This window comes from Cupressus sempervirens, chromosome 6, assembly GCF_028749045.1.
Source record: "Cupressus sempervirens isolate cs-2001-9-10 chromosome 6, ASM2874904v1, whole genome shotgun sequence".
Lineage (NCBI taxonomy): Eukaryota > Viridiplantae > Streptophyta > Pinopsida > Cupressales > Cupressaceae > Cupressus > Cupressus sempervirens.
Window position 1 is genome coordinate 530,593,113 of NC_143123.1, and position 144,179 is coordinate 530,737,291.

Sequence of the window (144,179 nt, forward strand, 5' to 3'; positions counted from 1 at the left end):
ACAAGTGGTTAAACTGATTCTTTACAAGGGGTTTATAGTTCAAATGGTGGACCTTACTCATAACAAAGGGATTGAAAAAATTGGGTTTATCATCTGATTTTAAAATTTTGGTTTTATACTGGTCTTATGGATCTAAACTATTGTGACAAAAGGGAGGCTATTAGAAATTAAGTAAACTTTCTTGGTGTGTCTCAATAGAATTTTTAGTGGGGTAGTGGTGCCTCTAAGACAAAGTAAGAGGTAGTAGTTAAAGTGGAAGAAACCATCAACAAGAAGACCCTACGAGGCAGTGGAAGTCGCAAGCTTTGAAATCAAAAGCAAAATTAATATAGGAGCACATGATGATGTTCCCCAAAAAAAAAAACCTTTCTCCTAATTTTTGCACATAGTAAGTTTGATCCACTGAATTTGAAAGAAGAAAGATAAGAGACATCTCACCCCAAAAGAAAACAAACTCGCAAAATAGGGGCCATGCGTAAAAGCTCCACTTTCACTGCGAATAAGATGGGAATTTACAGATCCACCAAGGAAGTGAACATTGCCTAAAGATGTTTCCCCTAGAGGTAGAAGCATTTAATATGAAAGAAGATGCCCACCACTACAGTAGAGCATCAAGGAAGAGAGCCATAGTTAGAAACCAACAATTCACGCCGAAAGGAAAGGCCCAAGTTGGAGATTATAAAAGGAAACACCAAAGAGAAAGCGTAAAGGAGAACCCACGTGAGTTTGAAGAATAGGTATTACAAGCACCAAATAGAGGAAAGTTAGAAGCTATAGGAATCCATAGTTATGTTAGGAGAAATGTAGACCTAGTAGAAAGGAGTCATGGTGTGCAAAGAAACAAAGGTAGCATGCATGGGCAATCTAAGTAAAATGCAGCAGCAAGGAGGTATTAAAAAGGAGAAAATGCAAGGGTGCTATACCCTGAAGATGCATTGAGGATAGTCTATCAAGCATGGGGTTTATCAAATATGCAATAGGAGCCAAGGATTGGGAGATTAGGAGGGAGCAGCTTAAACTTTGTATCTTTCCGTCATCATGTTGGTGTGCATGCAGTAAACATCTACTTTGGAAAAGATTATCTCGTGTATCTTTTTTTGTACGATAACTACATGTGGATGTAATTTTTTGGAGACCCTTTATTTCAGAGACACATTGTAGAGATAACATCTCCTCTTTATCACTCCATTTCATAATTGATGAAAGTGACATGCAAAAGAAAATAGAGGAATAGGTGCAGAAAAATGGGAAATTTTTGAAAATGAATAATCCCACATTAGGTAGGCGATAGGATTTTTGAAGTTTAAATACCATTTTACACACTTTTGGAAGCTATGAGCTATGAGGTGGGCCCTCATGTTTTTGATGTGAATGCCAAGTGGAGGTGACCTATCTAAAATTTTGAGCAAACATTGGAGCATGATGATGTGGTAGGAAGCACTCAGATCATGCCACGTGGCTACATTAAAGGGCTAGCACATGCTTGCAATAATAAGTTGCGCAAGGTTTACATAATGTGAGTATGTGAGTGTGTTCCATGTGGTAGTAGGTTTAGGCTAGCATTGACATGGCAATCGATGGTAGGTTCAAATGCGAAGCATAGGATCTCGACACATGTCCTCATCCAACGGTCAATGCATCCCCGCAAAAGAAAGATGCTCACTAGATAAGTAGTAGAGGTAAGTACGTGATCAACACGTGGCATTGGGCCTGCCTAGTGATGACAAGGTAGGTGACTGGACAAAGGTTGGCCAATCTAAATGTGACAAGTGGCATTATTCAATTGGGTGAGGGGATATAAGGAGATTTTTTTTAAATAAAATAACACTCACCCAACATTCATTCTAAAATTGAAAATTTTGATTTCAAATTATAAATGTATATACTTTAAACTATAGAATATTTTCAATTTTTCAATTTTATTCTTTATTTACTTTGGCCATGGAGTGGAAGCCCGAATTTCAAACGGGCATAACAGGGGCAATTTCTATCCAAAATAGGTGCTCTTATATATTGTTGGAACCAAACTAAGTTGAATTTTCCATTTCTGAGGTCATTTTTTGCATAGGTGCTCACCGATTCATGCTATAAGAAAATTTGTAAATTTTGGGGCATTCTTAGCAGAATTGGTGTTTTTCATCATGGAGTATCAAAATTGGTTAGAAGGCATATTTGAGAGCTTGTTGAATCTTGGGTATGGAGGAAAATGATTTTGAAAAGTTTATTTAGCCTATTGAGGTCATATAAATGATGTTTGTTTTGGCCTTTAGTTTCAAATCTGGCATCAAAATTAGTTATCTTTTTTCCCAAATATTTGAGATTCTTTATGCCTTTAAGAGAAAAAATGATGAGGATTTGATTTTGCAGTTGAGGTGAGATATTAGAGAGATGGTTTAACACTGCTAGGAGGTTTTCGAAGTGGATAGATGTCAATTACACACCAAATCTGGGAATTCACTTCCTCCTATATCTTTCTTTCTTTCATCCATTGTAAGGGTTGGAAAATATTGGAAAGTTTCTTTGGAATGAAGACATTTAGTAGAATTGGCTCTAGAATTGATGAAGTCTAAATGAAAACTCTAGGATGTGCTAGTTCTAGACCATGAAGCTTTTGCTTTCGCTATGACACTCCCTTCCCATTCCATCAATTTCTCATTCCTACCATTTTCTCTCTTGTATGACAGCATTTTTTCATTGTATAGTTTGGTTTATTAGGTTCTTTATGAGTTAATTTCATGCATTTTTATGTATTATTTCAAGGGAATCAATACAAATAACAAAAAATGTTGAGTTTCAATTTAAATCTTGTCTCATTTCTTAGTGAGCTGTGATGTTTTATGATCTTTGAACAAAGAGCCTAGATCATAGTTGTTGTCCCTTAAGGTTGTATGTTGCTTCATTTTTACTTGTAATTCAAGAAATTATGTAAATGTTTCAAGGAAATCAACAAGGTTGTAGGTTTATCGAGGAGGATATCAGGTAAGAATGAGATTTAGATCAAACATTGATATCCAATTTACAAGGTAAATGGATAGATCTAGAGTCTTGGCATAAGATATGTGTTTTAGATATCTAAAATGCATGAGGGAGATTTGTGAATTTCCCAATGGATGAGGCACTAATCTGTTATAGGATCATAAGTTTATTATTCATACCTAGTTTTCATCCACTTTCCCCACCCACATAAAATCAAATCAAATTCAAATCATCTTTACATTTTACATTGAAGAACTAGAACAGTCTAACCCTCACTCAGCTTGTGCATTTCATAGAGTTGTAATTTTCTATTGCACTTCTTTATTACTACATAGGTCATTAGGAGAAATAAGGGTTTTTATCTACTTTGTGAGATTCAAGAATATGTTTTGCACTGCTACAATATGAATTGAATCTAAGGTCCACTCACCTAGGTTTTGCAGACCCTAAAGTAGAAGAAGGGTCTAGCCTTATAGTTGGCCCAATGTCTAAAATAGTATGTTGAAGATGGGAGTTAGCTACCCCTAGATGTACCATATTCTCATCGGGGTAATTTAAAACCTATAACATTTTAAACCACACATAGGATGTTCAGAAATTTGTAAATAGTTGTGGAGTTTGTCAAGTTGCAAAAGGAGTGAGTCAAAATATTGGTTTTTATGCACTTATTAGTGTTCCTGAGAAACCTTGGAGTGACATTAGTATGAATTTTGTTCTTGGATTACCTAAGATAGTGAAGGGGTATGATTCCATAGTTGTTGTAGTCAATAGATTTTCTAAGATGGCTTATTTTATACCATGTAAGAAGACATCATATGCTAAGCATGTTGTTGAACTTTTCTTTAAAGAGATTGTGAGATTGCATGGATTACCAAGAAGCATTATTTATGACAGAGATAGTGAGTTTGTTTTTTATTTTTGGAAGAATTTGTGGAAGAAGATGGGTACTAAATTGAAGTTTAGTTCTACATTCCATCTACAGATAGATGGAAAAATATAGGTTTTGAATAGAAGCTTGGGTAATTTGCTAAGATGTTTAGTTGGGAATAAGCCAAGTAATTGGGAGATGGTATTGGCACAAGCTGAATTTGCATATAATAATTCTATGAATAGGAGTATAGGGAAGACACCTTTTGAGATTGTTACTGCAATGCATCCTAGAGGTATATTAGATTTGAGAGATATTGTTGGTGAAGAAAAGAGAAGAATTGTAGGGGAAGAATTTGAGCATTTTATGGATTCTTTGCATAACGAAGTGAAGTTGAGGTTGGAAAAAAGTAATCAGAAGTATAAGGAGAATGCTGATCAGTCTAGAAGAAACCATGATTTTCAAATTGGTGATGATGTGATGGTTCATTTAAAAAAAGGAAGATTCCCAGTTGGAACATATAGTAAGCTAAAGATGAAGAACATTGGACCTTGTAAGATGTTGAAAAAGTTTGATAGTGGTAATTCTTATGAAGTTGAGTTACCTAATGACATGGATATATCACCTATATTCAATAGTACTGGTTTGTATAAGTATCATGAGTCAGAGGATGAAGTTGTTGTATCAAATTATTATCCTAAGAAGTAGATTGAAGAACTTGAATACATATTGGAATAGAGAGTTGGCAAGAGCACAAGAGGAAAAGATTTCTATGAATATTTGGGTAAGTCGAAGAATAGACCTATTGAAGATGCTTCATGGATTTCTCAATTTGAGTTGGATTTAGCTCAAGTTGTAACATCTCAATGATTCAAGAGATCATTTCTTTCAACCTTGGTCATTTAATGTAGGAGCATCTTAGGTTGCCTTGTTATCCTACTCATTTGTGTTCATTCTGCAAGTTGGTGCCTAGAAATTCCTTCATGTTCCAAGTTACTATAATAATTCCTTCATGTGCTTAGCAATTCTTTCATGTGTCGAGCTAGTGTAGAAATTCCTTCATGTGCGTAGAAATTTCTTCATGTGTCAAGTTACTATAGCAATTTCTTCCTGTGTCAAGTTACCTAGTGTATGTCGAGTGACTCTTCATGTGTTGATTTACCCAATGTATGTCGAGTGTCAGCATTTGGACGTGACTTCTGCAAGCCAACTTGGCAGATTTATTTTGATCATTACAATTATCTTAAGATCTTTTCTTGGGATATTTACAAACTATTGTTGGGTTGGCCTTCCTCTTATGTAATATTCTAGAATGATCTATAAGCCATTTTGGCAAGTATGTATAGAGTGTTTAGGCTTAGAGTTAGGAAAGTTTTTGGGAGTAGATTGGAGAGTAGAACTGAAAGTGCAAAGTTGCAGTTGGATTTTGAATGTGAATGTATTTTTAATTGGCCATAACCCAAAAGGCCTTACAACTGGCATGTATGAAGATGTTTTGATGAATCAATAAAAGTATTTCACTCTTCTTTCTCCTTTAGTTATCATTTCTTGTGTTAACTCTTGTAAGGTGGTTTGGATAGCTGGGGAGCCTTTGGCCCTAGTTATTCTGTCCCTTTGCCTACATCATGATGTCAACCAAATGTAAGCCATCATGACCTTTTATTTAGAATGGGATCAATATCCCTTAGAAGAGTACAACACCCCTCACCCTTATTTTGACAACCTAGGGATGGTTATGCATTTGATAGGGAAGTAGTTTGTACATGAAGATGCACTAGAGGATCACTAGATAAAAGTAATAGATGACTATAATATCTAAATAAGGGATAATTGTAGAATTACTATACCTGGTAAAGAAGGCCTTGAAAATGAAGATCCTACTCAACACTATCAAGAAAGACACTAAAGATGTCTTGGATCCATTGTACAATCAGGGAAAAATCTACAACAAGATGAACATTAATGTAGATATTGGTAGGGATGAGAATGCAGACATCAACAATAGAGATCGCCACATAGTCTAACTAATGAGAGAATGGATCAAGAAGCCTTTCAAACTTGATCTAGTTCCATAGGACATTCCTCTACGAGCCATAACATAGCCTACCAAAGGAAAAGGTGTAAAATTTACAGTACCAACTTTCCTGGCACAATCCCTAGTGAGGTCAGAAATGGTTCATCAACATGAGCAAGAAGTTGAGTATTTTGAATCGGATAAAGGAGTGAAAAGGAAGAGAGGGGAAAAGACTAAGAAAAAAATAGCATAGGCCCAACTACCTTAACAATCATAGAAAAATTCTTAACAAGCATAGCCTCAAGATGAGCTAGAAGCTCAAATCCAAGAGACTAAGCAAGTGCCTCCACCAAGATAGGAAAAGGAACAAGAACAAGAAAAGGAAGAATAGAGGGTGCCACTAGTAGGTCAAGAGGAAGAAGCCTCCCTCTGAACTCCTAAAGGTCATGGTTGAGCCCGTTGTGGGAGGGATACATAGGAGAAGATTGAAGAAAAATAATACTCCTCACCCACAGGTGGCCAAAACCATTCTTGAAGCTGAAGTAGAAGAAGAAGAAGGGGAAATTTTTGAATGTGTCCCCTTGAGTCAAAGGACTTGCTCAACTAGGGCCATGGAAGAGGAAAGAAGAAGAATCCCCACTACAATGCCACCATCTATTCCAAAAGAATCTATTTAGGCTACTACCTCAAAGGATGAGGAGCAGTAGCAGATCATAGACATGGAGGGTCAAGAGACATGTTGGGATTCTTTACAATAACTGAGAGGGGGGGGTGAATCAATTACCTAAGGTCTAGATGTACAAATAAAACTTTTCAATTTTTAGTAGACCCATATCCAAAAAACCTTATTATGCATGCATCCATTAGATCTCACAATACTTAAACTTTGTAGATTACTATCCTAGGTCAAAACAACTTTGCAAAGATGTTAACATGAAATTTAATAGAATCAATAACATGTTTTACACAAGGATTTTACATGGAAACCCTATTTGGAAAAAACCACTAGTAGCATGCTACTAATTCTCACTCTTCTAAAGTGATACCTTGTGAAAGGCCAACCATGTTAAAGGTTACAATACACATTGTTAAATGTGACCTGGCTAGAGGATTTCAATCACCCTATTAGGAGGGAGCCTTGTTAGAGGACTTTAGATCATTCACTTGGAATGTCACCTAGTTAAAGGATATACAAATGACTATTGTAGGGCCCATTTACCATTGCACCAAAAGCCATGACTGTTAGTGAACATGGAACACCACATAATTAACCACCTGTGGGTAGGGGAGCACATCGCATCACCCAAAAATATCTCCCTCGATGCACATACCAGGTGCTTACGCGGGTCGGGAAGGCACCGGGGAGATTTGAACCCATGACCAGGCCAAAACTAGGCTCTAATACCAATTGTAGGGCCCATTTACCATTGTACCAAAAGCCATGATTGTTAGTGAACATGGAACACCACATAATTAACCACCTGTGGGTAGGGGAGTGCGTCGCATCACCCAACAACTATTAGGTCAACCTTAATATAAAGTATTTACCCTAGATTGATACAATAATTAGAAAGTACAAGTAAGGCTTGATTTGGTAACAAATTACAACTCACTTGTAGATTATAGATATCTATCTTATCCTCCATTCTACTTGGCTTTCACACACTTCTACTCTAATAGCTTGTTCACCCTTCAAGCATTTATACTCTTAAGCCTTCTTTCTTTGCATTTCAATTGCAATCTCTTCTGTTTGGCCACTGAATGAAGCAATACCCTAGACTCCTTGTCTTCCTTAGGTTCTTGCAAATGACAACCTTTGCTTCTAACCAACTCTCTCTATAAATATAGATTTAAGATCTTTTGTTGCTTCACCACAATCATCTATTTTATGGTTATGTATGATTAGGTAAGATATAATGGATCTACCCACTTTTCCATTTGGTTCCTCTAGAAACTTCTTCTTCAATCTTCCTTTAATTCACCACAAAATGTTTTACCTTGAATTCTATGCCACCATCTCATCATATTTATCTTCTATATGCTTCACACAATTCAATAAAATAAAATATTCAACTCAAATTTGTCAAATCTATGATTGAACATGAATACTAGCAATTAGAATCAATATGCTATCACTGAGCTTCCATATTGTTCTTCCACTCATCTTCCACTAGTTTACTTAACAAATACTATAGTTTACTAATGTTTGACATCAATTAAACTTTACTCAACTTACACAATGTTCACTTGGCATACATTGAATCTTCACTTTTCTCAACTTCAATTGAGTTTATGACCTACTATGCACTTGGTCAAGCTTGGAAGACACAATTCTTCTTACTTGTTCTTCTAGAACTATTCAGTGTATCCAACCTTTGCAACCTTATGTAGATAAATAATACACTATATCATCACTATCTTAACTAATCTTTGTACTCCTATTTCATACCATAACTCAATCTTTCCTCTAGGTGCTCTTGTTATCTCATTTGATCAAATCTTCTTCATCAATCAAAAAAATGATAGTACTCAAATCAACTAAGCAGTTGTCTTACTAGCAAGTAGCACATTTGACATTAGTGACAAAACAATGATTGTTCCATTACAAATTCTTCACTTCAAAACAATTTCATATCAACTATCTTCGTCCTTGGCATTGATGAAAAACCAATACCAACAACAATACCAAAGAGAAAATAATTCCTTGTATTGAAATTTCTTCCTCTATTAGCATCTTTCACCTTCTATATAGGCTACAAAATTCTATTCTGGTCAACAAACAATCAACTCTTCCTTATGGCTCTCTTCATTTGAGATCTTGTAGGGCTTCTCCTTCTAACTTTCTCTTATCACTCCCTCTTTTTGATATTTAGGAATCTATCTCTGTGTCTATACTTATATCTCCCTTAGTACTTTCTCCCTCTTACTAGGTAGATGTATTTATTTTAGTCATTTATCCCTCAATAGGGGATATATCTCCCTCTTTAGTAAACATCAAGTACATTATCTCCCTCTTTGATAATAATGTATAAGACTTGTCATCTCTATATGTAGATATTGATAATTTCAATTTCTCCCTTTGCCACCTTACTTGTGACCGATCTTATGTTCCAACTCTTTGATTACTTTAGGTAGCTCCCAAAGTAATATCCACTACATCAAGATGTAAGATACAACATTTAGCTTGGTTGATGCAGGGCACTACTCATGTCTCTTAAGTAGCTTTGGATAGGGGTATCACCTATATTTTACCTCTTAAATACTCATTAGCATCCTTAGGTAAAGATTTTGTGAAGATATTAGCTATTTGCTCTTTTGTATTCACATATTCCATCTTCACTTCTTTGTCTTGAACTAACTCTTTGATACTTGATTGCAATGTGCTTAGTCTCTGTGTGCATCACAAGGTTCTTTGATATATTAATAGTACTTGTATTATCACAAGTTTAGTAATTTCTTCTTGCACACATTTGAGTAGTTATTTGATCCATACAATGTTTGTACAATTTATTGCAATAGCCACATATTTAGCTTCAACAGTAAATTGATATATGCAATTTTGTTTCTTGCTGATCTAGGTAACCAACCTCTGTCCTTATAAAAATGATCCTCCACTAGTGCTCTTTTTGTCATCAATATTTCTATCCCATTCAGCATCAGTTTAGGCTCTCAACTCTAACTTTTCATTTTTCTTGTAGTCTATACCATAGTCTTTTGTTCCTTTTAGATATCTCAATTCTCTTAACAGCCATCAAATGATTCTCCTTGGGATTAGCAGAGAATCTTGTAACAACCCCAATAGATAATGCAATGTCAAGTATATATTATGTACTACATATTGCAATTTTCCAATCATAGACTTGTACAATGTTTTCTTCATGTCAATTAAATCATCATTCTTTGACAACTTGTGTCCTATCACCATAGGTGTGCCAACTAGTTTGGAATCTTCCAATCCAAAGGTTTTCAATATTTCCTTTACATACTTAGATTGGGTGATGTATATACCATATTTCATCTGATATACTTGCAAATCAACAAAGAACTTGATCTCTCCAAACATAAACATTTCAAATTCTTTCTTCATTTCATTTGCAAATGCCTTACATAATCAATCTTGACCTCCAAATATCATATCATCAATAAAAAATTATGCTAGTAAAATATCTTTACCTCCTTCTATCTTCAAGTACAAATTGTTGTTATCATTAGTCTTCTCAAATCCAATCTTCACAAGATAGTTATGAAGGCTTTCATACCATGTTCTTAGGGCTTGCTTCAAACCATATAAAGCTTTGTGTAGTCTACATACCATGTTTTTTTTTGTTGACATCAAAAAATCCTTCTAGTTGTTCTATATAGACCTCTTCTTCCAATATGTCATTAAGAAATGTTGACTTCACATGCATTTGATGAACTTTAAAACCTTTCTATGTAGAGTAATCAAGAAAATTTCTTACTCCTTCCAATCTTTCAACAGGCGAAAAAATTTCTCCATAGTTTATCCCTTCTTCTTATGCATACCCCTTACAAACCAATCTTACCTTATTCCTTGTGATTTCACCATTTTTATCTAATCACATCCTTATCCTCTAGTCTAGGAACTAGAGTCCATGTCTTATTCTTCTCAATTTGTTCAATCTCTTCTTTCATGGCTTTACTCCAGCCCTCATTTTCTAAGGCATCTTTCACTAATATAGGTTCATGCATGCTTAGAAAACATGTATCACTTCTCAATTTTTTTCTTTTCATTGGTCTAGCATCTTTATCTCCAATAATTTATTTAGTAGGCTGATGTCTTTTGACATACTTTGACAATCTTGGTTTTGCTCTATTTTCCTCATTAGATCTATCAACTTCTAAGTCACTATGTACTTATCTATTAGGTAATTCAACATCTATTTCATGTATACTAATCTTAGAATCATAGTGTGCCTCAACTTCAATCTAGAACTTAGCTCTTGACTATAGCTTAGTTCCTAAATACAACTTGGCATTCATTGCATGTGAGTCAACAATTACTAAAACTTGCTATTGATTTGCAACTTAGTTTACAACATCTTCATCTAGAAGCATACCTTCATAAAAGTATGCAAAAGATTTGTATTCCTCTGGTTCCTTCATAGGTTTAGCCTCATGTACCTCTATATATTCATCAAACTTCACATTTACACTTTCCACAACTTTTTTAGTGTTAGAATTTAAACACTTATAAGTTTTACTTCTTGTGGAATAGCCAAGGAATATACATTCTTCAATGTTAGCATCTAATTTACCATTCTTAAAATCTTTAAGAATGTAGCACTTGCTTCCAAATACCCTAAAATATCTTACATTGGTTGACTATCCATACCAAAATTCAAAAGGTATTGAATGAGTACCTTTCTTGACTTGTACACATTTCAAGGTATAGAAAGTTGTAATTATAGCCTCTATCCATTATTTTAAATCAACATTCTTCTTTATTATGAGTATCCTAGCATAGTCCATTATAGATCTATTCCTCCTTTCAAAAAATTTATTTTGTCGAGGGATCCTAGGTGCAGATGTCTATCTTTTGATTTGTTTATCATTGCAAAACATCTCAAACTCATTTGATGTAAATTCTCCATCTCTATTAGATCTCAAACATTTTAGGATTTTTCATGTCTCCTTCTCAACTCTTTCTAAGTACCACTTAAACATTTGAAAAGCATCAAATTTTTATTTTAGAAACATAACTTTCATCATCCTAGAATAATCATCAACAAATAGGATAATGTATTTTTCACCCTTGTAGCTTTTCACATTAATTGGTCCACACAAGTTAGTATGAACAATCTCCAAAATTTCTTTTGAGGTGTGAGTCTTACTTTTAAAACTAATTTTTTTCATCTTGCCTAACTGACATTGTTTGCAATTTATGTTGTTAGGTTTCTTGAATTTAAACAAACCTCTCACTTTTTTTATGTTACTAATACTCACTAAGTTATCAAAGTTAACATGACATAACCTCTTGTGCCATAACCACACATCATCAAATTCTACAACAAGATAAGTAGCATCGTTAATACCAAGATAAAATAGATTACCTCTAGTTTGATCACCTTTCCCAGTTACTTTCCAATTAGTTTCATATATCTTTGCTATCTTGTTCTCAAACTCAACCTTACAACCTAAACTATTCAATTGTGACAGATTCAACAAATTAAAGTTAATCCATCAACATAATAAGCATTGTCATACAAAAAAATTTCTATGAGTTTGATAGATCATTTTCCTTTTATTAGACAAGGTGCATCATTACCAAACCTAACACTATTTCCATCATAATAATTCAAGCTAATGAACTTACTTTTATCTCTAGTCATGTGATGTAAACAACCACTATCAATGATCGATTTGTCACTCTTGTTCACATAACACACTAGTGTAGTTGCCTCATCCTCATCAAATCCATCATTCACTACAACATATGCCACTTCATCATCATGGTCATCATATCCATCTTTGAATTCCTCTTCTATAATGTAGCAAGACTTCTTACCTTTTTATTTGTAATCTTTTTTGTTCTCATCTCTTTTACTTTTATATTTATCTCCACTTCTATTGTTCTTCTTCTCTAGAAATCTCATGGTAATATGACCAACTTCATTGCAATTAAAACACCTGATAGGTAACTTACCTTTAAATTTTCCTTTGCCTCTATGAAATCTCCTTGCTAGCAGTGCTTCAATTTGTTCTACATATTCTTCATCTATGTCATTATCACAAGAAACATATTTGACCATTTAATTCTTCTCTTTATGTTCCTTTAATGTTAGTTTAGCTTTGAAAGAAGATTCAACATTTTCAAGTTTGAGGTTATCAAAATTAGAGAGCTCAAAGGTAGTGAGCCTACCTACAAAACTATCTAGAGTCATATTAGAATCGAATATACAACTTAATTCTTGTATGGTAGAAACTCTAATAGCATAGATGGGTAGCAATGTTTGTAGTACTTTGCGTAATAGAGTATCATCATCTATCTTAGTAGTAGCTCCTCTTATAGCATTAACAACATCTTTTATTCTAGAGCAATATTGAGCAACAATATCACCTTCTTACATCCTCATATCACCAAACTTACCTCTAAGACTTTTAGATTTAGCTCTTAGAACATGTGTATCTCCTTCATAAATGGTGTGAAGAGCATGCCACATCTTCTTTGTAGAATTGCAACCCTTGATGTCGTCAAACTCATAATAACTTAGGGTAGAGGCTATCTCAAACATTGCCTGATTGTGTTCTTTCTTCATTTTTAGGACGTTGGCAGTTAGGGCTCCAACAAGATTGACATGCTTAGTGATGATAGTACATTGTGCATGATCTCCAAGACCTCCTAGGTGTAGCTTCATCACCCTTTTTTATGCAAAGAAGTTGTCCTTGTTAAGCTTGGGTACCTCTCTTGTTAACATCTTGATATTTTGCTTCTAATACCTTGAAAATAGTCCTCTTAAGAAAATGAATCTGATGCCAATTATTGGAATTCTTTAGAATAACTAAGAGGGAGGTGAATTAGTTACCCCAGGTCCAGATGTACAAATAAAACTTTTCATTTCTTATCCATAAAACTATATTATGCATGCATCTATTAGATCATACAATACTTAAATGATGTAGGTTATTGTCCTAGGTCAAAACAACTTTGTAGAAATGTAAACATGAAACATAAGGATTTTATGTGGAAACCTAATTTGGGAAAAAACACTAATAACATGCTACTAATTCTCACTCTTCTAAAGTGATTCCCTATGAAAGGCTAACCCTGTTAAAGGTTACAATACACACTGTTAAATGTGACCTAGCTAGATGATTTTAATCATCCTATCAGGAATGAGCCTTATTAGAGGATTTTAGATCATTCACTTGGAATGTCACCTAGATAACGGATTTATGAATGATTGTTAGGTCAACCTTAATCCAAAGGATTTATCCTAGACTGATACAATGATTAGAAAGTAGCAGTAAGGCTTGATCTAATGACAAATTAAAACTCACTTGCAGATTACAGATCTCTATTTCAGTCCTCCATTCTTCTTGGCTTTCACACCCTTCAGCTCTGATATCTTGTTCACCCTTCAATCATTCATAATTTTAATCTTTCTTTCTTTGCATGCCAATTATAGTCCCTTCTATTCGACCACTTAATGAAGAAATATCCTAGACTTCTTGTCTTCCTTTAGGTTCTTGTACATGACAACCTTTTCTTTTGACTAGCTTTCTCTATAAATAGACATTTAAGATATTTTTCCACTTCACCACAATCATTCATTTTAGGGTTTGGTAGGATTAGGTAGGATACAATGAATCTACCCACTTTCTATTTGGTTCCTCTAGAAACTTCTTCTTCAATCTTCCTTGAATTTTCCTCAAAATGGTTTACCTTGAATTTTGTGCCACCAACTCATCATATTTATCTTCCACACAATTCAAGGGAAAAAATAGTTAGCTCAAATTCATCAAATCTATAATTTAACATGACTATTGTCACTTGGAATCAATATGTTTTCACTTGGGTTCCATACTATTCTGTTGCTAATCTTCTACTAGTTTACTTGGTGAACACTAAAGTTTATTGATGCTCAATACCAACTAAACTTTACTCAGCTTACACTATGTTCACTCAGTATACACTAAATCTTCATGTTTCTCAACTCCAACTATGTTTATGCTCAACTTGTACTAACTTTTCTTAGCATCTACTGTGAACTCGGTCAAACTTGGTAGACACAATTATTCTTGTTCTTCTAGACTTAATCAATGTATCCAACCTTTACAGCCTTAAGTAGATAAACAATACACTATATCATCACTATCTTACTTGATATTTATATTCCTATTTCGTACCATAACTGAACCTTTCCTCTAGGTGCTCTTGGTATCTCCTTTGATCAAATCCTCTTCATCAATCAAATAAATGATAGTACTCAAATCAACTAAGTAGTTGTCTTACTAGCAAGTAGTAGGTTTGACATCAATGACAAAACAATGATTGCTCCATTATAGTTTCTTCACTTCAAAACAATCTATATTAATAAGACAGATGTCTTTGACCTCTCTGATTTTGATTTCATGTTGGTGGCCACTGAGATAATGGGGGAGAAGATACAAGATACTCCTATAATTAAATCCCTAGGAGAGGACTAGAACCAATTATCACCTTGACCTCAAGGACTTCTAGGCCTACCACCACTACTATCTCAAAAAAAATATTCCTAGACAAAATCTTAGCAATGCCACTTACTCCTTTTATAGACTCAAAAGAATAGGCAGTAGAGGAAGAAGAGCCCCAATAATTACAAGTTGATGAAGTATCAAAGGAGGGGGAAATGCATGAGGAACCTCAACAAATTCCTCATGATACTAAGGTTGGGAGCTTAGCACAAGCAGGTACAAAGACTCAAACTGATGATCTCTCTCAATAAGAAAAAACTCCAAATAGCATTGATAAGGAAAAGAGACTTGTAGTACAAACCCCCTTTTTAGTCAAATATATGGCTCCAATGGGTACTACACCTTCTTGGTTGAAGATGGAGGTCATGGTTTGACAAAAGTGGTAGTTGAATGTAACTATTGAGTAGTGAATGGATGAGCTAGTAAAAGCCATCAAGAAGCTTGAGCCACCTACAAGTGATACATGACCACTAGCCTTCACTATGAAGAACCAAGATTAGGACTTTCTTGCACACAAAGCCATCCCTCCTCCACATGTTAACACTAAATATTTGACTCCTAATAATTATCAAATGAAGGAGGTCCTATTAGGAAGGCCCATGGTAGGTATTGCAAAAGTATTGATCACAAGGGCCATAAAAGAGGTGTTCAAACACTTCGACCAATATGATTTTGAGTCTATACTACTCAAAAATAAAATGACCTTTTGAGAGGCTACTTGCATGGATTTGTGGGCCCAATAGACCTAGATAATCTAGAGATCACTCTTGTTGTAGTAGTAGAGAGAAAAGAGAAGGGGACTGTACAGGTGGATTCATTTTTGGGAGCATGTTAGCAATGGCATTACAATTTTTAGGAAAAAGGTGCACAAATATATAGGGAAATTTAAACCTATTACACTATATTTAGTCAAGCACGAATAAACTAGTGTTCATAGTGAACTAAGATTTTGGGTTAATGGATGAGGTACATACATAGGCAAAAGACCTATAGATTTTGACATCAATAAAATTTCAACAGTATCCTACACTCATGGATGTATATATAATGGAAGAGCTTGATAAGATTGATGATTGGACAGAGAAGATAGCTATCAGTAATAAAGTCATGGGGGGACTACATGAGGATATTCAGAGATTAAGAGACCAGACTCAAAAGTAGATTTTGGAAGCAGAGAGGTATTACAATGTTGCCTACCTTGACATTTTTGAAGATGAGTCAAAAACCAAGCTCAATTCAATGCAATCAGTAGTCCAACAATTATGAGTAACTTTCAAAGATGCTTTGTCAAATGAAGATATCAGGAAAGCATTTAATATATAAGAGGTATTGTTGGAGCTTAACACTAAACTTGAGGATTTTACGAAAACTTGTATGGAAGTTAGTAGTTACCAACAAATAGTTAAAGATAAATATGGAGCTTTGGATTTTTTAGAAGCTACCCAAGTAACAGAAATTGTTGAGAAATTCAAGAGCAAACATCCATACATCATTTTGGTATAGAGGGGAAGAAAACCAAGATGTTGGAAATTCAATTTTGACACTAGGAAAATCTTAGATTTTTTGAACTTGTGCATAGGTGTGCAAGGTGCATAGGTGCTCTATTTATAGAGGTGCACCAAAAATTTGAAGAAGTAACAATGCATCAATAGTTAACTGCAAGTTCCTAATTTTGAGCAATCCATGCACAGGAGACACATTTTGATGGCAGTTCAACTCCTAGAAACACCTAGAGAAGGTCAAGCTACCATTTTTAGAGCTTCCAGTGACTCTTATATCCTCTTGCATCTTCCTTCTTCTTATCTCCTTCTTACTTTATTTTTTTAAGTAATGTAAAGGCTCATGCACCCATTAATTGATATAAGCAAGGGTGGAGACCTAATTAGCACCATTTAGAGAGTCAATTTGTTTATAATTAGATTTTTTTATTAGTTTTTACCATGTATTTTCATTTTAAGAGATCTCACTCTCAACACAAAAGGAGGAGATTTTTTCTTATAAATACATGGATGTAATATGTACTCTAGGCCATTATTTTGATGCAATAGTGTATGCTATTGGTGCTCTCATTCTTAGTGTAGTTATTCTTGCCAGAGTGTGTTATTTTTGTGAATACATGTTCATGAATTATAATGAAGCCAATGGTTTTATTGTGTTTTTATGATTGTGTGACCTTGTAGTTCTAGTGTTTGCCTCATGTTAATGAATTTTTCTGATGTACCAAGTTGGAGAAAAGATCACCTATTGTTCTTGCATAGTTCTTTCCTCATATGAGCTCACTTTTTGTGGCCTTGCAATTTGATGAGAAGTGAGACATCTTTCAATTATTATTATGTTCCCATTGATGATTGCATCAATGGAATTGAGCAAGTGTTGCTCCTATTTTCATTGGATTCATTCCTAATCTTTTCAATGATTTAACCCACAGACATGTTGTTACAATGGTTTATGTCCATTAGGAATTTCCCCTTCAAGTTATTTACTTTAATCTCTCATTACCTTATCTTTGTTATTTATTTTTTCTAACACTTGGTTAAAATAGGAATTCATGTAGTTGTATTGATGAATTGCATTCCTTGTAAAATAGAAAATTCCAAAAATATATTTCTTTTGTAGTTACTTTTCAAAATAGCATATCAAACATCTTATCCAAAATCAGTCAAACCAGCAAAGGACTCCTCGTGAACATACACATTTATCTTCAATTGAGTGGATTCTAGTAGGTTGCAAGATCACCTGGAAACTTGGAGTTGATCCTATATTAGCTTTTTAAAAGATGATTTTGAAAAGATTCATATCATTAAGCATCATGCAACATGATAGCTCAATAGAAGTGGTGCTAGAAGGAGGGCCTCATACCATTTGAAAGAGAAAAACAACTCTCTCTTTTTAATTTTAATTTTTTTAGAATTTCAAAAAAAAACTATTTGAAACTGTGAGAAGGTGTGCACGTGCACATGGTGCACAAGGTATGCATGGTGCACATGGTGCATAGGTGTAGGGGTGCACTATTTTGAGAGAGTGTGCTTTTGTAGAGGTATTTTTATTCCAAAATTTACATAAACTAGAAAATCTTGATCAATCATCTCTATTTCAGTGAGCTTTAAGATCTCTAGATAGTGAGCCAGAGTTCTTACAACTGAATCATTTTCATAGGCCTCGCAATGACAAGAGATTTCCTAGAATACTACCACTTCCATTCCAAATTTCATCATCTTTAGTTCCACCCTTGAACCAACCTCCACCCATTGTTCCACCAAATCCTCCATTGATGGCCTTCTTTGTCAATGCAGTAGATTTACCAATTAACTTGCAAGGTACACTTAATGATCATCCCAAGAATCCTAATAAATAATGCCCAAGGTTCATCTATAGAGAAACATGAATAGCTGAGGATAATATAAATTCTTTAAATAAATATGCAATTGAAAATAAGTTCAACAAGAGATTGTAGTCCTATGTTTATTCCTATACTCATTGGGAGAAGTAGCATTTAACTAGTACATGAATTTGCCACCAAGTTGTATCTAGAATTGGGTTACCTTCAAAAAATTGTTCCTCAAATAATTTGAAACATTTATCAACCTAACTATGATACATCATCAATTCATATCAATCAAAAGGGATCCAAAGAAGACCATTTCACATTTCAATCATTACTTTCTAATGGATTTCTGCAAGTTGGAAACACCCTATACTATACTAGTTGAAGCTACAATTCATATTTATATTAATGCTATGGACTATCTCATGGATATCTTTCTACAAAGGCTACCTATTGTAAATATTGACACATTAGAAAAGGTCTTCAATGAAGCAATTACCTTTACTATGCAAGCCAATCCTAATGGAGGAGGCTTGATGGTTCCAACTCAGCTGACTATAATGATACCAACATATCCTACTGGAACACTACTGATGCCTAGTCAATTCATTCCAATGAATCTAGTTGTGATACAATCGACACTATTTGTACTAGTTCCATCCATAACCTATCCAGGATATGAACCTCCAAAAGTTTCTTTCTTTGAGAAAAGGGAAGCAACTTCCACTGAACCAAAAAATAGTGTCACATCTTAGATTGGTCAAATGAAGAAAATAATGTTTTAGAATACCAATGAATTAACCCATTTGAGGTTGTTGCAAGGGTAGAACAAAAAATTTTAAAGAATGAATGTAGCCCCTTAGAACAATAACTATGGTCATAATTACAACAATAATTTAAATGGAAGTAAAAATGTAAGAAATAACAATGTAGGGAATAATTACAACAATGGCTTGAAAAGGTAGAATTGACAATGGAATACTTATCCGAACAATAGAAGAATCCCTAGTGATAATAACATTAATGCTCATTTTATGGACATCAACTAAAAATAACCAAAATGTACCTAACAATAGATTACAACAATGGCTTGAAAAGGTAGAATTGACAATGGAATACTCATCCAAACAATAGAAGAATCCCTAGTGATAATAACATTAATGCTCAGTTTATGGACATCAACCAATATGAAAATAACCAAAATGAACCTAATAATGGTGGCTCATATTTCAATGGAAATCAAAAAATGAACCAGAACTCACAAGGAAATAATGGTGAGTCTTCTATGCACTATAATGCTATGATGTTAGAATCTTACAATTCTCCATAGAATCCTAGAATGGAACAACCAGCTAGTGAAGAATTCACTTTTCCATTCAGTTAAGAATTAGATCCTCAACCAAAAGAGATGCTAGCTTTTCAAAATGAAAATTGAAATACTTATAATTTGTGTAACTATAGGGAACCTATGACCAATGGGATTCCTCCTACCTTGCATCCAAAACCTCTTGATCCAAGAGATATTAACAATCCAATACCTACCAAAGCATTCTATGTTGGGAAACAGAATCAAAATAAAGGGAAGTTGCCAATAATCCTAAAAAATCTTATATGGGAAACTAAAAAGTATAATGCAGTGGAAGATCTAAAGAGAACCAAGGCTAATATGTCCATGTTTGATATGCTACAAAATTGTCCTAATCAAATAGAAGCAGTGTTGAGGATTCTTGATCATGTAAAGGCAATACCAAATGAGAACATAGTGTTGGATACAATTGTCTAATTGTGTGTTGTCTTTGATGTTACACAAATGTCATATCAGTTGTTTGTTAGTGATTATTGAGCTCACTTGGTTAGCAAGATAGTTTTTCTTGTCTACCGAGCATTCTTGGAGATTAGTTTTTAGAATTAGTGCTCACTGAGTTCACTCAATTGCCAAAGGATTTCACAAGTATGTAATGTTAACCAAGCATCTGTTGGTTAACATAGAAAATCATGTTAGAACCAATGTTTACCGAGAAGGTTCAGCCAATAAAGGATTGTGTTGATGAAGTTTACTTATTTCAAGTATTGATTCCAACCAACTATGGTGATGTTTATTGGCCATTGTAAGTTATAATTGAGCTGACTTGATAATCTAAACAATATAAATGAAAGTTCAAGTGGAGATTCTACTGTCTGCAAGTATGCAAGTGTATTGATTGATTAAGGAGGAAAGTGTGTGAGCGAACTTGAAGGATTGTCAGATATCCTTATGGAGCAGCAAAGTAATATTTGATCAAGAAGGATCTAGTATAAAGTAGAATGGAGATCTGTAATCAGCAATTTAGTTGCATCTCAATCAGGTCATTTCATTGTTACTTTCTTACCATTGTAGTAGTGATTCTAAAATATCTTAACAAAATTGGTTTAACAGCCAGTTGTAAATCCTCTAATAGGGTAACAGTTCCATTGAATTGTTTTGAGACCTCTTGCAAGGCCACTCCTAATAGGGTGATTAAATTTTGTAACAAGGTCACACCTAACAGTGTGTTTTGTAACCTTTAACGAGGTTGGATACTAATAGTGCTCACTTCAAAAGAGTGAAAATTTGTGACTAGTTACATTGGTGGTTTTTCCCATTTTGGGTTTCCACATTAAATTAGGTGTTTTATGAGTTCATGTTATTTCTCTTATGCTTGCAAGATTAATTATTGGTAACATGTTAAGATCTAATAAAACTAATTCACACTCTGCATTATCGAGTTACAACATTTTCAATGTGTTTATCGAGTAATAGCAGCAATCAATTTTCTAAGTCTAAATTTTATTGTCGATGTCTAAGGGATCTAGGAATTATTTTGTGGTAACTGATTCACCCCCTCCCCCCCCCCCCCCCCCCCTTAGTTACTCCATTTATATTTCCAACAATTGTTATCAGAGCTTTTGGTGCTTGCAGGGAAGGTTTCAAGCACCTAAGCTAAAGATCAAGATGTCTTACAAGAGAGAAACTCCAAAGCTTAACAAAGACAACTTTTTAGCATTGCAGGGACTCATGAGACTTCATCTGGCTTCCATTGGTGATTTAGGATGGAAATACCTTGATGAAGAATATATAGCCCCTATGAGTACATTATCTATTGGAGATATTGCTAAGAAAAAGAACCATAACACCATGATGATAGGTATTGCATCTGCTCTTAGCTATGAGGAATTTGATGACATCAAGGACTGCAAAACCACTCTTGAAATGTGGAACAAGCTAAAGGACATCTATGGTGGTGATGAAAATGTGAGGAGAGCCAAAGAAGAAATCCTTAGAGGACAATTTTATTAGATGAGAATGAGAGAAGATGAAAATGTTGCCAAATATGTGGAAAGAATCAAAGCCAATGTAAGTGCAATTAAAGCATCTAGAGGAGATATCAAGGAAGAAATTTTTGTGAGTAAAGTTCTCATAACATTGCTTCCTATCTATGCAATTAGAGTATCTATATTCAAGAAAGGAGATGTGAGACAAATTATAAGATAACTTTGGATACATTAGTATGAAGATTGATAGCCTTTAAGTTAGACAACTTTGATAATTATGTTCTAGATTTCAAGAATATTGAATCTGCATTTGAGGCCAAACTTTCACTTAAGGAGAAAGGCAAGAAAATAAAGGACATTTAATCAAAAAGTGAAGAAGAATCAAAGGAAAGTTTTGATAGTGACCTTGAAGTTGTTGAAACTCTACTTGCAAGAAAATATTCTAGAGGTAGAGAAAAATTCAAAGGTAAAATTCCCCTAATCTATTTTTCATGTGAAGAAATTGGTCATATTGATGCTAGCTACCCAAACAAAGAAAGCAAGGATGAGAAGAAAGGTCACAAGTGCAATGGCAAGAAGGATTCCAAAAATCACAAATCATTCAAGGAAAAAGGTACGAATACTTTTTTTATGGCTAAAGATTCTGATAATAGTGAAGATGAAATGGTGTACATTGTTGTGAAAGATGAATCTGATGATGAAGAAGATAAGATGGCACTAATCTCTCATGTGAGAAAAATGATACATGGATCATAGATAGTGGATGTTCACATCATATGACCAATGACAAAACAAAGTTTGAACACTTTGAAGACTATGATGGTGGTAGTGTAAGACTTGGAAACAATGAACCTTGTTGCATTAAAGGGAGAGGCTAAATCTCATTAACCAAAGAACTTGTATGTGACAATGCCTATTGAGTTGAATGACTAAAACATAATCTATTGAGTGTGGCACAACTAGTCAACATTAGATTCAAGGTGGAATTCATGTATGGCAAGGCAAGATTGCTAGATGACAAAGGCAATCTAATTGGATCAAGCAAACAAACAAAAGGTAACCTATTTTATCTTAATCTTGGTGATTGCTCATGTTTTATTGCTCAAGTTGAAAAATTTTGGTTATGGAATAGAAGGTTATGTCATGTAAACTTTGATAACATGGTGAAAATAAGAAAATTTAGGAAAGTAAGAGGCATTCCTAGTTTGAAGAAACTAGATGTTGCTTTATGCAAGAATTGTCAGATTGGCAAAATGGGAAAGACTAGTTTTAAAAGCAAAAACTATCAATCTGAAGGTATCTTGGAATTGTGCATACTAATTTATGTGGACCTATTGGAATAGAAAGCTATAGTGGAGAAATATTATTTATTATTTTTGTTGATGACTACTCTAAATGATGATTGTTACGTATTTAAGAGACAAGTCAGAAGCATTTGAGAAATTCAAATGGTATTTGGCAATAACAGAGAAAAAAAAGGGAAAATATTGAAATTTTTAAGCTCAGACAGAGGTGGTGAATTCATCTCAAATGAATTCAACAACTTTTGCATTGAAAGAGGAATCAAAAGACATGTATCAAGCAGAATGAAATAGCTAAAAGAAGAAACAAATCCATCATGGACTGTGCAAGGACTCTAATGATTGAAAACAACATTGCTATCAAATACTAGAAGGAAGCTATCAACACTACAGTTCATACCTTAAACTGAATACAGTTGAAGGACTCATATAAAACTCCCTATGAGTTATGGTATGGCTATAAAGCAAATGTAAGTTACCTGAAAGTATTTAGAAGTAAACGTTATATCTTGAAAAAATCTAGAAAAAGAAAGTTTGATGTGAAACATGATGAAGGTATATTCTTAGGATATTCTTGCAGAAGTAAGACATATAGATGTTTGAATTTTTCTACTCATAAAATCATAGAAAGTACACATGTGAGAATTGATAAATTTGCAGAAAGAATTGAAGAAGAAAGCAAAAAGGAACCAAAAGACTACATGATATTTTTTTACATCGAACCTGATACATTGCCAAACACATCTATCAATAAGGATACTTCTACTCCTGTGTCTTCCTCAATCACCAAGTTGGAAGAAGTTCAAACTAAGTCACAAGGATCCAAGTCATAGTCTAAAGCTACCAAGCCAATGCCTACTGAATCTAAAGGACCCAAGCTATAAACAAAACAACCAGAGCCAAAAGTTGAAATTCAAAATGAAGATAGAGGAATTCATTCAAAAGGTAAAGAACCTATATTGACTAAATATGTCAAAAAGCATCTTGCACTTGATCAGTTATTGGAGATAAATCAAACGGCGCTATGACAAGATGTAAGCTAAAAGATACATGTTTACTTGTTGATTTTGAACCTGGAAGTATTAAAGATGCATTGGAAAATGAAAGTTGATTTGAGGCTATGAATGAAGAAATTGAAAAAATAGAGAAGAGCAAAACCTGGACTCGTATTCCTAGGCCTAAAGATAAAAATGTGATTGGAACAAAATGGGTATTCAAGAATAAGTTGAATGAAGATGGTAAGGCATCAAGAAACAAAGCTAGATTGGTATGTAAAGGCTACTCTCAACAAGAAGGAATTGATTATGGAGAAAATTTTGCTCTTTGTGCAAGATTGGAAGGTGTTAGGACCTTACTTGCATATGCAGCACATAGAGGATTTAAGGTATATCAGATGAATGTTAAATCTACATTTCTCAATGGCATTCTTGATGAAGAAGTCTACATTGAACAACCAGATGGTTTTGTTGATCCAGATAAAAGGGACATGGTTTGTAAGCTACACAAATCTTTATATGATCTAAAACAAGCTCCTAGAGCATGGTATGAAAGATTACACAACTACCTTATATAGATTGGTTTCTAGAGAACAAATGATAATAGTAGCTTGTATATTAAGGAAGGACCAGATAACAAGATTGTATTGGTAGAAATATTTGTGGATGACACTTTATTTATGGGGAATGATGATCTATGCAAAGAATTTTTAGAGAAAATGAACAAAGAGTTTGAAATGTCCATGTTTGATGAGATTAAGTTCTCTGTTAGATTATACATATAGAAGAGTAGGAATGGTATCTACATTACTCAATCTAAGTATATCAAGGAGATACTCAAGAAGTTTGGTATGAAAAATTCAAAACCAGTTGGAACACACCCCCCCCCCCCCCATGTGTACTAGATTAAATTTTACCAAAGATGATGATTCAAAAGAGGTAGATTAGACCTTATATAGATGAATGCTTGGAAAATTACAATATCTAGTTCATACAAGGCCTGATATTGCTCTTACAATTGGTATAGTGGCAAAATTCTTAGCAAAACCTACAGAAAATCACATGATGGAAATCAAAAGAATCTTGAGATATTTGAAAGGCACTAAGGACTATGGTTTATGGTATAAACTTGGAGCAAATCTAGACCTAAAAGTGTTTACTAATGCAGATTGGGCTAGAAATCTTGATGACAAAAAGAGCACAAGTGGTGGAGCATTCTTTCTTGGCAAAAGGTTGGTATCTTGGACAAGCAAAAAGAAAAATTGCACATCCCAATCCATAGTAGAAGCAGAATATCTTGCATCAGTAGTGAATTGTTCTAATATTGTTTAGTTTAAACAATTGTTGGAAGGCATGAAGGTTGAGATCAAAGAACCATTTGTCATATTTTGTGATAATACAAGTGTAATAAACATATCAAATAATCTAGTAATGCATTCCAAAACCAAGCATATTTCTCTAAAATATCATTTTGTTAGAGAATTGGTGCAGGACAAAGAAATAAAATTGGAATATGTCCATACAAAAGAACAAATTGTAGACATATTTACCAAGTTGTTACCTAAGGATGCATTCTTGTATCTAAGAGGTAAGATAGGGGTCATTCCCCTATCTAAAGCTCACTAAATAAAGCTTTAGTGATGCATCAATAAGAACCTAGTTGAAGATCAATCAGTTGATGCAGCATAGTCAAGAGAACATTGCATATGAATCAATACTCAAGGTGCATTAACACTCATTTGGTATGTGTTTGATTTGGCATATGTTGTCAAAGAGGGAGATTTTACTGTCATATCTTTTTAAAATTTTTTTTGAGAAGAAGTTATGTAATTCCTTCATAGAGGGAGATTACTACACAAAAGAGAAGCTTGTGATATAAAATCTAAGAGGGAGAAATTTTCTATTAGAGAAAGTCTTGTTTTCAAATTTCATTGTGATATAACATGTTGTGTTTCCATCAATTCCAAAGAGGGAGATTGCTGGATACAATTGTCTAATTGTGTATTGTCTTTGATGTTACACAAATGTCATATCAGTTGTTAGTTAGTGATTAATGAGCTCACTTGGTTAGCAAGATAGTTTTTCTTGTCTACCGAGCATTCCTAGAGATTACTCTATGGAGACAATGCCTACCAAGCTCACTTGTGTGTCAAAGGAGATTATGGCACGAAGTAGCGTTAACCAAGTTCTCATGGTTAACGAAGGAAAGATGGTCAAAGTTAGTGTTCATCAAGTTCACTTGGTTTCCAAAGGATTTCACAAGTTTATAGTGTTAACCAAGCATATGTTGGTTAACACAGGAAATCATGTTAGGACTAGTGTTTACTGAGTAGGGTCGGCCAATGAAGGATTTTGTTGATGAAATTTAATTATTTCAAGTATTGATTCTAGCTAAATATGGTGATTTTTGTTGGTCATTGTAAGTCATAATTGAGCCGACTTGACAATCTAAATGATCTAAATGAAATTTCAAGTGGAGATTCTAGTGTGTGTGTGTGAGTATGCAAGTGTATTGATTGATTAAGGAGGAAAGTGTGTGAGCGAACTTGAAGGATGGTCAGATATCCTTGTGGAGCAGAAAACTAATATTCGATCAAGAAGGATCTAGTATAAAGCAGAACAAAGATCTACAATCAGCAATTCAATTGCATCTCAATTAGGTCATTTCATTATTACTTTCTTACCATTGTAGCAGTGATTCTGAAACCTCTTAATAGAGTTGGTTTAATAGCCAGTTGTAAATCATCTAATAGGGTAATAGTTCCATTGAATCATTTTAAGACCTCTTTCAAGGCCACTTCTAAAAAGTTGATTAAATCCTCTAACAAGGTCACACCTAACAGTGTGTTTTGTAACCTTTAACCAGGTTGGCTCCTAACAGGGCTCACTTCAAAAAAGTGAAAATTTGTAACTAGTTACATCGGTGGTTTTTCCCATATTGGATTTCCATGTTGAATCTAGTGTCTCATGTGTTCATGTTATTTCTCTTACACTTGCAAGATTAATTATTGGTAATGTGTTAAGATCTAATAAAAGTAATTCACACTCTGCATTTATCGAGTTATAGCATTTTCAATGTGTTTACTAAGTAACAGTAGAAATCATTTTTCTAAGTCTAAATTTTATTATGGACATCTAAGAGATCTAGGAATTATTTTTTGCTAACTAATTCATCCCCTGCCCTTCTTAGTTACTCCATCTATATTTCCAACACACAGTCCCTCAAAAGATAGCATGACAGCAAGTAAATACTTCTAACGCAATGCCTACCATGTATAAAGAAAAGGTTGAAGTGCCTCCTTTTTTGCTTAGTCTCAAAATATTTAGAAAGAAACTACACATTGTCTTATAGATTCAAGAGATTCTTGCAATGTCATGCCACTTTCGATAACTCAAAGGTTGGGAGTCACCCCTCAACCTTTAAATCAAATAGTGATACAACTCAACAAGACAAATGTAAAATTTTTTGGGGTATTGAAAGATGTTAGGTACAGTTAATTGTAGACCCCCAAAATCAAGACATTATAGACATACATGTGGTTGAAATCCCTAAAAATTTTGGATTATTGCTAAGTAGAGAATGGACAAAGTACTTGAGAGGATGGTTTTCAACTAATTTTAATTATTATGTTACCTTGGAAGGGAATGAATAATCAGATCAAGATTGATACTAAGCCAAAGTTGAAGACAATGATCATATAATATATTACACCAAAAAAAGTAGCATTTTTCCAAGTCGAGCTATGCTCCTATAAAGTGATGTCTCTTGTAGCCAAGAAATTAGACCATCTAAATAAAGAATCTATGATCCCTACTCCAAAAAAAAGGCTCATGGCTAAGTTTGTAGACAATATGGTAGCAAACTTACAATGCTTTAGGCAAGGAAGTAGACTCAAATTTTTTGCTTCTTCCAAGATTTTGTAAGTTACACAAAGTTAGTCATTTGGAATTTGAATGCTCACATTGTTAGGAAGTAATCACTACTATACTCAATCAGATAATGCAATCAAAAAATGACTAAATACCAAATGAGGTACAAAATGAAAGTTGAAGTTCCACATGCATATCTAAATTTGTGAGGGTTGAAGGAGAAGAAAAAGAAGATTCCAATGCATCATATAGTGACACTTCTTTAGATAGTGGGGGTGTTGGCTCTTGATTTAATAGTTTTGAAATTAACCAAGAAACCAGACCAATGCATCTAAGGCTAGCAAATTCCTATGATGGATACACTCGACTGTAGTCTTGGGCCAACTACAAGGCATAACTCCTTCCCTTTAGCCTCTGCAAGACCTAGGTGGGTTAACCTTGATGTTCTGATAAATGGTACCAGTGCAATTAAAACATAAATCTGAACCTATTAACAGTAGATGCAACTATTTTTATCTTCTGATACTTATGCAATGACATAGAAATGAGATAGCTATAAATCATATCCTATGAATCCATAAGCTAAGTGAGTGTTAATTCTTTTCAGCCCACTACAAAACATGAAAAACTAAAATTATTTTGATTTAAGAGATTTGTGCAAATAACTTTCATCCTAGCTTGCATCTAATTTAGTGATCAGTGCCTTATCCATTGAGACATAGAGTCATTACTAGTAGGATGACCTAACTTGATTGCATATCAATTAAGTTTATCAACTAAAATCCCCAAATTCTATTCTTATGAAATATCCCCTTCATACACCCAAAAACTCTATCAGAACATTGAAATATTTACTTAATTCCTTGAGTCAAAAGCAACAACAAATCTGACATACAACTCATCCAAGCTTCCTTAAATCAAACGAACCTTATCCATTTAATCTCAAAGCTAATAGAACATGAGGAATTAAGAGATAGAATAAGAAAACTCAAATAATTCATGTAAATCCCCCTTTGTATTTATCCTTGGAAAAACTAGATACATTAAACTGGTAATACTGAATGCAACTCAAAATATTTTACTGAATCTGTCATTAATTTCCATTATCTCATAAACAACACATGAAATGAAATAAAATCTACACAAGAGAGGATGTGTGGCCTTCACTACTAGAGCTCGGCTCAATAGATAGGAAGCAAAACCAACAACAACCATGGTTTCATAGTAGAACACTAGAACCTTGCTAGTTTTCCCAGAGAAAACTGCCAACCCTTACAATGAAAGAGAGAAAGAATGATATAGGAGAGAAAGAATTCTTAGATTTGTTCTGTGTCTAACATTTGTCCACTTGGAAAACCTTGTCAAGAAGTTAAAAGCATCTATCTAATCTCTTTCTACAACTAGTGAATCAAATCCTTGATCATGTTGCCTTCCAAAAGCATAAAGTATCTCAAATATTTGATGGAAATCACAACTGATTGCAAAAGACAAAGAATTCTAAGAAATTCCATCAAAATCAAGCAACTAGTTGAAGCAAAACACATCATTATGCACCAAACTTCAAATAAACTGAGCCAACAAAGCATATCAAATGCATCCCAACTAAATTATGTAACTGCAACAATGAAATTATTTCCTATAATGGAGCATCTTATTGAAAACACAAAACCTCCTATAGTACACACCCATTACCACCTATGCAAATCTAACCACATATTTGGAAAGCTCATTTCCTCCTAGTTTCAATGGTATGTTGGAATCCTTATTTCAATGAAAAAATTCCCCTATTGTGCCCCTTTGAAATTCAGGCTCCCAACTATGACTTTCATAGCACTTAAAATTGCAAAAATTTAACTTTTTATAAAGTTTGAACTATATTGTAAATCAAACATTTATTTAAAATATTTGACTTGCATGTACTTTTGAGGAAAAACATTAAAATTTAATTTTATGACTTTTGGTTTTTTCCTCTACTTTTTCATCTAGATCAAACTTGGTTTGACCACCCTCACCACATGTCAACACTAGATTGGCTCATTTCATGCACAATCATCTGACCCCTTCAACTAGGCACCACTTGTCACCATTTGATTCATCCTTTATTCTACCAGGTTAGCATGCCATGTCATCGGTCGCTATATCACTATCCTAATTAGCATTCACCATGTCATTAGTGACATAGTGACAGAGCAACATGTGTCACCTAACACCACCTCAGCACCTTAGGAATTGCACCACATCTAGAGCCTTTTCCATGTGTCACCATCAAACTCATCCACCTCACTAGCACATTAGTGCCATGTGTCAACATTTGATTGGGTTTCCATGTCCCTACATTAATCGGTGTGCATCTTTGCTATGGCGATATGGCAACAACCGTAAGATGTGTCATTTGTCACCATCCTGTGCATTAGGGATATATTATTACCATGTCATAACCTTCCTCAAAATTTGTACCACATGGAACCTTGTGGTTGGTTTTTTCATCACCACATCATCACTAAGTCACTGCATGACTACCACTTGTCCTTCTATGATTCATTATCAAACTGCCACATCACATAGACGGGACCCACAACCTTCTTTTTTAGATTTCATGGTTTTCTGATAGAAAACCTTGCCATTTTCTAGTAGTGCCTTGCCAGATTTTCAAATTTTTCGGTGACATGCTAACATCATCATCACTATTGCATCTTTGGGCATTCAAAATTTATTTCTTGGTTACCTCCAGCTAGCTAACCACGGGCCCCACTATGCAAGGAGCTACCTTTAAAAGGTGTACTCTTGTCAACACCTGTCTATTGTGTGGAGTGGCACTTAAAGTTTAAGAATGTCTATTTCCCAAATGATGTGGGATAATTGCTTTGAAACAATTTTTGAAACCTCCTCACTATCTGCTTGAGGCTTTGCCCCTACGCATCCTTCAATGGTGGCAATGCTTCAGTTGCAACCCTTTTGAGAAAAGACAACACATCATCAGCTAGCACAAACATTAGGTGATGATATATCCTCTAGGTTCATACTTCTACTTTTTCCCTTATTATTTGCACTTTGATACTGGAGAGCTTTGTAGCCACTATAGAGGGCATCCATTTCCAATGTTAATGTAACTTCTTTCTCATTGAAAAAGTGCTTCACAACTTATTTAAAGATGACATCTATTTTCTCTCTTAACATGCAACACTTCTCATCTTCATCAACTGCAAACCAAAAAGTGTGAAAACTTGTCCATTTCCCTATGTTCTCCCTCAATTTAGCAAGCTTTTCTCACTTTTCCTCCACAAATCTTCTACAAATTGCTTCAACATTAGTAATATATACATGAACTAGCCCTCTTCTATATTTGTTATCAAGGCAATGAAAAGGACGGTGTGGATTTTTCCTAATAACCTGAACTTGTGCCTTGATTACAAGTGTATTAGCTATTGTAAAATCATCTAAAAATTTTGACACCTCCATGAATTTTTTCCATCCCTAATCATGTTCCTTCTTACAAAAGTGATGTAATGTATTTGAGTATTTTGATTTGTTCGAATCTTTGTTTACAATAGCAATTGTGAATTGTGCAAAATGACTCCATCTTGGCAAGAGTTTGTCATAATCAGCAACACAAAGAAAAAGTGAAAGATGATTATAGACATCACAACCCTAGGGATACACTAAGATGTACCATTTATAACCACCAACTTCAATCATTTTTTAAGATCACAGTTCTCTTTCTTAGCAGTCTCTAGTAATGACTCTAGTTCTGTCACCTTCTTTAGTGTGAGTTGCTTTGGCATGAGCTCTCTATAATGCATAGGTTTTCCTTGTATTATTGCAGCTTAATCTCTCAACATTAACATGGTATTGTCATTGCTTTTGATGTTTGGTGTAATTGGTAGTGTTTCAAGTGGTTAAATAAAGTAGCTTATGGGTTCATAGGATATTATTTGTAGCTATATCATTTCTATGTCATTACATAAGTATGAAAAGATAAAAAGGGTTGCATCTGCTATTAATAGGTTCAAATTTATGTTTCAATTGCACTGGTACCATATATCAGAACCTCAAGGTTAACCCGCCTAGGTCTTGCAAAGCTTGAAGTGAAGGAGTTATGCCTTGTAATTGGCCCAAGACTACAGTCAAGTGTATCTGTCATAGGAATTTTCTAGCCTTAGATGCATTGGTCTAGTTTCTTGGTTAATTTCAAAACTATTAAATCAGGAGCCAACAAGGGGTTTATTTAATCCTCCACCTAGGATGATCAAAGTCTAGAGGAGAAGACATTTTGTAAAAGGACAAGGTTGGACCTCAATGGTCAATCATCTAAAACCCCAAATTGATAAGATTGCCAAATTAATTAGGGATATTCAAAATCAACAAGAAAAAAAAATGGCCCCTTTGTCAAAGATAAACTATGGCAACTCACATAGTCGACCACGTGAAAGATTGCAATGGGTCCCAAAGAAACAATCTTTTAAAACTCAAGTAAATGAAAGCTATGTATAAACAAGCACAAGACCAAAAATCCCAAAGAACAACCAATCTAGACACTCAAGTTTGATGGCTCTAAATGCAAATTAGGAGCTAGCATAGGTATTGAACTAATTAATCTAAAAGGTGGGCCTTTTTATGCAACTTATCCCTTATAATTTAGATGTAATAACAATGTTGTAGAGTATGACACCTTGATTCACATACTTCTCTTCACGTTGGAAAAGGATTTCAAAGCTCTCATAATTGAAAGAGACTCTTAGTTAGTCATTAGACAGGTAAAATCAATCTACTCTTGCAATAATAGGAGACTACTTCCATGCTAGAAAAGAGTTTGGGACTTGTTGGAAGATTTTGAAGCCTTGAACATAAGGTCCATCCCAAGGAAGAAGAACATGGTATTTGATGCCCTTGTCATTTCAGCAAGTGTGTTACAACCCATTGAAAGGAAAAAGCTAAAAATATTTTTAGTTGAATTGATTTTTGCCATGTTTATTCAAGATAATATTACAAACTTCCAAGTCTTCCAAGACAACCAACATATTCTTGAGTTTATCATGTGCAATGGCCTTTTCAAGGGACAAGGTATTGATGATACTCTCGATGACAAGGTTGAAGAAGATGAGCTAAAGGATGAAGATGGAATTATCAAATTTGAAGACCAATACTATTCCTAAAAGGATGGTAGAGTTAGAATGAATCTTTGATTAAGATGAATCAATGCATAGTAAAAGGAATGTTGAAGAAAAAGGGGTTGAAGAATGTGATTCATATGATCTAGGCACAGAAGAAGATCCAAAGATGGTGAGAATTGAAAAGGATTATAACCATCAAAAATGAGAAAATATGTTTCAATTTCTTACACAATACAAAGAAAACATAGCATCGAGTTATGAGGAACTTGACATACAATCCTGAGATCATCACTCACAACATTCTATTGAATCCTGATGCCAAACCCTTTTGTCAAAGACAAAGACTAGTGAATCCCATAATTGAGCCTTTTATAATGAAATAAGTACAAAAGTTACTTGATGCTAAAATTATCTTCCTAGTTTGATATTCTACATGGGTTTCTAACTTCATCCCAGTAAGGAAATAGACTAAAGAAATTCACCTTTGTGTGGATTTTCAAAATTTTAACTTGGCTTCCTAGAAGGATAATTACCCATTGCCCTTGCTTGATGAAGTGTTACAAATTGTCAATGGGTCTAAAATGATGTCTTTTCTAGATGGATATTCTAGATATAACCAAGTGATGGTAGATGAAGAAGGCAAGTTGAAGACTGCATTTATAAAAAAAATGGGGAACCTTTTCATGTCAAAGGATGTCTTTTGGACTGATCAATGTGGGAGCCACATTCCAAAGAATGATGGACGAAGCTTTCAAAGTGTTGATAAACAAGTGCATAGTTATCTACATGGATGACTTTTCTACCTTTTCTAAAGATAGGAGTACTCATATTGTAGACTTTAAATAAGTGTTCAACCAATGTCGAAAGTATGGTATATCACTAAATCCTAAAAGGTGTTTATTCAAGGTCACCAAAGGAAATTTTCTTAGTCATATTATTTATGAAGTTAGGATATATATTGATCCTAAAAGGATAGAAGCCATTCTTAATTTCTCACCTCCTCATAGTCATCAAGATCTGAAATCTTTCTCTCATAAAATCAATTTTGTACATAATTTTACTAGTGGATTTCCTAAGATAGTACATCCTCTTAATGATCTATTCAAGAAAGGAGAAAAGAGTAAGTGGATTCCTAAAATAAAGAAATATTTTGAAGACATCAAAGTAGAAATATCTATTGCCCTAGCTCTTGTAAGTCTAAACTATGAGTTACCATTCAAAATCTATTGATTTTCTTCAGAATATTCATGCATTGGGATTCATACACAAAATAAAGATAAAGAGGATGAGAGACCTCTCACATTCATGGGTTTCCCACTAAAGAATTTTGAGTTCAATTATTCTAATCTTGACAAATAGTCTTTCAAATTGATAAAATTAGTTTAAAAAATTCCATCATTATATACTCAGGAGCAAGATATATGCAATTGTACCTGATCATGTGGTTAAGACATTGCTGATATAGAATGAATTGTGCAAGAGAAGAGAAAAATGGATGGCTGTATTGCAAGAGTTTGATTTGGAGATTCAACAATTGAATTTGGTAAGAGGAAAAGGATTAGACAAGATGATAGTTGATAATGAGATTGGTAATGATAATGAAATTAGATTTGATGACAAAATCAGCACTGATAATCAAAAAATGATCATGGTGTCTCAAGTGGATATTGGTCAAGGAATAATCACTAATGTTTCACATCAAGATATTGTTTACTATCTTTTGAAAAATCAATACCCCAACTAGATGAATAGTTCCCAACATAGAGGACTCAAGACAAAATGTGAATCCTATTAGAAACAACAGTCCACCAAGATAATTAAGAGGGGGGTGTGAATTAGTTATCCAAAAATTAAAACATTTATCTTCTTTAAACAAACTTAACCATTCAACCAAAGTAAACAACAATCAGAATAAGATGCACATAGATAATTACACCAAATATATTAATTAGGGAAACCCTTGATCAGAGAGAAAACCTTGGTGGGAATGATGCCCACAAGATGATGTACTAATATAAATATTCCTTATTAGAGGATAGACCATATTTGGAGTCCATTACAACATTTAGTACATAGTGTCCCTATTAGGAGATTCCAACCCTATTAGGAGTTGTGCTAACCACATTAGGACTTGTATTAACCATGTTAGGAGTTGTAGTATAATGTATGCAAGAAGAGCCCATTGCCCAAACATTCAATTTCAACTACAAGAGGAGCTCATTTCTCAAACATGTAATTTACTATTATATTCTTCTTTCATTTGTTTAGTCAACTAAACCAATCACTATCAGACCTTATAGACTAGGGCACAAACCTTGGATCCAAATATCAGACTGCATATCACTCAACAAAACCTCAGAAATGAAGTTTCCTTCACTTCCACTCTGCTCTGCTCAACTTCAAATTTCACTCTTAATGTTTCTTATAATCACTTCTTCATATCTTGTCTATCACACATAATAAAGGAAAATGTCATTCCTTTATACTGCGTCCATAAAATAATTTCTTGAGTCATTTGTTAGACCTTCTCAACTAATCATTATAGGACCACATTAAGAACATGTTACACTTAGTGATAACATTAATCTTTCAACTTGCAACTTGAATATCTTTCCTATACTTAATATCATGATGAGAAAACTTAGCCATGTCATCATAAACATGTCTTCTTCACATCATCAACCTTGGTTCTCAAATTAATAAGTCTTCTAAGAGATATAACAAGTTTACCAAAACATGCCTCTATAAACTCTATCTAAGAACAGGAATCACCAAAACTTACATAACTTCTTCCAGACTTATCATTTCTTCTTTTGAAATTAATTTCAAATACTAGATACTCAAAAGTATCTCCCATAACCTCAGATAGTTAGAATACTCAACTAGTCATTTGTGCCAACTTGATCTTTCCATTATTCTTCTGTTAGATACCATAGAAGATTGCTATGTTGACATCAATGAAAAACTCAGTCATGAATTTAACATATCATCATATTAACATTTCTACAATACTCCCCCATAGTAATATCATCAACATTAATGCTTCTAACAATCTCTCAATAATCGCCCCCTTTGGCATTGATGGTAACATAGATTGAAAACATCTAGTTCCAAGAATACCAAAAAAATATTGTTCATTTTTACTTTTCAAATCCTCTTCATCAATAATTCCCCCCCATTGATATACCTCAATGTGATTTTTGTAGAAGTTGAAAAAAACCAACTTCACAGTTCACCAAGAACACTTGCATCCAAATAACCTATTGCTGAAAGGAAACCAAAGAGGGAAAAAGTGCAGCTTGGAAATCTCAATTAAGTAAAAGAAAAATGTATTCCAAGGTAATGAAAAGGAAAATACAAGAGTTTGACCTTAAAGTTGAATGAAACCCTAAAAAGGGAAAAGAAACTAGGTTGTGAATTATAATAAATATTAAATATTAATTATATGCACCTAAGAGATAGCTTAAGTAAACTAGAGTAATAGATGACTTAATTAATTAAATCAAGATGATCTAATTAATAAGTGTAAATAAATAATTAATCTAACACTCCCCTTAAGCAAATCTCGGGAGGTAAGCTAACCTAGCAAAGCTATGAAAGTAGGAAAATGGGTCCTAAAAACAAAGCTTGATTAGGTACCCAAAACTAAGGAAATCTCTATAAATTGGAGAAATAGAGAAAACCCAATGGGAAAAACCCTACTCCAAGAAGAGATAGAATAAACATGCTAAAAAAAATGAAGGAAGGAAGGCCTCAATAAGACCCCCAAATGACAACTTTTGTAACCCCAAACATAGATCGCAACTGAAGATATCATGGTGATGCAAATGGTTTGGTGAAGACGTTAGTAACCTACATGTTAGTGGGAATATACTCCAAAGAGAGAACACCATCTTGAATATTTTGATGGATGAAACACATATGAAGCGCAATGTATTTAGTGCATTGATGCTCCATAGGGTTGTAGGAAATATGAAAAGCACTCTAATTATCACACCACAAAATAGTGGGATGATCAAGAGGAAAACCAAACTCAATCATCAAATACCAAAGCCATAAAATCTCCTTACTAGAAAAAATTTCTACTCTATACTCAACCTCTATAGATGAAAGTGCACGAGCATGCTACTTCTTGCATGACCAGGTGATAGGTCTAGAGCCAAGACAAAAGAAAAAGCCAAAAGTAGACTTTTGATCATCAACATCACCAACCCAATCTGAGTTAGTGAAGCCAACAATGTGAGGAGTCTTGAATGTGTAATGAATGCCATACATAAGTGTGTCACAAATGTATCTCAAAATACTCTTGGAAACTTGCCAATGACTCTCATGAGGCTCATATGAAAACTGAGAGATGAGACCAACTGCAAAGGAGAGATCAGGATGAGTATGTGTTAGGTACAACAAGCTACCAACCAACTATCACTACAATGTTGGATCCACTAAAGGTGAAGTGCAAGAGGTAGACAAGGTGACACCTAACTGAAAAGGTATGGGAGTAGGCTTTCAATCAAGGATGTCAAAGCATGTCAAGAGCATACTTGTACTGGTAAACAAAGATCTTAGTAGAGGACTGAATAATCTATAGACCAAGAAAGTAGTGTAACAGACCAAGATTAATCATGTCAAATTATTCCATCAATGCACATTGAACATCCTAAAGCATAGAGGATGAGCTACCTATGAGGATAAGATCATCAACATATAGCACAAGGGTCAAAACCTCAGCCTCAAGATGTTGAATGTATATTGTAGGATCAGAATGGCACCATGTGAAGCCTATAGAAAGTAGAAAGGAGTCCATCTTCTCATACCAAGCCCGAGGGGCCTATTTGAGACCATACAATGAGCATCAAATTTTTCAAACCAAGGATGAATCTAACACAAATCCCTAAGGTTGCTCCATTTAAATATCCTTAGTAATATCACCATGTAAGAATGCACTCTTCAAATTCATCCGAAAAATGGGTCATCCATGAGAAGCTGCGAGGGATAAGACAAGGTGAATAGAGTTCATCTTGGCAACAAGGGAAAATGTCTCAGTGCAATCAATACCCTCAACCTATTAAAATCCTTCACAACAAGACGTGCCTTATACTTATCAATAGAACCATTAGTAGAAAACTTAGTACAATATAACCATTTGCATTAGACTAACTTTCTTCCCTTAGGAAGAGGACAAAGATCCCAAGTATGATTCTTTATCTTAGAATACTCCTCCTCCATGGAACTGTCCCACTCATAATGTCCTATCATAGCTGCAAACGTCTGAGAATCATCACAAATAGCATGACTTAGAAGACTAGAACCTATAATATGAGACTAGTTGCAATAGGAAGTGGAAGGGTCACCAGCTAGAGATCTTAGAGCCTCAACTATAACATGAGCCCATTAAAAAATCTGTGGAGGATCCTATGGCAAAGGTAAATGGGGATCACCAAGATCATCATCCTCTTCATTTGGAAAAGAGACCAGAAAGGATGAGGGAGTAGTGGTAAGTGAAGTAGACACTGGAGGTAGGGTATCTATTGCAGGAAGGAACTCATCAAACTAAATATCCTATTAAAATAGGACCTCTCTAGAACCAAGATCAAACAACCTATATGCCTTAACATCCTTATAGTAGCTAACAAAAATGAGGTGTTAGCTCTTTCACTCCATTACTCTCCTTTGAGCATTGGGTACAAATGCACATGCTTTACTAACAAAAACTCAAAATGAAGATACATCAGGCTTGGAATGTGACCAAGCCTCCTTAGGAGACATATGGTCAACTACCTTATGAATTATTTGATTCTAAATATAGTTGGTACAATTGACTACCTCTACCCAAAAAGACCAATCCATGGACCTAGACCATAACATACAATTAGCCATCTCCTGAAGTGTTATGTTCTTTCTCTCTACCACACCATTCTGTTGAGGGGTGTAGGGAATTTAAAATTGATGTTGAAGACCATGTTTAGAGAAAAAAATCCCTGAAAGCTTGGTTCACATATTCCCCCAATTATCTTTGCATGTCTACCAAATAGAAAGAATAGATTGCTTCTCCATAAATGTCTTAAAGGCTCAAAATGAATCAAAGACATCATACTTCTACTTCAAAAAGTACACCCATGTGCATCTAGAGAAGTCATCAATGAAATTAAGCACATATCTGGCAGTAGAAAATGAAGGGGTGGGAAATGACATAAGGTCACTATGAATAACTCGAATGGTGCCAAATCATGAGTAGCTCATCCATGTGGAAAAGGATCCCTATGTTGTTTGCCAAGAGCACAACCCTAGCAAACACCATCTATGTAAGAAATATAAAGAAGCCTAAGAACAAGTGCATGTGTGCTCATTTGGTAAAGATATATGTAATTGACATGGCCCAAATGCTCATGCCAAAGTCTTCTTACTAAATTTACATGTGCTACAAGACAGGAACCTATTGTTGGTCTTAGAATGGTTTTGACATTTGATTGTCAACACACTTAACTACTTTTTACATATAAGTCAAGTATACTATGTATGCCAAGCTATAGTATGTGTTGAGCCAAAATTCCAACAAGTGCCAAGTAACTTCAGGTGCCAAAAATCATATAGGTGTCAAGTGATATATCGGTGTTGAGTCACAGTTGATGTCAAGTAAGTTATAATGCTTCATAAGTCAAGTGAGCTAGAGTCATACATGTGTCCAGGAAGATAGAGTGCAATAGGTGCCAAGAAAAGTAGGATAGTATATGTTGCAAGCACCAGTAGTCCAGTATGTGTCGAGTAACACAGAATTAGCATATGAGTTTGTGCCTTCACAAACTCAAATGTAAATCATTTTCTGAGATGACATAGAAGGATTTTGAAGGATAATAAGGATAAGAACAAATCTTTTATATTTCCTATGCAATCAACATGCAATCAATAAGAAAAATGGAGAAGGCATGCAACCAATGAGAAAAATGCAAGGAATGAGCGAGAATTCAAGATTCAATATGGATCTTAGATCCATACCTAACCCTAAGTCTACAAAGTCTTTATAAGAAGGCTTAGACCCCATGATTTTAAGTTGTTGAATAGAAGTTAAGGAAGTTGCTAAGTAGATAGCAAAATTGTTGAATAGGGCAAGCAACAGGGGCATCAAAGACTTAGTGAATTGAGTAGCAATTACACATCTAGCTGATCAAAATAGTACAAGGGATATGAATATATATTAGATTGAGAAAGGATCACATTAGAATGATCAAATCAAGTGTTTGAAATCAGCAATTAAGGATTGTAAGCAATCAAGTCAAAGGTTTCTAATACTCTCTAGCAATTGTATTAGATACTAAAAATCCTATGATGATAGGTTAGCCTAATAGCTATTTTGTAGATCCTTTGAAGAGGTGACTAAATCCTTTAATAGGGTGACACTTCATGTAAATTCTTTGTAAATCCTTTAACCAAGTTAGTATTGACATAGTGTAAAGCCTTTAATAGGGTAGGCCTTTCACAAGGCAGACCATCAGAAGTGGTCAAACAATTATTGCTACAATGATTTTGTGGGTATCATCCCCACCCCAGTTTTACCTTCTTATATCTAGAGGGTTTTTGGGTTACCAAATTCTAGTGTTATTTGTTTACTTGCATGTGCTTAATTTATGTTCATTTAATATGTTTACATGCATGCAGTTTACTTTCAGTTTTTTTTTTTTTTAAGATTTGAAAAAGTTAAAGTGTTGTACTTCTGATTCACCCCCCCCCCCCCCCCCCCCCCTTCTTAGAAGTACTCTTTCCACTTGAATATTCCAACACCTATGTCATTAAAAGACTCAAATTCATCAAATTTGTATAGGTGATATGTAGATTCAACACTCGTAATAGCCACATTCAACTCAGAGTCATGTAAGTCTAAAATAACCACATCATGTGGTGAGAACTCAACTATCTTACCAGAGCCAAAGTGGAAAATCTAATAAATAGACAATAGGTTCATTGAGATGTCAAGGACAAAAAGAACATCCTAAAGAGAACCCCCAGCTAATGCAAAAAAACTAGAACCCAAGACTGAAAGATGTGATGAGTTCCCAATTGCAATCTATGAAGTAGCACAAGGATCAAGTGAGGTGATCGACTACTGAGTGTGATTCATATGGTGAGAGGCACCGAAATCAAGAATCTAGGTAGGCCCAGAAGTCATAGATCATAACTTTCCTTGTAGGGGGGATGAATACTTAAGAGCAAAAATGTGATGATCCTACATTGCTTCCTCTAAAGCCTCTAAATATTTCCAACTCATGAAAATGGGATGTCCATCCTTTCCACAAAAACTGTAGGTCTCAACTAATTTGTCCTTAGTCTTGGAGGAAGACTCAGTAGACTTTGAAGAAGGTTTACCCTTGGAGGGGTTAGCTGGAGGCTTGGAATCAATTTTTGTTGTATCTTTCTTTAGTTTGGCTTTTAATTTTGGTTTCCCCTGAGAAGACTAAGCAACCAATGCTTGGCTAGAAGATCCAGAAGCATGCACCTATTGGATCTTTACATGTTCCCATGTCAATTGATAATAGAATGTCTCAAAAGAAGGCATTTGATGTGTGTTACCCAAGGCATCCATAGTGGAGTACAATGTCAAAGAAAAGATCTGATACTATCCTCACAACTTTGAGAGTATCAAAAAAACACACTCATCATCTGTTTTGTTTTTTCCACATCCCAAAAAAACTAAACGTAGAGATTTGAACTTCATAAAGAAGTCCTTAATGGTGGGAAAGCTCATAGGTGTCAAAGAAGTCAATTCTACATTAAAGTGTAGTGCCTGGAACTCATTCACTATGCCAAAAAATTTGTGAAACTTGGTCCAAATAGCCCGAGGAGTGGCCAAACCATCTAGGTGAAATAGAAGACGATCTGAGATGTTCAATGCAATCAAGCCCATGGCTTCATCCATTTTGTTTTTGTGTTGAAGAGCCTCAAAGGGGCACTATAGGATAGGTTGATTTTCATCCAAACATGAGCATAAGCCACATGACATAAGAATTTGAGTCATGTGTGCTTTCCAATTATGGTAGTTATCTGGTGTCAGTTGGGCCATAGAGTGGTTCAACATTGAGAGAAGAAGATGGAAGTAGAAGGGTTGATTCTAAATTAAATTATAGAAAGGAAAATGCACCCCCCACAAAGTATAAATTTATCACTCATAAACAAAATAAACAAGTAAGGAAAGCACAAAAACTTAGACAAAACTTGGATGCTAGATGCAAAGAGGGAGGAAACTGAAGCCTCTACTTCAACACCAAAAATAGGAGCACAAATAGCCATGTCATAAAATAAAAATAGCATCATCATCTCCATCTCAGAACTAGATTTTTTATGCTTCTTTTGGATCGAAAAAAGACCTCCATATGCTCAAGTTACGGCCAAAAAACAACTACTCCTCTAATGAATGAGCTCTCTGAAAAATTACAAACACTGAAAAGTTTTGATGGCCATATGGCCATCAAATGGCTTTCCACTGGAAAAAAAATATGTTCGTCAAAAGATGACATCATCACTAAGATGGCATCACTGTTGACAAGATGATGTCAACACCTAGAAAAATTTCCCTACCAGGAAAAATTTTTGGTAATGGAATGATGACATCAACTAGCAGAAGAACGATGTCAGTAGTCTAGAAAATGACATCAGCAAGCTAGAAAATGATGTCACATCAGTGGAGGAGCAATGTCGATGGTGGTAGGATGGTAGTGCACTAGCAACAATGGGGTATAGGCCAGGCCACAATAGCACATTGACTGAGGTAAGGCACACGAGTGGCATGTTGGTGGTTGCCGAGCAGTGCACCCAAAAATGTTTTTAAAACATTTTTTTAATTTTTTTTGCTTTTAATATTTTTGGAATTTTTATGGCCTTAGGAAGCCAAAAAAAAATTTAGAGGCTACTGTGACCAAAATTGATGAATTTTATTTGAATTTTCACTATACCAAGCCTTCTGATTGCAATGGCGGCATCTATTTTTGCACAAAGTGCACCAGAAAAAGGTGCCTCCTCTAGATTGAAGAGAAACAACCACAAAAATTTGGGTGTTCTATCTTTGAATCATGGCTTCAAGATCTCTAGACCAAGTAGTAGTAGGGAAGATCTGATACCATGTAGAAGTTGAGAAAAACTAGCTTCACAATTTGCCAAGAACGCCTATGTATGAACAACCTATTGCTGAAAGGAAACCAAAGAGGGAAAAAATGCAGCTTGGAAATCTCAACAGAGAGAGAAAAATGTATTCCAAGATAATGAAAAAGAAAATACAAGAGTTTGACCTTAAAGATGAACAAAACCCTAAAAAGGGAAAAGAAACTAGGTTGTGATTTATAATTAATATAAAATATTAATCATATGCACCTAAGAGATAGCTTAAATAAACTAGAGTAATAGATAACTTAATTAATTAAATCAAGAAAATCTAATTAATAAGCATAAATAAATAATTACTCTGACACTTTTTGTCAAATTGTCATTCTATGTTATACTTCTTCTGAACATGTTGTAGTTTCTCTTCATGATGTTCTTCTCCTAATGCTTTTCATGTTGAACTTATCCCCCATTGACATCAATGTCAAAGGTTTCAACATCCAACTTTACTGCATCAAACTCTGCAACAATTGATTCTTACTTAGCTCAAGTGTCCAAAGACACTATTCAAAAACAACATCCAACAAGAGTCCCAAATGACTCTATCCATCATAGATACTCCCTCATAGAAGAAGCATTAGCATTCAATCTAGACAAACAATGGTGCTTTGTTACACTAGATTGATGCACTCTTGCATCATCTATTTTGATGAAGGTAGGGGCATAACCCCTAGCATACCTTGCAAATACTCAAAGGTCTCTTTGGGAAGAGGCTTAGTGAATATATTTGCAATCTTCTCTTTAGTGCTCACTTACTCCAATCTAATTTCCTTTTTTGTAACTTTCTCTCTCAACATGTGATACTTAATAGAAATTTGCTTGGTCTTCTAATGAAACTCTAGATTCTTAGACATATTTACCATGCTTGTGTTGTCATAATGTATGACAATAGGTTCACTCATTTCTATCTTTATATCCTTTAGCATCTACTTGATCCAAACAACTTGATTGCAATTGTTTGCTACTACAACATATTCTACTTTTGTTGTACTTTGTGATGTACAATCCTACTTCTTGCTTAGCCAAGAAACCAATCTTCCTTCAAGAAAGAAGGCTCCACCACTAGTTCTCTTTTTATCATCCATATTGTCTGCCCAATCAGCATCAATATAAACACTTAGAGTAAAATCATTAGGTCTATCATATCTCAATCTGAATTCTAATGTTCCTTTCAGATATCTAAATATCCTTTTGACTATTGCATAATGTGCTTCTCTAGGATCATCTTGAAATATTGCAGCAATTCCAACTACATTTGCTATATCTAACCTTGTGTGAGTCAGATATTGCAAACCTCTAATCATAGATCTGTACTTCTTTTGCTTAACAGTAGGTTTCTCATCCTTTGAAGATAACTTATGCCCATTTACCATAGGTGTTCCACTAGGTTTGCATGTTTCCAAACCAAACCTTTTTAGTAAATCCTTCAAGTACTTAGTCTGAGAAATAAAGATTCCTTCTTTATTTTGTACAATCTATAATCTTAGAAAATATTTCATTTCACCTACCATACTCATTTCAAATTCTTCCTTTATCTCTTCTGCAAGCTTCTCACTTTCCTCATCATTTCCACCAAATATGATATCATCAACAAATATTACTAAAATCATCAAACCATCATCAATTTCTTTCTAATAGAGATTACTATTTATCGTACCTTTACTATATCCAAGCTTTGTCAAATTTTTATCCAACCTTGCATACTAGGTTTTGGGTGCTTGCTTCAAGCCATATAATGCTTTCTTTGGTTTGCGTACTATGTCCTTATCATCTATCAAGGTAAAACCTTTAGGATGCTCAATGTACACTCATTCTTCAAGTTCTTCATTCGAAAATGTTGACTTGACATCCATCTGATACACTTTGAATTTCTTTTGTGTTATACAGGCTAAGAATAATCTTATTGCTTCTATTCTAGCTACTGAAGCATAAGTCTCATCATAGTCTATTCCATCTTATTGTGAGTAACCTTTACATACCAATCTTTCCTTGTTCCTTACAACTTCACCTTGTTCATTCATTTTGTTCTTGAATACCCATTTAGTTCCTATGAAATTCTTGTCTACTAGTTTAGGGACCAATTCCTATGTCTCATTCTTTACTATCTAATCCAATTCCTCTTTCATATTTTGTTTCTAAAAGTCATCTTTACATTATTTATCTACATTCTTAGGTTCAAAATGAGATATCAAACACAGTTCTTCATTGACTCTGCTTCTTGTCATCACACATTTATCTTTACATTTGATGATCTGGTCAAATGGGTGATTCTTTATCATATTCTTTCCTGAAGTAGGAGTTGTTATCTCAACTCTCGATTCCACTGAAGGTTCTAAGCTTTTCCTTGGCTCTCCTTTATTCTAAAAATCATTGTTAGTCTCAAGAAATACTTCATCATTCCTTGTCTTAGTAACAACATCATCATTTGAATTGTAATCAACTATTCTCTCTTGTATCCTTAATTTCTCATCAATTTTCACATTTAAAATTCCCATCATATTCGTAGTTCTCAGATTATAATATCTATAATCCTTACTTTTTAATGAGTAACCAAGAAATGTACCTTCATCACTTCTAGCATCAAACTTACCAATATCATCATCTCTTTTGATATAACACTTACTCCCAAAAATTCTGAAATACTTAACTATAGGTGAGTGACCAAACCATAGTTCATAAGGATTCTTATTTGTGTCTTTCCTAACTTGCACTCTATTCATAGTGTAGATTATTGTATTCACATATTCTCTCTAAAAACTCTTGGATACATCATTCTCTACTTATATAGTCACTGACCTATTCCTTCTCTCTGTAATGCCATTCTATTCAAGAGTCATCAACTCAACTCTTTCTTCTGCTCTGGGATTGAATCTCTACTCTTCAATTTGACTCCCATTCTGCAAATCATTGCTAATAATAACTTCCATACTTTCATGGTTAGCCTTTGGATTGTCACATCCCCATTTTAACATAGAATTTTAATAAAAATTAGATAGTAAAATGTTATTAAATAAATAATGATAATAAAGTTATATTAAAACTAATATCAAAATATAAAACTAGAAAATAATAATTCTTTAATCTATATTATTAATGAAATAATATTTATATGATATTTTAAATAATTAAAAATAATAAAATTTCAATGAGTAAATAGAGAAATAAAATTAGATACAAAAGACAATATTGTATAAAGTATGTTAATTTTCTAAATAGTATTTAATAATAAATAATAATAAACACAAATGAGTAAATAAATAATATGACATAGAATAATATAAGTTAAATAAATCTAATGAAAAGTCAAGAGATGTTAAACAAGTAGACATGACTCCTTAAAATTAAGATATTAAAGGGAGGAGAGTTTATTTTAGAGAGGACAAAAAAAAGAGGAGAAGAGAGGAGTTAAAAAAGGAAAAATGGAAGAGGAAAGTAATATGAAGAAAATAAGAAAGTGACTTTTTGAAAAGGTGTCAATGATATTGAAAGGATGTGAACCTTCAAAAGGGTCATAAATATGAATAGTTGCGACTCTTCAAAAATAATGTGATTATAAAGTAGTGGGAATTTTCCAAAGGATTTTAGTAATGAAGTATGTGACTTTTTGAAACTATTATAACTATGAATTGTCGTGACTTTTCAAAGGATTTGTATTATGAAAGGGTGTGAATCTTGGAAAAGAAGAAGGTAAGAAAGGTATGTTTATGAATTATATTTTTTTAATTATATTTATAGATTTATTTATATTAATGAATCATGTTTGTGGATAATATTGTGTTAGCTCATGGGGTTAACACCATGGATATTAATGAGACTCGAAGCATGGAGCATGTGAGATGTTATGATCTCCATTGTTCACCATGGCCAAAAATCAATGTGAACTTGAAGCATGGAGCATGTGAGATATTAATATCTACATTATCCACAATGATCAAGAATTGATATCCAAGCATGGAGCATGGAGTTATTAAGATCTTCATTTTCCACAATGGCCAATAATCAATGTGCCAGAGTGTTCTAATATTGTCAAACACATGCATATGTTGTTGGCCTTGGATAGAGGATGCCCATCCAAGAAGAATCTTAAGGGGTGTGCTCCTAGGATGACGGCGAGGTAGCTATGGGCTAAGAATCTCAATTCAGAGATGTCCTTAAGATTGGGGTTGACCTAGAGGGTAGAATAATATAGTTAGTTTTATTATTATTGTGATTCTAAAATTTATTTTTGTAGGTATTATTTGTCCCTAAATAACCCTATTAGTGGGGACATTTCATGGATCAACAATAGTTACCAAAGCTATCTCTTCTTATACTTCCTCTTTAACTAATTCAGGTTCATTATCACAATCATTCAAGAATCTTTCTATACTTGCTTTAAATTCTTCATCTTCATCAAAAAGTGAACTCATTCTAGTTTTTCTTACTCTCTTAGGGTATGTAGATGAAAAATGACCAAACTCATTACATGTCCAACAAGCAAAAATTTCCACACCTTCTTGTTCTCCTTTCATAAGAAGATCAATACCTTCCTCAATCTTCATGTCTTCTTCAGATCTAGATCTATCTTTACTTGTGCCTCTATCTAGAAGCTTAATGCTTAATTCTATACACAATTTTGATCTCTTGCCAAGAAGCTCCATCTTCTAGGTGTTGAAATTTCCTCCATCAAACTCAAGACTATCTTTTCTAAAATAACTCACCACTAATCTCCCAAAACTATTAAGCTTTATCTTCAAAGACTTGATGCTCTAATACCGATTGTTAGAAACAATAGTCCAATAATTAAAACATTTATCTTCTTTAAACAAACTTAACCATTCAACCAAATTAAACAAAAATCTTAATAAGATGCATATAGACAATTATACTAGATATGTTAACTAGGGAAACCCTTGATCAGAGGGAAAAACCCGATGGGAATGATGCCCACAAGATTATGTACTAATATAAATATTCCTTGTTAGAGGATGAACCCTGTTAAGAGTCTATTACAACATTTAGTACATAGTATCCCTATTAGGAGAATTTGAATCCCTATTAAGAGATTCCAACCCTATTAGGAGTTGTGCCAACCCTATTAGGAGTTTTAGTATAATGTATGTAAGAAGAGCCCATTGCCTAAACATGAAATTTCAACTATAAGAAGACCTCACTGCTCAAACATGTAATTACTATTATGTTCTTCTTTCCTTTATTTGGTCAGGTAAACCAATCACTATTAGGCCTTGTAGACTAGGTCATGGACCTTGGATCCAAATATCAAACCTTAGATCACTTAGCAAAACCTCGGCAATGAAGTTTCCTTCACTCCAGCTCTATTGTACTCAACTTTGCATTCCACTCTTACTACTACCTATAATCACTTGTTCATATATTTTCTATCCCACATGATAAAGGAAAATGTCCTTCCTTTATACTGAGTCCATAAAACAATTTCCTAATTCAGCTATTAGACCTTCTCAATTAATCATTATAGAACTACATTAAGAACACATTACACTTAGTGATAACATTAATATTTTCCCTTGCAAATTGAATATCTTTTTGGAAACATAATATCATGACAAGTGAACTTAGTCACATCATCACCAAAATGTATTCTTCACATCATCAATCTTGATTCTCATAATAACAAATCTACTAAGAGATATAACAAGTTTACTAGAACATGCTTCTGTAAACTCTATCTCAGAATAGACATCACCAAAACTTACATAACTTCTTCTAGACTTATCATTTCTTCTTTTGAAATTAATTACAAATACTGGATACTCATAACCTCAGATAGTTAGATAGAATACTCAACTATCCATCCATACCAACTTGATCTTTCCACTATTATTCTGTCAAATACCACAGAAGACTGCTATGTTGACATCAATGAAAAACTCATTCATGAATGTAACATATCATCATAGTAACATTTCTACTATATTCCTCCATAGGAATATCATCAACATTCATGCTTCCAACAATCTCTCAACATATATTTTAGTATCAAGATATAGTTTACTATATTTTTCAAAATCAATACTCCAACTGGATGAATATTTCCCAGTGTAGAGGACTCAAGATGGAATGTGAATCCTATATACTGCAAGATAAAAAACTTTACAAAAGGAACTATGAGGGAATTTATTTGAAATTCTTGGGATTTGAATAAGTGAAAGAATTTTTTGAATACTTTCATGATAGATATGGCACAGGACACAAATCTGCAGAAGGTATAGCTCATATGATTTTGAGATCAAGTTATTTTTGGCCTACCATCTTTAATGATACATTTAAACATGTACATTCTTGCCACATTTGTTAGAAAAATTTCAATAGAGAGAGGCATCTAGCTATGCCACTACAACAAGTGTCCAAGGTACACCCTTTTGCTAAGTGGGGGTTGGATTTTATTGGTCTAGTAAACCCACCATCATCTATAGGATATATGTTCATCCTCATAGCTACAGACTATTGAATGCACTGGAAAGAAGCTAAAACTTTTCAAAATTACTCTGCAAAGGTGATTACAAATTTCTTGGAAGAACACATTGTCACAAGGTTTGGTATGTCATTCTTCCTAGTATGCGATAATGGATCATCATTTGTATTGATCTTCCTTACTTAATGGGTGTTAGAAAATCAGGTCACAACCAAGTTCTCTTCTAATTAGTATCCCCAAGGGAATGGTGTGGTTGATTCCACCAATAAGAACATGATTACAATGATAAATAAATTGCTATAAGAAAATCTAAAAGATTGGCACACTCAGCTGAAGTATGCATTATGAATGGACAGAGTTAGGATAAAAAATTATTTGGGTACATCTCCCTATCTACTCATCTATAGAGAAGAACCAATGTTCTCACTTAATCTCAGGATTCTAATATTGAAATTTATGAAAGGCTATGTTGATGACACAAATAGAGTTAACATCATATTAATGAATCTCTTGGAATTGGATGAGGAAAGAATAAAACTTTGGAGCATATGAAAAGCATCAGGCTATCATCAAATGGTGGTTCAACAAGTAGACCACAATAAAATCTTTCAGAATATTGGACCTTATTCTCCTATGGGATAAGACGAAAGAAAAATTGGGCAGTCACTCTAAGTTTTGACGATTGTGAACTGGCCCTTATCAAATTCTAGAGATTTTTGGAGGAAAAAAAATTTATGTTGCATTCCCTACAAGGGGAATTGGTCCCATTTCCTTTAATGGCTAGTTCCTAAACCATTACTTCAAGGCCTATAAGTGGAAAGCATTTTAAAAAAAAAAATTGAAAGTGTGTTTATTTTCTACAAGTGTGTTTGCTTTCAATTGTGTATTTAATTTTAGTTGTTGGCTTTCAAAGTTGTGTTGATCAAGGGATTAGGTGCAATCAAGATTCTTTCTTGAAATATTTCTTTGACCATTTTTTATGGTTTCAACTTTTGGGAAAAGGTATTTCTTTTTCAAAGTATTCAGATGAACTTTTTTCTTGTACCAACTGGGGAATAGGCATTACCTGCAATTATAGAGGAATTGTAGTCTCGAATTGAGAGTTGCAGATCAATAATTCCCAACACTTTGCAAATTTAAAGATTGACTATCTTGGTGTTTTCAAACTAAGGTTGACGGCAGCAAGGGATAGTCCAAAACTTGTCAATTCAAAAAAAAGGTCTTTTCAAAGAATTGCTAAGGTCATTGTTTGGTGTGAGTTTCCAAAAGTTCTTAAAAGAGGAATGTAGAGGTTATCAAACTAAAGAAAGAATTTAAGAAACAACATCAATTCCTTGGCCACATAGTCTAAGCATGGTTAGGGTACAAAAAGAGAATAAAAATGGAAAGGTGGTGTTAAGAATGAAAGATTCCAAAAGGTCTAAGAAAGGTAATTTTACAATAGGGAAATGCTCTCTAAAATGGCTATCCAATATCTATACAAAATGCTTGATCGAAGAATCGAATGGAAATAGGAAAGATCCATGAAGCAAAATCCAAAAGACTACTCAAGACCTAAAATACAAAAATAATCATTTTCTAAGAGCCCTCAAAATGGATTCTCTTATATGGTTAGATAGTGATCGATACAAATGATCTACAAGGATTCCTGATGAATGAACTAGTGGAGTGGAATATTGTTTCCAAGTTTCTAGAATCTCATGATAGATTGCACCTTGAAACATGAAAGGAAATTAATATACTATGCACACATTGAGCTTGAAGATTCAAGATCCTAAATTTTGACCATCGAGGAACTTGAATGTTGTTTGAATTGTTCAGGATTTAATTTTTATTTGACACATGTTAGAAGAATGTTTGTTGATGAAGAAATACCTTTGTCATTACTTCCCTTTTTTTGGGGCTATTTTTTGTGGATTCACAATGTATGCCCCATTTCTCCTAAAAATTGAGACCCCCTAGTAAATATTTTTATCTCCCAGACCCCTAATCTAGGGCCTGAGTCACTTTTGAACTCTTCATGAGTCTAGGTCAAGCCTTAATCTCTGATTGAGGAAGTATTGGGTGTTAAAGCTGGGCAGAATATGAAGGTTTTTGAGTGTTTTTAGTGCACAAATATTTATTAGCACACTATCACACATGTGTACCTTTTCTAGGTGCACAAGTGCACTCAGTGCACATGTACACATTCATCTCCTCCGTAGATGCACATATGCACATGTCTACACCTTTGGAGGGCACGCACCCTAGGCCTAGGAACTATATAAACCCTAGGGGGCCCTCTTCTCCTCATTGTGTTTTGTGCCTCCCTATACAACTACACATCTACACCATTAAAGGTGTGTTGGTCCCTATAAAATACAAAACACAAACAAATATTTGACACCAAAGGTGCACTATTTTGACACAATTTTGAAAGGCTTTTGTCTATTAGGGTTTTCGTTTAGGTTCAATATTAGTTTCTCAACTAGTGTCTTCTTTATTATGTAGATAAAATGGTGTCATCATCATTTTCAATGCTTGAAAACATTGCTCCCAAATCTATATCTTTCAAATACCAAGGTACACCAAGGAAATACCACTTTCAAGATGGACATTCTGAAATCAAAGATACCAAGCTTGGATATATTGACTAGAATGCCTTCTTTACCATTTGCAATAACTCAAGAGAATGATCAGCAGTAATATTAGCACTAATCAGATCTAGGATTATCAATGTAGTTTCACATCCTACTTCTATGTAGTCTTTAGAACTCATCATGGCTCTTGCAAACTACTATATCATTGAAGAAAAGGTTGTTAAGAGTGTCACATGAGACATAGTCCTGGACCTTCGACCTTGAAACATCAAGAAAGTGTTCCACTTACCCAGAGCTAATCAGTATTTACAAATTTCTTATGAATGGGCTGAAAGATGGTATTGAGAAAATGAGAAAGAATCCAAAGAGATAATTCAATCATCTTTCTTGACATGACATCATATTTGGGGTACTTATTGGTAGCCAGAACAACTAACTACCCTGGACTTTACAAAAAAGGTAGAGTGCAAGATGTTAATGCATGGCCCTATGTGGAATATCCTCAATTGGTGAAGAGGAAACTCTCATATTAGAGAAGAATATAGTATAGTGAATGATAGTTTTATATGCACAATCATCTAATTCATAGAGGGTGATTATACCAAAAGGATGTTAGTAAAGGCAGCAGCTAGAATCACAGAGTTTGGCATCTACTACATCTAGTTTAAAACATTCACCTATCTAAGGGTACATGGTACCATGGTTAATTCAAAGAAGATCCTAATATATCCATCAAATAGGCTCATTTTTTTGGAGATTTCCAGGCAACTCACATCTGCATATTAAAAAGTGAGGAAACAACATAAGAAGACATGGGTATGGCCAATCACCATAGGTGCTTTTGAGGTCAAGAAAAACCAAGACATCATGACTTTTGATTCATATTGGGATTAGTATCCCTTAGAAGAGTACAACTCCCTTTTTCCTTATTTTGAAAACATAGAGATGGTCATGCATCTAGTAGGGAAGCAGTTTGTACATGAATATTTACTAAAGGATCACATGATGAATGCAATAGATGACTATATTATCAGAATAAGGGATTATTGTAGAATGACTCTATATCTAGTAGAAAAGGCCTTGAAAATGAAGGATCCCACTCAAGGATTTCAAGAAAGACACTGAAGATGTCTTCGATCCATTGTACAATCAGGACAAAATCTACAATAGGTTGATCATGAGTGCAGAGATTGATATGGAGAGAATGCAGACATCAACAATAGAGCTCACCACATAGTCCAATTGATAAGGGAATGGATAAAGAAGCCTTTAAAACATGATCTAGTTCCACAAGTTGTTCCTCTACAAGCCACAGCATAGCCTACCAAATGAAAAGGTGTAAAAGTTATAATACCAACTTTCTCAACTCAATCCCTAGCGAGGTCAGAAATGGTTCAACAACATGAGTGGGAAGTTGATTATTTTCAAGTAGATAGATGAGTGAAAAGGAAGAGAGGGGAAATGGGTAAGGAAAAAATAGCTCAGTCCCAACCACCTCAACAACCATAGAAAAATCCTAAACAAGCAGAGCCTCAAGATGAGCTGGCAGCTCAAGTCCAAAAGACTAAGCAAGCACCTCCACTAGGACAAGAACAAGAATGAGGAAAAAAAGAGGAAGAATAGAGGGTACCACCAGTAGGTCAAGAGGAAGAAGCCTCACCCTCAACTCATAAAATGGCCAGGGTTGAGCCCACTATGGGAGGGACACGTAGGAGAAGATTGGAAAAAAAGAACACTCCTCCCCCATATGTGCATGAAACCATTCACAAAGATAAAGTAGAAGAAGAAGAAGGGGATCAAATTAAATATGTCCCCTTGAGTTAGAGGCCTCACTCATCTAGGACCACAAAAGAGGAAAGAAGAAGAATATCCATTGTAATGCCACAATTTATTCCAAAAGAACCTATTCAATTTACTATCTCAAAGGATAAGCAGCAACAATAGATCACAAACACAGAGGGTCAAGAGATAGATGTCTTTGACCTCTCTGATTTTTATTTCATGTTTATGGGCACTAAGATGGTGGGGGAGAAGATATGGGATACTCATATGAGATAATCCCCAGGAGAGGACTGGAACCAATTAGCACCTTTTCCTTAAGGAGCTTTGGGCCTACCACCACTACCATTTTAGGATTTGTCATTCCTAGACAAAATCTCAGCAACACCACTTCCTCCCATTAGAAACTCAGAAGAATAGCTAGTGAAGGAAGAAGAGCCCCAATAATTGCAAGCTAATGAATTATCAGAGGAGGGGAAAATACATGAGGAATCTCAACAAACTCCTCATGATTTTGAGGTTGTGATCTTATCCCAAGTAGGTTTAGAGACTCAAATTGGTGATCTCTATCATTGAGAAAAGACTCTTGAGAGGACTAATAAGGGAAAGGGTCATGTAGTACAAATGCCTTCTTTAGTCAAATATATGTCTCCAATGGGTACTACACTTGCTTGGATAAAGAGGGAGGTCATGGTTCAATAGAAAAGGCAGCTAAATGTAACTACTAAGTAGGGAATGGATGAGCTGGTAAAATCCATCAAGAAGCTTGAGCCACCTATAGGTAATGGATGACCACTTGCCTTCATTATGATAAACCTAGATTATGACTTTCTTGCACACATAGCCATCCCTCCTCCACATGCTGACATTGAGCATTTGACAACTAATAATTATTAAATCAAGGAGGTCCTATTATGAAGGACCACAGTAGATACTACCAAAGTATCGATCATTACAAGCATAAAATATGTGTTTAGACACATGGACCAAGATGAGTCTGAGTTGATACTACTCCAAAAAAAAAATGATCTTTTGAAAGGCTACTTGCATGGATTTGTAGGTCCATTAGACCTAAATAATGCAAATATCACTCTTGTTGTGGCACTAGAGAGAAAAGAGAAGGGGACTATACAGGTGGATTCATTTTTGTGAGCATGTCAAAAATGGTATGTTAGTTTTGATGAAAAGGGTGTATAATTAATACAAGGCAACTTGAACCTGTTACAATATATTCAATCAAGCAAAGATAAAATGGTGTCCATAGTGAACCAGGATTTTAGGTCAATGGATGAGGTACATACTTGGGCAAAAGACCTACAAATTTTGACATCAATAAAAGGTCAAAGGTAGCATACACTCATTGATGAAGATATAGCAGAAGATCTTGATAAGCTTGATGGTTGGATAGAGAAGTTAGTTGTCAATAATAAATTCATGGAGGGACTACATGAGGATATTCAGAGATAAAGAGACTAGAATCAAGAAGATTTTGGAAGCAGAGAGGTTTTATAATGTCACTTGCCTTGATTTTTTTTAAGATATGTCAAAAACCAAGCTCAATTTAGTGTAATTACTAGCCCAAAAATTCTAAAGAACTTTCAATGATGCTTCATTAGATGAAGATATCCAGAAAGCATTTAAGACTGAAGAGGTATTGTTGGAATTGGACACTAAACCTAAGGATTTTGCAAAAACTCATATGTAGGTTAGCAATTACTAACAAATAGTTAAAGATAAATATGGACATGTGGATTTTCCATAAGCTACCCAAGTAACAAAGATCATTGAGCAATTCAAGAGCAAACATCTAGACATCATTTCGGTATAAAGGGGAAGAAAACCCAAATGTTAGAAATTTAATTTTAACACTTGGAAAAAATTTGGATTTTTGGAACTGATCATCAAGGTGCATAGGTGCGTAGGTGCACAAGGTGCAAGGTTTGCAAGGTACAAGGTGCATAGGTGAACTATTCATAGAGGTGCTCTGACAATTTTGAAAAAGTAATAGTGTGCTAATAGTTAACTACCAGCTCCTAATTTAGAGCATTTCATGCACCAGAGATGCATTTTTATGGTAGTTCAACTCCTAGAAACATCTAGACAAGGTCAAGATTCCATTTTTAGAGCTTCCAATGACTCTCATATCCTCTTGTAGCTTCCTTCTTCTTATCTCCTTCTTCTTTTATTGTTTTAAGTAATGTAAAGGCTCATGCACCCATTAATTGATATAAGCAAGGGTGGAGACCTAATTAACACCGTTTACATAGTTAAATTGTATATAATTTGATTTGTTTTAGTATTTTTTACCATATTTTTTTCATTTCAAGAGCTCTCGCCCTCAACACAAAAAGAGGAGATGTTTTCTTATAAATACATGGATGTAATATTTACTTCAAGCCATTATTTTGATGCAATAATATGTGTTATTGGTGCTCTCATTCTGAGTGTAGTTATTCTTGCCAAAGTGTGTTATTTTTGTAAATACATGTTCATGAATTATAATGGAGCCAATGATTTTATTTTATTATTATGATTGTGTGACCTTTTAGTTTTGGTGTTTTTCTTATGTTAATGAATTGTGTTGATGTACCAAGTTGGAGAAAATATTGTTTATTGTTCCTACATAGTTTCTTGTCTCACAAGAGCTCACTTTTTGTGGCCTTGTGATTTGATGAGAATTGAAACATCTTTCAGTTATTATTGAGTTCCCATCAATGATTGCATCAGTGGAATTGAGGAAGTGTTGCTCTTATTTTCATTGGTTTTCTACCCGATCTTTTTGATGATTTAACTCACAGATGTGTTGTTACTGTGGTTTATGTCCATTAAGAATTTCCCTTTCAAGTTATTTTCTTTGATCTCTTGTTATCTTATCTTTTTTATTTACTTTTAAAATACTTGGTTAAAATAGGATTTCATATAGTTGCATCAATAAATTACATTCATCATAAAATATAAAATACCTATCATACCCTAAAATTTAACCTGACAAAATGCAACCAAATTTATTTATTTATTTTTATTTTTTATTTTTTTATTTTTTATAAATATTGAACCCCCATATATATATATAATCAATTGGTTAGAACTCAATAAATTTCATCGGCATTTTAAGCTAATTCTACATTTGCTCTTAACATAAATATTAATGACCTACATATCTCTTAATGTGTCTCCCTGCAACTAATATTACTTCATATATTAATTTCATGTATGTACCAAAGGCATTTAAGTAATTGTTATCAAGTCATTGTGATACAATCCTTTTATTTATCATCATTGTTACCTCATTATTATTATTATTATTTTATTTTATTATATATTTTTTAAAAATTTATTTATTGTTACTACGTACCACTCTGTACTTAGTTTATTAGAATTATTCATATTTTGCTTAAATAAATATCTAATTTTTTAATATTATTATTCCAAAACCATTTTAAACTACTAAGTATAGACTATTGAAATGGTCCTAATTCTACATCCAAATTTTCTCCATCCTTAACTCTTAATCTAACTTGTTGTCCCTTATGTCTTAAATGGTAACTACTCCCTAAAATTTTAGCTCAATGCTAACAACTATATTATTTCTAGAATATTACTCCACCTTACACACCACTTGCCACTTAACCCTTACATCCCACCTTGGTGTGATTAATAAACTAATTTACAATACAACAAACTAAATACTAACTTTACTTGTCCCCATCTTACTACCTCTAACACATCTTAATCTACATTCTTTTTACTACCCACTAATGCTTTTTGAACTCCTAGCTAACAACCCTTTAAATCCTACTAATCACATGGCTACTACTTCCCACCACCACCCTATGTCATTTCCTACTCCCCTAGATGTCATTACCTCCTAGGTTGGCATACGCACTTCCTTGGTAAGGCACCCAAGGTGAGGTGATTTAGACATGGGATTAGATGTTTGACACTTCCCATTTTTAATGCATTTTCAACGGAAGAGCTCCCCAAAAAGGTCATCAACTTGCTGCCATGGTGTCAGGAAAGGAAATTTATGCAATCTGTTAACTTTACAAGCCCTTCCTAGCTAGGTTGAGTAGGAAACATGTGGGGCCTGCGGTATCCAAAGAAAGATGCAGATTTGAACATGTGTGTTGCTTGGTACCTTTCCCTCCAAGGTGCTCAGTGTAGTTTTTTTTTTGTATTGCTTTTGAGGTTTTAAATTTTTTTTATTACTTTTATTGTTGTATGTTAATTCATTTTATTTATTTATTTATTTATTTCTTATTAGTTTAGTTGGGTGTCATAGGAAAGTACCTAGGAAGAGGATGCCTAGGTCCTGACTTCCTAGTCTGACTCATGACTTCTATAAAGTCCTTTATTATTATTATTTATTCCACATAATGTCACAGGTTCATTTTGTTTTTAGAGTCTCATCTAGGTGATGATTTGTGATGAGATGTGTTATTTTGTTTTAGCCCATTTATGATACAAGATATTCATCAACTAATATTTTAGGTTCAAGGATTCTAGGAATATTATTTTTTTAATAAAATATTAGATTGTAATGAGGATGAATTTTTTGTCATTTCTCATACATTTTCTAGAGGAGTAAAATAGGCATCTACAGCAAATTTTTCTTTAACAAATTCTCTCTGGACTTCACCTTAGTATTTTAGTGAGCATGAAGAATGATAAGAGTGGTGAAATCTACTAGGATTTTATTTGAGCTTGGATTCCAAGGAATTAGTAGTTGTGCATTAACCCAAGAATCATTCAACATGACAGATTTCTTCTATCTTATTAAGTATGTATAAATTGTAAAACAATACTATGGCATGGATACACCAACAATACCCATTTTCTTTCACAATACATTTATCTTCCAACTATATTATACTGAGCAGAAAGATTTCATACATGGTCTTCTCCTAAAACATCAACTTTCACAACTAATATTTTCTTGCAAGTGAAACTATATACTATTCACAATAAGTTCCTTCTACATGCCATTTATGAAATACATATCTACCATTACATCAAGGAGAAGAATTCACAACAATCTTACTTCATAATATATGAAATTTAACAATAATATTTTTCAATACAAATAAATATATGTGTACAATCTTCCATTCTGTCCTTCACAACTTACAAATGATGATGATAATACCAATTGCATTCTACAACTCATTCTAATGCTTTCCTGATGCATGAAACCTCAAATGATCTTTCCTATACAAGGAGGCATATATATACATCATTCTCAAATACATCTTTCCACCTACTCACACAGTAACGAAAGCACAACTCCTTTTTACATCACATTGAGGCTACACAAGAGACCTTCAAAATCATGAACATTGAGGTAACATAAACATTGGGCTTTCTTTCACATTTGGATTTTCTCCATTTGACAAGGGTGGAACCTTAATACTTCATGGCATGTATCTTCAAAAACCTGCACATAACACACTCAAATAGGAACCATGGAGGCTTACCTCCTAACCTAGGCTTCTTTGAAGAAACCCACTGAGCAGGGGAAACAAGATCCAAATAGGTTGCACACATACTTCACAAACCCTTGCCTAAAAACACAACATAAACACAATCAACACCCTCCCATGTGCATAATGATTCTCCATTGGAATCATAAAACATTGGGTGAAGGTGGGCTCTTCAAAGAGAAGAAATTTATAACAACATAAATAGCATATTGCCAATGCATTTTTTCTCTCAAGGCCACCATAACATAAACAACATATTGCCATTGCATTTGCCTCTCAAGGCCTTCAAAAAAAATAATCTCCTCCTCATTCACCAAAAGCTCCTTTTACCTCCCAAATCAACAAGATTCATGGCCTTAATGGAGCCCATACTCCATGAAAATAACAAACCCTCATCATGAGGTAATCTTTCTCAATTGCAATGTCAAGCCCAACTTATGCCCTTCGCCCAAGGCTTCTCTTCCCTCCCAAGGGTGAGTGAAGCCTTCACACCCATAATCACAATCAACACTTACATTCAAACAAGAAATAATAACCAAAAAAAAAAACAATTGAAGAATAAGCAAGGCAAAACCAAGGAAAAATATCCAAGAGCACAAGACACATTCACCTTTCCACAACACAATGACAAAGCTCATAACACAAGATTCACAATGCAAAACATACTCCATTGATAACTCTTCACACTTGCAGATTCTCATATCCATGCTAAGAAAAAAAAGAACATGTTGTTTTCACCAACCTTGGTCCAAGCTAGGGTAAGGATGGTTGTAGTAGAGCTCCCTTAATCTCCCTCCAAAACTTAGTTGTCTCTAAAGTTAGAGAGTGGGTGAACAACCCACTAACTTGTCACTCCCCCTCTAAAAGACTCTCCACTAACCCTTTTTTAGTAAGAACATCTAGCCTCCCTATCTTACATTGTTGCTCCTCCAAAATAAAAAGGTTGAGCAAGTGGGGTTGTGAGGGTTCTATCATGGAAAAACTCAAATTTTGAATTGGTTCAAGTTGGCTTTTTTTGAGTTTCCAAAGCTAGGAAAACATTAAAATAATTGAATTTAGGCCCCTAACATGCTATACTACCATTTGGGTGGCTTTTTAACAATAAAATAACACTTGAGGATCCCATTTAGACCCCCTAAACTCCCTATCAAGTTTGAATTCGAATTTCAACATGATGGTGACCCATCCTAACACTCTCTCCCAAATGGGTGTACTTAAGCATTAATTGAAAGGAAGGAAGAGGACCAAGATTAAGTGACCTTGTGACCAACACTCTAGGTGACATGTCATCAACGTGCAGACTATACAAGTGTGAAGTGATACATAAAAATTACATTACATTTTCCTTGACATGTCCTTCGTGCATCTAGGTTATGATTAAACATATTCACAAGCAAGCAACCATACAATTACGAAGAAAAAAATACTTCCACTATGAGGCTTTTGAATCTTCCAAAGATTCACCTTGGTTAAACTATGTTCACAAGATTTGGAACTTTTTTCCCCCAAGAATTTCCATGGTTCCACTTCCTACACAATAAACTTGAGCATCAGTAGTCTAAGGGTTCATATAACATATATAAGGTAAATGCATATAGTGATAACCATAATTCTGGTAAATTTCCCATTTAAATCATCCAAGATGTTAGAATATCAAATCTACATATCATAAGCCATCAGATTAACATCTATCTGCACTTTGAGTAAATATCAAAATGACATTATCATTTATCTATGTATCATAGATCATCATAACCACTTCTCTGCATATCATAATCACTCATCTCATAAAGCATCATAATCAATTTAACATCTATCCATAATTAAATTAACATTTAGCATCACATCAAAAATCTAATAGTATCAAGTCATAAAACTACATCCATGTGTTTTTCAAACATTTCTTACACAATAATAGGTTCTAAGTGTATATAATGTAAAATACTACTAAGGCATCAAAATGCATAAATAAAATAATCCTCTATCCATCAAGTCCCAAATAACTATCAACATATCATGATCCCAAATATCAAAATCTAAATAAAATATCCATGCTATGATGGGTCGGGGTGAGGCCTCACAATACCAAATATATATCTCTTTTGTGGTTACTTTTCAAATAGTAGATCAAACATCTTATCCAAAATAGGTTGAACCAGAAAAGGCCTCCTCATGAACATACACATTTATCTTCAATTAAGTGGATTCCAATAGGTTACAAGATCACTCAAAACCTTGGAGTTGATCCTAGATTATCTTTTCAAGAGAGGAGTTTGAAAGGATTCCTATTTTTAAGCATCGTGCAAAATGGCATCTCAATAGTACAGAGCACTTTCTAGACTGAATGTTAATGCTTCCTATATGGGGGAGTATCTATTATGAGTTTATCATTGAGGACTCTTGGTATTTAGTCTTAAATAGTGATTTTGGATACTTGAGCTAGTTGAAGACTTGTGTCGTACGTGTGAGAAGTTGTATAGCCTATGAGTTGACGGTTCTATTATAATTGTAAATGAATTAATTATATTATTATAATTAATTTGGAAAGCCTTAAGGCTGAATCAAGGAATTATTTTGAAGATATGGTATAAAGGAAAGATGTTTTCCTTGTTTGTAATGTACAAGAAAGATTGAAGTGTATGTGGAGTGCAAAAAGGATAGAGTGTTAACTGAATGCGAGTAAGTGATCCAAGGGATTATTAGATGTAAGATTTGTTCTTAGGTTACAAGATGAGAAGGAGAAAAATCTTTATTGAGAGGACGAGAAGAGTAAGGAGTAGTACTACTAATTTCTATTATTCTGTAAGGAATAATACAAAGATCATTTGGACAATGGATCCATTGATCTTTCCCTTGAAGTTGTTTGGGTAGTGGGCCCAGCTATCTTTCACAACTCCTAATAGGGTTGGAAGCTCTTTACAAGGATTCAAAATCTCCTAATAGGGACTAATATGTACTAAATGTTGTTACTGACTCCTAACGGGGTCTATCCTCTAACAAGGAATATTTATTTTAGTACATCATCTTGTGGGTACCATCCCTACCAGGGTTTTCCCTCGTTAACATATTTGGTGTTATTATGCATGAGTATTTTGTTGTTGTTTTTATTATAATTCTTATATGGTCAAAGTTTAATAAGGTTGGTAATTGTGATATTAGTTGGATAACTAATTCACCCACCCCCCCCCCCCCCCCCCAAGTTATATTGGTGGACTATATATTCTAACAAAAATATCCACCCACTTGTGTTACCCTTGTTGTAGCCTCCACTAATAGCCTCTACATGTAATCCCCTTATACAAACTAGATAATGATGAAGATAAAGGCACCATTTACTACCCTATACTATGAGCTCTTATCTGGGAGCTTCTTTTGTACCAACTCTAAGTACACAATATGTGGCCACACATTGGGATCTTGTAAACTTTCCCTCTTCATCAGACCTGGATAATTTTTTACTCTAGCTACAAGCATGTACATCACATATGATGTCACATAAGATAATGGGTTAGTCTAGACTAAATTGAGTTGCTCGTCAAAAGAGAAACTAATCATGGTACCCCATTCAATCTTAAGGGCCCTTCTCCTAATTTTCTCTATGAAATGAACTATCCAAATCTCTAGGTGACTTGTAGAAGGAAGCCCCATCACTTTTCTTAGGAGCACTACGCAATAGCTAATATTTACAATCATATATCCCTGTGTCATATCTACTTTTCCTATCCTATTGTGTGTGGGTCCTGGTAATTAGGTATTTGTCTTGCACCAAGTCTTTCATTGCTTGTTGATTATATCTATACCATATATATGTGGTGTCATATTTAATCTTTTGATATTCATCAATGATAGGTAGGTGGAATAACTTTTGTATATTTTCTAGCTAGATATCCAAGACAATTTCCCTATGTATTCTCTTGACCCCCTTCCCCTTAGGTATATAGTGTGTTTTTAGTGTCATGATCAATTTTGAGGATTGTGTCAATACCACGTATGACACTACATTCATCAAACCACTATGGATAACCATTACGATCATATCTGATCTCTTGTGGTGATTGTTGTACAATATAAGGAATTTATTCCAATCTATATGTTTGAGTTTAGTGTCTCTAATTTTATAATACAAGTCCATGAATCTTGACTTATTAGATACTCCCTTGAATTTCAAGGTCACAAGTTTATGTGTAATTTTATTTTTTATGAAAGATGATGAAGAGCCATGATAGCCTACTCAAAAGGAAAACATCAATATATTGTTTCTTGGGAGCCAAAACAATAGTTAACAACTCGACAAAAGTAGTGAAAACTGACTAAATAGGTCAAAACTAAGAAACTCAACAAGGTGTGTACCTTGCACAACTAAGTAGGTGCACAGGGTGTGCACAAGACTGGCTTATTGGGGGCTTCTATTTTGGGGGTTCCTATACTATGCACAGATGTGCATCTGCATAGGTGAATGCACATGGTTTTGTGCACTTTTGGGAATTGCATGTACTTGGTTCTTGGGAAGGACCATTGGAGCTTGCACACCCTACACATGTGTGCAAGTGCGTAGGGTGTGTGCATGTGTTGGGAGTTTACCTTAGCACAATGTATATGGAGGCTCTTAGTTTGTGGACCTACAATCATGTGATAGTGCACTCAGCAAGTGGAGAACAATGGGTAGACTCTTAGGGAGTCCCCCCATTTACAAGTGCAAAGTGTGGATTTTAGAAGAGCACACACATTGTTAAGGTGTACATGTCTTCTAGGTGCATAATTTCACACCTTGGCACTTGGTGACCAAAACAAGGAACAATAGAAGGTTGTGCACCCTACATATGTGTGCAAGTGTTCAAGTGTGCAGGGTGGCCACTTTCACCTAGTGCATTGGAAATTCCTTTTCCAACCACCATATTATGGACACACTCACTTTTTAAACTCCTAAACCAACTCATAGTAATACCACTCCCCAAGGCACCTCAAACTATACCCTATGACGATGAGGCTTTTGTGAGTCAAAAAGAAAAAAAAGAGGGTCCCCATTTTCAAAGTCAAAAGTGGGGTGTGTGTTGTGAAACTACAACACTAGATAGCACTGATTTTGTCAAAGATATATCTGGATTTGATCAAACCAGTCTACTCTATGGCACAATCAAAGGTAAAAGATGGAAAATTTTGAGAGCCATAGCTTTAGTTGTATAAGAGACATTCAATTAGGTAATATGTCTCTATTTGAAAATATATTTAGGATCTTATTGATAATATTGTCATGGGATTTAGAGTAGAAAGTTTCAAGGTAGAATTTGTGCAGATCAGGCCCAATGGAACCCACAAATATTTGTAAAATGTATAAGGGTAGCCATCACACTCATGATCCTTATCATCATCCATAGAGAAGATGACTTCCTTGAGGTCACCAAGAGTAAGAATTTTCATGAAAAAAGTATGTTTCTCAACTGCAAGCCAATTTGGAGTCATAATAGTGTATTCCTTCAAAGCTTGGTCCTTATCAAAAATTTCCCTACACTATAAACACCTTCTCGTTGTGTCAAATAAAAGCTTGAAGAATATCAAGAAGCTAAGAGAGAATCCGCTAGCCTTTCTTAATTAATTTTATCCCTATAGAGGTATGACAAGCTCTAAGAGACTAGAAAAATTCCTTTAAAGCTTGGTCTCCAACTTCAAGCTAGTGGAGGTGAGCCTTAATCTAAGCACCCCTAGTAGCATAATTGTCAACAACTTTCTTTTGGTGATGAAGATTAGCAAGCCAAATCTTTAGGTTTGAATCAAATGGATTTAAGACCAAGGCCTCATAAGTTGTGCATAAGTCTTTAGTAGTGGCATCATTAGACTATATGTGGTACATAGCAAGTTTCCTACCATAGATGTAGATAAATCTTCTTGTACAGGAGATAGCATCATTCCACCATTGAATCCATCTAATGTGGGTATATAGATGAGGTTCCAAATTCTAGACATGTAAAATATGAGCCATAGTAGGCTTATGACTTAGCAATGATGTATTGAGAAAAAAATGCATCTTAGAAGGACATTATTGATTTTTTTTCCGAGCAATAGTAAATAAGATGGGATAGTGGTCTAACAAAATCACTTCATGTAGAGAAATGATAGGTAATTCCTTGTCTTCAAAAAGGAGAAAAAATATTATATATATATCATCGTACAATCAAGCCTCTTAAAAATCATGTTAGAACCTACTCTAAAATTAGACCAAATATTTCAAATACCACCATTCTAGTAGCAGTGAGAATTGGGATCAAAAAGGCCTAATTTATTATGTATTTAGTACCAAGTTGGCCATTCCCCACTTGTCCAACAGAAAGGTAAAATCCCATCTTTGTTGGAAACCATCTTGACTATATTAAAATCCCAAAAAATGACCCAAGTGGTAGGTAATAGAAAATATTCCATCCAATGCCAAAGTTGTCATCTTTCAACATCATTGGTAGCATAAACATTAACTATACCAAAGGAATGATTATTGAAGGACATCAAAATCTATACAACTCATTGCATGGGTTTAGAACCATTAGAAATAACTAAAGAAATTAAATTAAATGAGAGTAAATTTACAACAACTCGACCAACTTCATGATTGGAAGAAAAAACAATACTATATGACCAAATAATACGACAAGAAGCATTGACCAAAAACACTAAAATGTTAATTTCCTAGAGACATTAAATATCCAAGAAACCAAGTTGGTGTGTGGTGTCTTGCACATAGTATTTGTGAAGAAAGTTTTTAATACCCTACACATTCCATGAGAGAAAATTAATAATAACAATTCTTGCATGCCATCCTCATCCCCAAGAAAGAAGAAATTATTGCACAAGAAGGAGCTCGTCGTGAATCTAGGAGAAGAGTCTTTGTCAAAGATGATGCTTCACTTCTTAGAGTCATCATTTGGATCTTCTCCATGAACATCTAGGTTGTGATACTTTTTTAAATGTTAGGAAACAATAATAGAGGCCTCCTATAGAGTGCAAACCCAAGTGGGTCAAGAAACACTCGTAGAGGTCACTGTCCCCTATCCAATAGGGTTTGAAATGGGTGGCGGTGGAAGAGGCACCACTACCATGACTGAGGGAGCAATTGACATCACCAGAATAATTCCTAGTAAGGGATGGATAGAAGAATACACTAGTTTTTTTGAAGGAAAGGAAGTTGTCCCCATGCATACCACAGTTGTCCATTCATCTTTCTTGCTAGTCTCTGTAAGTTTAGCTTGCATCTCCTTGGTAGGAGCTTACTTGTGAGGCACGACCTATAGGTAGTCCTTGATTTTGTGTTCAACAAATTGACATTGATAGAAGGTATTTAGAAGGTTCAAATAAAGAACCTTCTAAGTGAAGGTATGATCCCCAACTTGAATGTCAATAGTTTCCTTGAGATCATGGGAAAGGTTGACCTCAACATAAACTATCCTTTGAGGGAAAGCATTAAAAAACTTCTTCAATTCCATGCACACCATCTTGATAAGGGTTTTTCCAATGGAATTAATAAAAAACCAAGAAGGCATAGGGAGACCCAAGAACTCACCCCACATAGGGACCTTCAAGCTCTTATCATCTGAGACAAAGAAGTCTTAGGACCAATGCTAAAAAACAAGCAACAAAGACTTAATTGTCCAAGGCATATGGTTAAAAAATGTGTCATCCTTGGAAGGGTTTACAAATTGAAATTGAAAAAATTCCTTGGTGAGGCTTTAAATGCCTTCAAGACAAACCTCATGAGGATTCCAGATCTTGACAACCCATTCTTTAAGAATTCTTTCAAGGAGAGTTCTACCCACAAAATACCCTATCAAAGTTATTCTCTAACCATTCATAAGAATTATCAAAATTTTAAATTTTAAGAACAATATCAGGGGGCTTACCTTGTGAAACAGTTTGGAACAAACTTTCATGGGTGTTTGTTTGGAGGAGGTACCATGAGCATATGTCACAGCAACTCCAACACAAGCATCAATTGTTAGGGTAAAGTTGGCCAAAGCCATATTAAAAACCCCTATTGCTCCTATAATAAAAGTGGTAGATGGTATTAGAAATAAAGTTGTACTACATGCAAAAGCCTAGTAGAATAATTTTGCATTCTAAATAATATCTTCCCAAATCAATAGACTTTAGTATCATGAATTATGGGATACTGGGGATGGAATAGTCAACTTTAAATTTCACATATTAACCCCTAACATGAACCTCAAAAGACACCACTTCTTAGAAAATATAGATTATTGGGTGATTTAAAAAAGAACAACAGTTCCATATGAAGAAAATCTAATAATAAACTAGCGATGAAGACCTAATATACAATGGATTGAAATAATAACTTGATCAATTTGTATACTAAGAAATGGAAACAACTTAATACAATATGTTTGATAAATCTAAGTTATGTATTGATTAATTAAAAAAGATACCCAAAATATTAATTTGATCGACCTTAGTAATAATGGTGGTAGATTCTTAATAAAGAGGTCACGTCTAAACATACATAAGGTGTTATCTTTTTAAATATATGCTAAGACTAATAATTGATCAGAGTTTTCATAGGTGTGTTTGGAAAGGGATGTGAATGAGTAAATAATGCATGTCCCATTTACTATATCCTTTCATTGGTAAAAGACCAAATACGAATGCAATTACATATGTCTCTTAAAAAACACATTCGACACTTTATATGATATTTGATAGTCAATATTGATATTAGAGAGAGCACATTGAGTGTTGGATAGTTTATCATTTGATATTACACATCACATTATTTGTTTGATATTACCTTTATAATTAATAACCACTATCTCTCCTTACTAGAGTTTGCAACCATACCAACATACAATCTATTTAGTAATATTCAAAAGACAACAATCCAAATAATAAACTTCTATCATCCAAATAATATATTTTTAATTCAACTCCTCCAATAATAAATTTGTGGAAATATATTTCTTGACTATAAATTGGTCATTTTTCAAAGTAAATAAATGGTCATTATTTAAGAATGAGTACATTAAACTTGTCCATCTAATAAAGGAATCAAAGAACTACATATCACATAAAGCTACTATCCAAGCTATTGATTTTTAATCAACTTAAGTGAAGGAAAACCAATTTCTAAAATAGAAATAATTAATTAAGAGAGGGTCCATCTATCAAACTATATCTATCATAATCTAATCAACTAAAATTCAAATCAAAGGGAATAAGCATTGAAGTTTGAAAATATTATTATGAAATATTGAGCTAGTCTACATGAAGACATTACATATATTAAACTATCAAGATAAGATAAAACCAAGTATTTCCATTCATGAAAGACAAAAAGGAATTGTATAGTTGCAAAGAATAATCTTTTGTAGTTAACTAGAGAATAACCTAGAAAATAAATATAAAATTGGGATTTACAAATTAAGCATAATTCATAATACAACTTGAACTTGAAATCCCAACTAAGTGGAGTTAAAGTTATAGAGGACAACAAATGAATGAATGTCAAAAAAAAAATCTGATCTTGTATGCAAATTGGTCATGCAATTAATAGGAATGGCCAAGTAAATACATATTTCAGATGGGAAGGGATGGAAATATCCCTGTAAATCAATAAAGATGTATGGAGATGGACTAGCATCATGATTATAGAGCTCAAGATATTACTATACATTGAATAACCATATTTTTTGGTAATGTATTTTGGTCACAAATAATCAAATCATGTTGCTAGCATAAAATAGTCGAGGCATTAACATGAAATACTAACCCTCTTGTAAGTAACATCGCTACATATGAAAAAAGATTCAGACCACAAGTAAAGACATATGAGTTGAAAATTACTTTTTTTGAATTGAAGGATGTGATGCAAAGTCTCCTAATGAAATATTAAAACATAGCCACCAATGGAGGAAAGCCTTTAAATCGAATGGATAGTATGATTTCCCAATAACCAGAAAAAGAAACTACAAAATAGGATAATAGAAAATGTTAATCCTAGTACATGGTGTTGTCTCATTGGCCCTCTTCATCCCATAATCCATCATATTTTTCCCTAAAGTTGGCCATAATATGATGAATCAAACTATGACCATTAATGAAGAATGAAGAATTATAGGCTTTTAAACTCAAAAAGTGTTGGCTCACGCTTCAAAACATAAACATAGTAGAGCCTAACTTGTTATGTCATTTCATAAGGTGCAAAAAGAAACCCTATGAAGTAGAAAAATGAAGATATCATGAAGGCTACCCACAAATAACATGATTATTTAACCAGACTCCTTTGGACTCGGGCCCAATCCCTACCATTTCTTTTTGCTATAGGGGAAGATAATTTCTCTGATGGAAGATAGTGCAGAGGTGGTTTTGAAAGATAGAAGGGGATCGTGGAGAAATTTTAACTCTAAAATGGTGAAGATGGGAATAGTTAGAGAGATGATGAACCCTAGGTGATGGAGGAAAAAGATGGTAAAGTCTATTTTAATGAACTTCTAGACCTGGCTCTTGTTGCTATCTCTGATAATGAGAGAGAATATGGGCTCAACCTACTCAACAATGCTAAAAATAGCATGATAGATAATTTTTTCTCTATCAAATGGCTATTTCATGAGATAGAATAACCTGAGGAGAAAGTGAGCCAAAAGGATGGCCACATGAGAAGTAGTGACTACGGACACCTTGTTAATTAGGAGGACCATATCTCAATGGTTGAAAAAAGAGTTCTAAGGATGGAAATGGCTAATCAGAACCTAACTAACCAAGTAATTACAACTTTGAACACCCTAAATGAGAATATTAATAGTTTGGGTGATTCTCTGAAGGAAGTTGGCTTTAGTTGGATAAAGAAGATAAAGCTAATATGGATTGTGGGAAAATTGAGGAAGAAAAGAAAGAAACTAGGGGACTAGAAGATGATCAGAACTAGGATCAAGTGAGCATAGATAATCGGAAGGCTAATGAAGCTGTAGAGACTCTGTAGATTCTAGATAGGGAGAACTAATAGTTTTTGTTTTTGTTTTTTGTTTTACCTTTATCTAGAATTACTAGTTTGTATTTCCTGTCCGTGGGCCTATCTTTTGGTTTTGGCTTTTTATAAGCACATGCATACTAGATGGACTTTACTATTTATTTATATTTCTTTTATTATGTAAAACATTTGGATTTTAGGATCCTTGTAAAACTTTTTTTACTTAATCAAAAAATGATGATTTAACCCATTATAACATATTTCATCTCATTGAGGAATTTGGAACAAGAAAATAAAAATGCTCAATTACAGGCAAGGATAAGAATGTGGTGTGGAGAAATTTTGACACTACTTTTGCTAAAATGGGGAATAATAGAGAATTGATCAGAACTCTGGTCAAAGAGAATGAAGAGGAAAAAATCCAAATGGAAGAGTTGATTGACCCAACCCTTGTGAGTTTTAGTGACACCACTAAGGAAAATCCTCAAATGGATATCCTCAACAATGCCAAAAACAACACGATGGTTAGCTTCCGCACCACCAAATGGATTTTTCATGAAATCTAAGAGCTCAAATATAAAGTGAGAAGCTTGGAGAGGGAGAACTATAGCTTGAAGAACATGATAATAGAGAATGAAAAGACCATGGATAGTAGAGTGAAGGATGTGAAGAACAAGGTCCAAAAAATGGAGAGCTCAATGCATATTATAGTTGAACAAAGCTATAACATTCTCAAAGAGGCTAATGAGAATATAAAGCTACTCATTAACAAAGTGGAGGAACATAGTACCATCAAGGAGGAGGACGCTACTCCCCATAGTGCCAAGGACAAGACACCTAAGATAGTTTGAGGAAGTGTACTAGATCTAGCATGAGGAAGAAGGACATCCCAAAACCTAACAAGGATCTCTTTGACATGAAGGAGGTGATTGGTAGATTGTCGATACTAGAAATTAATACAACAAAAATAAATAGAGAAATCACCTAAGAGACTAACCTAGCTTTTTTTCTGGCCATAGTTTTCTATCCTACCCCCTAGTTTTTTCAAGTTTCTTTCTTTTATTTGTGGGGGGTTGTTTCAGTTGGTTTCTTTTAGTTAAACATGTCAATTCTTTTTTATGTATGGGTTTTAGGGCCCAGTTAAAACCTATTTTCCTTAATCAAAAAAATATTTCATCCCATTAAAAATATATCAAAATGGTTATCTGTGATGTGATGAATAGGGAAAATATAGCTAGTACGCACGAATACCTAGATTATTTATCTATTTTTGGTTTCTATTTTTTCCCTTATTACTTCAAATCTCTGTAATCTTCTTACCTCTTTTGTCTCATTATCCCTCATCTATGTTATCTCTCCAAAATTGTTATCCCTCTAATCTCCTTTGTTGGATACAATTGTCTAATTGTGTGTTGTCTTTGATGTTACACAAATGTCATATCGGTTATCAGTCAGTGTCTACCAAGCTCTGTTGGTCAAAAAAGCAATTCCCAATGCTTACCAAGCTTAGTTGATCAGTAAAGTGATTTATAGTGTCTATCGAGTATTCCTAGACATTACTCTATGGAAACAATGTCTACTTAGCTCACGCAGGTGTCAAAGGAAAAGTGGCAGAAAGTAGTATTAACTGAGCTTGGATGGTTAACAAAAGAAATCTAGTGCTTACCAAGTTCACTCAGTTTCCAAAGGATTTTGTAGGGTTCATAGTATTAACTGAGCTTCAATTGGTTAACATAGGAAATCATTTCTAGAATAGCGTTTACCGAGAAAGGTCAGCTAATGAAGGATTTTTTTTAATTTGGGAAATAAAGTTTAATTATTTTAAATAATGATTGTAGCTGACTGAGATAATGATTATTGGTGATTGTAAATTGTAATTGGGCTGACTTGATAATTTGTAAGGTATAAATAAAAGGTTAAAATTCTAGAGTGTAATGAGTAAGCATACAAGTGTATTGATTAAAGAAAAAAGTGTGAGCAAACTTTGAAGGATGCTCAAATATCCTTGAGGAGTAGCAAAGTTTTATTTGATCAAGAAGGATCTAGTGGAATAGAAAAAAGATTTGTATTAGCAATTTAGTTGCATCTCATTCAAGTCATTTCATTGTTACTTTCTCACCATTGTAGTAGTGATTCCTAAATATCTTAATGGATTCGATCTAACAACCATTTGTAAATCCTCTAGCAAGGTGACAGCTCTATTGAATTTTTTTAAAGTCCTCTTGCAAGGCCACTCCTAACAGGGTGATTAAATACTTTAACAAGGTCACAACTAACAATTTTTTTTGTAACCTTTAACTAGGTTGGCTCCTAATAGAGCTCACTTCAGAAGAGTGAAAACCAGTAGCTAGTTACTTGGTGCTTTTTCCCATATTGGTTTTCCACGTTAAATCTGGTGTCTCATGTTTTCATGTTATTTCTTTTATGGCTACATCGTAATCACTATGAATGTTTAAAGATTAGTAGTAAGTTAACATACATTGAATCTACCAAGTTACAACATTTTTCTATATGCTTACCGAGTGATAACAATAACTAGTTTTATTAGACATCTAAGGGATCTATGGATCTATTTTTTTGGTAATGATTCACCCCCCCTCTCAATTACTCCATATATATTTCCAACAATTGGTATTAGAGTTTTTGGTGCTTGCAGGAAGGGTTTCAAGGACCTAAGCTAAAGATCAGGATGTCTTACACGAGGTAAATTCCAAGGCTTAATAGAGATAACTTTTCAGCATGGCAAGGCCTCATGAGGCTTCATTTGGATTCCATTGGAGATACAAGATTGAAATACCTTGATGAAAAATACACAACTCCTTCTATTACATTATCTATTAATGACATTGCTAAGAAGAAGACTCATAACACCATGATGATAGACATTGCATCTGCTCTAAGCTATGAAGAATTTGATGATATCATGGATTGTAAATTTGCCTTTGCAATGTGGAACAAGTTGAAGGATATCTATGGAGATGATGACAATATGAGGAGAGCCAAAGTAGAGAGTCTATGAGGAAAATTTGATCATATGAGAATGAGAGAGGATGAAAACATTTCCAAATATGTTGAAAGGGTCAAAGCAAGTGTTAGTGTAATCAAAGCTTCTGGAGGAGACATCAAAGAAGAAACAGTTGTAAGTAAAGTTATTAGAACATTGCTTCCCATTTATGCAATTAGAGTATCTACAATTCAAGAAAGATGTGAAGAAAATCATAAGATAAATTTGGATGCCATAGTAGGAAGATTGACTGCATTTGATCTAGATAACTATGATAATTGTGTTCCAGCTTCCAAGAACATTGAATCTGCATTTGAAACCAAGCTTTCACTCAAAGAAAAAGGGAAGAAAGTAAAGGACACTTAGTTAGAAAGTGAAGAAGAATTAGAAGAAAAATTTGATAGTGATCTTGAAGTAGTTGAAGCTCTACTTGCAAGGAAATATTCTAGAGGCAAAGGAATATACAAAGTTAAGGTTCCCCTAATCTATTTTTCATGTGAGGAAATTGGTCATATTGTAGTTAGGTGTCCAAACAAGCAAAGCAAGGATGAGAAGAAAGGTCATAAGTGTAATGGCAAGAAATATTTCAAATCATTCAAGAATAAAGGTAAGAAAACATGTTTTATGGCTAAGGACTCTAAGGATTCTAATAATAGTGAAGATGAAATTGTTTACATTATTGTGAAAGATGAATATGATAATGATGAGGAAGATAAGATGGCACTTATCTCTCATGTGAGAAAAATGATACATGGATCATAAATAGTGGTTGTTCACATCATATGACTGGTGACAAAAATAAGTTTGAACATTTTGAAGACTATGATGGTGGTAGTGTAAGGTTTGGAAATAATGAACCTTGTTGTATAAAGAAACCTGATGTTGGTCTATGCAAGAATTGTCAGATTGGTAAGATGGGAAAGAGTAGCTTTAAAAGTAAAAACTATCATTCTGAAGATATTTTGGAAATTTTGCATACTAATTTATGTGGACCTATTGGTGTTGAGAGCTATACTAGAGAAAACTTCTTCATTCTTTTTGTTGATGACTACTCTAGAATGATGATTGTTATGCATCTGAGAGAGAAGTCAGAAGCATTTGAGAAGTTCAAATGGAATTTGGCCAAAGTAGAAAAGGAAATAGGGAAAATACCAAAAATTTTGAGATCAAACAGAGATGGTGAATTCATCTCCCATGAATTCAATAACTTTTACATTGAAAGAGGGATCAAAAGACAGGTATCAACTCCTAGAACTCTCAAGTAGAATGTAATAGCTGAAAGGAGGAGAAAATTGATCATGGATTGTGCAAGGACTCTAATGATTGAAAATAACATTGCTATAAAATAATGGAAGTAAGCTATCAGAACTATAGTTCATACCTTGAACCAAGTATAGTTGAAGAAGGACTCATTCAAAACCCCCTATGAGTTATGGTATGGCTATAAACCCAATGTAAGTTACTTGAAAGTATTTGGAAGTAAATGTTACATTTTGAAAGAATCTAGAAAAGGAAAATTTGATGTGAAGGGTGATGAAAGCATATATTTGGGATATTCTTGCAAAAGTAAGGTATATAGATGTTTGAATTTTTCTACTCGCAATGTCATAGAAAGTGCACATGTGAAAGTTGATAAGTTTGCAGAAAGGATTGAAGAAGAAAGAAAAAAGGAACCAGAAGACTACAAGAGATATGTTTTCATTGAACCTAATACATTGCCAAATATATTTTTCAATCAAGAGACTTCTACTCCCAAGTCTTCAGTAGTCACTAAGTTGCAAGAAGTTCAAACTAAGTTGCAGGAACTCAAGTCACATTCTGAAGCTACCAAGCCAATGCCTATCGAGTCAGAGCAACAAGAACCTAAAGTTGAAGTGCAAGAGGATGAAAATGAAATTCATTCAAGAAGCAAGGAACCTATATTGGCCAAGTATGTTAGAAGACATCATGCACCAGATCAAATTATTGGAGACAAATTAGAAGGTGCTATGACAAGAAGTAAGCTAAAAGGAACTTGTTTACTTGCTGAGTTTGAACCTAGAAATGTCAAAGATGCATTGTAAAATGAAAGTTGGAGTAAGGCTATGAATGAAGAGATAGAGAAAATAGAGAAGAAAAAAACCTAGACTCTTGTACCTAGGCCTAAAGATCAAAATGTGATTGGAACAAAGCAAGTATTCAAGAATAAGTTGAATGAAGATGGTAAGGTATCAAGAAACAAAGTTAGATTGGTATGTAAAGGCTACTCTCAAGAAGAAGGAATTGATTATAGAGAGACTTTTGCTCCTGTTGCAAGATTGGAAGGTGTCAAGACCTTACTTGCATATGTTACATATAAAAGATTTAAGGTATATCATATGGATGTCAAATCTACATTTCTCAATGGTATTCTGGATGAAGAAGTCTACATTGAGCAACCTAAAGGTTTTCTTCATCCAAACAAAAAGGACATGGTCTACAAATTACACAAAGCATTGTATAGTCTGAAACAAGCCCCTAGAGCATGGTATGAGAGATTGCATAACTACCTTATTTAGATTGGTTTCTAGAGAACTAATGATAACAGTAGCTTGTACATTAAGGAAGGACCAAATAACAAGATTGTTTTGGCAGAAATATTTGTGGATGATACTTTGTTTATAGGGAATGATGATCTATGCAAAGATTTTTCAAAGCAAATGAACAAAGAATTTGAAATGTCTATGTTTGGTGAGATTAAATCCTTTGTTGGTCTTCAAATTTAGCAAAGTAAGAATGGTATTTAAATCACTTAGTCTAAGTATATTAAGGAGATACTCAAGAAGTTTGGTATGGAAGATTGTAAACCAATTGAAACCCCCATGTGTACTGGATTAAAGCTTACCAAAGATGATGAATCAAAAGAGGTAGATCAAACCTTGTATAGATCAATGATTGGAAAGTTACAGTATGTGGTTCATACAAGGCCTAATATTGCTCTTTCAATTGATATAGTGGCAATATTTAAGGTAAACCTAGAGAAAATCATATGGTGGCAATCGAAAGGATCTTGAGATACTTGAAAGGAACTAAAGATTATGGCTTGTGGTATAAAGCTTGGAGGAAATATGGATCTAAAAGGGTTCATTGATGCTAATTTGGTTGGAAATCTAGATGGCCAAAAGACAACAAGTGGAGGAGCATTCTTTCTTGGAAAAAATTGGTATCTTGGACAATTAAAAAGCAAAATTGCACTTCCTAATCCACAGCAGAAGCAGAGTATGTTACAACAACATTGAATTGTTACAATATTATTTAGTTTAAATAGCTGTTGGAAGGCATGAAGGTTGAGATCAAAGAACTAGTAGTTATGTTTTGTGATAATACAAGTGAAATTAACATATCCAAGAATCCAATGATGCATTCCAAAACCAAACACTTTGCTATAAAGTACCACTTTGTTAGAGAAATTATGCAGGATAAGGAGATCAAACTAGAATATGTCCATACAAAAGAAAAAATTGTAGACATATTCACCAAGCCATTATGTAAGGATGCATTCTTGTATCTAAGAGGTAAGTTAGGGTTCATTCCCCTATCTGAAGCTCACTAAAATAAAGTTTTAGTAATGCATCAATAGGAACCAAGTTGAAGATCTATCAGTTGATGTAGCATAGTCATGGGAACATTGTCTATGAATCAGTACTTAAGGTACATTGTTACTCATTTTGTATGTGTTATCTTTGGCATGTGTTCTCAAAGAGGGAGAGTTTATTGTCATATCTCTCTAAAATTTGAATTTTTGTGAGGGAGAAAAGAGGCTATGTAATTCCTTCACAGAGGGAGATTACTGCATTAGAGAAGTTTGTGGCATAAAATCTAAGAGGGAGAAAATTTCTATCAAAAAAAGACCTATTTTCAAATTCATTTTTCTATGACATGTGTTGCTATCAATACCAAAGAGGGAGATTGTTGGATACAATTGTCCAATTGTGTGTTGTCTTTGATGTTACACAAATGTCATATCAATTATTAGTTAGTGTTACCAAGCTCAATTGGTCAGCAAAGCAATTCTTAGTTCTTATCGACCTCAATTGATCAGCAAGGCAATTTTTGGAGTCTACCGAGCATTCTTGGATATTACTCTATGGAAATAGTGTCTACCAAGCTCACTTGAGTGTCAAAGGAAAAGTGGAAAAAAGTAGTGTTAATTGAGCTTACATGGTTAACAAAGGAAATTCAATGCTTACCGAGTTCACTCAATTTCCAAAGGATTTTGCAGGGTTCACAATATTAACTGAGCTTTAGTTGGTTAATAGAAGAAATCATTTCTGGAATAGTGTTTACCAAGTAGGGTCAGCTAATGAAGGATTTTGTTAATTTGGGAAATAAAGTTTAATTGTTTTAAGTAATGATTGTAGCCAACTGAGATTATGATTATTGGTGATTGTAAATTGTAATTGGGCCAACTTGACAATTTTTAAGGTATAAATAAAAGGTCAAAATTCTAAAGTGTAATGAGCAAGCATGCAAGTGTATTGATTAAAGAAGAAAGTGTGAGTGAACTTTGAAGGATGGTCAGATATCCTTGAGGAGTAGCAAAGTTTTATTTGATCAGGAAGGATCGAGTGGAGCAGAATAGAGATCTATATCAATAATTTAGTTGCATCTCATTCAGGTCATTTCATTGTTACTTTCTCACCATTGTAGCAGTGATTCCTAAATCTCTTAATAGAGTTGTTCTAATAGCCATTTGTAAATTTTTTAGCAAGGTGATAGTTCTATTGAATTATTCTAAAGTCCTTGCAAGGCCACTCCTAACAAGGTGATTAAATCCTTTAATAAGGTCACACCTAATATTATTTTTTGTAACCTTTAACCAGGTTGGCTCCTAATAGGGCTCACTTTAGAAGAGTGAAAATCAGTAGCTAGTTACTTGGTGGCTTTTCTCATATTGGGTTTCCATGTTAAATCTGGTTCTCATGTGTTCATGTTATTTCTTTTATGGCTACATGTTAATCACTGTGAATGTTTAAAGATTAGTAGTAAGTTAAAATACACTACATCTACCGAGTTACAGCATTTTTCTGTATGTTTATGGAGTGATAGTAGTAACTAGTTTTATCAAACATCTAAGGGATTTGTGGATTTATTTTTGTAGTAACTGATTCACCCCCCCCCCCCCCCCCACCCACCCCCCTCAGTTACTCCATCTATATTTCCAACATCCTTATCACTCATCTACTTATCTCTCCAATCTTTGTATCCCCCCTCTTCTTATCTCTCTAATCTCCTTATATCTATTCTTCTTATTACTCCTCTAATTATCACTTTAATATTCTCTCACATAGTCTTCTCTTTTTTCTCTTTCTATATCCTTATTTCTCCACTATATTTTTTATCTTTATGTCCTTCCTTTCTATTGTACTTATTTCCTATCTCTTTTTATTCTACACTACAATAGTTTGACTCAACAATGTAGATCATTCGTCTCTAATTTTTGACTAAGTCTACTTCAAAATTTGACCAATATTATGGGCACACAACCAAGAATCTTTGTAGGGTGTATACAATATTTACTTAAGCCACACCATCAACTTAATTAGTGTCTCTTCTCCAATCATGTGTACAGGGTATCCACATTGTGCACACAAGGATCAGGTATCCCCTATCTTCAAAAAAATTCAATCAAACTATTGTGCAAGGTATTTAACATGCACTAACCTTTTGAATATTCTCACAACTTGTGTGCTTAAACAACTTACATAAAATTTATCAAATTCAAAACATAAAACCAATAAATACAACAACTATAAGATGACAATCATGCATAGAGACAAAATATTTGTTAATTAGTGAAACCCTTGATCAGAAAGAAAACCCTAGTGAGAATGATGTCGAGAAGATGATGTACTAATAAAAATGTTCCTTATCAAATGTATAAGGATCTTTTAGGAATCTATTGCATAAAATTATTATATGTAGTCCATGTTATGAGACTTTGAATCCCTACTAAAAGATTCTAACCCTACTAGGAGTTTCTTCAACCCTATTAGGGGCTGATAGGAAGTCAATTAAACCCACTGTCCAAATTGCTTTAGAACTATCTTAACTAAACAATTATGAGGATAACATATCCAAGGGTGAACTAAATGGTACAACAACTTTTCTTTCCAATATAGTTCATTTAAAAGTTCTCAACACGTCATCAACATTGTCCTCTACTCTTCATCAAATTCTCATCCAAAGTTCACATACTTTCACAACTACATAATGAGACATTACAACCAAGGAAAACATCTTTCCTTTATACCAAGTCCTAAATAACTAATTGAGTTAGCCTTGAGGCTTCCCCAATTTACAATGAATAATATAGAACCTCAATAAGATATTACATTACATTTTGCATCACAATTACAACTTCCCAAATGAATATGATCAAGAGTTGGCTTCTAGGGAATAACCAACACATTATCCTTCACAAATCTTCATAGAATGATCACCAATTATGGTACCTCAAAAATAACCCCACGAACATGTCTTCAACCAAAATTTAAGCCTAGGAACAAGCTTCAACCTCACTAAACTCAATTACTATCACAATATTCCCTCTACACTGGCCTACAATTAGTCTTCCAAAAAACTTCCATAATTCCATCAAACCTTCACATTACTTTATGTGTACACAGACACATCATAAAGACATATCCAATAACATTATTCTGACCCCATAGAACATAAGACAATGACTACTAATAGTGTTGACCACAACTCTCTTTGCAACTCTAACTATTTCGACCAGAAAGCATATAAATTGATATTAGTGACAAATCAAATCATGAATGCAACACATAAGCACTCAATCATCTCTCTAGAGATGTCAACATACACCCCCCAAAGGAATGCTCTCAACATTCATGCTAACAATCTCCCTCTTTGTCATTGACGGCAACATAAGATGTAAAATCATAAGTGCCAAGAACACCAAACTCCCCTATTGACATCAATAATTGTTTACAGGCACCAATAGAAACTAAATACTCTCCCCAAAGATATTACTCTCCCCCATACATCACACTCTCATACTACTACTCTTCTACAATTACTCTTCCCATTCATGAATAAGTTTTTTTCATGTATTACTCTCCCCCATTGACATCAAAGATAAAGGTGTCATTATGCCAATTATTAAAGTTCAGTCCTCTCCAAAACAATTTGAAAAAAATTTCCAAGTGCCAAAAAATAATTGTATATAAAAAATTACCAAAGGTCCTCAATAACTCTATCCAAAGTGACTACTCCCTCAAATTAAAAATTAATTAACTCTAAAGAAGGTTAGTACATAACCCCAAGCATGCCTCTAAGATACTCAAAAGTGTCCTTAGCCAAAGGTTTACTAAATATATTTCTTAAATCCCAAATTTTGCAAGTTTTTATCCAATCTTTCATACCAAGCTCTAGGTTTTTTCTTTAATCCATACAAATGATTTCTCAAACTGTAAACCATATCTTTATCTTTAGTCAATGAAAAACCATTAGTTTTTTCAATGTAAACCTCTTCCTTAACTTCTCCATTCATAAAAGATGACTTGACGTGAATCTTCAATAAACATTGAAATTCTTGTTAGATTCTATTCCAAAAACATTCTTATTGCTTCAAGTTTCAAAACAGGGGCAAACATTATCTCAAAATCAATTTCTTCTTATTGTGAATAAGCTTTCCATACTAGCCTTGCTTTGTTTCTTGCTACTTTTCTTTCTCATTCATGTTGTTTCTAAATACCTACTTTGTGCTAATGATATTTTTGTCTTTGGGTATAGGGATTAATTCCCAAGTCTTGTTCTTTTTAATATTCTCAAGTTTCTCTTTCATAACCTTTATCCAAAACTTATGTTTACATGCTTCATCTGTAGTCTTAGGTTCAACTTGTGATATCAAACATATTTCTTCACTTACCTTATTCATTTTCAACACTGCCTTGTTTGCACTTCCAATGATCTTATCCATAGAATGATTCCTTACAATATATCTTGGTGTTCCTTATTATGTTCTAACTTTTCCTCTAGGTTCTTCTCTTAGTTCTTGTGCCTACAAATCATTCTTAGTCTCATAAATAGTTTTCCTCTACATTTTTATTGTTAGGACTCTAGTTTGTATCCTCATGTAAATCATAATCAAGTGTCCTTTCTTGAATTCTGAATTTATCATCAATTTTCACATTATAAATTTCAATAATAGTCCTCAATCTCTTGTTAAAACATCTATATGCCTTATTTTTCAAAGAACATCCTAGAAACATACCTTCATCACTTCTAGGATCAAACTTTCCAATATCATCATCTCTTATGATAAAACATTTTCTTCCAATGATTCTAAAGTATTTCATAGTAGGTATATGTCCAAATAAAAGTTCATAGGGTGTCTTACCTATACCTATCTGATTTGTACTATGTTTCATTGAAAAAGAAGATAGTAACTAAGAGGGCAGGGGTGAATTAGTTACCACAAAAATAATTCCTTGTCCCTAGATGTCAAAAAAAACTTTTCACTAATAATCTAATTCTTTACCCAACTCAGTTAAAACTAAGTTTTTGTTGTAACTCAATTAACAAACTAGTCTTATGGATATTAATCTATTTTAACCTTTAGTAACATAGTTGTAGAAACATAAAGCATAAAGTAAATAACATGAACACAAATGACACCAAGATTTAACATGGAGACCCAATTTGGGAAAACCACCATGCAACTAGTTACAATGTTTTTCACTCTTCTAAAGTGAGCCCTATTAGGAACCAACCCTATTAAAGGTTACAATACATATTGTTAAGTGTGACCTTGTTAGAGGATTTAGATCACCCTATTAGGAGTGGCTTATTTAGAGGTCTTCAAACACTTCAATCTTGAAAAGTCACCTTGCTAGAGGATTTACAATCTAATTGTTAAGTTAACTATGTTAAGTAATTTGACTTTGTTTATGAAGCAACTTCTTTACAAATTTAGATCTATGTTCTCACTTGACCTATGGATCCTTATTAATTAGAGTAATCTTTGTAGCTTATCTTCCACACTTTCTTGCTCTACTTTTCCCTTCAATCACACCTCCATCTTATTCCATATTATCCACTTTCACCTTGACCTTTCTTATACATCATAAGATTTGTCAAATCAAATTGAATATCCTTTCAAATAACAATTAAACATCCAAATAATTAGTCTCAATCAGTTAATTGATAGACAAGTGAACTCTGCTAAGACTCAGTTAATGCTAGAATTGATCACTCAGTTAACACTAGAAGTCCTTTGATGCCCAACCACTCAGTTAATACTAGAAGTGCTTGGTTAACATCAAAATTCCTTCATTGTCTAACTACTTATTTAATATTGATATCCTTCATTTCTTGACTACTAAGTTAACACTAGATATGCTTGGTTAATACTACAAGTTCTTCATTGCTTGACTACTCAGTTAATACTAACATTTGTGTGACATCAATGACAACATACAATTTGAAGATTTTTTTTCAAAAATCTCCCTCTTTTGCATTGATAAAAACACTACATTTCAACATATAATGATAAAAGTATGAGCAACTGGATAATATCCTTAATTACATTCGAATTCTCATCTATACTAACTCCCCCTATGATTTTCTCTAGATTTATCTCACCAGCTTCCAAAAAAATTCTCCCTCTTACATCTATCATCACTTTGTTGTGTACTTCTGTCATTATTCTCCCTCTTTTCTATATATTTCATCATCTGTATACCCTTCTTGAAATACTAAACTATTCCTCTTTGATATCAAATGCCAAAGGAGACATACTCTGAAGTTACCATGTACCTTTATGTACTAATTCATATGCAATATGCTCTTCATTTCACACTTGAAGTGTGACAATATGCATCAACTAAATAGATCTTCAGTGAGACTTGGTTGATGCATCACTATCTTGTACTTTAGTGAGCATCAAATAGGGGAATAACCCCTAGTTTACCTCATTGACACATAAATGCATCCTTAGATAATGCCTCAGTAAATATGTCTACTATCTACTCCTTGGTGTTCACATATTCCAATCTCACCTTTTTGTCTTGAACCAATTCCCTTAGGTAATGATACTTGATTGCAATGTGTTTTGTCTTTGTGTGTGTAAGAATTTGCCTTAGGGAAAAATCACCCAAGATCAAGGAACTCAAGCACAAGCATAAGAATAGACCAAAAGGGTATGATCAATATGAGAATGAATATCTCAAAGCATGTACATATACACTAGGAGTTCCTATATATAAAGGCTCTAAGATGCATCTAGAATGGTTTTAGAAAGAACTAGGAGATAAGATAAGCATGACAACTAAGCACACGCCTTATCCTTCATTGTAGAGGAGAGGATTGTTAGATGTAATTGTTTAATTTTGTGTTGTCTTTGATGTTACAAAAATGTCATATTAGTTATTAGATAGAGTCTACCAAGCTCAATTGGTCAGTAAAGAGATTTACAGAGTCTACCGAGTGTTCCTAGTAGTTACACTGTGAAAAAAGTTTCTATCGAGCTTACTCAGGTGATGAAGGATTCAATGGTAGAAGTCATTTTCTACCAAGCTCACAAGGTTAGTGAAGGAAAGTTAATGTTTACTGGGTTCACTTGTTCTCCAAAAGATTTTGCAGAATTCTCAGTGTTTACCGAGCTTTAGTTGGTTAACACTGGAAATTAGTTCTAGAGCAATGTTTATTGAGTAGGGTTGGCCAATGAAGCATTTCATTTTTTTGAGAAATAAATTTTAATTGTTTCATGTAAAGTTTCTAGCTGACTGACGTAATGATTATTGGTAATTGTAACATGTAAATGAGTCGATTGGACAATTTGTAACGTATAAATAAAAGGTCAACTTGTGAATTCTAAAGTATGCATGATGAATGGATGGATGAATGAGTGAGCATGCAAGTTTGTGTGAAGAGGAAGGTGTGAGAAAATTTAGAAGAAGGATCAGATATCCTTGAGGAGCAGCAAAGGTGTATTCAATCAGAGAGAATCCAATGAAGCAAAACAAAGATATGTAATAGCAAAGATCAGTTGCATCTCATTCAGGTCACTTCATTGTTACTTTTTCATCATTGTAGCAGTGATTCCTAAATCTCTTAACAGATTTGGTTTAACAACCATTTTTGTAAATCCTCTAACAAGGTGGACGATTCTATTGAATTTTTCTTAAGTCCTCTAGCAAGGCCACTCCTAGCAAGGTGATTAAATCCTTTAACAAGGTCACACCTCACAGTGTGTTTTGTAACCTTTAACATGGTTGGCTCCTAACAGGGTTCACTTCAAAAGAGTGAAAATTGGTAGCTAGTTACTTGGTGGTTTTTCCCATATTGGGTTTCCACATTAAATCTAGTATCTCTTTTATTGATGGTATTTCTTTTATGCATGCATGTTAAATCTTTTTGAATGCTTAATAAGTTAATAAATGTTTACCAAGTTATAGTATTTTTTTGTATGGCTACCAAGTGATAGCAGTAACTAAGTTTTAAGACATTTAAGGGATCTATGCATTTTTTTTTTATGGTAACTGATTCATCCCCCCTCTCAGTTACTCCATCTATATTTCCAACAATTGGTATCAATCTTTTGGTGCTTGCAGGAAGGATTTCAAGGATCTAAGCTAAAGATCAATATGTCTTACAAGAGGAAAATTCCAAGGCTTAGCAGGGATAACTTTTTAGCATGGCAAGGTCTCATGAGACTCCATCTAGCTTCTATTGGAGATATAGGATTGAAATATCTTGATGACAAATGTGTGACTCCTTTTGGTACACTATTTGTCAATGACATTGCTGAGAGGAAGACTCATAATACCATGATGATAGACATTGCATCTACCCTAAGCTATGAAGAATTTGATGATGTCAAGGACTACAAATCTACCTTTAAAATGTGGAACAAGCTGAAAGATATCTATGGAGGTGATGACAGTATGAGGAGAGCCAAAGCAGAAAGTCTAAGAGGAGAATTTGATTAGATAAGGATGAGAGAGAATGAAAATATTGCCAAATATGTTGAAAGAGTCAAAGTATTCATTAGTGTAATAAAGGCTTCTGGAGGAGACATTGAAGAGGAAATAGTTGTAAGTAAAGTTCTTATAACATTACTTCCCATTTATGCAATTAGAGTTTCTGCAATTCAAGAAAGAAGATGTGAAGCAAATCATAATATAAATTTAGAAGCAATAGTAGGAAGATTGACTACATTTGAGCTAAATAACTATGACAACTATGTTCTAGCTTCCAAGAACATTGAATTAGCATTTGAAGCCAAGCTTTCACTCAAAGAAAAAGGAAAGAAGATAAAGGAATCCTAGTCACAAAATGAAGAAGAATCAGATCAGAGTTCTGACAGTGATCTTGAGGTGGTTGAAGCTCTACTAGCAAGGAAATATATTAGAGACAAAGGAAAATACAAAGGTAAGGTTCCTCTAATCTATTTTTCATGTGAAGAAATTGGACATATTGCTACTAGGTGCCCAAACAAGCAAAATAAGGATGAGAAGAAAGATCACAAGTGCAATAGAAAGAAAGACTTCAAATCATTCAAGGAAAAAGGTAAGAAAACATGTTTCATGGCTAAGGATTCTAATGATTTTGATGATGGTGAAGATGAAATTGTTTACATTGATGTGAGAAATGAATTTGATAATGATGAGGAAGATAAAATGACACTTATCACTAGTACATTTGGGTTCATTTTTTGACCTTAATAGGTCAAATTTTTGACCTAGTTTTTGACCAAATTTTGACCAAATTTGACCAACCCATTGATCAATATTTTTCTAGTCAAAATTTTGACCAACCTATTGGTTGAAAACCTTCCAAAGCCATTGCTTAAGTTTAATCAGGAATTGGTCAAAATTTAAACCAATGAAGGTCAAAATTTTGACCAACAAAGGTAGAAAAAAATTTAGGCATTGGTGGAAATTTCGACCAATGAAGGTGGAAATTTTGACGAACAAAGGTAGAAAAAAAATTGGCGTTGGTGGAAATTTTGACCGATGAAGGTGGAAATTTTGACCAACAAAGGTAGAAAAAAATTAGGCATTGGTGGAAATTTTGACCAATGAAGGCAGAAATTTCAACCATCAAAGGTAGAAAAAAATTTAGGCGTTGGTGGAAATTTCAACCAACAAAGGTAGAAAAAACCTAGGCATTGGCGGAAATTTCAACCAATGAAGGTGGAAATTTCCACCAACAGCTAGGTGTAAAAAAATTTCAGGCATTCTATAAAATAGTTCACATGCCTTGCCTATGATATGACATTTTGCATGCATCCTACACTCTCTCATCTGGCTGATGATGGATTATGCAGAGTGATCTGAAACCATAATTCTAAAAAACACACACAATCAAATCCAAAATGAACGTGCACTGCAAATGGATTGTGGAGATCTGATATTGTTAATTTTGCATGCATGTCTACTAGGACAAATATATGTTTAAGTTGTGATTGTCTTGGTAGACATGCATGCAATTTTACCAATATCAAATTTCCAAAATCCATTTTTAGTGCAAGTTCCTTTTGGATTTGATTGTGTTTTTTAGCATCATGGTTTCAGATTACTCTGTGTAATCCATCATTAGTCGAATGAGAGAGAGTGCAGGATGCATGCAAAATGTCATATCATATGCAAGGCATGTGAACTATTTTATAGAATGCCTGAAAAACACCAACAGTAACTAATATGAAGAATATATAATTAGTTATATGATTGAGAAAAATCATGTACATTGTATGAAGGTAGTCCATGGCTGACAAGGCCCACCAAAAGATAAAACATATGATAAAAAGAATTATTTTCATGTTTTGAACATATGGGATACTCATAACATGACTTATTATTGCACAATTCAACTAAGTTCAATTAATTTCCATAGGGATTGTCCCCATTTAATGGTGAACATTTTGCCACATTTCAAGCCTTTTGATTATATAAAGAAATGGATAGCATGAAAAGTTTAAGTAATGTCAAGCCATTTATTTACTTGATATATAATGGGAATAGAACTATTATGTTTCTCAACAACAACCACCAAATAAAATTATCATGATGTACCCAAAAAGGGATGGATGGAATGTCAGAACCAACCTCCAACTAACTGCTATCACCATCCCTCTATATTATAAGTTATAGTGGTGCTCTAGATTTTCTCTATTCCATCATACACTTACATATCAAACACTTTACCATAGTCCATATCAACAAGGTCAGAGAGATCAGTTTCATTTGATTGGTATGTGGAAGACCTTGATGTTAAGAAGTTGTGTGATTCACGTAGAGTGGAAGGTGTTTTGGCCCCTTAGAAGGAAGCTTCATCTCTTTTATCGGCTTCTTTATTTTTACTTGGAGAATCATATTGCTTTGAATTGTCCCCATGGCTCCTTGTAGATGATGTCAAGAGTGTCCTTGTTTTTTTCTTCTACCATAACATAATGTTCACAAAGTGTTAGAATTGTCTCTAGATGAAAAGAAATTGTAGAGGCTTAATTGACATGTGATCTTAGTTAATGTAGAAGATAGATTATGAAATATCATTTGAAATATGATACAAAAGTCTTCCTAAAACAAAAATGTAAACCATATCAATTAGAAAACAAAAATGTAAACCTCTACTTGTGAAATCCTCTAGACTTGCTCCTATAGAGCATCATCTGACAATGTGAACTATTTGGGATTCCAATAATGAATCATGCACTACAAAATTAATACCAATTTCATACGCATTGTTACCAATCTCACCAATTGATTAGATTTTGGCAGTTATCAGGGTTGATATTGAAGGACATCAGCTTAGTATTGAGGAAGCGAGCAGATGAAAATGAAAATTAAATTTATAAATTTATTCCTCCATTTAACTTAGATTTTGATCATGATGAATAGATTTCCTATGGCTCTGGCAATGTAAACTCATTAATTCAAGGTGTCTAAGACAATTTTTTGACACAATACCACATGGAATAAGCTGAACAATTGAAAATGTACATAAATTTTACTTCCAACAATACATTCATTGGTATAAAAACAAAATAGCAAGAACTTGAAGGTTGTATAGGTATTCTACCCACAATATGTTGTAGCCATTATCTAACTTCATTGTCTAGGCATAACCTTCAAAACAATCAAATTTGGTGTTCATTTCAAAACTCAACTACAAGCCCTCAACAAATAAAATGCATTACATATCTTTTTCAACTTACATGTCAAAAGGCACGATCTACTTCCATTTGGGATTCCATGCCTGGTGATTCTGGAGTTACTACCACTATTGGAAGCTCTGGAGCTATAACATATAAGAAATTATTGATAGTCCCAAAAGTGGGAGTCATTACAGGCTATTGATCATTATCCCTGTAGTCTTTGTCAATAATAAACTTGTATTGCAAAATAGGAATAAACATAATACTATAAGCAGGATGGTTCAAATAAGACACCTATGGAAAGCTATTTTAAATATGTTGCATGAGACCAAAATATATTTAAATTAAAAATAAGAAGAAAACATTGGTGTGCTTCAGATAATGTTTGTATAGCCTACACAAATATACAAGTATCACAACTCATAATTGGACGCATCGAATCAAAATTATTCCTCTCCAAGTCAGTCTCATGAACTCTTCTCATGGGCTTCCAAACACTCCATTAGCAATAAGAAGGAATTCTCTCAAACATATTTTACGCATTGACTTGAATGCAACTTAACAAAATATGAATTTAATAATTTATGTTAATTTTGATTACAGCTCATTAACAACACACAATCTTATGTGAATTTCCCAATATGTTAGAGTTTTAAATTTATCATGATTATTTCTCAAGCTTTAATATTTGAAGTGCATTTGCTGGCTCGTGCTTCTGAATATTTGTTCTCTGCCAATATACTTTTTGATTGAATAAAATTATTTATATTCATCTAGAAAAAGGATAGCCTGATAGCCTTTTACTTCACCTGGCCTCTTCCAGTCTTCCTGATAACTAACATTAATTCTGTTGAAACCATAGTTGGGCACTCGCCAATCACACAATATTTCTGATTTTGTTTCAATTTTTTTTTTTCACATCAGCATGTTGTTTATCAAGCTTGATTCAATACGTAATCAGTGTGAAACATTGATACAATACTGATTAGCAGTAAACTTTATCACTCGTAGAACTCATAGAGTGCGAGGTGGTCTACAAGTGTCATTTTAAAACATTCGGTGTTCATTCCATTTTCATGAATGCATGTTTGCCCATATATATCCATCTCTTTTGAGGCATTTTGTTAAACATTATATGCATATATTTACAAGTACATATATAAATACACATATGCATACACACATCAAGAAGTACATATGTACGTACATACATATATATGCATGCATGCATGCATACATATACATATATGCTTACATACATGCATTATACGTGTGTGTACATACTACATACATATACTAACTTCGAAAAAAATGTTACTGAAAACATGGCAAGTGGTACACAAACTCTGTCATGCTATCAACAAAGCTGATGAGAAAATAATGGCTGAACTTTGGACACACATAAGTTCATAACCCTACGAAAGCATAATTATTTTTAAAATGAGATGAACCAAAGCCTATCTCTCTAGAGCTGCTGCTCAAATCTATTCCACTAAATGAGAAGTAGATCTAAAAATATTGGGGTTCTAGAGCTACTAGATTCTTGAGCTTCAGAGACAATTTTTGCAACCTCTGAATGAAAGTATGGATGTCAGTTAAAATTTGTTTTCAGTCCAAAGGTTAAGATTGTTACACACTAACAAAAAGTTGTTTACCCCAGTATGAGAAATATAATAAGGTGTTAGTTACTGTTAAAAGATTTTTAAAAAAGGTGATGTCATTTCTAGTTTCTTGCCATGCTGGATGGTATTAAGAAAGGAGATAGTAGTAACAGTAATATTAAATATTGTGCAATATATATACCAATATTATGAAGCTAATCATATGAAAACTTAAAAAATAGAACATAAAGATATGCTTCTGATTCGTAAAATGAAAAAGAAGGTGACAACTGATACAAATTATGGATGTCAAAGAAGAGGAATTTGATTAGATAATGTCAAACTTCATAGCCAAAGTAAGGATTTACAAAACAATCCTTACATGTCACTCAGGAGTGTTGTGCCAGTCATACTCTTTCAGAGTAAAGAAAACCACAAAGCTCTATGCCAAGTACCTAGATCAGTCACTCCTTGGGCTTCTTTGCTAAGTATTTAAGAGAACCAAAAAGCATAATACACATTCCAAAGAAAATAAGATTTTATAGATCTCATGACATCAACACTACTACTAGTATTCCATTTATAATGAAAAGCAAGGGAAGTTGATATACCTTGGCAAAAGGGATTATAGATTTATTTTTTAAAAGTGAAAAAATTGTAACATATATATTCAACAATAAAAGCAACAACACAATATTCCAAAATGTTACATGAGTATACTTAGTTATTGTTATGAACAAGGGACTGCTAGATGTACCAATCTATCATAGAAAAGAGAAACACAAGAAATATTTGCATAGCACATATCTATAGTTGTAATAGATCAAAAATACATATGTAGAATTTGGAATTGGATTACACCTACAAAAAACATGCATATACAAGTCAACATAATGCCTATAGTAGAGATCCAATCCAAGGCATACGAAAGGAAAAATACATACAAGAGGTAAATAATTGGATAGAAGATAAGTAATGTGAAAATTAGATTTTACAACTAAATTATAAAAACAGGAAGAGAATTATTGAATTAAAAAAGGTTGAAGCAAATGACAAGCCAATCTTTATATTTGTGACTTAGTTCACTAAAAAATTGCATCTAAATCCATCCCTTGAAAGAAATTCATGTAAAGGTCTACTTACGTGTTGAACTGTGATTGACTCTGTGTATACAAAGCTTCATAGAAATCTTGTTCTCTTGCATCAAATGCATGCCTGTAATGAAAAGAATGTGACACGAAAAATAATGAGAATCTACCTTATCTAACCCCTCTAAATAAAACAAAAATAACAAATATGACTACTATAATAAAGCAATCTAAAGCCATAGGTGAAGAAATATAGACTATTCTAGGTGGAAGGGAAAGATCTATTGCCTGTTCAATTTTTGTATGTCTTAGAACTATGCTATTTAATACTTTGTACTTGAGCAGAATCAATGCTTTGTGCCCATCATGATTGTAGCCCCATTTCTTTTTTGGATTTGCAACAAACTGTAACATGAAATATAACATAAAATAAAATGTTCAAACGGGAGGAATTTGTAAGAATATGCCAGTCTAGGCAAGGAAATATATAAACCCGAATCCTTGTTTTCCCCTACATAAGGAAAAGGGCAACCAATGATATTATACCTTGTTCCACTAGCAGAAGTGTTGTGGGGCTAAATGACCACAATCATCACACTTCTACCCATCCTTCCCAAACCTGTAGAAAATTAAAAATTCAATTCACCAGCAAAGTTAATCATCACTTTAAGTGTTCAATATCACAGCATTTAGTTTTACATCTATCTAGATTCTACAGTAATAGTTCCAACATTTCTAATTGTTAACAATTATTTTCTTATCCCAAGCATCAAAATAGCATGATTTGAAACTATTTTCATTGCAAGCCTCAAGAGAACAATCATTCATTAAAAAGTAGAGAAAATATCTGAAGAATAACATAAAGTATACCAAAAGGATATACAAGGTTTCAAATACGCTGAAAAGAACTAAATATGACATAATTTCTCTTAAACAAGTAACTTATATAGTAAATTGAAAGAAGCTTTGAGAAAACACCTAACCAAACCATTCAAATTATTTCCCAATGCAGTTTCTCTAGCAAACATTAAACATTGTTTCATGAGATCAATAAAAAAATGTCAAATGCATTTGACGTACAGAACATGATCAACAAACCAAAGAATTGACAAGGATATGTTGATGTAATAATTTACAATAAGCTCTTTTCTTTAAGCTTATCCAAATAAGTTTTATAATAGGCAGCTAAAATACATATGTGCTTCCTTAATTGAAAGCACTAGGTATCACTACAGCTACTTCAAGTGCACCACTCACCTTTGTTGTCAAGTTAGCACTTTCCCTACATTGTTACACCTCTTATTTTCATTAACTCATCTCCTCTTGGGCACCAATCACAATGAAAAATTTGTGCAAGAGGCTATATAATTGTGCATTCTTAATACTTATTAACAATTAGTAATGAGAGAACCAATTTTTGAGTTTGTATATATAAATAGAAAATTAATAAATAGCTTGATTACCAAAACCCTAGGTAAAGCAAGCATTTTTCACGTCGCTTGTTTTCTCATTCACTTTAATTTTCAATTTCATGACATATCCACAAGTGGGATTACCCACCAAGCTTGTACCTGCATCTGGATTGTTTTTTGTTGAAAGAGATCATGTTTCATGGACTGTTATAAAGATTGACCACTCTCTTGTGGTATGCTTGAACACCAACAGCCAAAGGTCCTTCACTCAATTCCCCTTCACCATTACTTCCATGGAGAACCCTCCCCATGTTTCCAAAATACTGCTCAACATGATTAAATAATGTGCAATATTGAGTCCATACAATCACCTTGCTTGTACCAATTTGAGCATTGTTCATATTCTTAGCATCTTACTCAAGCCAGAATAGTGCTAATCAACCACCTAAATAGAAAATTCAGAATATAGTTCTACTTTACCTCTAAATTACTACATGATAACAATGAAAATAGAATACCCAAAGCATCAAGAACAATTTTTAATTTTTTTTAATCAAGAAAGATTTACTCTGATTTGAACAACCATTTGTTAAGATTCTAAATTTTGTATCACTTGCTTGAGTTTGACAATTGAGAATAAGTTTTATCATCTTCCCTGCAATATGTTCTAATGGCCCGCACATCCACAAAAGTTCCAGCGTCTCAAATTTTTAGAATATGAATTGTTTGATAGAGAATGGACATGATTGACAATAAATCATCATATAAAAAGACTCCCATGTTGTGACCCAGATGAATAAAGTCATTGCAAAAAGTTCGGACATCCACGACTTCCCCATCTGTCAACCTTCAAACAATGCCAAAGAAGGTTAGTGTGAATTTTCCTAGACTGCAACGGGAAACTTCAATCATGGTTATTGTGACTAAATTAGTAATTTGTCACAAGCATATAAATAACTTTTTAGTTCAATTACACCCAGCAAAGATATAATGACTAATGAGCAGTCCCATCTTAACTTAAAAGTATTTTAAAAACAATAATTTCAAAATATAAGTTAGAAAATCCACAAACCAACCTGACAAGAAAAAAGGTTATCTTCTCTATAGAGGGAACTCCTTGAATGGCTCCCTCGGATATGGGTGTATCCTAGTTCAAAGCAATTGATGTAGCAACTATACCAAACTGGTGATTTTCCATGTAAAGAAATAATTCTTTGTAGATAAATTCATTGCTAGAAGTAAGAGGAATGGAATATAGATGAGAAAAGTAGCTCTCAAAATTATTTTCCTTTTGGGGGAGATTATTACATTCATAATCCTCACCCTTGTAACAATAACTTAGCCAATGATGTCTATATACTATCAATTCCTGATAACTCGTACTGAAACATATAAGATAGTTGCCATCACTAGTAAACTTCCTAAATGAGTGGTCTGAACATTCAATGTCATATATTGTATAGCTTGGAACCAAATTCTCATAAAATTGTCTTGCCCTATGGATCTGCAAGCGAATGTAATAGTGTCAAAATCAAAATGTTGAGAGGGAAAAAATATTCTAGCAGCTAATTAAACAGCAAATAAAGATCAATGTGAAGAAGAAAAGCCAAAATGGGTTGCCAAAATAATGAGTAGGCATGGTCTTTATATGCCTTATACAAAAACTTAAAAGTACTTAATTTAACCTTTTTTAACTATAACTTTACAAAGCACAGCATTCTAGAGATAAAGAAAACCTTAAACTTTGCAGCTATAGAATCCTTAACTAATCTACATCTTGAAAGAAGCACTCTGTATCAAAAGTACCCAGATGATGCAGTCCAAAAAATATACATAAAGCTCATAAAATATATATTTTTGATTGCAGTAGCAACTTGTCTTAACTGTTTAGTGTAGGAAATCAAGTGAGCTACCCATTCCTCTGAGGATGAGTGGAAAGTTGCATATGCCCATGTCTTGAAGAATGTTAATCTTTCAAATGTGAAAAGAACTAAACATGATTTATGTCTTCTCTAGATGCCATGTTTGATTTACCATAATCTAAAGTTGAAGGAAGTATAACGAGTTTGAAACAATCTAAAATAATCTTTAAAAGTTATGAGTTTTTCATCCTCAAAGAAATTAATCCCAGCAATGCTCTCAATATCATCTTGTCACTTCCCTTAGCAATGTGACCACTATAGTGAAGGTTGCACTAGGCTTTTAAAGGTGTGTAGGCTTTACAATGGTGGGCCTATAATACTAGAATAAACTTTAGTAATTATAATCTCCATTAGCTCTTCATTGTACAATTAAAGATAGCATAGGAGAAACTGAAGATTCTTGGCAATGGACCATGATTTTAGAGAAATTTTGGGCAATCCATCGAACCATGGTTCTAAAATTCTGACCCCTTCTTTGTGTTCTCCCTTTCAACTCATAAAAAAAAACTACCCAACATGTTGCTCTTCTTATAAGAAAAAACAGCTTGAAAATTATAAGAAATGGGCCTAGAAGATTCATGTCTATATATACACCATGTTTTGTGCAATCATTTGTCTTAACATGACCTTCTAGAGAGACCACACTGTGATTAAATAAGAGAGAAGGACCCTATTTTTACACCATGATGTTCTACTAGTGTTGACCAATTTTTAGGGTCTCTATGGTTTCCAATTTTGCAAGTGTTCCTCTATTCTTGGACAGCTCAAATTACATTTTTAATGGGTTTTGTCAATGGTTGCAATGTTACACGTGTGGCTGCCATTGCACTAAAAGATTAACCTTTCAATGGTTTCCATGTTTCCTTGTTGAACTCTCATGTACATGCAAAGTGCTATCTAGTACTATTGCTACAAATCTATCTAGGACCTGTTGCTGGTGATGAGAAAATCACATTTAGAATGTTGTTGAATTGCAAGATAATCCAGTTAGAAAAACAATTTAGTTCCAAAATGTCATTGTTCAACTCAATGTCACCAAAATAAATGTGATATCAACTTTCTCTAGCTCCTTGAAAAGAGGAATAGAAATCCTACAAAATAAATGTATTAATTAGAAAGTATGGCTTACAAAATCTCACATGAATGGCTCCAAACCTATCTTTCCAACCTTCTCCTTGAGCCTTTTAGAGCCTTTTACAATATGTGCAAGCTCTTTTTCTTCATTTGTGATGACTTGGTCAAGTTCTTTCAGCCTATCTAGTTCACTCTTTAATGCCTGTGCTGTAGACTTCAAAGAATCAAGTTGCTTCTCGATGTCAACATGTTGACCGTTGAGTCCTTCTATCTATAATCAGAACAATGGTAAGATTAGGTAAACCATTTCCATGGCTAAAAAAGTGGCAATTATGTCTACAAATAACATATTGGAAATATTGTTGTTCAGTTTCTAGACCTCCAAGCATGTCTTGGCTAATTCAAGTTCCAAAGGTGACATGGCCTTCTCTACTCCTTGATACTACTTAACAGTAGCACTTATCCTTTGTTGTATGTTTCTAAGCTGTTCAACTAAGTTTTCAAGTTCCTTTTCAGCACTCACAATAGCTTCCCCAAAAACACTAGAATCTTTTATGGATGTTCCCATTCTACCAATGTGGTGTTCCACTGCCACCACTCATTATACCAAACTTCTCAAAAACTAAACCATCCAATGTGACCACATGTCTGAACTCTTTGTCTGGACCATAGGCAATTCGAGTGGCCTAACAAAACACAATAAATAAAATTAAAAAGATTAAATAGACAAGTTTATGGAAATATACAAAATATTTAAGAAAGAGGTGCTGAAAACAATATTTATTACTGTCATCAGTAGATATATGAAATTAGAATATGCATAATTTGGTAGTGGCATCCAAATGCATGGACCTTGAAAAAAAAATTCTATAATAAATGTAAAACTAACCTCAATTTTATAACTAGTTGATCTTTTCTTACAAATCCAACCAATAAAATGAATGCTACCATAGAATAAGGTAGCAAAGAAGGAGACAATTAAAAAATAAGTAAAGAATGCAATCTACTTGGTCCAGATCTTTTGCTAAACTAGTGTTTCCTAGTGCAGCATAAAATATGAATTTAATGTGCTCATCCTGAATAGTTACTAAGTCAAATAAGCATGGCACCCCTTCTGGTGTTCTAACTTTCTCCTTTATTCTTTGAAGATGGTTCTCTTGCTTCTCCTGAATAACACAGCAAAACAAAATGATAAGTTATTATACTTTCTTCAATTTTTCTCTGAGTTTGAGGGACAATAGGGATGGAACAAAAGATCTCAAGGAAAGCTATGAGCATTATTAAGAAAATAGAGCATTATTATGGTTGGAGATGTGTGTTCCACAACATAATAAATAAGGATATAAAATTGTCTAGGTTGTTACAAAGAGTTTAAAGATCCCACGTGATTTTGCAAGATGCAGAGGCAAATATTGTCAATACAAATATAGCATTAAGCATGAACATAAATTGCATGTGGCAAATTAGCAACCAATGCAAAATCACCATCAAAGCTTTTTAAGCTTTTGAGGATAAATTTTGAGCCTTGGTCTGGATACTATTCAAAAGCTCTCCAAGTGGTTGATAGTAAAATCTCTTGAGCTACCCCTATTTTCCCAATTCCTCTTGAAACTTGTCGCTTGATGTTTTCCTCTCAATAGTGATATTTTTGGGAACATTACAGCCACTTCTAAACAAAGGAAATACAATAAATTAATAATTTCTGAGCTACGTGTCATAGACAGAATTCGCATGTATAAAAAAGATGATGTTGGAGGATGGGAACTGAGGCAACAGGCATCTCAATAAAGATATCTTCTCTTCGGAGTAAATTCACTACCCAGACCTCTGTCAAATCTTTTTAAGTTGGGTAACTTCAACCATTACCATTTTTCGTACAGTTACAGATATAATGCATGTTATGGAAAATAAGTAGTATTCTAATAGTAGAAAAAGCAATAACCAATTTAAACTCTTTGTAACAATAACCAATGAGTATGTATAAATCTTTAAATAAGCCCAATTTTAGTGAATAAACTTGAAGTGACAAATTTAAACTCAAAAAATTAGTTCTCTTTTCTATCATCCACAAAAAAATCTAATAACAAAAACTCAAACGTGACTATTTGAACCAATTACCAACAAAGTAATTATAGTAATAACAAGTCAAGCTTTAACTGATACTTGGTTTATGATAAACCAATGAAACTAAAAACAATAATGATATGCTATTATTGCTTCATATCTGAACAAAATCACAAGTTGCAAAATAGAGATAGTTCTGCACACTAAAGGCATAATTATCATCAAAGAAAAACTTCCAGACTTAAGAACAATAATCTCAAAAATGACTTTTCAAATTAAAATCAATGATAAGGGCACCATCACAATGACAAGCCAATCCTCAATCGGGAAGTGATTTTATAATAAATAATTGAAAATATAAAAACCTTACTGTTTTCAACAATTATCTTGTATCAGGCCAAAACCACAAAATGTTGAAAAGTAGAATTGTCTAAACTCTAAACTTTGAAGGTGTATTTATTATTGAAGTAATATGTTAAAACTTAAGACACATAAATCATTGATAAGTAGGAGATATTTTCCACATCAAGTCAAATTTTGATATTGCTATCAAGATTCAATAGTGTAGTTTTTGAGTCAAACTCATTGAACCATGATTCATGCATAGTAGTTCACACAGACTCATTTCTCATGAGAATGAATGAACACTTTGCACTCATTGCATTGAGGTAGTGCTCACAAAGGTGAAGTACCATGACTTCCTCAAAGGCTCACCCATTCCAATACTACTCCAGCTCAAGAAGGCTTAACTATGGAGTTTCCTCTATGGTTTAAACCACTCTACTTGCAATCCCATTTGCAAAACCTACAACAAGTGTTGTGCCTTATGAACCATTCATTAGAAAGCCCCTTGAGCTCATCAATAGATAAGTTTAAGATATTTTCCACAGCAAGTCAAATTGTGATATTGCTATCATGATTCAACTGTACATTTTTTGAGTCAAAGTCATTGACCCATGAATATATAATATATGACCCAAGAAAGAGGGTGAAATTGTAAATGTAATGGATTATACATCCTTTCCTCCTACTACCAGATGACTAAAGGTGCTTGTGTGCTAATTGTACCCTCTTTCCTTGTAGTTATTTGCAACATATATGAGGAAAAATGAAATTTCTGAAATGAAAACTCACAGTAATACAATCAAATTTCTAAATGAAATGTAACCATAAATACTGGTAGAAGCCTTCAATTACTTAACACAAATATATAGTTGGATTTTCATTGAATTAAATCTTGCATTGGTCAAAATTAAATAACAAGGATAACATATAGAGCATCACATGTCCCAAAATGCTTTGTCAATAGGACAAGTGGCTAGATAGTGAAAATCTCAACATGGGAGGATTATACCCTTCACTATTCCCCTACTAACAAAATGTCAAAAAGTATTTAAATGACTATGTTCCATGCAAGTCCCTTTATCCTTAATACCAACATACATGAGGAAGATATGTCTTAGTTCAATGACTAGTTGCAAAGGTTGCATTAAGATACTTTAAAAACACACGAGTAAAATAACCTCAGCAAATGTGAAAGTCCAGAATCAATGAATGCATGGGCTTATTCCAAACAATATACTTGACAACTTAGACACATAAGAAATCAAAAGCATAGTCATCCACTTTAAAGAAGTCTTGAATGCCCTTCCATTTGACCTGACTAAAGCCCAAATCAAATATAGATTAATGTGATTCCTATGCAAAATCCAAGCTACAAGTACAAGTTTCCTACCTTAGAGACAACCTCATCAATATTTGCAAGATGACTGTTGCAGGACTTGCAGACATAAATCTACCCCTTTAGCTGTACCAGAAATAGCCTCCCCATGTTACTAACCAGCAGTAATATCAGCCACTAATATTAGACTGAAAACTTCTCACTAGCAAGATTTCAAGTATTACATGACCCCAATTAATTTTCCACAACAAAAATTGAATTCCAATTAAATTAGATAAACTGATCGATCAAATAAGATACCATTGCAATTACATGCATCCTACCCATGTTCAAAACACAATAAAATTGAGAATATTAGTTCAAGGGCTCATTAAGTGGCAATAAACACCCTAATTCATCTGCCACTCAGAAGAGATCCCCACTACTATTTCAAGATCAGAAAGAGGTCTCTGAAGAAATTTAATAGCACAAAAGTGATTTCAAAAACATTCTAATGAAGACCAAAATTCTACCAAAAGCAGTGATAAAATTCTACCATTTATGGAAATATCATCTAAAATGTTATAACTAAAGAAAGCCTTGCATGAAAGAAGTTTATCAGGAAATCCAAGAGATCCAAGAATTGTTCAAGGTATTAAATGTTGGTGGAAAAGGTGGAAGTTTTCTGAAGTAGCTTCAGAATTCCAATTGGTTATTTAAGATGGTAGCAGTGGCCTTAATCAATATCATGGTGAGGCTACTGACAAAGTTTGAGTGGGATTTGAAGATGGATGTTGGTGCAAAGGATATGATCAAAGCTTATAAAGAAATAAAAGATATGTTAGAATTTGTGGACTTCCCTGAGAACATAGCCATTCAACTTATGGATATGTTTGGTTCATGTAACTTTGAAGCTTTTGAGATGAGTTTTAAAGCTAACAAGCACATGAGATGGTTAGAAAAGAAAATTGAGCAACATGGAGGAGGATATGCTCAATGGACTAAACAAGTAAACACCTTTTTTATTTCCTCAAGGAAGAGAAAGAAGAATTAGAGAAGGAGATGAAAAACTCAGAGTGTAAAATTGGAGATAATGTTTCCTATGTGACACTTTCAGGATCTGTTCTCATATTCATTTGGCTGTTCAACTTGATTTTGGAAATATGGAAATGCCTAGATGAATGGTTGCACAAATGGGAGTAAAATGGGAGCCTACGAATGAATCGCAAGAGCCTCCAAATGAGTTGCAAGAGCCTGTGAATGAATCACAGGAGCTTGTGAATGAATCACAAGAGCCTATGATTGAATCACTAACCGATATAGATGGATATGTGGTTGACTATCTTGTAGTGTGTCTTGGGTATGTGGTCAAATGCCTTGGAGTCCTACTTCTAATTTTCATGATTGTAATTGTAATAACGATACTATACTTACTATTATTTGTCCCAATTGCAATAACAACTATGTTACTTTGGAGAGATGAAAAAGAAAAGTATGGATACTATAAATAACATGCAGTAAACAAGAGTCGGCATTTTGTCTACATCCCTGTCTTAGATTCTTACATCTCTGAATTGGAAAATGATAATAATTCTAAGGACAGTAACATTGTAATCATTGGCTTGGGAAATGAAATGATCGGTTGCTTCAGAGAGCTTATTCAAGGTTGTGTTTAGTAATTACTAGATTTTCTAATAAAACACTCCAACAAGTGGGCCAGAGAATTCCAAGAAGACAAGATAAGCAAGGCTTTGGAGATAGCAGAAAAGCTCATAGCACTGATGGAGATGATAGTAACAGGGGATATCAATATCAACCAAGCGAATAAAAAAAGAGAAAATGAAAGAGTAGAGAATGAAATTCAAATCAACTTGACGGATTGAAAGTAAAAGGTCATGCCATCTACCTCATTTTCAACTTATCTATCATGTACTCTAAATTCAACATCAGACCTTGTAAATCATTACGTATAAGTCATTTGCTAAATGAATATTTTCTATTTTAGATTTTTCCTTGTTTGGTTTGGATTGATAAGATGACAAAGTTAAGAAGTTTTGTATTGATTTTAAAAGTAAAAATTAAAAATATGTATGAGTTTTGCAAACTATCTTCAATAGAGAATGATCAATTAGCCAATAAATAATCAACATGTCCTAAACATTGACTACCCACCCACACAAAATAAGAAATATATACATAATAGCCCTAAGAATCACTTGCCTTTTGGTTTTATAATAGCCTTGTTTTTTCTATTCAAATTGCAGAGTTTATCATCAAGGCCTAAAAATAATAAAATGGAAAAATAATTTTGGCCAGTCTACTATCGAGTCCTAGATTTTGTAGTAGAATGTAATGTTTTCATATCCTTGTCTAACTACACTTCAAAACTTTCAAAGTGATTGATGAAAATCCATGCTTAAACTTTTAAATAGAGTATTTACTAATTATAATGAGAAAAAGAAAGAGATTAGGGTTACTGTGGTCCCTGATGAGTTGAGGAAGGACCGGATTCATCACACCCCAGTGGCTGGCGAAATCCCATTTTCGCTAGTGGCAGTATTCTTGTATCCTCCATCTCCAACTCTAACCACAATAATTTCAGTCAGAAATCCATTCTCCATGAAACTCATAAGCCTTTCAAGGAACCTTAAACTCCTTTGGATGATAGATTTCTTGATATCCATAACCTCATGATTCCATACTATCAAGATGGGAAATCGATCATAAATGCTCTGCACAAAAATCACCACTTTGAAATCTAAAATCCACATATCCATCTGCAAGTGTGAGAAAAAGAACTCATTTCCATTCACCATCATTTGAACATTAATGGCCTTCATTCACATGATAAGGGCCCCAAAATATAGTTGATCACATTCACCAATCCTTGTGTTTGTGTAGCTCTCGCACGCTCCGTGTTAAACATAACAAGTCGAAACCCTTTTTCATGTTAAGCTTGTGTTGGTCAAAATTTTGACCAACACAGGCATGGATTTTTTTTAAAAAGATATTTTTCCTTTCATATTCTGACCAATTTAAAACATTTTAATAGATGGTCAAAAAATTTGGTCTAAAAATGGGGTCAAATGTACTAGTGTATCTCTCATGTGAGCAAAATGATACATGGATCATAGACTAGTGACAAAACTAAGTTTGAACATTTTGAAGACTATGATGGTGGTAGTGTGAGATTTGGTAATAATGAACCTTGTTACATAAAAAGGAGAAGAAGAATCTCACTAACCAAAGAACTTGTATGTGATAATGCCTATTGGGTTGAAGGTCTAAAACACAATTTGTTGAGTGTGGCACAGTTACTCAATATTGGATTCAAAGTGGAATTCATGCATGGAAAAGCAAGGCTGTTGGATGACAAAGGAAAGCTAATTGGATTAGGCATACAGACTAAAGGTAACTTGTTCTATCTTAAACTTGGTGAATTTTCATGCTTTATTGCTCAAGTTGAAGAAAGTTGGTTATGGCACAAAAGGTTATGTCATGTGAACTTTGATAATCTGGTGAAGATAACCAAAATTAGGAAAGTAAGAGACATTCCTAGTATAAAGAAACCTAATGTTGGTCTATGCAAGAATTTTTAGATTGGTAAGATGGAAAAAAACTAGCTTTAAAAGTAAGAACTATCAGTCTGAAGAAGTTTTAGAAATTTTGTATACTGATTTGTGTGAACCTATTGGAATTGAAAGCTATACTGGAGAAAAGTTCTTCATTTTTTTTGTTGATGATTACTCTAGAATGATGATTGTCATGTATCTAAGAGAGCAATCAGAATCATTTGAGAATTTCAAATGGTATTTGGCCAGAGTAGAGAAGCAAATAGGGAAAAGACTGAAATGCTTGAGGTTAGACAGAGGTGGTGAATTAATCTCCCATAAGTTCAATAACTTTTACATTGAAAGGGGAATTAAAAGATAGGTATCAGCACCTAAAACTCCTAAGCAAAATGGAATATTTGAAAGGAGGAACAGATCTATCATGGACTATGCAAGAACTTTAATGATTGAAAAGAACATTGCTATCAAATACTAGAATGAAACTATCAGTACTACAGTTCATACCTTGAACCGAGTACAACTAAAGAAGGACTCATTCAAAACCCCCTATGAGTTATGGTATGGCTATAAACCCAATGTAAGTTACCTAAAAGTATTTTGAAGTAAATGTTACATTCTAAAAGAATCTAGAAAAGGTAAATTTGATGTGAAGGGTGATGAAGGAATATTTTTGGGATATTCTTGCAAGAGTAAAGCATATAGATGTTTGAATTTGTCTACTCACAAAGTCTTAGAAAGTGCACATGTGGAAGTTGATGAGTTTTTAGAAAGGACTGAAGAAGAAAGCAAAAATGAACCAGAAGATTACAGAAGATTTGTTTTCATTGAACCTGATATAGTGCCAGATATAGCTGTCAATCAGGAATCTTCTTCTCTCGAGTCTTCAATAGCTGACTTGCAAGAAGTTCAAATCGAGCTACAAGAACTCGAGTCACATTCAAATGCTACCAAGCCAATGTCTACCAAGTCTAAAGGACTCAAAAAATAGTTAGATTAGTTAGAATAGCCAGAACCTAAAGTTGAAGTGTAAGAGGATGAAAATGTAATTCATTCAAAAGGCAAGGAACCTGTATTACCCAAGTATGTTAGGAGACATCATACACCATATTAGATCATTGGAGACAAATCTAAAGGTACTATGACAAGAAGTAAACTAAAAGGTACTTGTTTACTTGGTGATTTTGAACCTAGAAATGTTAAAGATGCATTAGCAAATGAAAGTTGGATTGAGGCTATGAATGAAGAGATAGAGAAAATAGAGAAGAATAAAACATGCACTCTTGTACCTAAGCCTAAAGATAATAATGTGATTGGAACTAAGTATTCAAAAATAAGTTGAATGAAGATGGTAATTGTCAAGAAAAAAAGCTAGACTGGTATGTAAAGGATACTCTGAAGAAGAAGGAATAGACTATGGAGATACTTTTGCTCCTATTGCAAGATTGGAAGGTGTTAGGACCCTACTTGCATATGTTGCATACAAAGGATTTAAGGTTTATCAAATGGATGTCAAATCAGCATTTCTCAATGGTATACTAGATGAAGAAGTCTACATTGAATAGCTTGAAGGTTTTTGTTGATGTAGATAAGAAGGACATGGTCTGCAAATTACACAAAGCATTGTATGGTCTGAAACAAGCCCCTAGAGCATGTTATGAAAGATTGCATAACTATCTTATTTAGATTGGTTTTCAAAGAACTAATGATAACAGTGGCTTGTATATCAAAGAAGGACCAAATAACAAGATTGTTTTGGCAGAAATATTTGTGGATGATACTTTTTTTATAGGGAATGATGATCTATGCAAAGAATTTTTAGAGAAAATGAACAAGGAAATTGAAATGTCAATGTTTAGTGAGATTAAATTCTTTTCTGGTCTTCAAATTCAGAAAAGTAAGAATGGTATCTACATCACTCCATCTAAATACATCAAGGAGATACTCAAAAAGTTTGGCATGGAAGATTGTAAACCAATTGGGACTACTATGTGCACTGGACTAAAGCTTACCAAGGATTATGAATCAAAGGAGGTACATCAAACCTTGTATAGATCAATGATTGGAAAGTTGTAGTATGTAGTTCATATAAGGCCAAATATTGCTCTTATAGTTGGTATTGTGGCAAGATTTTCAGCAAAATCAAGAGACAATCACATGATGGCAATCAAAAGGATCATGAGATACATGAAAGGCACTAAAGATTATGGATTATGATACAAATTTGGAGGAAATCTAGATTTGAAAGTGTTTACAGATGTTGATTGAGTAGGAAACATTGATGATAGGAAGAGTACAAGTGGAGGAGCTTTCTTTTTTGGAAAGAGGTTGGTTTCTTGGACAAGAAAAAAGTAGAATTGCACATCCCAATCTATAGCAGAAGCAGAGTATGTTGTAGCAGCAATGAACTTTTCTAATATTGTTTGGTTCAAACAATTATTGGAAGGCATGAAGGTGGAAATCAAAGAACCTATTGTTATGTTTGCTGACAATACAAGTGCAATCAAAATATCTAAGAATCTAGTAATGCATTCAAAAACCAAGCACATTGCAATAAAATATCATTTTGTCAGAGAATTGGTACAAGATAAGGAGATCATATTGGAATAGGTCCATATAAAAGAACAAATTACTAACATATTCACCAAACCATTACCTAAGGATGCATTCTTGTATCTAACAGGTTAGTTAGGGGTCATTCCCATATCTAAGGTTCACTAAAATGAAGTTTTAGTAATGCATCAATAGGTACATTGTTACTCATTTGGTTTGTGTTGTCTTTGGCATGTGTTGTCAAAGAGAGAGAGTATACTATCATATCTTTCTAAAATTTGAATTTTTTTGTGGAGAGTTTGATGTTTGACAAGAAGCTATGCAATTCCTTCATAGAGGGAGATTACTATATTTGAGAAGTTTGTGGCATACAATCTAAGAGGAAGAAATGTTTTTTCAAAAAAAGACTCGTTCTCAAATTTCATTCTATTATGACATGTATTTCCATCAATGCCAAAGAGGGAGATTGTTGGATATAATTGTTCAATTGTGTTTTATCTTTTATGTTACACAAATTTCATTTCAGTTATCAGACAGAGTCCACCGAGCTCAATTGGTTAGCAAAGTGATTTATAGAGTCTACCAAGCATTCCTAGTAGATACACTATTGAAATAGTTTCTACCGAGCTCACTCGGGTGATGAAGGATTTTATGGTAGAAGTCAATTTCTACCAAGCTCACAAGGTTAGCGAAGCAAAGTTAGTGTTTACCAAGTTCACTCGGCCTCCAAAGGATTTTGTAGAATTTTCAGTATTTACCAAGCTTTAGTTAGTTAACACTAGAAATTAGTTCAGGAGTAGTGTTTACTGAGTAGGGTCAACCAATGAAGGATTTCATTATTTTGAGAAATAAAGTTTAATTATTTCATGTAAAGTTTGCAACCGACTAATGTAATGATTATTGGTAATTTTAACTTGTAAATGAGCCGATTGGACAATTTGTAATGTATAAATAAAAGGTCAACTTGTGAATTCTAAAGTATGCATGACGAATGGATGGGTGAATGAGCAAGCATGCAAGTGAGTTAATTGTGTGAAGAGGAAGGTGTGAGTGAATTTAGAAGAAGGGTCAAATATCCTTGAGTAGTAGCAAAGGTGTATTCAATTAGAGAGGATCTAGTGAAGAAAAATAGAGATCTATAATAGCAAAGATCAGTTGCATCTCATGTAGGTCACTTCATTATTACTTTTTCATCATTATAGCAATGATTCCTAAATCTCTTAATAGAGTTGGTTTAACAGAGATTTTGTAAATCTTCTAACAAGGTGGAAATTTCTATTGAATTGTTCTTAAGTGCTCTAGCAAGGCCACTCCTAGCAAGGTGATTAAATCCTTTAACAAGGTCACACCTCATAGTGTGTTTTGTAACCTTTAATAGGGTTGACTCCTAACAGGGCTCACTTCAAAAGAGTGAAAATTGGTAGCTAGTTACTGGGTGATTTTTACTATATTGGGTTTCCACATTAAATCTAGTGTCTCTTGTGTTGATATTATTTCTTTTATGTATGCATGTTAAATCTTTTTGAATGCTTAATAAGTTAACAAGTATCTACTGAGTTACAGCATTTTTCTGTATGGCTACCAAGTGATAGTAGTAACTAAGTTTTAAGACATTTAAGGGATCTATGGATTTTTTTTTGTGGTAGCTGATTAACCCACCCCCCCCCCCCCCCCCCCAGCTACTCCATCTATATTTCCAACAAGGATAAGTATGACAAGGTGTATCTCATGTAGAGATGTTGTAGACACCATGTGCATAAAAGAGGTGTGAAATCCTGTGTTTTCAACAAGACAACTCATAAGAGTACACATACTCCTAGGTGTAAAACTAATAAATAATTAAATAATGCATTTACCTAGGTAGACTTAAGTAAAGTGTAAATAGTAAATATTTATTTGCACCAACACCCCCCTTAAGTGCAACTTAGGGGAATGCACTTAAGCTTATGAAAGCTAGGATGAAATGCATAATGGGTCCTAGCTACTAGGCCATGTTAGGTACCCATGTAAAAAATGCAATGCAATATCTCATAAAGTGGAGAAAGAGGGAAAACCTCATGGGAAAAACCTTCCCCCAAAAAGAGAGATGAATAAACAAGATTCATGGATGGATAGAGTAGTCAAGACCCCCCCCCCCCCATTACGACATACATCAAGTATATACAATATAAAAGTAGGAGAAGGACAAAATCCCATAAGAGGAAAAGGTCCCTCCATAAAAGAGAAGAAGAAGAGAGACAAGGTAATCCCACCCCCCCAAATGCAGAGTGTCGATCAATGATAGCTACTCTAATGTAGAAGTTGATCCATGAATGTTGAATAATGTTCCTTCCCTTTGGAAGGAAAAATGCCAGAGGTATGAATGAGATACTTCCCCTATGTGTAGAAAGAATCCTAATGATGAATGGTGTCTCTAAAACCTACTTAGTTGTCCCTGTGTTTTTAGTAATGATCACCCCTTCCAACACTGTTGAAAAGAATGAGTGTAGTTCTAGCAAAAATGGATGTAGAACCTATCCCAAAGAACTATCTATCTCCTCAAATGATAAAGAGACCTCCTATAATTGTTGTACATAAGGATCCACAATCATATCAACTTGTGAAGACCAATTATGTAGAGAATGCACAAGAGGGTCAGAGTCAGGCCTTGTGACAACTAAAGAAGGATCTACTTCATCAAAGAGAATATGTATATCATCAAGAATGTCTCCCAAATCTGCTATGTGGGACTCCACAAATAAACCTAAAATTTCTGTCAAGAAATCAGCCACTGATGCTAGAGCTAGAAGACTAGATGTACCTTGTTGTGCTAGACCTATGATTATGGTGATTTATGCATGTGGAATGTGCTAATGTCATGACCACATACTACAATTTTTAATAGGATCCCACATATCTGAGTCTATTGAATTACTATTGCTAGTATCACTATTAGTTTCGACAATGTATGAAGTGTGGAGAGGACTAGAGAATAGGCTTGGTGAAATTTTCTCAAATTGAACATTCCTCTCTATAAAAACCTCATGAGTCTTACGATCCATAATTCTATATGCCTTAACACCATCTTCATATCTGATGAAAATATAAGGCCTTAGTGGTGGTGCCTTACATTCCCTATAAGATATGTTTTCCCATGCTAGACAACCAAAGACTTTGAAGTGTCTCACAACTGGTTTCTTGTCGCAGCATGCCTCAAAAGGAGTCTTTCCATCTAGGAAATAATGAGGAGACTTGTTAAGTATTTGATTGGCATTGCTGATAGCTTTAACTTCAAGTGTAGGATCAAGAGACTTGGCTTGAATCATGCAACTTGCCATGGACTTAAGAGTTCTAATCCTCATTGTTGCAACATCTGTCTTTTACAAACTGAATGTTGGTGGAGTGTAAATATCCATACTCTTAAGTGTACAAAAGTCTTTAAGTCTTGGTTCACATATGTGCTTTCATTGTCCATCTAAAGAACCTTGATGCCTTTCCTTGATTGCTTTTCAATATGACTCTTGAAGGCTTGAAACTTATCAACCACTTCATTCTTGGTCTCTTGCTCTCGCAAAGAGAACTCATTTGTTATTATATGCTCAAGGTAAAATGGTTCATGTCTTATGGAGCCAAATTTAGTCCTTATTCTAAAAAATTGATCATAAAGTCCTTCTATATCACAAAAATAAGCATGAGACACTACCATCTTATACTAATCTAGAAATTTATATAAAAACAAGCAACCTCCCTTTGTAATAACAAAAATGATGGGCTATAGTACAAGTGGGGAAAATTGAGGGTCTTTGTCTTTTTACTAGATAGGTTCCCTCCAATCCTCCCAACTACCACAACACCTCAACTATTCCTATTTTTAGAGGCACCTAGTAGGGCAAAACATGAAAAGTCCCTTGAAAACCATAAACTTTAATAATAGTTGAAATAGAGTATGGTATAATATCTCCCCAATTATGTGATACCTTCAAACCAAAAGGATTATCCATGGGCCTAACAAAGTTCATTAATGCCCTAGGGATTCTAGGATTGTCACTTAGTAAAAGGCACCTTAATCTTGAAGAAAAGTACCTATCAAACCTAACAAAACTAGCATTTTATGCATCTTAGGTCATGTTTGCACTTCACAATTGAACTGGCAAAGCTTCTCCCTCATGTTCTCTATTCAATTCCATTTCTTTACTAAAATGTGTTACACCTTTGAAAAAAAACATGTGCATTAGCTAAGAATAATGGCCAAATGTTTTTTCTACCTTGCCCTTGGCAATCCCAATCAAGCCTGTATGGATTTCTTCCACTAAGTATGAGGCGAAATCAAAAACAACATCAATACCAAAAGAAGAAAACTAAGCCATCGTATATATAAAACTTATGGGCATAACATTATGTTCATCTTCACCAAAAACCCTACATAAAGTCATATATATCTCCATAACTCAAGAAGTGAAATACTCCTTTTTAAAAGGTTCCCTAGAGGATGTTTTGATTACTAGTAGATTTCCAATTATGCCTATATGTGCCCTTAGTGCACCTCGCTTGATCATATCCTTTTTAGATAAGTATTATTTTTCCAAATCTTGTAGGTCAATGGGTGTATGGTAGTCTGACAATGGCTCTAGACCAAATACTTCTCAAATTTCCTCAAGACTTATTATGATCAAACATTCACCATTTTTTCTTCTCACTACTATGATTACTAGGTCGTAACTCTTGGTAAGAGCTATTAATAGGTTAGCATCCATGAAAACACTGGGGACCACTAGTTTCCCTAAATCAAAATTCTAGATATTTGCATAAGGAGCAAATAATTTCATTTCAAAGAACCACTTTTTGAAAAGATAAAATCTTATTTTAGAAGTGGTGGCATCTCTAACTCAATTTCCCTTATCATATAACCCATCAGCAATTTTCAGTCTTAGGTTTAGAGACGTTAATTTTTCACCTAGACAGTGTCATTTGTGGATTCAGGAAGTAATTCGAGGAAATCGTCATGAATATTTCTAGCCAAATAGTCTTCCTGACCCAAGAAAACCTTCTTTGGAGGCATGGTGAATAAAATTACTAAAAACTTTGAAAGCTTTGATATGTAGGGTAAATCTAGAAACTTTGAAAGCTTTGATGTGTAGGGTAAACCCTGCACAAGTTCTTAGTAGCTCTGAATTCTTTAGAAATCATGATTACCCAATGGATCTCTAAAGATAGTGTGGTTAGAGTTGGATACTAACAATGATGGATCAATTTTGATTACACCATCATCAATAAGGTCTTGTATTACGTGCTTAGTTGGAGACATGATGAGGTCTTATGTCCTTTGGTTCGGTAGTAATCATAGAATTTTTTGTCATCCCACCACTCTGCTTTAGTTAACAGTTAATCTTTTATTGGGGGTAACTATAGGAAGTTATTACTCAATAATTATTGTAGTGCAATCTCAAGAGGTATCCCCATTGTTGTGAATTTTGTATCCTTGGTTCTAGGATGTCTTCAATGTTTGTCTTGCATGGAAGTCTTAGTTTTCTATTGTGGGGCTGATATTTGATTGGAGGTTTGTGAATTTGTAGGGTTTTCCCCTTTCAAAGTTAGTTGAGGTTGTACAGTACTAATTGTTTGTACATCCATGATACCATCATTAGTCACATTCTTGTTTTTGGAGAAAAATTTTGCCTTGTCATTAGACTAGTTGGTGTTTGTGTTGTCCTTGTTTATCTTGAGGATTCCCTTATGGATAAGAGCATCTTCAATACTAGCCCCTTTTCTCATCAGTTTAGAAATGGTGCTCGGACTTTTGATTTTGAGTTCATACATTAAGTCTGGGACTAAGTTTTCAATGCATAATTTTACTTGTTGTTCTTCAAGAATGTCCAGTGAGCATTGACTGACTAAGCTTCTCTAGCAAAGTAAGAATGTGATGAATGGTTCTCCTGTCTTTTGTTTACTCGAGCATAGATCGAAAAGTGTCACCTCATTTGTAATGTTAAATGTAAAGTGGGAGATGAACTTGTCTCCTAGCTCTGACTAAGATTTGATAGTACCAGGAAGTTTGGAGTACCATTCAAGTGAAGACCCACCTAGAGAACGAGGGAAAACTCTCATGAGGTAAGCAGGCTCATCACTGGGTTTGATACAAGAGGCAAAAAATTCTTGGATGTGATCAATAGGGTTGCCTTTTCCTCAGTATTTTTCAAACCTTGGAGCCTCAAAGTGTTTTGGGAATGGAGGCATAAATAGACTTTTGTCAAATGGATTAGGACATAGGTCCCTTTCTATATATAGAGCTTGTTTCCTTTATACTCACAATGCTTCAACTTGTTTGGAAATTTGTTTGAATTGTTGCAATACCTCTTCATTAGGGTTTTACATGATAGTCTTTCCTTCAAGTCCTTTGTCCCTATGAGTAGACCATTTATTATGGTGGGAGCTATGTCTACTCAGCTCTCACATATGTATGTCTGATGAGTCTGATGATGTGTCACTAGGTGATGCGGGTATGTTGGCACCTTGAATACAAAAGGGGCCCTCTTGTGACACATGTTGGGGTACATGTTGTGGTATTTGATGTGGCACTTGTTGCAGTATTTATGATTGATGTACCATGTGTTGTTGTTGTGCCATTTTTTGTGGTTGTCATTGGGATACCTCTATTGGTTGCATGTGAGACCATGTATGTGATTATTGTTGTAGAGGTATTTGTTGAGGTTGTTTTGGCACATTTTGTTGTTGTAACAAATTTTGTTTGTATGCAATTTTTTGCTCAAGTCATCTTTGATATTCTAGTTGTTATTTGAGTTGCTCTTGTTGTTTAGCAAACATGGCTTCTTGTTGTTGGAATTAGTGTTGATACATTGCATGGAAGTCAAGTGGGTTTATGTTGGACTACATATTAGGGATGTTGGATGTTTGCAAAAATTGAGGTTGTTTTTGTTGTGGTTGATGTTGTTGTTGATATGTGGAATGTGTGTTATGTGGATGTAGACTTAGTTGTGGGTTGGAAGTGTTAAGTCCTTGTACCATTATAGGCTGATGTTGTTGTGGGAGTAGACTAAGTCCTTGTGAATTGAAGACCATGTTGGTATTATTGCTTTGACACCTCTATGTGTTAGAGGTTTCTCCTTGGGACATCATGTTGACTTGACCATGAGATGTGTTCCTTTTGGGAATGGGTGTAATGTCAATAAGAATTTTCCTTTGTATGTCCATAGGGATTGTGGTAGTTGCTTTTTCACATGTTGTACTCATCAGAGGCTCCATAACATTCGATGTCATAACACTTGGTAGGGTTAGTAGCAAAGGTACACTTTATTGATTTGTCTCCAATGTAGGGGTGTCTAGCATCCCTAAAGCACAAGTCCCTTTAGGTGTATCTTGTTGTTGCATCATGTGACTAAAATCAAGCCTTAATGTCCTCTTGGGATATTTAGGGAGAGTCTTATTTCCCTTTATTAGTTGTGGTTCATCAAACAAGGGATTAATGTTGATGTGTTCAAACGTACTTTAGAGGATTTTGATTGTTGATTCTTGATGGGATCTTATAGGTGCCATTATTGTGTTTGAAAACTACAAAGGTTGTTTTCCCTTATCTATGTCCAAATTGATCATGGGTTGTATGTTTTTAATGGTTGTGTTGGTTTGATGTTTGGACATAGGTCCCTCCACATTTGGGTTGAATTTGACAATTTCTTGCGCTACCAAAAGTTTGAAGTTCTTGCAAAAGTTTTTGTCTTGACATGCCCTAGCCATTTGTTCATCAGTGATGCCATAGTTAGTATCAAATTCATCACTTAGGTGTACAATATCTTCTATGTTTGATGTGTTATTGTTGAAGGTACTTGCGTTGGGTTTGCTAAATTCAAAGGAGTTTGTTTGTTCATCCTTAGGTGTGGTTGGAATACTTCCACCTCTAAGTGGTAGTAGCATGAATATAGGTTCAAAGTTAAGACTCCTTTGAACCATCCCATGTGTCGGGGAAGTGTTTGAAGGAAACCTCATACTAGGTGCATTTTTTAAGGTTTGTTGCATTGTCTCTTGGCTATGGTGATCTTGCAAATACATGTTTAAAGGGTTTATAAGTAAAGGTTGTGATGCCTCAATTTGGTCTTCATCAAAGGTTTGTTTGGTTTTCTTTCTCTTCTTCTATCTTGGATGAGTTTTTGGTTGTGTTTCCACCTCAGAAAACAAAGGTTGATAGAGTTCTTCAAGTCTTTGAGATGATTGTGTCCTAGTGAGTGTTGTCATGATACCTAAGAATGCAGATGTAATGGAGAGAAACCTGAATGGACTTTCTACCTCCCAAGTGTGCACCTAAACTACCAACTATGCCCAAACAATACCAAGTGTTCCCTTGGTGCACTTGGGGACCTCAAGGTAAGTAGTTGGTAAGTAAGAGGTATGCAATGGGTAAACAAAGATGCTAAGGAGCCTAAAATGAAAATTTTGAATGTTTTGAGTGATTTAGAGTGATTTCTAAGGTTTTGGGATGCAATGCAAGTTTTGGGAGTAAAGATTGGGGTTTTTGAACCTAGAATGAAATCCCTAATTACCAAGTGTGCTCTAAAACTACCAAGTGCACTCTATAATAACCAACTACGCAATAGAAGTGTGCAGTTGGTAAAACAGGTCAAAAATTGATAATCGAGTTGTGGGTATGCAAGATATGAGTATTTTTTGGATTTTTAAGTGTTTAGGGATGATATGAAACCTAGGAAAATTCAAAATGAACTAGGGTTTTGATATGCAAGGTGAAAATTTCCTAGAGATGTTATGCATATGTAAATACAAGGTGATGTTTTGAAGGTATGCAAAATGAAGTTTATGGTATGCAAAATGAAGGTTAGAGTTATGTCTTGGAAATGGTAAGGATGCTAAAGGTTGATGTATGCAAAGTGGACTATGCAAGGAATGGTTTTCTAGGATTGATAATGATGTTTAGGTTATGCAAAATGAGGATAAGTGATCAAGAAGACAAGTTGGTTGGTGGACAATTTAATAGGGTTTGGTAGTGAAGTGATGCTAAGGTTTTGAACAATGCAAGATGAGAGGGATATACCAATAGGGTGAGTTAAAATTACATTTAGGGACACTAGTAATATGATTATTCAATGACAAGGTAATATGGAAAGTCTTTTGAACTTAGGTGAAATCTTTAGAAAGTATTTTGTCTAGGAGTTTAACCTTGTGATAATGGACTTTGGATCTTGACCAAAAAGTGATAAAAAACCAAAAAGAACAAATTGATAAAAGATGATCAGGTCAAATCTATCAATACATAGATAGATTTTGACCAAAGAAAATGATAAGAAAATATAAAAAGACTTGTCAAGATCCATCATCCATCAACACTAGGAGATACTCTAAGACTTATACTTTGTTCAGATTTTTGACTAAGTTCAAAGGTTTTGGGGTTCAAAATGATGTTTAGGTCACTTAAAATGGTGTTTATTTTGATGGGATATGCAATATGAAAAGGTCCTAAAGTGAAAAACGATATTTTGGGTGCAAGATGGGGTTTTGGGTCAAGTGCAAAATGAGGAGGTACATAGGCTCTTATATGCAGTTTTGAGGTCCCAAAATGCAGTTTGGAGGCCCAATATGGTCATGTAAGTGCCCAAGTGTGCCCTAATAGAACCAAGTGCACTATAATAGTACCAAATATTCTTATGGTGTAGTTGGGGCTAGTTTGGGCATAGTTGGTAGTTTATGGGCACAGTTGGGAAGCTGGGTTAAAGGTTTGTTGATTTTGAGCAGTGTGGTTGCCAAATTGATATGCCAGGAAGCTAAGATGCTAGGTTTGATGCTATGATGGGTTTAGAGATGCAAAAAAATGGTTATGACCTAAGTAATTATGTCCTAAGTGGAGGAAATGAAACCTAGGAAATGCAGAATGCAAATCAAGGCATGGTGAGACAAGGGAACCTATCCAAGTACCTAAGGACACTGTTGAAGCCACAAATGTTATCTAGAATCCCAAACTAGGTCCTCAAACCACCAAGTGCACTAAGATAGTACCAAATCACCTATGGTGTAGTTGGCACCACTTTGGGTGTAGTTGGTAGTTTCAAGGCGCAGTTGGTAAATTGGGCTAAAACTAAGGCAATTTTGGGTGCTATGATTTCCAGATTGTTACAACAATGAGGTAAATGGTAGGGGAAAATGTTAAGACCAGAATAAAGGCTCAAAATGATGTTTAGGAAACCTAAAATTAAGGTTAAAGTGTGAAGGATGAAGTTTTGGTATGAAAAGATGCAAGATGGGCAATACAAAATGCAAGTTTTGGGGTTGAAATGCAAAGAATGAAGGATGCAAACTAAACCTTAATGAATGCAATGTGAAGGATGAGGGATGCACGTTGAGGATTAGAAGATGCAATATGAAGCCTATATGATGAAAATATGAGGCCTAACCTATGGTTAATGCAAGTGATTCTATGCAAGGATGCAACCTAAGGTATGTCAAGCACTTCTAGGGAAGTAGTGTTCCATGTTTCCCAAGTTTAAGTTTGAAAAGTTTTGACCAAATTTGTAATGTTTTGATGATGTTTGATGTTTGGAGAAGGCATTAAAAATATCCAAGGTGTAAATTATAATGTTGGCTTTTATCTTGATTAATGTTTTACACACACAAGACACATTAAGACAAGAATAGTTGTTGTTAAAAATGAATAGTCACATCACAACCTAGACTTTAGGACTATATCCACTAAATTCCTACTTGAACCAAAGTTTAGTCATCCTTACCCAAAGTGGAAAAATTAGGATCTTGGTACCACAAGCTACCCCTTATAATGCACTCACTTCTTGAGGCTACCAAGATCTGCTTCCCAAGGGGCATGACTTCCCAAGTGACTGTTGCCTTTACTAAGGACTGCAAGAATGTAGGATGTCTTCATGGGCATAGGTGACCCCTTGAGACAATGGATAGAAAGGATTTTGGCCACTAAAACATGGTTTTTAGTAAGGGCATTACATTTGGCAAGTGAATGATAAACTTTTGTAGAAGGTCTCCAAGCCTCTAGAGAAGGGGTTTGATGCACAACAAGGGTACTAGAGGAGAGCTATCACTCAGCAATACTGCCGACATGACTTTCAACATAATCAAGTTTTATATAGTGGTTGGAATGTTGACCTAGATTTTGGCCCATTACTACTTTGAGGTCATCCCTTGGCATACCCAATATCGAGTATCTTGGTTCAAAGCAAGCCTCCTATAGAAGTTACATGGATTTCTCTTACACCCAAGATCCACGAATGGCAAGTGGAGAGGATATGTCCAATGTAACCCCTAGGGATTAAACACCATAGACATGCTAGATAGAAAAGAAAAATTTTATTTTAAGCACCAAATTAAGTTTTATTTAATCTAAGAAATCCACACGCATGGTTTTGACAGACACACAAAATCTTCGACAATGTCTTGCAAACAAGCATTAGTAATTTTTTATGATCATGTCTTCATACAAAAATTGCCACATGCAAAAAATATACCATCAGTAACACAAAATCATCTAACCTATGTCCTAGAAAGTGATAGAAACCTTAGATGCAAATTATGTGTTATGTGTGTGTTTTTTGTGAACTAGGTGTGCTCTGATAGAGCAGATTGCACCCTAGAAGGCCAAAATGGCTTAGAATGCCCCCAAGTGCACCCAAATAGTACTAACTACACCCATGATGCACTTTGAGCTAGTTTGAGCATAGTTGGTAGTTTCTGGGCTCAGCTAGGCGGTTAGGTGCAAACTGTGGGGAAATGGTGCCTAATCAAGACCCAAAAACTAAAATTTTTGACACCTACACTACCAAGTGCACCTAGATAGTGTAGACTAAACCCATGACATAGTTGGGGCCTAGAAGGGCACACTTGGTAAGTTTTGGTTGTAGTTGGTAAAATGGGAACAGCAAAAAGGGGGTTTAGTGGCTCCTAGACTCCTAAAATTACCTCCTAGGGATCCCAAGTGTGCCCTGACAGAGCAGACTGCACCCTAGGATAGCAAGCTAACAAAATGAATGAAATAAGAGCATAAAAGCATGTTAATAGACCCCCTAATTAATCTAGGTGTGATAAAAAAGAGAGAATAAGCATTATACCCCTCCAAGTGAGCTCCTTCCTTGCACCTACAAGCACAAAACAAGAAAACCCAAGTTAGATAAGCATGTTCATGTCAGGTTCACCAAAATGTAGTACCTAGAAAATAGGCTAATGCATAACATACTATGAGAAAATCACAAACCCAATCAACATATGCTAGCACCCACTCGTCCACCATGAAAGCCAAACTAATAAAGAAAGCAACACAAGGTTAGAAAGCCCCTCTTTCATTTGTAGCTCCCATGTCCTTCTTTCTTCTACAAATGATGTAGCTCCAAAATTGTCTATAATGCACACAATTTTGAATCAAAAGTCTATGATAGGGATAATGCTATGAGAATACTTGAATTTTTTATTTGAATGTGAGAGCAAGAGTGCAAAAGATGAGAAAACTAGGGACCGGAAATGAGAGAAAGAGTGCTCGTTTTATAATCAACACTCAAGGTGAGAGCATTGGATTTTTCACCCTTGGATATGTGATGTGGCAAGAGATTCCTTTGAGAACCCATGACACAAGATTCCAAGTGTAAGATTCTATGATGCATGGAAGTCAAACTTGGCTAAATGTGGGAGAGAATCTATGACGCATCATAAGACACCTCAAGCCCACTTAAAGCCAAGAATCTATGACGAATGAAGCCAAATATGGGCGTGCATAAGAGAATAAGAATCTTGGATTATGACATATCTCAGCCAAGTGTCAAAGGAGAATCCATGAGGTGTCACACCCAAGTGTCATGATGATGTCAATGGTTTGTGCAATATTTGAATTAAAAATCCTTTATTCCACAAAATAGAAATTAGTGAAATGGAATTAATGGTGGAAAATGTGACTTAAGAAATTGTGAATTTCCATGGTTTGTGAATGATGAACCAATTAATTAATAAAATTAATTATTTGAGGAGGTTAGTTGGGAAGAATAATTAGTGAAGTGACATAGGATTAAATTATGGGTTATTTAATCCTATAGAGAAAATTAGTAGATGATTGGCCAAATTGATTAAATAAGTGCGATAGTATCCTTTTAATGAAAATGTGATGATGATACAAATTGAATAGGATGATGACAAGTAGACCAAAGCCATGGTCTGATTGATTGATTGATTGAAAATGATAACATGCCAAGGGCACATGACATGAACTAAAGATATGTAACATTTAGTTGACATTGTAAATGCTATTGAATCAAGATTGATTGATAAGGTTGATTATAATAATATCAATGGACGTAGCCACTATTCTTAAAGGGGTTTGATAATGTCATGATTTGACATTGAGAGCCTTGACAATGTCAAATATTGGATGACATGAATGATAGTTTGACCTAGCACTAAGAGCCATGATAGTACTAAGGCCAAATTGATAAGATTTGATAGATTGATAGGGTTCCAAGGTACTGAAAGCCACAAAAATGCCTAGGATTGGACAAATGATCATTGATTTTGGACGTTTGATATGTTTCATGATGATTATGATTGATTCCAAGTGATTCTGAGTAGATTTGGGGTGATTTCGAGTTGATTTTATATGATTTCAAGTTGATATGATGTGATTTTGAGTTGATCTGAAATGGTTTTGAGTTGATTTGAAATGGTCTCTGATGATGTTGAAATGGTTCCAAAATAATGTGAAATTGATGTGAAAGAGGATATGAATGATGATGAACACTATTAAGATACAATCAGGTTGGCCAAAAGATCAAAGTTAGTGGAATGAGAAAATAGGATGAATTAGTATGAAGAAGTGATGTCGATTCAGGGGCCCAAGAGTATTTTCAAGAGTTACCACTCACGATTGTGAAAAAATAACAAAAATGATATCTTAATTTTTTCACAATGAAGATACACATCCAATGCAACTGATGGTTCAAAAATTGGAGTTGAAATGCAAAAGTTATGGCCTCTAGAGTGCAACATAGGGGCTCTGAGAGCAATTCCAGGCATCCTACTACCCCAAGTACACCCAAAACTCATCCAAGTGTGACTAGTGTGCACTTGGTAAGCCCAAGTATGCCTTGATAGTACCAATTGCACCCATGGTGCACTTGAGAAGCTCGAGTGTGCTCAGAAAGTGCAAAATGTTCCCTAGAATGCTTCAAGCACCAAAAATAACCCGACTGGACTCAAAATGACCCGAAACTTTGTGCGAGTGCCCAAAATGGTGAAAAGTGGTTAGAACATGAGTGAAATCAGTCAAAAATTGTCATTTTTGGTCAAATTTTTTCATTTTTTATCAAACTTGTTCATGTTTGGTCAAACTTGGTAAAACAAAGGTCAAATTGAGGCTAGACTAGGTGGAAATCCCTAGAAGGTTTATAGATAGTGTAGGATGATGCTAGAATGTAGGAATGCAAGATGAAGATGCTTTGGTGCATTGAAACACATGATAATGGTGATGAATGAAGATATGAATGAAATAAGACCAAAGAGATGAGACAAGGACCAGAAAGAGTGAGGTGAAGACTTTCTCTTTCAAAAGGTGTGCTATATGTCAAATGGAGCTTTGTTTTGATCAAACCATAGATGTGAACCATTTTTGAGTGTCTACATTTTGCCTCTCTTTGATACCATGTGATTTAGAGCGTTGTGTCAAAGAATAATGATGAGAAGGCCATAACAACATGCCCCACTAGGAATGATATATATATGGGTGCCCCCTCAAGAAATTAACTGAGATATGCATTTGGTAGCTCAATTTGTTGATAATGAGATTCAAGGTAGTAGATGAAGAAGACATAGAAGATGGAGGAGATTAGATGATGAATAGTTAGTATGATGAGAAGAATTTTGCTTTTGTAAAGTGCAGTATATGTTATTGGAGCTTTATTTTGATATGAAAAATGGAATACAATGCATCATGGCATAAAGGGCCAGAGTGCAAAATGCAAACCTTTTGCATAAACAAGCACAATGTAGACAGAAAATGACCTTGTCCTTCTTAAGTCATATACAGATGCCCCAAACTCTCAAAGGTACATTTTAATAGATAGAAAATAAAAGATAACCATGAACCATCCTGGCCACTCTCATAGATTAGTTTATATAATCGAGTTGCATAGGAACATGATCAAAGAAAAACAAAGGAAAAAATAAATCACTCACTAAATAGCATGAGCCAATAGCTATTCTTGTCCATTATTACTTTTTTTTTAGTGTTTGGGGTCTTTAGATAGTGTTTGATAGGTTGATCATGTGATGGTTGTGATGGTGGATTCAGTTGATAGGTTCATGGTGACATGTTGGATTGATTGTTGGTTCACATTGCTCACATAGTGTGATTTTCATTAAAGTGTAGTGCTTCAAGTTTCAGTTTGCAAAGTGCAAGTGTTTATGCAAAAGGGTTGATTATGCACAGTGAATATTTACAAGGTTTATTACAAATTTTTGGTGGGTTTTGTGATTTTTAGAGTTTTTGAGGATATTTGATTTTTTGAGTGTGACTGGTTTCTTTAGGACATTTTATGATTTTTATGGATTTTTTCAAGGCATTTTATGATTTTTAGTACTTTTTTTAGGGCATTTTATGATTTTTAGTGATTTTTTCAGGATTGTAAAAGCATATACAAGTGTTAGCTCCAATCCATTGTGCGATAAGTCAAATGGATAAATAGTGCTTAGGGATATACCCCCATTTCAAATTCAAACTCATGCACCATGTAGGTAATATGTACAAAGGAATGATAGAGTATGTGCAGACTAGTAATGTGTTATTTAAGATAACAATGGATATTAACTAGTTCATGAGCCATGATCAAGGAGCCAAGTATATCTTGTAAGATGATGGATATGATCAAGGAATAGAAAAGGGGGGAAAAAACTAGATGGAATCTTGATAGATGGAGGAACAATAACTGATTACACATGGCGCCTATTTGCCAGGTTTTCACTATGGTACTTGGGCAAAGCACTTGTTTGCTAGGTTTTTGTTTGTGAACAAAAATTTTCTCTTGACTCAAATTTTCATGCCAAGATTCCTGTTTGCCAAGTTTTCATCGAGGCATCCATTTTTTCATGACTTTTGTCACTTTTTTTCTTTTCTTTTTTTCAAGACTTTTTGCTATTTTTATGATTTTTTTAAAGGACTTTTTCCCATTTTTTTTATATTTTTTTAGGACTTTTAGACAAAATCATGAATACTAAGAAGAAATCTATTGTTAGTGTTGCCAGCAAATAATCGTAGGACTCGCAATTGACCATAACTACATAGGATTTGTTCCAAGTCTGTAGCTAAGATCAAACCACTAGAAAGACCTCGAGATATACCATTGTGTACTATATGTAAGAAAGTGTCTGCCTCTTGCAAGATATTTGAGGATAAATGGGTCAAAGAATTCTTTGTATGGGATGGCATTGATGATGACATGCTCAAAGGCTTGTTGTATAGAGGTTGTATTTTGGTTATTAGATAGGTTAGGTAGTTGGATTTGGGGATACAAAATTGGATATAAGGAAGGATTGGGAGGATTGAGACCAACAACTTCCCAGATGAACGCTGATTGGGAGAACTGCAAAAGACTTTGTGGCATGTTAAACAGTAGAACATTGATATTCATGGCATCATCTTTTTCATTTTATATCCTTGGGAGCTACTTAGATTTTTATTTTTCATGGTCCAATGGTGCCTTTTGATTTTCATTTAGAGACCTATGCTTGTTATTTTTTCCTTTGCTTTTAGTTTCATAACTGGAAGATGGAATTGGCTCCCCAAAATATGTCGGTGTATTCTCTTTAGGAGAAATTTCTTCTTTATGATCACCAATTTTAATGCCTTCATAGATTTTAAAGCCTATTGTGAGATTGTCATCATTTTCAAATTGATCAAAAATTGGTGGTCCACATTGGTCCCAATCCAATAGTTCAAGATAACTTGAGGGGATGTCATCATCAGTGTTGAATGGGCTTTGGTTGAAGGTATAGATATGGGTATTAGGTTCAGTTGTATCATTAAGGTCATGCTTAGAAGCTGGAGGACTATTGGTTTCAAATGGGATATTCTTAGATGTCTTTTCATCGTTCAAAACATCCATAGTCTTACATGTAGGTACTGTTGTACTAGGAGGACCTATTCGTGATGGTTTAAATCCAAGCCCCAAATTAGGAAGTTGTCATTTTGTAGTGATAGGTTCAATTATTCCTTGGTTCTAATATCCAAGACCGCTATAGCCATCATAACCTTGTTTTTGCATGATAGTAAACCCAAGTCCATACTTGCTAGGAGATATCAAAGCGGGTTCTTCTTTTACTTTTTCTTTCTTAATGCATACAAAAGTATCCTCATCGACAGAAGTGGTACTTTGTATACTGATCTTAGATTGTAGGTCTTGTAATAGTTGTGATTTACGCTAAGATTGGGGAGAAACTGGTGACTCCCCAATGTGGGATACTTGAGACATAAAGTACTCTCCACACCCATTGTCTTCAATATTCATCTTTTCCTTGGCCTTACTAGGGGAGTATATCAACATCCACATATTTAGTGGAATTTGTGGGTTGTGCTTCTTTGTTTTCTAGGACTTGGAATGTAGTAGCATCTCTCAGATTTACACAAAACTAAAAAGGATATGGATCACTAGGGATGGTAAGTTCCACCTTGTTATAGGAAAATTTTAAACATTGATGATATGTAGAGGGTACTACTTTTATAGCATGAAGCCAAGGGCGTCCTAGTATCATGTTGCAATTCATTTCTATATCTAGGACATGGAATAATGTGTCTTCAGTAGTTGGGCCAACTTTGATGGGCAATATGATGATGCCTATGGAGAAGCATTCACCATCATCATAAGCTTTTATTTTGATTCTTCAAGAGGGATCCACATCATCTTTAGAATAATCCAACCCTTTGACAACCTTAAGAGTACAGATGGTTAGTCCTACTCCTCCATCTATTAAGACACGTCTGACTTTGGCCTTATGGACGAAGACTTATAGATGAAGGGGATCATTGGGTTTAGGTTTTTCCTTAGGAATATCCTAAGGGGAAAAATTGATATGCTATGAGGTAGATAGGTTCCCAACCATGGCTTGGAACTGGGCAACATCAATGTTATCTAGGACTACTAACTCTTTAAGGGCTTGATCCAAGATCTTCTGATGTTGGGGAGATGCATGTAGTAGGTCCAAGATGGATATTTGTGCATGGGCCTTGCCGAACTATTCAACAAGGCTATAATCAGATGAAGTAGGAGGACTAGGTCTACTAGGGGGTGCATGTCTAGTTGAAGTAGTGGATCTAGATGGGGCTCTAGGAAAAGTGATCTTAGTATGACATGTAGTGATAGCACAATGAGGGTCTTTAGCCTTAAAAGTAAATGTGGATATGTGGGAATTAGACTCATTGAAAAAGTTGACAGTGTAGTCATATCCAGTGTGTGTGTAATTCACATTACCTTGTGCATTTAAGTTTGAATTGGAGGGTTTCTCTTTGTCATGATTACCCAAAGGATCATTGAAGATAGTGTGGTTAGAGTTGGATGCTAATAGTGATGGATCAACTATGATTACACCATCATCAATAAGGTCATGTATTGTGTGCTTTAGTTGAAAACATGATGAGGTCTTATGTCCTTTGGTTCGGTGGTAATCATAGAATTTTTTGTCATCCTACCACTCTACTTTAGTTAATGGTTCATCTTTTATCGAGGGTAACTGTAGGAAGTTATTACTCAATAACTATTGTAGTACAATCTCAAGAGGTATCCCCAATGGTGTGAATTTTGTATCCTTAGTTATAGGATGTCTTTGAGGTTTGTCTTGTGTGGAAGTCTTATTTTTCTATTGTGGGGCTGATGTTTGATTGGAGGTTTGTGAATTTGTAGGGTTTTCCCCTTTCAAAGTTAGTTGAGGTTGTGTTGTCCTAATTGTTAATACATCCAAAATACCATCATTAGTCACATTCTTGTTTTTGGAGAAAAAAATTTCCTTGCCATTAGATGAGTTGGTGTTTGTGTTGTCCTTGTTTATCTTGAGGATTCCCTTATGGATAAGAGCATCTTCAATCTAGCCCCTTTTTTCATCAATTTAGAAATGGTGCTCAGACTTTTGATTTTGAGTTCATAAATTAAGTCTAGGACTAAGTTTTCAATGCACAATTTTACTTTTTGTTCTTCAAGAATGTCCAGTGAGCATTGACTGACTAAGCTTCTCCGACGAGGTAAAAATATGATGAATGGTTCTCCCATCTTTTGTTTAGTCGAACACAGATCAAAAAGTGTCACCTCATTTGTAATGTTAAAGGCAAAGTGGAAGATGAACTTATCTGCTACCTCTGACCAAGATTTGATAGTACCAAGAAGTTTGGAGTACCATTCAAGTACGGGCCCACCTACAGAATGACAGAACAATCTCATGAGGTAAGTGGGTTAATCACTGGGTTCGATACAAGAGGCACAAAATTCTCGAATGTGATCAACAGGGTTTCCTTTTCCTTGGTATTTTTCAAACCTTGGGGCCTCGAAGTGTTTTGGGAATGGAGGCATATATAGACTTTTTTCAAATGGATTAGGATGTAGGTCCCTTTCTGTATATATAGAGCTTGTTTCTTTTGGACTCCCAATGCCTCAACTTGTTTGGAAAGTTCTTTGAATTGTTTTAATAGCTCTTCATTAGGGTTTTGCATGATAGTCTTTCCTTCAAGTCCTTTTTTCCTATTAGTAGACTGTTTGCTATGGCAGGAGCTATGTCCACTTCGTTCTGACATTTCTATGACTGATGAGTCTGGTGATGTGTCACTAGGTGGTGGGGGTATGTTAGCACCTCGAAGACAAAAGGGGCCCTATTTTCACACATGTTGAGGTACTTGTTGTGGTATTTGATGTGGCACTTATTGTGGTATTGATTATGATTGATGTACCATGTGTTTTTGTTGTGCCATTTTTTGTGGTTGTCATTGGGATTCTTCTTTTGGTTGCATGTGAGACCATGTATGTGATTTTTGTTGTAGACGTATTTGTTGAGGTTGTTCTGGCACATGTTGTTGTTATAAAAAATATTGTTGGTATGTAATTTGTAGCTTAAGTCAACTTTGATATTCCAGTTTTTGTTTGAGTTGCTCTTGTTGTTTAGCAAACATGGCTTGTTGTTGTTGGAATTAGTGTTGATACATTACATGGAAGTCAAGTGTGTTTATGTTGGACTGCTTATTAGGGATGTTGGATGTTTGCACCACTTGAGGTTGTTGTTGTTGTGGTTAATATTTTTGTTGATATGTAGAATATGTGTTAAGTGGATGTAGACTTGGTTGTGGGTTGGAAGTGTTAAGTCCTTGTACCATTATAGGTTGATGTTTTTGTGGGAGTTGACTAAGTCCTTGCAAATTGACCACCATGTTGGTATTGTTGCTTTGGCACCTTTGTGTGTTAGAGGTTTCTCTTTGGGACATCATGTGCACTTGACCATGAGATGTGTTCCTTTTGGGAATGGGTGTAATGTCAATAAGATTTTTCCTTTGTATGTCCATAGGTATTGTGGTAGTTGATGTTTCACATGTTTTTCTCATGAGAGGCTCCATAACATTTGATGTCATAACACTTGGTAGGGTTAGGAGAAAAAGTGCACTTTGTTGATTTGTCTCCAATGGAGGGATGTTTGGCATCCCTAAAGCACAAGTCCCTTTAGGTGCATCTTGTTGTTGCATCATGTGACTAAAATAAAGCCTTAATGTACTCTTGGGATATTTAGAGAGAGTCTTATTTCCCTTTATTAGTTGTGGTTCATCAAACAAGGGATTAATGTTGATGTGTTCAAATGTACTTTGGAGGATTTTGATTGTTGGTTCTTGATGGGATCTTATAGGTGCCATTATTGTGTTTCAAAACTACAAAGATTGTTTTCCTTTATCTAATTCCAAATTGATCATGGGTTGTATGTTTTCAATGGTTGTGTTGGTTTGATGTTTTGAGTTAGGTCCCTCCACATTTGGGTTGAATTTGACAATTTCTTGGCCTACCAAAAGTTTGAAGTTCGTGCGGAAGTTTTTGTCTTGACATGACCTAGCCATTTCTTCATTAGTGATGCCATAGTTAGTGTCAGAGTCATCACTTAGGTGTATACTACCTTGTTGTATGTTTGATGTGTTATAGTTGAAGTTACTTGCGTTGGGTTTGCTGAATTCAAAGGAGTGTGTTTGTTCATCCTCAAGTGTGGTTGGTACACTTCCACCCCCGAGTGGTATCAACACAAATATAGGTTCAAAGTTAGGACTCCATTGAACCATCCCATGTGTGGGGGAAGTGTTTTAAGGAAACCTCATGCTAGGTGCGTTGTTTAGGATTTGTTGCATTGTCTCTTGATTATGGTGATCTTGTGGATACATGTTTAAAGGGTTTGCAAGTAAAGGTTGTGATGCCTCGATTTGGTCTTTGTCAAAGGTTTGTTGGGTTTTCTTGATCTTCTTCTATCTTGGATGAGGTTTTGGTAGTGTTGGCACCTTAGAAAAAAAAAAATTTGATAAAGTTCTTCAGGTCTTTGAGCTGATTGTGTCCTAGTGAGTGTTGGCATGATACCTAAGAATGCAAATGTAATGGAGGGAAACCTAAATGAGCTTTCTGCCTCTGAGGTGTGCACCTAAACTACCAATTGTGCCTAGACAATACCAAGTGCACCCTTGGTGCACTTGGGGACCTGAAGGTAAGCAGTTGGTAAGTAAGAGGTATGCAATGGGTAAATAGAGGTGCTAGGGTACCTAAAATGCAAATTTTGAATGTTTTGAGTGATTTAGAGTGATTTCTAAGGTATTGGGATGCAATGCAAGTTGTGGGAGTAAACATTGGGGTTTTGGAACCTAGAATGAAATCCCCAATTACCAAGTGTGCTCTAAAACTAACAAGTGCACTCTATAACTACCAACCACGCACTAGAAGTGTGTAGTTGGTAAAAGAGGGTTGCAATTGGTAAAATAGGTCAAAACTACATAATTAGTTTGTGAGTATGCAAGATATGAGTGTTTTTTGGATTATTAAGTGTTTAGTGATGATATGAAACCTAGGAAAATGACAAATGAACTAGGGTTTTGATATGTAAGGTGCAAATTTCCTAGGGATGTTATGCATATACAAATGAAAGGTGAATTTTTGAAGGTATGCAAAATGAAGATTATGGTATGCAAAATGAAGGTTAGGGTTATGTTTTGGACTTGATAAGGATGCTAAAGGTTGATGTATGCAAAGTGGACTATGCAAGGAATGGTGTTCTAGGATTGATAATGACATTTAGGCTATATAAAATGAGGATAAGTGATCAACAAGACAAGTTGGTTGGTGGACAATTTTATAGGGTTAAGTAGTGAAATGATGCTAAGGTTTTCAACAAAGAAAGATGAGAGTGATATACCACTAGGGTGAGTCAAAATGACATTTAGGGACACTAGGAATATGATTATGCAATGACAACTGTATATGGAAAGTCTTTTGAACTTAGGTGAAATCTTTAGAAATTATTTTGTCTAGGAGTTTAACCTTGTGATAATGGACTTTGGATCTTGACCAAAAAGTGATAAAAAAACAAAAAAGATCAAATTGATAAAAGATGATAAGGTAAAATATATCAAGACATAGACAAATTTTGATCAAAGAAAATGATAAGAAAAGATAAAAAGACTAGTCAAGATCCATCATCCATCAACACTAGGAGATACTCTAAGAGTCATACTTTGTCCAGATTTTTGACTAAGTTCAAAGGTTTTGGGGTTCAAAATGATGTTTAGGTCACTTAAAATGGTGGTTATTCTGATGGGATATTCAATATGAAAATTTTCTAAGGTGCAAAATGAGATTTTAGGTGCAAGATGTGGTTTTGGGTCAAGTGCAAAATGAGGAGGTAAAAAGGCTCCTAAATGCAGTTTTGAGGTCCCAAAATGCAGTTTGGAGGCCCAAAATGGCCATGCAAGTGCCAAGGTGTGCCCTAACAGCACCAAGCACACTCTAATAGTACCAACTATGCTTATGGTTTATTTGGGTCTAGTTTGGGCATAGTTGGTAGTTTCTGGGTACAGTTGGGAAGCTGGGTTAAAGGTATGTTGATTATGTGTAGTGTGGTTGCCAAATTGATATGCCAGGAAGCTAAGATGCTATGGTTAATTCTATTATGGGTTAGGAGATGAAAAAAATGGTTTGTGACCTAAGAAATTATTTCCTAAGTGGAGGAAATGAAGACTAGGAAATGTAGAATGCAAATCAAGGCATAATGAGACAGGGGAACCTGTCTAGGTACGTAAGGACACTATTGAAGCCACAAAATGTTATCTAGAATCCCAAACTTGGTCCTTAGACCACTAAGTGCACTTAGATAGTACCAACTATGCCTATGGTTTATTTGGGGCTAGTTTGGGCATAGTTGGTAGTTTCAAGGCGCAGTTGATAAACTGGGCAGAAACTAAGACAATTCTGGGTGCTATGATTTCTAGATTGTTGTCACAATGTGCTAAATAGCAGGGTACAATGTTAAGACCAGAATAAAGGCTCAAAATGATTTTTAGGACACCTAAAATGAAGGTTAAAGTGTGCAAGATGAAGGTTAGGTATGCAAAGATGCAAGACGGGCAATGAAAAATGCATGTTTTGGGGTTGAAATGGAAAGAATGAAGGATGCAAACTAAACCTTAATGAATGCAATGTGAAGGATGAGGGATGCACAATGAGGATTAGAAGATGCAAGATGAAGCCTATATGATGCAAATATGAGGCCTAAACTATGGTGAATACAAGTGGTTCTATGCAAGGATGCAACCTAAGGTATGTCAAGCACTTCTAGGGATGTAGTGTTCCATGTTTCCCAAGTTTAAGTTTGAAAATTTTTGACCAAATTTGTAATGTTTTGATGATGTTTGATGTTTCGAGAAGGTGTAAACAATATCCAAGGTGTAAATTTGAATGTTTGATTTTATCTTGATTAATGTTTTACACACACGCAAGACACATTAAGACAAGAATACATGTTGGTAAAAGTGAATAGTCACACCACAACCTAGGCTTTAGGACTATATCCACTAAATTCCTACTTGAAGTAAATTTCAGTCATGCTTATCTAGAGTGGAAAACTTAGGATCTTGGCTCCACAGGCTCCCCCTTATAGTGCACTCACTTCTCGGGGCTACCAAGATCTGCTTCCCAAGGGGCATGACTTCCCAAGGGACTTTTTCCTCTACTAAGGACCATGAGAATATAGAATTTCTTCATGGGCATGGGTGACCCCTTGAGCCACTGGATAGAAAATATTTTTGCCAATAAAACATGGTTTTTAGTAAGGGCATTATGTTTGACAAGTGAATGATAAACTTCCGCAGAAGGTCTCCTAGCCTCAAGAATCAAGGTTTGATGCACCACAAGGGTACTGGAGGAGAGCTATCACTCAACAATACTACCAACATGACTTTCACTATAATTGAGTTTTATATAGTGGCTAGAATTTTGACCTATCTTTTGACCCATTATCGCTCTGAGGTCATCCCCTGGCATACCCAATATTGAGTATCTTTGTCCAAGGTAGGCCTCCTATAGAAGTTACATGGATTTCTCTTACACCCAATATCCACGAATGGAAAGAGGAGAGGATATGTCCAATGTAACCCCTAGGGATTAAACACTGTAGAAATGCTAGATAGAGAAGAAAAAGTTTATTTTAAGCACCAAACAAAGTGTTATTTAATCTAAGAAATCCACACACATGGTTTTGACAAATGCACAAAATCTTTGACAACGTCCTGCAAATAAGCATTAGTAGTTTGTTATGATCATGTCTTTAGCCAACAATTTCCACATGCTACAAATAGACCATCAATAACACAAAATCATCTAAACTATGTCCTAGAAATTGATAGAAACCTTAGATGCAAATTTTGTGTTATGTGTGTATTTTCTGTTAACTAGGTGTGCTTTGACAAAGTAGATTGCACCCCAAAAGGCCAAAATGGCTTTGAATGCCCCAAAGTGCACCCAAATAGTACTAACTACACCCATGGTGCACTTGGGGCTAGTTTGGGCATAGTTGGTAGTTTCTAGGCGCAGTTGGGAGGTCAAGTTCAAACTGTTGGGAAATGGTGCCTAATCAAGACCCAAAAATTGAAAATTTTGACACCTATACTACCAAGTGCACCTAGATAGTGCAGATTGCACCCATAACATAGTTGGGGCCCAAAAGGGTGAAGTTGGTAAGTTCTACGTGAATTTGGTAAACTGGGAATAGCAAAAAGGGGGTTTGGTGGCTCCTAGACTCCTAAAATTGCCTCCTAGGGGTCCCAAGTGTGCCCTATCAGAGCAGAGTGCACCCTAGGATAGCAAGCTAACAAAATGCATGAAACAAGAGCATACAAGCATGTTACTAGACCCCCTAATTAATCTAGGTGTGATAAACAAGAGAGAATAAGCATTATACCCCTCCAAGTGAGCTCCTTCCTTGCACCTACAAGCACAAAACAAGAAAACCCAGGTTAGATAAGCATGTTCACCTCAAGTTCACCAAAATTTAGTACCTAGAAAATAGGCTAATGCATAACATACTATGAGAAAATCACAAACCCAATCACAATATGCTAGCACCCACTAGTCTACCATGAAAGCCAAACTAATAAAGAAAGCAACACAAGGTTAGAAAGCCCCTCTTTCATTTGTAGCTCCCATGTCCTTATTTCTTCTCCAAATGATGTAGCTCCAAAATTGCCTATAATACACACAATGTTGAAGCAAAAGTCTATGATAGGGATAATTCTATGAGAATACTTGAAGTTGTGATTTGAATGTGAGAGAAAGAATGCAAAAGATGAGAAAACTAGGGACTGAAAATGAGACAAAGAGTGCTCATTTTATAATCAACACTCAAGGTGAGAGCATTGGAATTGTCACCCTTGGATATGTGATGTGGCAAGAGATTTCTTTGATAATGCATGATGCATATGACGCAAGATGCCAAGTGTAAGATTCTATGATGCATGGAAGTCCAACTTGGTTGAATGTGGGAGAGAATCTATGACGCGTCATAAGACACCTCAAGCCCACTTAAAGCCAAAAATCTATGATGAATGAAGCCAAATATGGATGTATGGAAGAGAATAAGAATCTTGGATTACGACATATCTTAGTCAAGTGTCAAAGGAGAATCCACGAGGTGTCACACCTAAGTGTAATGATGATGTCAATATTTTGTGGAATATCTGAATTAAAAATCCTTTATTCCACAAAATAGAAATTAGTGAAATGGAATTAATGGTGGAAAATGTGACTTAGGAAATTGGGAATTTCCATGGTTTGTGAATGATGAACCAATTAATTAATAAAATTAATTATTTGAGGAGGTTAGTTGGGAAGAATAATTAGTGAAGTGACATAGGATTAAATTATGGGTTATTTAATCCTATAGAGAAAATTAGTAAATGATTGGCCAAATTGATTAAATAAGTGTGATAGTATCCTTTTGATGAAAATGTGATGATGATAAAAATTGAATAGGATATGTGATGTGGCAAGAGATTCCTTTGATAATCCATGATGCATATGACACAAGATGCCAAGTGTAAGATTCTATGATGCATGGAAGTCAAACTTGGCTAAATGTGGGAGAGAATCTATGACGTGTCATAAGACACCTCAAGCCCACTTAAAGCCAAGAATCTATGATGAATGAAGCCAAATATGGACGTGCGTAAGAGAATAAGAATCTTGGATTATGACATATCTCAGTCAAGTGTCAAAGGAGAATCCACGAGGTGTCACTCCCAAATGTCATGATGATGTCAATATTTTATGGAATATTTGAATTAAAAATCCTTTATTCCACAAAATAGAAATTAGTGAAATGGAATTAATGGTGGAAAATGTGACTTAGGAAATTGTGAATTTCGATGGTTTGTGAATGATGAACCAATTAATTAATAAAATTAATTAATCAAGGAGGTTGTTTAGGAAGAATAATTAGTGAAGTGACATAGGATTAAATTATGGGTTATTTAATCCTATAGAGAAAATAAGTAGATGATTGGCCAAATTGATTAAATAAGTGCGATAGTATCCTTTTGATGAAAATGTGATGATGATACAAATTGAATAGGATGATGACAAGTAGACCAAATCCATGGTCAAATTAATTGATTGATTTAAACTGATAACATGGCAAGGACACCTGACATATACTAAAGATATTTAACATTTAACTAACATTGTAAATGCTACCAGATCAAGATTGATTGATAAGGTTGATTATAATAATATCGACGGATGCAACCAATATTATTAAAGGGGTTTGATAATGTCATGATCTAACACTGAGAACCTCAACAATGTAAAATATTAGATGACATGAATGATAGTTTGACCTAGCACTGAGAGCCATGATAGTACTAAGGCTAGATTGATAAGATTTGATAGATTGATAGGTTTCCAAGGCGCTAAAAGCCACAACAATGCCTAGTATTGGACAAATTATGGTTGATTTTGGATTTTTGATATGTTTCATGATGATTATGATTGATTTTGGGTGATTTTGAGTAGATTTTGGGTGATTCTAAGTTGATTTGATATTATTTTGAGTTGATATGATGTGATTTTGAGTTAATCTAAAATGGTTTTGAGTTGATTTGAAATGGTCTTTGATGATGTTGAAATGGTTCCAAATTGATGTGAAATTGATTTGAAAGAGGATATGAATGATGATGAACACTATTAAGATACAATCAGGTTGGCCAAAAGATCAGAGTTAGTGGAATCAGAAAATAGGATGAATTAGTATGAAGTGATGTCAATTCAAGGGCCTAAGAGTATTTTCAAGGGTTACCACTCAAGATGGGGAAAAAATAATGAAAATGATATCTCAATTTTCTCACAACAAAGATACAAATCCAACACAATTGATGGTTCAAAAATCAGAGTTGAAACGCAAAAGTTATTGCCTCTGGAGTGCAACATAGGGGCTCCAAGAGCAGTTTCGGGCATCCTACTACCCCCAAGTGCACCCAAAACTCACCCAAGTGTGCTTAGTGCACACTTTGTAGGCCCAAGTGTTCCATGATAGTACCAAGTGTGCCCATGGTGCACTTGAGAAGCCCAAGTGTGCTCAAAAAGTGTAGAATGTTCCCTAGAATGCTTCGAGTGCCAAAAATAGCCCGACTAGACTCAGAATGACCTGAAACCTTGTGTGAGTGCCCAAAATGATGGAAATTGGTTAGAACATGAGTGAAATTAGTCAAACATGGTCATTTTTTGTCATAATTGGTCAAACAAAGGTTAGACTAAGGCTGAACTAGGTGGAAAGCCCTAGAAGGTTGACAGACAGTGTGGGATGATGTTGGAATGTAGGAATGCAAGATGAAGATGATTTGGTGCATTAGAGCACATGATAATGGTGATGAATGAAGATATGAATGAAATAAGACCAAATATATGAGACAAGGACTAGTTAGAGTGAGGTGAATACTTTCTATTTCAAAATGTGTGCTATATTTCAAATGGAGCTTCGTTTTGATCAAACTATAGATGCAAACCATTTTTGAGTGTGTACAGTTGCATTTCTCATAGGAATTGTCTCCACTCATTTTTAAAAATAATTAATTGCAACTAGTATCCATGAATAACTAGTACTAGATTTAGGAGAGATTTTTCCTATGAAATTCATTCCCCATTGTTGGAATGGTGCTTGAGCTTCCACTGGCTTTAATGGAGTATTTCTTGAAAATTTCAACTTACCTACAAATCTCTAATAGGCATCACATTTTCTGATCATTTTCTGAGCATCTTTGAAGAGGGAAGGCCACCAAAATCTAGCTCTCATCACCTTGTGTGTAGTGGTCTTGGCCATATAATGTCCTCCACAGACTCCATAATGCATTTCCTTCAATACTTCTTTTGATTTTTCTTGATCAACACATTTTAATTGAACTCCCTCAAAGTTCCTCCACCATAAATCATTCTAGACAATAATAGTATACCATTCACAATGGTCCATATCACATAAGCCTAATCTTGGGTCATCTGATACTATATTGATTTGACTGGCATCTAAGTTGGATTGAGCCATAAGCTTGGCTAGTCCTTGACCTCTTACCAATTTGGTGATCTAAATGTTAATATTAAATTCTTGGATCTTGTTGATCCATCTACATCTCCTACCTAATACCTCTTGCTAAGAAAATATGTCCTTGACAACTGCATTAGGTACAAATGTAATAATAGTAGCTCCTACCAAATAACACCTAAAAGCCTTAACAGCTTTCACCAAGGCATACAATTTCTTTTCATTTAATCCATACTTCAACTAAATAGGCTATAATGAGTTATTGAAGAAAGAAATAGGTTGTTCATATCCTTCCTCGTTCTTCTGTAACAAGACTATAGCTACAGTGTGAAAAGATGCAAAAGAGAATATGTGCATTAGTTTAGTGTAATTTGGGGCTCTAAGGACTACAACATTTTTTGTAGCAGTTTTAATGTCTTGAAATTCCTGTGAAGGTTCACCATCCTAGTTAATAGTAGCTCCTTTCTTAAGCATTTTTGAAATGGGCCTGCTAATCTCAGCAAAATTTGTAACAAATCTCCTCAAGAAATTTACTTGTCCAAAGAAAGATTGAATTCCCTATACATTTTTTGGCTTAGGCACCTTGTCAATAATTGCCACTCTTTCAAGATCTATCTTGACTCCATCTTTTGATACTATATATCCTAATAATCTACCTTCAGTTACCCCAAATGTATATTTCTTAGGGTTTAAAGATACCCCATACTCCAAAGCTTTGATAAAGATCTTTTCCAAATGGCTACAATGATCACTAGCTTTCTTAGAGTAGGTAGTAAGGTCATCTCGGTATACTACCATAAATTTATCAATATATTCATGGAATGCTACACCTATGGCTCTTTGAAAGGTAGCATATGCATTGATCAAACCAAATGGCATCCTCACATATACACAAGTTCCTAATGAGGGTTATAAAAGTTGTTTTAAATTGCTCACTCTCCTTAACTAGGACCTAATTGTATCCTGAAAATCCATCCATCATGTACATTATCTTAGAACCAATTACCTATTGCAACATTGCGTCCATATTTAGTAGTCCATAATTTTCCTTTGAGGATGCAATATTTAAATTCCTAAAGTCTACACATAATCTAATGTCTCCATTCTTCTTTCAGATAGGTACCAAATTTGAAACCTAGGTAGAGTGTCTAATTGGCTTAATTATCCCCCCATCCCTTAGTTTCATCTATTCCTCTTGCATTTTGGAGGCTAGAGTGGGATTGAATGGTCTTTTTTCTAACTGAAAGGTTTTACATTATCCTTTAGTGGTATGACATGTTGAAATAGATCTTCTCTATAAGCCTTAAGGTCATCATATGACCATGCAAAAACATTTCTATATTTTCTTAGCAGATCAATCAGTGGTTTTCTAACTTCAACAGGTAAGTTTTAGCCAATATAAACTTTCTTGGGAGCCTCATCAGTACCATGATTTATTTCTTCTAATTCTTGAGGTTTTGGATCCTTGGTCCTAGGTCTTACTCTATCTTAATTATCAAAAATATTCTCCAAAATAACTAACCCCTTGGGTACCTTGTTGGATTTCAACTGCATAATCTCCTGGCCAAAAATAGTTTCTTTACCATTAATGGTCTCAATCAAATCATTGCAATCCATTTCTTGACCATGCTGTTTATCCTTACTTAACATAAAGTTTAAAATATCTTTATCATCTTCAAATACTTGCCAATTCTCAATATTGTTAGGTATTGAAGGCCTATTTTGAAATTCCATTTGTGAGACTCCAGCAAATGACATTTCCTTAGGCTTGATTGCTACATTTTCTACTAAATATATCATTTTATTCTAACTTCTATCCCTCCATGAAATACCAAATGCATCAAAAAACTCTATTTGATCCCAAACTGCATTTCTATACTATTTCAACCTTTCATTTTTTGAAGCATAAGTTTCCCTTATCTGTGAAATGACCAATTTTGAATCACCTATGACATGAAATTTTTTGATCCCATGGTGGGTGGAAACTTTTAATCCTAATAGTAGGCCTTCATACTCTACTATATTGTTGGTACAAGAAAATTTTAGAGTAAATGAGTATCTAAAAGTATTCTTCTCAAGGGAGACAAAAACTACCCCTACTCCTGAACCCTCTTTGGAACTAGCTCCATCAAAGTACATGGTCCACAAGACTAGTGAATCCATGCAACATTCCACTTCATGTTCAATTACTATAGGCAATTTCTCAACCTCTTGAATGATTAATTCTGCCCTAAAAGCATATACACCAATGTCTAAGAAACAAGTTGAATCCTTATCAATTTCTTCTCCCATAATTTTGTTGGCCCTTGGTTCCCTATTTACTCTACAATATTTTCTCCTATATGGAAAGTTGCATAAGACAAATCACATTTTAAACTACCTCCCATGGCAGCACTCAATTTTCTAGAGAGTAGCATCCCATAATGTGGAGGAATGTCAACCACAAGAACTAACATAATCAACTCTACCTCAGGGTATGCAGCTAATTTGAAAGGCAATGCATTAATAGTACCTATGATAGGGACTTCTTTGACATCCATACCCCTACATCTTCCTTGCTTGGTATCTACCTTCAAACCTAAGGCTTCCATAACTTTAAAAGGCATAATGGTGTTTGAGACGCCTGAATCTATCATGCAGTTCTTTAGGGTTTTTCCTTTTATGATCAAACTACAAAAAAATGGGTCAATATCCAAAAACATTTGAGGGATTTGAGATATAATACCACTTTCTTCTACCACTAATGGAATTTTCTGAATGACATTTGAGTTAGTTATGTTATCATTATTTCCTATTCCACCCAACCATGACAAGGCTTTGATCTTGTGCTCATCAATTCTAAACAATTCAGATAGAGGTACTTTAATGGTAATTTGTGAAAACATAGATATCATATCAATAGGCTCAAATACATTGGGCTTCACAAGAATAGTTTGAGTAGAGGTCTTCTAAATAGTAGGCACTATGATCTACTTAGCTGAATCAAATCCTAAATTCATTTCTTGCATTACTACCCTAGGGGTGTCATTTGTTTGAAATTGTACTTTCTTTTTAGGTTCCCACTTCTTAGCTTATTTATATTTAGCCTTTGTTGTCTTTGTATGAGTTTTCTTGATGTCATCCTTCATCTTGTGTGTAATATCCTTGATGAATATACCAGAAGTGTTGCCAACGTCATTCCCAATTGTCCTATTCCTCAAGTTATAATTACTGTGCACTTGAGAAATCATCTTTGCAATAATTTTGTCAATCTCCTCCTTGGAAGGCATTCTCAGATTTATATTATCAATATTTGAGGATACATTGCATACCTTGTCTTTATCATAGTTCTCATCATCTGAGAATACTTATTGATGAGTAATTAGTAGGCAAGTCTCTGACTAGTGACATCATTCTCAAGTTCCTCTAAATCAAAATCTAAATATTCATCAAACATGCTTACCATATTGCAACTTACATCATCATGTCTCTTTTCATCTTCTTCTTCATCATTCTATGCACTATGATCTGAATCAAATGACTGAGCAATATAAAAATAATCTAAAGAGTGAGGTGATTTACATATGATGCACCATGGCACATCATCATTCATGTTCACAGAGCTTCTTTACAAAGGGTCTAGTGTACCCTTATTCTTCACAATTTGGTTCTAGTTGGGAATTGGTTTACCATCCTTCCACTGAGTAGTATAGGGATAATTCTACATCTTTGGTTTTCTATTGAAGTGGTTATTGTTTGGTAGGACCTTCTTACCAACATTGGGTTTGTTTGGATTGAAAGTAGATGGATTCATTTTCTTCAATAATTACAATACTTGACCTATTGTAGGTTCTTCGGGTTTCTTTCCTACTAGGGCTTTATCATTTTCTTTCTTGTTGTTCTTGGGATTGAATAACTTTGGGTCATTTCTTCTGCCTAGCTTACCATATGCTTTTCTATTATTTTCAATGTTCACTACAATTCTGAAAGCATCTCTTAAATTTTTGGCTCTTTGTCCCTCAACTGATAAGCCATTTTGCTATCAAAAGCATTACAGTATATTGTATGGTAGAAATCCTCATTCAATATCATGACTTGAAGCAACTTGTACATCCCTTTTTGGAATCTTCCATTAAAATAAAATGTATATTCATTAGGCTTCTTCTTGATATTTTTGAATTCATTCAACATGAAACCAGCACTAGTGTTATCACATATTACTCTTTGAACATTTTCTCCATCTCATCCCAAGAACTAATACAATTGTCTGGTAATCTTCTAAATCAATCCCTAGCATCTTCAATCAGTGAGTGTACAAATAATTTCATCACCACATCTTCATGCTCAACTTCAAAGTCATTTAACATATCTATAAAGACTCTCAAGTGTTCTTCACTAGTGACAGCATTATTTCTAGAGAACTTGACAACTTTATCTCTTAGGTCAAAAGATATGGGATGAGGGAAACTAGGAATCTCTATAAATGATATTTGTCTAAATTTTTCCATATATATAGGTTTCCTTTGAAAACCATCAGTATTGGATGTACTTGCTAAATTGGCTTGATTAGGAACAATATTTTGAGATTGTTGTATTTGGACATTAGGGATTTGAATGCTAGTAGTGGATGAAGACACAAGAGCAAATTGAGACATAGGCTGACTAGATATTATTGGTCCATAAGTAGGTACTAAAGATGTAGTTTGAGTAGATAAATTGGGCTAGGAAGCTAAAGTAAAGTTAGACTTGATGAACTAAACCTTTCTCCTAGTTTCTAATGCTTGAGCTTCATTATCAACCTTTTTAAGTTCTTTTGCCAAATCCTTTTTCTCTTTCCTAGCATTTTCTAATTCAACATCTAGTTTAGACATGGGAGGATTAATAGATTTGCTTGGTAAAACTTGGGGTTCATTTATTTGGATTCCTATAGCTTTTCGCTTTCCTTTATCTATGGGTTTCACAGGAAGTTCTACAGGGTCTATTTGAGTAGGCTTGTAAGCTTGGACTTGAGAAATGGCAGGTTCTTGCCTTTGACTCATTAGCTTTTCTTATTCTAGAACCTTAGATCTTAGGCTATCTATATCCCCAAATACATTAGAATGAAAGACTGAAGTCTTTTCTTTTAACTTCTTCTTTTGTTCTTTAAAAGTAGCTATCCTTCTAAGTAGGCTATCTCTTTCAATGATAGCGTTCAAAGTGGCTTGCTCTTGCTCCTTCTCCAAATGGATACGTTTGGCCTTCTTTTTCGTAACCCATTTTTCAAGAATTCTATTTTTGAACATACTCCCTTAGGATCTATAGAAGTTGCCTCTAAATTAGTAGGATCATCAAAATCTATAAGGTTAGACTCCATATATGGAATTATTCTAGGATCTTTCATGATATTCCCACATCATAATCTATGGTTTACGTCTAATCTATTGAATATATCTCCCATTGAGGAAACATTCTTATCATGATAAACTTGATCTTCTTGCAAAGGAGTACTAAATATTCCCCCCAAAAGCCTAGTAGTTTCTAACTCATAACTTAATGAAGATGATTCCCTCCCTACCATTGGTTGGCATAGAGGATATACTGATGTATTACCTCTGGGTTTCTAGGTGGTATTTAGATCTACTTTCTTTTTACTTTGATTTTTTTTACCACCCTGGGGTAAATCAGTATATAATAGTATATCAGGATTGGCCCTTGCATAAGCTTGTGTGTTTTTCCTTTTGTCAACCATTTGTAGGATTACTATCAAATAAGCACTAGCTTCAAAACCTTAGCTAAGTCATCACCCTATTCTAGGGCGGGGGGGAGGGGGGGGAATGGAATTTCTTTTGACTTTAGAGGAAAGACACAAAAAGGTACCAGAAAATTTTGCAACACAAAGGGACCAATCACAAAAAAACACATGATTACAACTCTTGCTTGATAGATAAGACACTTTATACGGGCTATATATGTCATTATAAGGTCATGGTCTTTTCTCTTTTCCTTAAATTCTCAAGGTTTTTCACTACAATGGGTCCATTATAACATGAGCACTGCTAAAAAATATTGACACATACTTATACACCAATACCAAATAAATTCCAGTACTTTTCACAAACAAACATGCATTAAGAAACTCCCCAGTAGAGTTGCCATTTTGTTGGTGTTTTTCAACTGCTAAGCAAAAAAATGCTCAACACCAAGATAATGAAATGTCAAAAATCTAAGGATAAGCTAATTCCCTTCAACAATTGTGTATGCTTTTTATCTAGGTCCAACTTCAACAAAATCAAGAGTGATTTTCTACTCTTTGGGCTTTGCAGAACCAAGGCAGGTATACCTAAGGGATTAAGGATTTTCAATATAACACCATACATATACTTTGTTCATTCCATGACACTTTACAATAGCACACATCCCTTAACAGTAGATTTGGTCACAATTCTTCTTAGGTTTACAAATATTTTTTATAATAGTAGTTAATTAAGACCCAGAAATCAAATGCAAACAAGTATTGACCAGCATTGATAATCTTCAACAGTAAAATAAAATGGATTTTGAAATTTAGTTTTATTCTTGTTTATGATCTTTCCATCTACAGACTAAAATAATTAGATCAATGCCTAATCTATTAGGATTTAGAGTCTATTCAATTCCTAGATCTGACTGATTGCATTACAATCAATATTATTAGCAATTATTATTGAAACTTATTCTTATAGACATCTTTTCTATTATCATGGTGACCCTATCAATTTCACTAAAGCATTCACTTAATTCTTTGAACTAAAAGCAATAGCAAATTTACATACAATCTAATTTAATTGCATTCAATTGGATAAGACTTGCTCATACCACTTCAAGGAAATCAAATAATAAAATTGGAGTCAAGATTCAATCAAAAAAGATATGGTGACAACTCATCTTTGCATTAATTTCATTTGAAAAAGTTTACATACAATTGAATAAACCTCAGAATAACTCAAGACCAAGCATCTAAATCCTATCATACTGAGACATTCTTATAAATCTATAGAGAAAAACATCATAAAGTATACACACATAAAACTGGACCAAATTGACTCAGTAAAGAACTTAGAAAGACCATCATTCAAACCCTTTCTCTAGCCCTAGAATCTCACTTATATAGGTTGAGATGCAACAAGCTTCAAGCTAGTTGCTATCACAAAAAGACAAAATTTTGCGTAATTGAATATTTTAGATCAAAATATTCCTTTGGTAGGTCCCAGTTCTATTACACCTCCAAATGATACAAATTCTATGATTGTTTCTTGTGTTATTCTAATTTCTTGGAATATGTAGCTATTAAACTGCCCAATGCAATATCATCTTCTGGTACTTGCAAATTAACCTCAACTCTAGGATCTCCATTGGTTTCATCATGAACTAATAAAGCCACATTTATTCTTGTTTCTTCTTGTGCCATGTCATCATTTTGGACCTCTACGTCTGCACCTATAATTGGTTGCTTGTCCTTTTCCTTCTCTCTCCTTTGATCTTCTGGAGTTACATCAATTATCTATACATCACCTTGATCCATCTCATCATTATCACTTTCTACCTCTTCCCACTACTCATCAAAAGCAATATCTACCATCCACTTGTCAAAAAGTGTGTCATCTGGCCAGTTGAACTATAGGATATTATTTTGCTTCATGATCACATAATTAGTTGCTTCATCAATATTAACAAAATCTTGTTTCAAAGAATCAAAGATAATTGGACTTTCACCATTTCCTCTATTGTAGTGGCCCACCATGCATGTCCTATTTCATTAATGAATTTATTCATTCTTAAACAAAATAAGTCATCTAATTCTTTAGCCCATTCCTCCTTTCTTTTCAATTTATTCTTTCTATCTAAAGCCAATGGGAATAAATCAAATCTTTTACTTTTGTACTTATTCAAGTAGCTAACAATTCTCCTCTATAGTTCAACTCTTCTATTATCAAATTCAGAAAGATCATTAGCAATTTCATAAGTTTTTTCTATATAATCATGTGAAAATTCTATAACAGAGTAACATAACAATGTGATCTTTTTTCTCCTCTTACTCCATTTATTTACAATGGGTTTCAAAGTCTCATCACTCACTTTTATCTCTTCCCATATGTTTATTACCCTTTCCATCTGATCATAGAATAATGGCCATTCAATTTTGTCAACCAAATGCATGAGAACCTTTCTCAATTTATCTTCATATTGCACATTTAACTCTACATGTAATGCCCATTGTTTACTTTTATCTTCTTCAAAATCTTTATTTGTGTAACATTGTGGCCTTTGTGGTGTGTCAAGCATTTCAATAAGGGGATTGGATTTAAAAGGTTCCACTAGCGGGAAAGGATATGTAATCCTTGGCCTGGAAGACTACCCCATCACATTATTTTCAAGTTTAATTCTTTTTTGAACTTCTTTATTGTAAGCCTCCAAAACTCTTTCATGCTTAGCTTGTAACTCCAACCTTTTATTCTCATCTCTCTCTATAGTGGCCAAAGTTAGGTTGGATGTCCCAACATTCAAATGTGCAGTGTCCATAGTGGTTGTATCCTCTACCCTCTTCACAATTATGTTTCCCATTAATCCAGTACTATCCGACTATGAAGAAACTATTTTGGATCCTTTTCTGATTGACCAAATAACTAAGGTAGCATGGTATGCACTAAATGTAGCACCTTTTATTTCTTTTTGGCTTTGATCCAGTATTTCTAATTTATTAGAAACATAATTGAAAACTAGAGCATCTACTATATCCCAATTGGGTAGCAGAAAAACACATGATGCTCTCACCATTTCTCTCCCTTCTTCAGGGGTTAGATTTTGAAATTCTTTCATCATTTCATCTTTCATTTGACTTTGTATGGCTACCTCCTCCATTCCTGGGTGCTCAGTCCTTATATTTTCCCATGTTTTCTCTCCATGCAAACTAATAGAAAGCTCTTCATTTGACAACCTCATCATCTAATAGAAATTCATTATTGGCTTTTTCTATTATAGGGTCTAATTCCCTTCCTTTATAATGTACCACTGTTAAATCAAGGCTTGGTATTGGTGGCTCTTGAGGATTTCCCTCTTCTAGCTCTACTTAGGTAATAAAAACTCTCCCTTAGGATCCCAGCTATTCCACTTTCTCTCTAGTGAGTTGTTCCTCTCCAATTTGCAAAGGGGATTGGGTAGGTGAATATTCCTCAATGTGAGGAGCTTGTTCCTTCTTTATTCTTTACCTCTTAGGAGAGGGCTCATTAGGTATCTCTTCCAAAACAATTAGTTGACCCCATTATTTGTTTACCCTTGTCCATAGTGGCTTTCTTATTTTGAATTACATTGTAACCTAGCCTTTTTTGGACTATTAACTGCCTTATTCCAATGTTAGGAATAAATGTCAATCTCCTCATAACTTCTTTGGCCTTATATCTAGGTATGCATTAATAAAGAATTTTCTTTTCTTATTCGTGGTTTCCATTGTTTCAGGAAAGGTAATCATGAGTTTATTTATTCTATCTACCTCTATTTTTGCATTATCAAAAGGCATATAATTCTTATCAAAACAATGAATAAATTCTAGAACTCTTGAAAAAACTCTCCACTTCTCCTTCTTGGTCTCTTGCTCCTACAAAGAGAACTCATTTCTTATTATATCCTCAGGGTAATATGGTTCATGTTTTATGGAGCCAAATTTAGCCCTTATTCTAAAAAAATTGATCATAAAATCCTTCTATAT